The sequence below is a fragment of the Ixodes scapularis genome, unplaced genomic scaffold (genome assembly GCF_016920785.2).
Source record: "Ixodes scapularis isolate PalLabHiFi unplaced genomic scaffold, ASM1692078v2 PGA_scaffold12__126_contigs__length_90152505, whole genome shotgun sequence".
In the NCBI taxonomy this organism is placed as follows: domain Eukaryota; kingdom Metazoa; phylum Arthropoda; class Arachnida; order Ixodida; family Ixodidae; genus Ixodes; species Ixodes scapularis.
Window position 1 is genome coordinate 63,482,771 of NW_024609838.1, and position 144,179 is coordinate 63,626,949.

The 144,179-nt window shown below is 45.6% G+C and overlaps 4 protein-coding genes, 1 long non-coding RNA gene and 1 pseudogene across 5 annotated transcripts; 1 reads left to right on the forward strand and 5 right to left on the reverse strand.

The window, feature by feature from the left end:
- Positions 1-1,885: 1,885 nt before the first annotated feature.
- On the reverse strand, positions 1,886-9,760 carry LOC120840382. The gene is made up of 4 exons (XR_005715527.2): positions 9,704-9,760; positions 9,572-9,637; positions 7,396-7,574; positions 1,886-2,006 (listed from the first exon to the last, which is right to left on the reverse strand). It is a non-coding gene; the product is annotated as an uncharacterized LOC120840382 (long non-coding RNA).
- Positions 9,761-21,422: 11,662 nt separating this feature from the next.
- On the reverse strand, positions 21,423-47,959 carry LOC121835227 (the record flags this gene model as incomplete). The annotated part of the gene is made up of 3 exons (XM_042289219.1): positions 21,423-21,563; positions 46,001-46,113; positions 47,329-47,959. Coding segments are annotated over 3 exons (885 nt in total), but the record flags the coding sequence as incomplete, so codon positions are not given.
- A 7,150-nt stretch (positions 47,960-55,109) lies between these two features.
- On the forward strand, positions 55,110-59,837 carry LOC115321436. Its single transcript, XM_029981661.2, has one exon. It carries the CDS (start codon positions 55,970-55,972, stop codon positions 56,879-56,881), a length of 912 nt encoding a protein of 303 aa, XP_029837521.2. The 5' UTR covers positions 55,110-55,969; the 3' UTR covers positions 56,882-59,837.
- Positions 59,838-67,159: 7,322 nt separating this feature from the next.
- LOC115317162 lies at positions 67,160-68,643 on the reverse strand. Its single transcript, XM_040210856.3, has 2 exons — positions 68,628-68,643; positions 67,160-68,319 (listed from the first exon to the last, which is right to left on the reverse strand). The coding sequence occupies exons 1-2, from the start codon at positions 68,641-68,643 to the stop codon at positions 67,160-67,162; spliced, it is 1,176 nt and encodes a 391-aa protein (XP_040066790.1).
- A 33,123-nt stretch (positions 68,644-101,766) lies between these two features.
- LOC115317161 lies at positions 101,767-102,924 on the reverse strand (annotated as a pseudogene).
- Positions 102,925-104,084: 1,160 nt separating this feature from the next.
- Positions 104,085-104,490, reverse strand: LOC120840363. Its single transcript, XM_040210857.1, has 2 exons — positions 104,365-104,490; positions 104,085-104,279 (listed from the first exon to the last, which is right to left on the reverse strand). Exons 1-2 carry the CDS (start codon positions 104,488-104,490, stop codon positions 104,085-104,087), a joined length of 321 nt encoding a protein of 106 aa, XP_040066791.1.
- Positions 104,491-144,179: the final 39,689 nt, after the last annotated feature.

Consider the following 144,179-nt stretch of genomic DNA (forward strand, 5'->3'; position numbering starts at 1 on the left):
TACAGTTCAGACCGTTTTTTCGGACACCGCTATTTCGAACATGTCCACTTAATCGGACGTCTTCGCTGAACCGTCCCATGAAGTTTGCTGAACCATCAGTTATACATTAGCCATAGAGTTAATGTATTACATTGACCGAAATTTAGGACACAATAAAGCTCGTTGCTTGATATTTCGGACATAATTTGCGTGATTTCCTCCGTCTACAGTCATTTAACAGCCACCACAATAATGCCGTGAGCGTAATCACCGTCACTTTAGTTGTTCTGGTTTTCACTTGTAGCCTCGATACCACATACTACGCAGTAAAGAAGCTGAATTGAGGTTACAGTCGGGCTTCCCAGTTCAGCTATAGCCAACATGGCTGCTGTTTGTTCTAATGTTGCGTTTTTCAATGCAACCACAAGAAAATCAGCCGTCTGCCGTTCTTGTGCTGTATGAGTGAGTGCTTGAGTTGAGTTTTCTGTCCAATGGTAGTGAAGTAAGCTCGGTGGGCTAAACATTGTCTCCAAACAGTGCCAAATGACACCAACTTCATATTTGCTGTGTGCACCATCGAAGGTGCAACCAAAGCACACCACCGTGATCAACCATATCAACAAACATGTGAGAAGTGACCAACATACAAAGTTGCACGAGAATTTAATATTGACATGAAGCAAGTGGCCAGTGCGAAGCGAAGTGGCAGGCATTTGATATCGTGGCTGAAATCTTTTTTTTCGGACTGCTTGATTATTTTGACAACTTGGGGTCCCTACGAGTCCGAAAAATCGGTCGGCGACTGTATAGAAATTATGGTTTCAAGACCTAATCTGCTTCTCTGTTCGAGTCTTGTCATCCTAATGTCTTCATTAAACAGAGAAAGTAGGTGAGACATGCCACTGGATAGGGCTTAGCAGTTTTTCATTTGCATGTGTGCATAGAGCAGTGGTCTCACTATCTTATAAGGCAGGTGCATGGCATTGTATGAACAAGGTTCAGCTAGCTTAGACACCAATTTTGGGTAAAATTTTTTGCACAAAACTAATGCTGCCTCAACCTAGCCCGCGAGGAGGCGCCAAAAAGGTAGCATATTTTAACACGGAGCTTACCCTTCTACCTGATTTGCCCCTTGTGACCATTATATGTTACTATAAAATGCCCCAAAAACTATGACTTTAAACCAAGCAATTTTATATGTCACGTTTTACATTTTTTGCCTGTTTCTGATTATAATGCTGTTATGAAAAAACTTGATGTTTGGCCCCAACTATTTGAGCTTGAGGGTCCTTGGATCACAAGAGCCACAATTCGGGGCATGCGGCTTGCGAGCCACGGTCCGCTCACCCCATGGCCTAATCCAACTTGCATTTTCAGAAATGTCTAGGTTGGCCCAGTCTCTATTAACCCTTTAACTGCTAGGTTTTATTTTGCAGGCGTTGGACAGTCTGGGCTTGCAAATTAACAAAGTTGTCTAAATAAAGTTTACACAAGCTGTTAGCCGGTGACATCACAAGGCAAAAATCTGTTTTTGTTGATTTTTCATTAACATTGCCACACAAAAATCTTGGCAGCCTGAGTTTAACCGTTGAGTGGTGGGAAGTTGCATAGGAGTGTGCCTGGGTGTACTCGTACACACTACTCGGGCACACTTCCAAACATACCGTACATCTGGTATGTTTGGCCAACAGCAGAAGGCATGAGCGAGGAATCAACAGAAGCCGACTACTTCCTGCTATGAAGTAATCCTGAATGGCACAATAAAGAAATAATAGACCTGGCAAAATTAACAGCGACTTACTACGTATGGCTTTCACTTTCTGGGGCGTCATCGGGGCTTGCGGCGACAGGTTGGGGTTCGCAGCGATGCTCCTGTTTGAAAGGGTCCCAGTTACGCTGCGGCGAATGAGGACCTCCGACGACCATATAGCCACTGCCGCCTTCTTAACAAATAAAGCGTCCCTTTCTGCACCCAGCAAGGTCTCGAAGGTGTCCTTGTGCAGCCAAACATTTTCGCCACAGTGCATCTGTACAAAACATGACAAAAATTACATTTTATAAAGAAGCAGGAATAGTGGCTCTTCTCAAGTAACAGAAACATTTCAAGAGCGATAAAATAAAACCTCTTCAGTGGGCCTCTTCCAAGGCAATTGATAATCCAGAAGGAGCACAAAAGCAATGCTCTGCAGCACACAATGGAGACTAGAAATTATGGTTGGCTCCTGTGGCATCTGAGAAAGGAGGAAAAGGAAAAAATTGGAAGTGAGAACTCATTGTCATCCTTTTAGGAATAATCATTGTTTTATACTTCCCATCTCTCCCTGCTCCCCCTTTCTATAGTGCCACGGGCAGTTCCGCAAACCTCAGAAATCTCCATTGTGCCACCAAAGGAATCCACTTGCTGGTATTTATCTTATCTTCCAAGAAGAAAAAAAAACGTTTCCAAAACCAACTTTTTTAGTGGTAACCAACTTACAGGCTCTAAACATCTTACAAATCATAAAATTACAACCATATGCATCTCTTTCCGCATTAAAATTGTGGCCAAACACTCTGGCATGCCACCTTTTTTGCTGCAGATCGCAGAACTCGAACCCCGCCGAACGATGAACGAACGAGCGGTAGTTTCCCGCGTAAACTGATCCGCACGTGGGTTTTTTTGCAAAAATTTTAGTTACCTTTACAGTGGATGCTTAGGCTGGGCTAGAGTCACTGTATGGGTTCCCAGAGTAACGCATTCCTTTTGTTTTCGCGTTTTGCCGACAAAATACTCACTCTAGCTGATCATGTTTTGGCATGGTGAGCATCAATGGACGGTAGTAATCACGTGACACAAGCACTGCTAGACTCCCCTCCACAAGCACTTCAAGTGGCTCTAATCGCCACCCTTGGGTCCTGCAAACACCTGCACACACGCACGCTCTGCTGCTCATCGAACGCATGTTCACGCACAGTTTTTGTTGTGTACTTAGTGGCACAATGCCTGCTTGTTGCGCTTTTGGGTGCAGCAGCAGGTCGAAGGATGGAAAGACGACTCTTCCGGATCCCGTTTGGAAAGAACAAAACTGCAAGCCGGAGGAAGAAGGCTTGGCTGGCCATAGTAAAACGGAAAGATTTCGAGCCCACTGCAACAAGCAAGCTTTGTGAGGTAAGTCCCGATTACAGGTGATTCATTCTGCATGTCGCGGAATGAACCAGCTCTTTCAACACGCTCCAATGCATATCACTATTGCCTTCATACACCCGTCGACACGTGGACCCAAGATGGTGGCGCCATGGTTTCGGTTTCAGCTGCGGTTCTAGAACGAACCTTCGGAGTTTCGTTACTCTGGGAACCCATACAGTGACTCTAAGCTGGGCTGTCGTAGCTACCTAATCTCTCATTGTTGAGTCAAAGATACCTACGAAACGTAATAGCGTTCCACAGGTGATAAGGAATCGCAAACTGGATCCACAGAAAAATAAAAAATTTGAAATAGCAAACTGGATACATGAGATAATGGAAAAAAAAAAGTCCCCGCAGGTATCGCAAGCGCACACACCAAGATGCAGACGGGCAGACACATCACTCCCGCGGAGGAAGGCGAGAAGAAAACATAGTTTAGATGTACTTTCATAGTCCCAAGCTTAAAGGGGCACTCTAAAGCTTTCTGATATGGCCAATTTATGACAATATCACAATCTATGTGCTCCAACCATCCCAAAAACACAACAGTTATAATCATGTGCACTTTTTCACTATTAGAAATCTGATGAAAGATTGCGAATCTTAGATGTACAGCTGGTGCCATTGAACCCAGCAGGACCTGGTCGAACGATGGATAAGCTCGTAAGCCAATCGTGAGCAATGGCCTCCCGTGCGGACAAACAACCGACCAGTTCTGCTCGTCCGCACAAAAAGCCATCGCTTACGATTGATTGCCTGACAAGCACCATTCGTCGTTCGACCAGATTCAGCAGGGTTCAGTGTGCATACCTGCCAACCTAGCAACATAAAAATTCGGGAGACCGCCGCGCGGGGGGGGGGGGGGGGGGTGTTGAAACATTTTTGTTTTTTTTTAGTTTGACAAGAAATTTCATGAAGAGGCACTCTGTGCGAATCACTGTCTTCGCAGTTGTTTTGGAGTAAACTGCCGGTAATGCCCTGCCCTTCTACAGCACGAGCATGGTTCTGATGCTTTCGTGAAGTGATGTGTATCTTGATGTGTCAAGCTTGCCGCCGTGCGAAACGCTCCCACATCACAGGCGCACAAGGCACAGAATTCATACTTGTCAGCTTTTTGCGAAGCGACAAAGCACGGAAACTCAGTCGCGTATGATCTTAGAAATACTTGCAAGTACTTCTTCTAGCCTTTTGAAAGTGCCATCAATCGTTCCAACAGATCAGTGGTTCCAACTGAACTCGGGGAAACATAAAGAGTAGTTCGGCGTTCCGCACCTCACTCGACGACCTGACAAAGCCAACTGAAGCCTAGCGCACTCATGATCATATAAGCCGTGTTCCAAAATGCGCTCTAACTTCAGGAGTAGAGGTTTCGTACCTTGGCGTTTGAAAATCTACCCTCGTTTTATGCTACTGCTCTGAGTTGTCACGTGGTAACCCGCCGGAGTAACCTAAAAACCTACTCTCGAGTAACTCGCAATGACACACGCGTGATGATTATAGCAATAAGGCATCATAAAAAAAAAATTACGGTGGACATTTTTTGGGAGATCTGAGGTCGCGTCCGTACAATCGGGAGATGTGATCAAAATTCGGGAGGCTCCCTGAAAATTCGGGAGAGTTGGCAGGTATGAATGTGCCATCCGTAAGCCTTCAATCCGCTATATTTCATCAAATGTTTCGTAGTGAAATAGGCTGCCCATGATTGTAATATTTGGATTTTAGAGTACTTAGCGCACACGGATCAAGTTACAGGCTATGTCGGGGGTCAACAACCTTTTCCTGCAACAGGCCGAGTTGCCACAAGTTGGACAAAGAGCGGGATGGACATGGAGAGGCCCTTTCTCCAACTTGGCCTGGTGATGCAGTAAGCAACTACTAGAGAAAAAGACACCGTCAAACTAGTATGATGCTCTACCGTCCTAGGCTTTTGGCTGTTGGTAGGCATCACAAGTAAATAAATAAATAAATAAATAAATAACAAACAGATGGTTTCTTCTTTTAAATACCCTATAGTGTGAGGTTTGGTGCTAGATACTGGAAAATACATGCACATAAATTAAAGTTGCTAATGTAATCTGACAAGTTGTTATTGGGAGGAGCTAATTATACGAACCTGCTGTTGTATCTATGGGTTGCACTGACGTCACATTGCATACTTTTGACCACCATGTAAGAGGAGGAGAGGGAAGCTGCTTTTGTAATAATTTTGAGTGAAGGGTTAATCTTCTGGGAGGAGAATAGCGACGCCTGTGCAAATCCGGGAGGCACAAAAGAGGGTCCTGATAAGAGGAGAGCTCTTTCTTGCCCTATTCTCTGGTGGTCAGCTGAGCACTCTTTGATGGACGTCACATGCAACCGATGTATAAGCTTTACAAGGTGTCGGAGGTCAAAATTGTTGCATGGTCCCAGAACATTGCATGCATGAGGAAGGATGGGAGAAGAAAGAGGAAGGGGGCATACCTAAAATTGTGCCGTGTGCCAGATGAAACTGCCTAGCGGACCAGACCCGGACTGCTGACCCCTGCTCTACTCTTTATGACAACAAAAGGTGGCACCTCATTGCAGCATACTGCAAATTACATGACCGGCGGTAGCCGTCATCTCATAGACAAAGGAGGGGGGGGGGAAGGTGCATGGTCGAGAGGGAAAAGGAGCAAAGAGGTAGATATAGGAAGGGAGGATCAGGTCAAGTATAAAGATCGAAGGCCAAAAACACATGATTGTGCAAGGGAGGGAGCAGGAAGGGCAAAAGGGTAGTAAAAGAGAGGGGACTGAGGATGAGGTGACCCGGGGAGCGTGAAGGAAGAGGAAGATAGAGGGGAGATGAGCGGGGAGGGGCAAGTAGGTAGAGAAGATGGAAAAATGAGGGGACAGAGGGAAGAGCAGACAGACAGAAGAGGTGAGCGAGGTGAGTGGGAAACAATGAAGGAGTGGAAAGGGGAATGGGGTGAGGAGGGGTGTCCAAGGATCCCAGGTTGAGATCAAAGGTCAAAGGCTCTGAACACAGAACCGCATGAGAGATAGAGGAGGGAAAGATGGGAAGGGGAGCCAGGGGGCTAAAGGCCACAAACATGCAATCATACGAGGAAACGAGGAGAGGAAGAGAAGAAAGGGGCACGGAGGGGGGATGGGACAGGGATAGGGTGAAATGAAAGGCGACTGAGATGGTGAGGACGTCAAGCACAAAAAATAAAAGGCCAACGTTAATATGGAGTGACGGTCACACGGTCACACTGCGTTGACCACTAAAAATGAAGAGCCATGTACGGCTATTGCCGTAAAATAAGTGCCTTCGGAAACCTCTTTTGTGATCTATTCAACAGTAGTGTGAGTTACTTGGGAAGTGACTGGTGCAATTGCATGGCTTTTTGAAGACACTGTGGTTTGCTTGGGCATTCACACAGCATAAGCACTGCTTAGACCTGTACACATAGTATGCATACATACCCTGAGATGACCAGCTGATGCCCTCCTTACTCAGCCTATGTGTCATAACAAATTCTGTCCCAGTGTTAGTGTCCTCACAAAAGAAGACGATTGACCCCAAGCTCGTGCCACCACACCCGTGGCGCACCGTTTTTTTTTTTGCTGGGCAGGCGAATTTGCCAGACATATGTTAAACGTCCCTTTTTAACCTTCACTGGTCCTGGTTTCCCATGTTGAGGCTCTAACACCTGGAACATTCCTGCACTTTATGAATTAAATTTTATCTGCAGTCTAGGCTGCTTTCTTTTGGCTAAGCTTTTACAGTATATTGGAGTACCGAGGAGTGCATATATTAGTCTACCTGCACTAAATGAGAGGTCTTATCCTTTGGCTCTCTTGCCCTGTCCGGTAGTACAAATTCTTGCCATTGTGCCTGAAGACTGATGTGATACAAAGAATACGCTAGAAGGATCATCTAATTTATTTTGCTGGCTCACCATTCCATCTGACCTTTCATGGCCCACAGGAAGTGAGTTGGCCATGGCACAAGGCTCAGCTGCCCGTGAAGCTGCATTGGCAACAGGCAGGACAGGAGCGGGGGGGTTAGCAGTGGCCAGGACGAGAGCAGGAGGGTTTGGAGCAGGCAGCTCATGGGGACGGGGGCCAGCAGCACGGGGACCAGCAGCACGGGGGCCAGCAGCAGAGGGGCCAGCAGCAGAGGGGCCAGCAGCAGGGGGGCCAGCAGCAGGGGGGCCAGCAGCATTGGGGCCAGCAGCAGGGGGGCCAGCAGCAGGCAGGGCAGCAAGCATGCCTATGGTTGGTACCTCAACAACCCGTCGCACTGAAGGTGGCAAAGCATGGGGTTGTGAGGCAGGCAGTCCCCTGGCAGGCTGCAGGGCAGGGGCAGGGAGCTGTGCAGCTGGCCGGACAACCTCAGGTGCCATCACAATTCTGTGATCATGGCCACCTACCAACACCTGGTCCTCTTCACTTCCATAAAAACCTGTACAACCAAAGATATTCCATGTGGTGCACCACAGCTGCTGTAGCTGCAATGTAACTGAGTTGCCAAGAACAGCTTTTTCTTGCCTAGATAAAATTAAAATACTGTATTCTTTTTGCATACCATAGCATCTATATCGTCAGAGCTCGAAACACTGCTTTCCAGAAAATGGTCATTTTTAACCGATTGGGGATGCTATCTGTATTTTGCAAGCGTTCCAAGATTAGTAAAAGGTAGACGCAAACTAGTTAAAGCGTGCTGACACTTTTGAGTGCAACCATGCAAGATATTCAAGCATTCTTCCATCAGCGTCCCTTGCATGCCTTGCACAATAGGCTTCATTCCAAAAATATTCATCTGTTCCTCTTACATTTCCAGTAACTGCGCTGTTAGGAGGAGGGGAAATTCAGTTTCTTATTAATTTAGTGCTATGTCACGACAATGTGCAGCAGCTTTTCCACATGGTATAATCAGCTGACCAGCAGATGATTGACAGTAGTTTCCCATCATCTCACATGCTACAGCAATAGCAATGCGCGAGCTCAAAACTGTGTTGCCACAGGGCGAGGGACCACACAACCTAAAACAACAGTGGCTAAAGATGCAAAAGCTATCGCAAGCTGATAGTGCTTTAGCAAGCACTATCGGTAAGTGAAAATGCTGGTTCATTGATTTATATAAAGACTTATTATTGTAAGTCAAACAAAAAATGGATACAATTCATAAGACGACCACGAAACTGCCTGCAGAGCCCGCGCAGCAGTGGCAGACTGCGGTTAGCGATAACTGCAGTTGACTTCTGTAACCGTGATTAAGCTTAATTATGGTTATGGCTGCCCACGACAGGGGTATAACACAGCAGACCTAGCTCCTGTTAGCCCGCTAACCATTGTTAAAACAGTCTTGTTGGCAGGCTCAGTTTGTGCTTGCTAACCACGTCAGCATAGTGGCATCTGGCACTTCGCCACCATCTGCGAGCATCGAAGATGCACTTAATTTTTCCGAATGCAGGGGGTGCCATGTAGAAAGAAGTGTAGTTCAAAATATTGTTCAAGGAGCCATACTTAAGGGTGGGAGCTGCTTTTATGATGATTGAGACACACCCTGCAATGGGGGAATTCTATTAAAGCTGCCGATGGAAGCACGAATAGAATTCTCTCAGAGCCAGCACAGAAGCCGCACTGTAGCCGAAATGCCAATAACAATGCGACCCCTGCACTTTTTTTTGTCATTTGTTTAAAGCATTTTAATGCTTTCATAATTAAAAAGAAATAAATGCCTATTATCACTAGTATATTAAATGCTTATAACAGTAAAATGTACTTTGATAATTAATATGCTGCAATATCTAGATAGATCATATAACACCACACTAGGTTTAAATAAATATGCACCCACCAAATCATTAAATAAGGAAACTCTACATTTCGAGACCTACTCGTTCTCTTCTTCAGGAGTTGACTGCAGCCAAGGCCGCCGAGGAGCAGTATTTGTTTTCTTCTTCTTCTACGGTGGTGCCTCACTTTTTGCAATGGTAAGACACCACCGACAGACATAGTTGCAGTCAACCCCTCATGAAGGGACAGTGTAGCTCTTGAAACGTATGGTTCCTTAATTGAGGATTCGGTTGGTGCATATCTCTTTATTTATAATAGCTCCTTGACCAGAAAGACTCCCCTCAAATGTTTCCTTTCAAGTTTTCACACTGGGTTTCACTTTGGCTTTAACTGAGATCAAGGGTAAGAGCATCTCAGTTCGCAAACTGCAGTTAGCCAACGTTAAGGCAGCCAGGGTAATTATGGTAGTAGTCATCATTTTCATTCTGGGACAAGAGATAACTACAATTAGAGATATATGCTTTGCTAAACTGTCATGCAAACAAATCAATGAAAAGTTAATTTAAGCCAGAGGTGACTACTATAACCATAAAATAACAATTATTTTACAGAGCGGAACCTTGTTTAAGCTAGATTACATAAAAATTAACTACAACTAACCCTCTGGCACATGATGACTTGTGGATGCGGAATGGAAGCTCTTCGTACTCCTATTGGCTCTGCTGTCTGCAACCCAAATATAAAGGATGATTTAAAAACACAAAGATGGTATGAAATAAAGTAGGCTTGTACCTTTTGCAAGCACCTTGGCACAGAGTGCTTCTTGCAGCTTATAATTTAGGTGCCGTAGGTCTTCATTTTCCAGTTTCAGCTTTTTCATTGAAGGGCTGTCCTCGTCACCAGAGCTGCTGAGTGTCCCCAGCAGCTCCAGCTCTGCCATCTGCTTAGCGTCTTGCCGCTTCCGCTTCTTGCTTTTGGGGGCCTGTTAAAAGGTGCATACTTGTTAAAACAAATATGTCAATAGCCCATTGAGCACATCCTTAAACTAGAGGGGACCGGTGGTAGCAAAATAGCATTAAACATCACACAGTCATGAAGTGAATTTCAGGTGCAACGACTTCAAAACAGCACATCATACAGAGCACGACTTCTAACATGATTGAAATTTTGGGGGTTTACATTCCTAAAAAAATTACGGTGTGGGTCAGCATTCTCTCCCGAAATCTTTCAGAGGTAAACATTGAACAACCACCAGGGTGGAGGCCACAGAAAACAGAGTTGTAGGCAAAGGACGATATTTCAGCACCTTTCCGAGCGTCATAGCTTTCATAGCTTGAAAAATAATTTTGACCATCTGGTGCTGTTTACTCGAAGTATGGCTAACTCTAACCACAGTTAAAAGTAAACCATAGTACCTAGGAGGGGGTTTTAAAACCATGTGACTAACCAGTGAGGACAAGGGTAGGAAAAATACCTGCAGAAGTTCTATTTGACAAACGGGCTGCAGTTCTGGGGCCCGAAGCGATAGATAATTCAATGTGCACTCTTTATTTACAATGGCAAGTCATGATGTCACAGTCAAAGCAGAGAAAATGACCCGAAGAAATGACTACTGAAGCTGAAGCCAGCTCGCCAGCTGGCCTCCGTAATCGCTGCCTAGGTTAACGGCTCCCCATCACTATGTTCAGCTCTTGGGCCGTCGGTGTAAGAATGAAAACATATTATGAAGCTTTTGTCATGCTTTAATGGGCGTTTAAGTGCGCTCCTCCACTCCTGCTCTGACGCTACAAGTTTCATACTTTGAGCACGGCAACTAAACAGAACATTGCATACATACCGAAACTATTGACAAGCTACAGTCACTTCCGGATGTAGAGTTAAGATACAGCCGTAGAATGTTATGGAAATGGGTGGAGAGGATTGCAATTGCTTGAGAAAAAATGCAAAAGCAGCTCATAAATGAGTGCAACCACAGAGTTTAAAGTGAATTAAGTCAGCAGTGCTATAAACTTCGTTATTGAATGTTTTGCGAGAAGAAGGCTGGTATATCATAGCTGATTAGTACACTACCGTTCAATGAATCGCACACGGTGCTTCTGACCATTTAGTGAACGGAGCGCCAAACTCTCGTGCTCCGGAGCATGTACTTAACGCTCCCAATAATTCACAGCAAGGGCACAGAGATAATGTGCTGAGCTTTAGAAATGCGAGTCGCATCTCATAAACATTACCCTCGTCAAAGACTCCATGCTCTTTTTGCATTCGTGATGTAGCGAACAGTTAAAGGGGCACTAAAGAGGTTTCTGAAGACACTTGTTTTTGCTTTTATACAATGTTGTGGGTACCAATTGCTATGCATTCCAACTTTCAAATGACAAAACCACTTATTAAGCCTCTGACAATAGAAATACACGGATTATGTTTTCCCTCGCCTTCCTCGGAGGGAGTGATGTGTCCGCTCGTCTGCTTCATGAAGCAATTCGCTTAAAAAATAATTGTGTTAGTTTTTGTTTCAACACAGTAGCAATAGACCCTTTCCGGAATTCAGTCTGGCCACTTTGATCACTATCATCATCTGAAAAATAGCATATGTGCTATACTAATGGCAGTGTTCTGTTTACTGACGAAGGAAGAAGTTGAAAATGCTCCCAATCAGATAATTCGAGGCCTATACATTCTAGACGTTAGCGCGACGCAAAGTAGGAATTGGATGCAAGAGCTGTGTAAGTGTTCATTTCTAACTCAGGCACAGTGAATCTGTTAGTAGCACACACTCGGCTCCAAAGCTCCTTGATGTATAGAACTTCATCAAGGCGTCTATGTGGGTTGGCGCTTCGTTCTGACTGGTAGCATCGTTTTCGCCATCAACATTGAAAGAGATTGAAAAATAATTGTACGGCGAAGCGCAGATTCTCGTTTACCGTTGACTTGCGAAAGCGACGGTGCCCCATAAAATGCTGCAGACCACAGGTTCCATTGCCGCCATTAGTACGGTAAAAGTTAAACTGTCATTTGAGTAACCAGATGGCACTGAATTCCGGAAAGGGTCTATTGCTAAAAAAAATATTGAGAGAATAAGCAGTTTTTACTTCCTCAACTCGCACCCCAATCAAACGGCCAGGTGATCCACAGCCATGCTTTCACCCACCAGTGTTCATCATAGCCACGTGCTATGTTCGCCAATGCAGACTACACATGCTCTGCTCTAAGAATCGTTAGAGCTCGGTAATTTTCGCAAAAGCAGTGATCAGACACAAACCTTCGATGCACTGTCATCTGAGGGGCGAACTAACATGACCAGTTCCCCGTTGCTTGTACTGGACCAGACTGAACCAACAAAATGGCTGCATTACTTCGTCACGACGAAAAAGACCATTTTGTGTGCTCTTAAAAGCGCGTCCCAACTTCAAGCATCAAAAACAGGGAAAAAAGGACGCGAGTAGAACAAATCAATGTGATTTTGTTTTGTCTCAATCACAGCACTTCGCAAGTCAGTTTGGGCTGCTTGTAGCTTTGCTATTTCAGATTTCATGAAACAGTGCCAAATTTTCTCAATTTCAGAGGTGCCTTTGTTTCAAGAAGTTTCTACGGCATGGCAGACATACTGCTAAGGACTTATATGTATAAGTAGGTAGGCATATTTATGCAAGACGCATTACCAGCCTTCTGCATTCTGCAGTAGAACCTGTTGTCGAAGTAAGCACCCTCCTAAATGCAGGGGTACACCACACAACTCCTTCTATAACTTAGCAGAGGATGGCCTTACCGCTTCTTGTTTAGATGTCTTTCGCTGTTTCGTCGGAGCTGCACCTCGCCTCTTTTCAAGGTACTCATCCATTTCCTCTTTTGAATCTTAAAAGTTGGAAAGCACATGGAAATAAGAGAAAAACCATTTGTGTAGAAAAGTGGTGACTAAGTATAGAGGTTTTTTGCGCGACACAGGGGACAATTACAAGCGAGTAGACACGGACAAGCTTTTGATAACAACTAGTAGCTTTTGATAACAACTTTTGCTAAAATAGTACCTCGAAATTGAAGCTTTTACGACTTGGTCAGTCAGATTTTCTCTAGCATACTGGAAAAGCGAGTTCTGGGAAAGCTCAGAACGGCAGCCGAAATTTAGCTAACAACTTGGCTCGCCAGAAAAGCTAGAGGCATGCTCAAACAATGCATATTTTGAAATGCAATACTGTTTTGCAGTGTACCAGCTGTATGATACGAGCTTCATGTGTCCCAACAAATGGTCAGGTCCCATTGGGGATCTTTTTGGAAATAATTTTTTTAATGATCCCACCACCTTATGTTGCCGTTTCAATTTGCAGAGTAGTATACTGCAGTTATGTGAACACTACAAAGCAGCAATAACAATTCCTGTTGGCATGTTTTTTTTGACAAGAAGTACTATTTTTATTGGTTAAACAGAACCTGCCTACTTGTCAAAAACTCATTTGCAGATTGCCCCAATGCATCAACAGTATTCCCGATCATCCTGCCTAAAATTTTTGTTGCCATATTCTGACAGCAAGCTTCCATGGTGGTGTAATAATAATAATTATAATAATAGTAATAACAATAATTATTATTATTATTATTCATTCGGACTCAGGAGAGCTGCGGTGCCTCATAGAGGCTAGTAGCAACTAGAGCCACTTTATGCTCTATACAGTCGCTCAAGTAGCAACCACAAAATCACCACTGGCTAAACAGCCAGTGGTGATTCTGAATGGTAGCGGAGCATCAATGATCCCCCACAATTCCTTGACTAAAAATCGCTGTTTAAATACTGTCTTGAGATTACAGTTTAGTAGATAAAAAGCTAGCTAAAACAAAAAAAAGGGCATGGAAGGATTCACGGAGTCCATCAACGAAGTATACTATCGGGTAGACCAGACATCAGGCCGAGACTTAAACAAATTGCAATAAATTGCAAAAAAAAAAAAAAAGGAATTTGTAAGCTACGACACTCTAATTTACCACACAAGTTCAGCTAGATGGTGGATTTAATTTGCGAAAATGTAAAAAAAAAACAAAAAAACAATAAAATATATATAGGCCAACATAAGCTTAAAGGGGCCCTGCAATCATATTTAAGTGTCTACCTTTTTTGCGGTTTCCACGTCTCTTGGGGTTCAGGCAAGCAAGCAGGCACGGAGAGAGTAACTAAGTATCAGTGCATCATATTTTAACCGGATGACGCGGAAACCTCCTCCACCGACGGGGGCAACCCGCAATACCAAAAGCGCGCGATATGCGACGTCTTAGGTCCTGGGCTTACTACTGGTCAGAGCCGCTAACAGCTTCTTTTTGGTCGAAATACAAAATATGTTCAATTATTCATGAAAGTAGTTTTTGTTCAGTATTTTAGATCAGAAAAGAAACAAATACACTTTAGAAAGTACGGAAACAAGAAATGACCCGTCGAAATACCCGCCACCAACCGGTGGAAAAGGCATACTAGAAAGTAGTAGTGGGATGAGGCGCCAACACGGAAAGGTCCCGGATGTACGCGGCGGCGCTGCGGTCGTATGCAGAGGAGGATCCGACCGGCTCCAAACCTTCCGAAGGCCTTCGGCGAGAAGCTTTGTCTTGCGGTTTGGCCGTTTCGCGGTATGGCAGCACAAAGGGGCTCCCATTCTGAACTGATCTTTACCCCGTGTTTGCTTTCGTTTATGGCCAATGAAGTGTCATGTCGAATTAGAGTTTAATCGCGCAGCAAATGCAATGAGAGCCGCTCTGGCGGTTCGCTGCATACAGCCTATCCAGAACATGCTTTAGTGGCGCCTTCTCGCGCCGTCGACACGAAGTGCGGAAGCTGTGAGCGCTCGTTGAGCCCACTACCCCTCCTCTAGTTCTCGGCCACGCAAGCAACCAAGGATACCATGAAGGAGGTTATTTTTACTTGTTTTTGTAATTCTAATTTGTCTATAACTTTTAAAATAAAGCGAAATTCGAGAGAAGAAAAGTTTCATTAAGTTACTACGTTCAGTGCACTCAGGTTCGGTGCAAATTAAAAACCAGTAAAAAAGTCCTTGCAGGGCCCCTTTAAGCGTTTTCCTCACCAAGGCTGGAAAACGTTCCTGTGGGCCACTAGAACATTTGATAGACAAACAGGAAACGATGGCAAGGAGATAACTTTTTCTTTCCATTGCACTTGTTTTGTTTAATCAAACGTCCCAATAGTCCCCATGACGACGCTTTTTGGTTCCATTAGGATACATAAGTGTCTTGTTTTCTTTTGTAACTTTTGACTGAGGAAAAAATTATTTTTTCTAAAATATAATTTCGCAAATTAAATTCACCACCTAGCCGAACTTACGCGGCAAATTACAACGTCGCAGCTTACAAATCCAATTTTTTTTTATTTAGGTCTCGGCCCGACATCGGGACCACCCGGTATCTACAGATCGTACAACCGAAAGCTTACACGGCTCATTATCCCCGGCACCTCACCCGGAGTTTAAACCCGCCACCTGTGGGTACGAACACCGGCGCTTTGCCCCCGAGCCACCGAAGCCTTTACTGGCTAAATAACTGCCTTGCGCGGGTTACCCACCAGAAAGAAATTGATTTGTGTGTGTGGATGCTAAGACCGCGCGATCCTTGTCTTTACGCTTGCTCGTCTCCGTACCTCATCGCTCGCCCGTATTTGTGGACCGAGGCACAGAAATGAACAAAAATTTCGAGCAATCCAAGAGTCCACATATTCGTGAAATAGCTTATTAGTGAAGTTGAACTTACTGGTCATGGTAATAATTTTGGCGTCATATAATCCTGCGCGCGTTCGGTCATCCCCACGCCACCAATATTCGTAAATGCAGTCGGCATCAAAATCGTCCACATTTTCGGGGTTGAAGTCCTTGATGGAGGAACTAAGCACCGTTTTCTTCACGCCATCCAGGACGTACTTTATGCACACGAAGTACATGATGAGATCGGGCACGGAAATAAAAAGCGGAGCAAAGGTAACGAGCAAAATGACGAATTCACACAAAAGGAGGAAACGGAAATCCTTTCGATTCGGAAGTCGGGGGAGTTGCGTGCAATGTTAGTTTAGTAATCAAGTAACTCGGTGACTCACCCTCACTGGTTACTACAATAAACATAAATATGTGGTTCAAGTGTTATTTTTATTGAATTGTACTTGTCTGGATTGATAAATAAATAAACATTAAGTATTTTCCAACGTCTTCAACACTTTAGCAATAAAGCACATATCCAGGCGTGACGCAAATGCGCACCGCGGGTGGCGCTGGCGCTGGCGCGCTGGGGCTACTACGTGAGTCGTCTGCTCTTTCGCAAACCAACGAGTAGAAACTTAATTTAAGAGTTATACTTATACATCCTCCCTCCCCTAATTGAAAGCTGTATTTCAAACACACTCATCGGTAGACGATTGAGCGTATAGACAACAATAAACGGCATGCATAAAAAATCAGACGGACGCGGCAGGCGAAACATAACCTCTTTAACATCCTCTCTCAACTTGTCCTGCTCCTCCTCCTCACCGGTGTTGTTAATTAAGCGTTTGCTTTCAGTTGCTTTCTTCCATTCGCGTTTTCGCTTTCGTTTAGTGTATTCAGCAGTTACTTCGCGACTGCGGAAGATATTTATTTCTTTTGATATTAACGTGTTCTGCAAGAACGAAATGACCTCTCAGAAGCGCAAGAGCTACCGAGCTTACCTGGAGCCTGATGCTGCTTGCGGCAAGGTACCACGGCAGACCCGTTTCAACGAACGAGTGCGGAAGTCGCAAACTTCGACGACGACCACCCCGACGGTAAGTAATTGTTTAATACGAGCAAATTTATTTAAAAAAAAAATTATACATATTGGGCACAACAATATTAATAGCATCACGTCCCGGGATTCGAACCCGAGACCTCAAGTTCTGCAACAGAACGCCCTATCCCTTGAACTAATGCTTTCTTCTTTTTTTTTTCTTTTTGCAACAAAACAAGTGTACTTACTTATTGCAGTTACACGTAACATGAGTGGACATTTTTATATGTTTAGTAATTCTATTATAAGGACAGAGAGACAAAAAAAAAAGTCAGTCCCGGTGTACAGATCACAAGATAACACAAACAGAACAGAAAGTGCGACGCATTCAGCACCTAATGTTGACAGCGGCGCTCACGGAGATTATGGTTTTCATTAATAAATGTAGAGGTACTTAGGCTAGGGCCCGTATGCCGTATGCATCAGCGTCTGCCATCCAGCGACCATACACGGGGGACCCCCTATACTCCGTTCCACCTTCAGTCCGAGCGCAGTGGACGCCACGAGCTGTTCCAGCCGATCCAGCGCCGGGAGGAAATCGCGTGACCTGCCGGTTGGGCAGAGCGACACAGGGAGCTCAAGGTCACATGACACTCTCTCCACGCTGGATTGGCTGGGATGGCTCCTAGCGTCCGCTGCGCTCGGACTGAAGGTGAAACGGAGTATAGCAATGACGCTCACGCCGGATTGGCTGCTCGGCAACGCGCGGGAACTTCAAACTTCTCCATTTGGAGAGGGAAAGCAGAAAATAGAGCAACATAACAGTTGCCTGAAACTTAAATTGCGGATTCGGACGGCGCGCGTATCACTGGGAAACGTGAGAATGGCATTCTTTTTTTCCTTTCTCTGCTTTAGCTGATGGCCCACAAAAACAACACTGAACTACAATAGGCTCAATTTCATGTCTTGCCATTTATAACTCTTGACTGAGTTAAGATTTTTTCCATATTTCTATAAAATATGAAGGTTGCATCATCACAGTTTGGCATACGCTGAGCTCGACAAATACCAACTCACTGCATAAAATTATTTTTATTTTAGAAAGCACTGAAGTTGATATTTCAGGCGACAAAAATCTCTCATTTAGAGGAGACTCAAACCTAGCTGCTACTAATGGAGAAAACAACCTGCTTAAAACATGCAATGGTACATTTATCTTTTTCATGTCGGATGCAGACACTTTTTATGTGCTCATTTGGTTAAACCTAGCTTGTAATTAAGGATACGGATACAAAAATATAATCAAAATGTGCCAATAAAGCAAAATACACAAAACCAAAATGTGTCCAGCAGACAGCTTGGATGCAGTGGCGCTGTCTTTAGTGCTCATGTACACACACTTCGCTCATCTAGAAAGAGCTCCTGTGCATGCGCAGTTGATACAGATCCTGTGGTCAAACCCACACGTTTATGAACAATGAGTTGGTGAAGGCATCCGCCTACAAAACATAGCAGTTTTTATGTTTCTCTTCTGTTTGGCACGTTATGTTTCGGCTTTAGGTGGTATAGCAAATGCACACCCCAAAGATGCTTTTTGTTGAAGTTACACTTCCCTATATCGATCATCTATATTTGTTACACAATTTATAAAAAAAAATGCATAATGAAGCTACAACAAATAATGAAGAGCAGGATTTTCATTAATACTTTCTCACTTTATTAATTTACCCATTGCTAACAAGAGTGTTAAAGTGCTCAATCATAAAGCATTTTTTTTTCAACATATTTTGAATGCTTTTTGCTTCCTTTCCATTGCAGATTCAGTCTGATGGGCCAGGAAGTGGCCCTTCTACTGCAGTAGACGACCATGATGCCTCTTCAGATGATGAAATGGAAACAATCATGGGCGAAGCATCCTCATCAGCTGATGAGTCCTCATCGAGTGATAACTGCTTATCGGGTGACGAATCCTCATCGGGTGATGAAGTGCCATCGTCACCTAATCAAGAAGAAGCCTGTGCAGATCCGGATGGAGATGTGCACGAGTTTCTAAAGAAGTATGCGGAAGAAAAACTTCCCCATCAAGAAACCCTGAAGGTTCAAGCGATACTGCTCATCCTGACTTACGTCGTCTCCGCAGGATTGTCCTGGGTTCAGGTGGATGGGCTTTTGAAGCTTGTTAACACCCTTTTTGGAGAAGTGATTCTGCCAGGCTCAAAATATGCGTTCAGGAAGCTCTGGGAAATCAGAAGGAAGAATATGGTAACGCTGAACTTTTTTTGTGAAGTATGCCACTTTTACCTGGGTTCGTCAAGCTCTGCAAATATGTCTCTCACATGTGGCGAGTGTGGGAAGACGTACTCTTCACAGGTCCTAATCAAGAATGGTTGTTTTTTTCTCACATTTGATATCAAGAAGAAGCTGGAGCATATGCTGAAGGACGTGGGACAGGCGCTTGGAGACAACTTGTCGAGATTAGCAGCGTCAGCACAGTCAGTCTTATTCGGACATCACTGATGGCAGCCTGTACAAGGCCATGCGTGACAAGCTCAACATGGCACTTTATGACATCACAATATCATTCAACAGCGATGGTTCACCCGTCTTCAAGTCCAGTAAAGCGTCCGTGTGGCCCATCCAAATGACCATCAACGAACTGCCGGTCTTCTTGCGATGGAGGCACATTATAGTGAGTGCAATCTGGTTCGCGAAAGAACACCCCCCAATGCACCTCTTTCTGAGGCGTTTCACGAGTGAACTTAACAAGGTTGGAACTTTGGTGTGGGAATATGGAGGTCAAACAGTGAGGTCACGTGTGTTTGCACTCTGCTGCTCTGTCGACTCTCCTGCAAGAGCAGCTGTCCTCAACAGGAAACAGTTCAATGGATACTATGGCTGCTCTTGGTGTTTCCAGAAGGGGACCCTTGTCGAAGGTATGTTGCATGAGAGTAGATCAATGCATGTAGCAGTTATGTTGTAATTTGAGAGGCTACAATAGCAGCGAAGAGTGTGACTATCTGTTGCCCTCAAGAAATGTTTGGACGTTTCAAATAGTACTAATAATCAAGGAAAAGGATGTTAAAGGCCCTTATAATTCAAACTCATCGAAGGTACAGGATATGAAATTAGTAACTATTCTTTCAAGCAAAACTGAATGTAAGTTGTTACACTGCAAGTGATTTTTTATGACATATTAAGAAGACACACTTATTTAATTGTCTTCAAAGTAAACAGAGTCATAAACCAAACTTGGTCATACTGACTGTTCACCATCTAGTAGGGTGCACAAAAGATGCCATGACATGATGTGATGCGTGGCATTACAAACAGAACTTTGAAGGGAGATTCTTGTGCTTGCTGTACCTGCACATTTCTACATTCTTTGTCCTTAATTGCCACACAATTCTGGCATTGTAGTACAACAATAATAATAATAAGTGATTATATTGTGCATGTCCCCGTTCCAGATGATTCCACATGACAGCACGTAACGTTCCGAACGTTTCGGCTCATGAAACACAGCCAGATGGAATATCAGTAAATGCATATTTTAGATTTTTGAATATTTTATTTTATGTAATCATGTCAATGCACATGGAGCAAAATGAGAGAGAAGTCATGAGCCACCTACTGGACAGCAGTGAAAAGGCAGACACAGTAGATTCGGAGGCTCATGAGCCCCAGCGTATGTAGTGGCAACTAATGATGTCACATGCATAGAGTGCAATCTATCCTTTTGGTCAATCACCTGTTGCGTGGACATGCACCTCTTGAAATAATTTACTTGCAAATCTTGGGTTGTTTATTAGAATTTCATGTAATAAAGGTATAGTACTTAGTTAACTATGCATATATACTGCCTGATAGGAATACAATGCAAAATTGTATCCCTGTATTCAGATACTGCATGGAAACCACTTCAGGTATTTGGTGTATTTGACCACCGGACTGCAGCAACATGTCCGAATTACACAAGAGGCATCTCCTGGCCTAATGCTAGCCTTCTTCTGACAACCTGCATCCTCATTAGGGATGAAGCTAGGTTGCCATAAGGGACATAATTTCATGCATGTCTATGTGCAGTTTTTATGTGACGTCAATCTGGTCACCATGCCCAAAGCATACCATTAGTACAGTGGAAGGTACATTGGCGTGTGCCTCTGTGACCAATTCACCTCACCCTTTTAATGCTGTAGTAGGTTGGCCGCACGTGCAACAAATGCCATTTATTGGTTGTTAAAACTGTATCTCGCATTATTTTAATGAGAAATTAATGTTGCTTTTTGCAGAATGTGCACCTTTTGATTTGACACATATTTTTTCTTTTCCAGGCACTGTAAAGTACCCCTTCGAGAAGGATGGTATGCTTGAGCGCACTCATCAGACTGTGCTTCAATCAATGAAAGCTGCGGTCCGCCAAGGCAAGAGTGCAGTTGTTGATGGCATAAAAGGAGTGTCCCCGGTAGCGGAGCTGCGTGCCTTGGACATGGTGTGGGGTGTACCACCTGATTATATGCATTGCGTGTTAGAGGGCGTTGTGCCGCAGTTGATGGAGCTATGGTTGTCAGCAACAGGCACTGCTTGGTACATCGGCAACAGGGTCCGCGACCTGGACAGCTGCATGGCACTCATCAGCCCTCCTCTGTCATTCACAAGGCTCCCTAAGAGTGTCAGTGAGCGGTCCTTTTGGAAAGCAACCCAGTGGAAATATTGGTTGTTGTTTTACGCCCTTCCGTGCCTTAAGGGCATTCTTCCTTGGAGGTATGTGTCGCACCTGGGGTTGCTTTCCGAATCAGTGTTCTTGCTTCTTCAGACAACAGTGCAAGTTGCTCATGTCAGGAGGGCTCAAAGACTGCTCGAGCAGTTTGTGGCAGACTTGATTGCTCTTTATGGTGAAACTGCAGCAACCTTTAATGTCCACCAGTTGTTGCACCTGTCAAGAAGTGTAGAAATGTTAGGCCCGTTATGGGCAACTTCCAACTTTGTTTTTGAAGGTGGAAATGGCGCAGTGCTGAAGTTAATTTCTGCTGCAAAAGGGGTGCCTCTGCAGATAGCAGAGAGGTTGGTAATGGAGACAAGCCTTAATTCTGTTTCACGCCTTGTCAGAATGCCAGGTCACCTAAAGAAAAGATGTGATGAGCTTTCAGCAAGAAAGCTTGAGGTGGATTCTACATGTGTACTTGGTAGTCCAGTACCCATAGTGGCTCAGCTTCCATTTCACATTCAGGACATGTTTGTCCATTCACTGGGATCTTGTCCAACCTTGACAGAGTACTTAAGAGCTCGCGTAAACAATGTTGTCATACACAGCTCGCAGTATAAGCGACCCGAGAAGACCTGCTCAAAGTATGTAAAAATGCGTGATGGGACATACTGCGAAGTGAAGCACATTTTTTCTTTTGATGGGCCTTCTATTGCATTTGTTTGCCAAGAGCTCATAACATCAGTCAGCAGGTTTGGAACAGCTCATTTGCAGATTTGCCGCCATCCTCCCCCAAATGAACAACTCTGTTTGTTTTTTGAACACGATTTTTCTTCTCAGTGTGTATTTATTGAACAGTGCCTTGAGTCATACATTTCACACGTCCCCAATTGTTATGAGAAAGATTAAGTGCTAAAAATCCCAGGTCGCATATGTCACGATGTGTTTTACCGAATGCTTGTCTCTGGCCAGGTCGACCCCAGAAAGGATGCAGCGATGTCTGCCTACGGCCACCTAAATGGTCATCTGTCACTTGAGGTTGCAAATTCCTTAAGGCTTCAAAGATAGGCTAACCACCTATATTAAAGGGCATTGTGAGCATAAAAGTGATGCCTAGTGCCCCATTGGAAAGCTTGTACGAAACAAGGATTTCATGACAAAATTAACCTGTATGCAACTCTTTCATATCAATTGAAGTTTTTTCTGGTAAATTTGAGGGATCTCACAAGATCTGAATTTTGATCTGGAACTCATTGTCACAGGAGTTTTGTAGAAGGCTTAATGTAAAATAAAGAACAATAAAAGCAATGGTGTTATATAAATTTAATGTACTACAGGTGTGGGTAAGATATGCAGATATCGTCACATGATTCCCAGCTCCGTTATGATACATGTTTACAACTCTGTTTTTTATGCTCATTATAGCTATTGCTTCTTAGTATGGGGAAATATGACTGACAAAACTTCAACAAATAGAGTTTCTCCAAAAAAGTGATTCATATAATATGCCACACTCATGCCTATGAGAGCCATACGAAACCATTGTTTGAAAAGTACAATATTGTGCAAGTTACCAATTAACATACAAAACGTCCTTATGTCATCACCATTTATTCCTATCCATCACTCACTTTGAGTTCAGGAAACAATACTCATTGGGCAGATATATCGTCAGTACCACTCTCCAGGACCAGTTATAGCAATCAAATGTTGAGATGTACATTACCGCATCTTTTAAATTGTTGCAGTGAATTGAACACAAAAATTTTGAGTGGGACTCGAAAAGAGGTGTGTTTTGTTTTTGTTACGGGAGCTTTCATAAGTATTTTTCTGCGTAGTTAGAGCATGAAGTGAGTGTATATTATTTAGCTTATTTTTTTCTTTGCTATCTTTGATACCTATATTGTTTGTTGGTAATTATGTTAATAATGTTTAGATTTTCTCTCTCATGCTGTGTGGGGGCAGAGGCTTGTCAAGCAACACTGATTTGCTTTTTTTCTCTGCCTCCACTCTCCGAGTGAAGAAATAAAGAATTTGAATTTGAACCGAATGGCATTGGATTAATTGATGTAAATCCTGCATGTTGTAACATCTTTCCGGTGTGCCAGCTGGCCTGGCAAATTCACCCAGCGGACTATATAGGCAGTGGCGTGCCAACTTGTTTTTGAGTTGGGGGGGGGGGGCAACCAGAACCCCCCAGGGCCGGGGGGCGGTGCCCTTGGTATCCCTTGGGCACCGCTGGACGGTGTTTGCCCTGCCGATCGAGTGGCAGCTGTTTCAGAGGGGGCAAAACACATGCCTTGCCCCCCCCCCCGGTTTGTACGCCCATGTATATAGGTCATGGTGGGCTTTTCAGACGATCTGGTGGGCCAAACACACCAGGCTGGTGTGCACGCTGGGTTGCCCAGCGGGCACACCAAGGGACTCTGGTGTCACATCAAACTGCGTGGTGTGTACACCAGGCTGCCTGGTGGGCCCATGAGCCCGTGTGGTGTGACACCAGACTCTCCTGGTGTGCCCGCTAGGCTGGTGTGCGGGTACACCAGCATTTCTGGTGGGCACACTAGGCTAGTGTGCCCGACACACCAGCATTGCTGGTGGCCACAACAGGCTGGTGTGCTCATTGCTGGTGGGCACACCAGATATTCTGGTGTCCCACCAGGATTCTCTGATGTCACACCAGGATGGCCTGGTGTATTTTTCATTAGGGAGTTACGCTGATCTGTTCCGCGTACCCCCACTGCTCCAGAAATCTCCTCTTCTAAGACATCATATTCGACAGATGGCTCGATTTCCTTGTCCAGCTCTTTCAGAGAAGCCTCCTTAAGTAGAAGAATATCAAATGTTTCTTCGAGCTCACCGATGTCGGTTGGATCCGTGGCTGGCAGACGCCAATCTCGTTGATGATCTTTGATCTGGCGGCTCGCAGGGTAATCCTCGTTCGTTTCAGGCGGTCGATGCCCTCCTCGCTCGTAGCAGGCATTTCGACCCCAAAAACTGTAATAATTACTAGCTTCCTTTGTTGCTTTCCTACCAAAGCAAGCTCGTCGGAAGTAAGGAAAGTGCACCAACACATCTTCTCGGCTTCGACTCACAAAGAAGACTTCGTTACTTTCTCGCGCCCCAAGCTGCTCAAGGCCGCCCGGGAAAGTGCTCGGGACGAGGGGGACACTTCTTGAGCACAAAAGAGCCCGCCGCGGGGTCTCCGGCGACCACCAAGACGGGAGGAAACAAGGCATCCCGTCGGGGGACAGAGCGGCACACAAACTAATAGAAAACACGCGCGCGGACTGGGGGAAAAGTTAACAAAAACACAACTCTGGTGTCACATCAAACTGCGTGGTGTGCACACCAGGCTGCCTGGTCGGCGCATGAGTCCTTGTCGTGTGACACCAGACTCTCTTGGTGTACCCATCAGGCTGATGTGTGGGTACACCAGCATTTCTGGTGGGCACACCAGGCTGGTGTGCTCGATACATCAGCATCGCTGGTGGGCACCCCAGATATTCTGGTATCACACCAGGATTTTCTGATATCACACCAGGATTGTCTGGTGTATTTTTCATTAGGGGGAACGGGTAATAGTCAATTTTAATTGTTGCGCAAGTATTTCAATGGATTTTTCAAACAAACATGATTTCTCGTTGACACGATTCGTTACAACAGCAGACAACATAACTTGGGTCATGCCTTGTCACCGGTATTACAGAAATGTAGTATTGCTTTAATTTTCTAAGCTGGAGCATTTTTCCTAAAAAAGCAAGTGCCGGTAGTGATTTTCTCTAGATGTGTAAAGAGAATGTTTCGGTCCCAGTCTTTAGATCGGGGCCATAGAATTTGCTATAGGCGGGTAAAGAAAATTTATTTTTTCCCAGTCTTTAGACACAGGGCCCTATAATCTTCTATAGGCGGGTAAAGAAAGTTTATTGGTTCCCAGGAAGTCAGCGGCCGGAGCTACACCAGATAGTAACATCCAACCTTTTACAGAAACCACCGGCACTGGTATCGGAGGGAACGCTGCCCATGACCAGGCAGCAACAAGGGACCGACAAAATACATCATCGGCAGCAGAACCAAGACCGCCATCGAAAGACGACGCCGATACTGATCATCGCTGACGGAATCGCTGCCGAAGACGACGCAGCAGCAAGGATCAACGAAAGGCAACAGCGGTCACGAGACCGTGACGTCATCTAGAAGGGATAAAAGAAGCTTCCCACCAGGCAGCCATCGCAGTCAGCGGCAGGAGCTACACCAGATAGTAACATCCAAACTTTTTCAGGTGAGAACTCAAGTCACACATTATGCTGTTTAAAAAAAAGGAAAACCTGCTGCTGACTGCGAGGGGTGTGTGGGTATTGTGAATGGCTTCAGGGAGTGAAAATGATATTTGTTTGAACTGTAACCTAAAGTTGGAGGGAGATGGCAAGGACATACAATGTATTGAATGTCGATTCACCTATCACTTAAGAAATGGCTCTGGCGTGCCTAAGAGTAAAGTGAAAGAAAAAAAAATCAACTAGCCTTAAAAAGAACTGGGTATGTCAGACATGTCGCATTTCGAAAAAGCGATCGAAACCAAGCGATTTAGAAACAAATGCATCGCATTGCGAAGTTGATATTCACAAGAAATTAGCAGAGATTGCGCAAATGTTAGTGGTTCTCGGTCCACTAGAAAAGAAGGTCGACGAGTTGGCCAGTGTAAAAGAAACTGTACAAGAAATTGAAAGAAAGGTACAAAGAATGTCAGAGAGATACGACGAGGTTATGAAAAAACTAACCATGCAAGAAGCAGAAGTGACCGAGATCAAAACAAGAGTGAAAAAAATAAAGAAACTAGTCCTACTAACGAAGAAATCAACAAATTAAAGCAAGACCTTAACAACCTTGAGCAATACGGCAGGTTAAACAACATCGAAGTCCACGGAATTCTTGTCAGTGAACACGAGGACCTAATGGAAAAACTGAGTTGTGTCGCGGACAAACTACAAGTAACGAGACTAAAGAAAGAGGACGTTGAAGCAGTGCACCGCGTTCCATCAAGAGAGGGAAAAACACCCCCGATAATGATTAGATTCTTAAACCGGACCAGACGAGACGAATGGATAAAAAACAAGAACAAACTGCGATCCGAAGATTCTAACGACCACATCTACTTACAAGAAAACCTAACCGAAATAAACAAAACGCTTTTTTTCGAAGATAGAGGAAAAGCTAAATCGCTGGGATATCGCTCCACGTGGCACAGAGCGGGTTGCACCTATGTAAGGAAACAGGACGGTGTTCGGGCGATACGTATCAAGACGCACAGTGATATCGATAAAATAAGATAAAGCCATAAGATATGGAAAACAAACATATTCATCTTTTACAAAGTTGTGGACAGGTGTATCCGCTACTATTGATGACTGTTGTTTTGTTCTATTACACGCCAATGTCCGCAGTCTGAAGAAGCACTGGAGTGAAATTAACAGTTTGGTGGAACCTTACCTAGACAAGTTAGATGTTCTTGTATTTTCGGAAACCAATATAAAGCCTGAGGTAGAGACGCTGTTTGTTCTTAATAACTTTGAAGTGTTGTCACATAGTAGAGACGACCGAAAAGGAGGTGGAACTATGGTCATAATAAATCAGAAATTAAAAATAAAGAATAGCAAAAAGATTAAATTCTCCTCAACAGAGGCTCTTCACGTCGAACTTGAAAAAACGGAAAACTATTTTCAGTATTAAGTCTGTATCGAGCACCACAAGGAAATATAGGTGAATTCATAGATGACATAAATAAATGGTTAAACGAGAATAAAGACCATGATATGATTGTAGTAGGTGACATAAACATTGACACACATAGATCGAAACCGATGACAAATAATTACCTCGATAGCATAGTACTATCCGGTCTAGAACCGATTATACAGGATTTCACAAGAGAGGAGATATAAAGAGGGGGACTAACTCAGTCATGCATAGACCATATACATACACGGACAAAAGAAGGGAAATCTGAGGGACAAGTTATCTCAGAGAAAGTAGCCGACCACTATTTTGTGGCAGTAACTATTTTAATCTTCTTTAAAACTACACGACAAGCGTATGTTGAGAGTTCCTTTATTAATAATAAAAAAGTAGATATATACATACAGGAAATCAACTGGAACGAATTTTCTAAGGAACAAAATTCAGTAAAGCTTTACGACCAACTTATAGACATATTTAAAGATTTATGAAAAGTCAACGCAAAAAAGTAACGTAAAAAGGCGTAATGAACAAAATGAATGGCTAACTAAATAGATAGACGACCTAATAAATGAAAAAACGAAGGCCTGGCAGCTCTTGAAGCGTTTTCCGAATAATAAAACTTATGAAACAAATTATCGAGCAATTAGGAACAAACTGACTTCCATCATAAGATGTACGAAAAGAAATTACTACTGGATCAAATTTTCAGAAACAAAAAACATAGCACGATGCTGGTCACTACTAAATCAAATGCTAGGACGAAAATGGAAAAAAATCGATAGAAGACGTAATTAAAGTTAACTTTGGAAATTATCATGATATGAAAACGCTTGCAAATGAATTGAATACAGAATATGTTCAGTCAATTGAAAAACTTTGCTCTATGCGAACAGTAAAGCAACCCAATAAAATCAGAATCTGTGATTCACGTTTTCTTCCGGAGATGTCTGTGAACGACCTAATAGAAATCGTGGGCCAAATCAAAACTAATAAAGCAGTGAGATATGATCAAATAAGGGCAAGGGACATTAGTGCCACATCCACATAATAAAACCAGTTCTGATCCAGCTATATACCTGCATATTCTCAAGTGGTATCATTCCTGAAAAACTTAAGACTGCTATTGTGCGGCCAATATATAAGAAGGATGAGAACAATAAATTACTTAATTATAGACCCGTTTGTATACTCTCAGTAGTTAATTATATAATAGAAAAATACAGCAATAAAATACTTCGGAGTTTTATTGCGAAACGTAACATATTAATTGACACGCAATATGGCTTCAGAGAAAAAATGGGAACTTCACATCTTTTGGAAGACTTTTTTGATTACGTATACGAAAACATCGACAGTGCAAAATATGTATTACCTGTTTTTAGAGACTATACACGGGCATTTGAAACGATAAATCACTCTATTTTATTAGACCGATTGTACAACATAGGGATTTGGGGAAGAGTACATGACTTGTTACAAAATTATCTCCTAGAAAGATATCAAATAGTGCGACTAGGATCGAAATATAGTAGAACAATTAGAGTAAAACAAGGAGTGCTGCAAGGTACAGTTCTGCGCCCCCTACTCTTTAATTTATATATCAATGAAATTGCGGAAGTAAAACTAACAAGCAAATTATTTCAGTTTGCAGATGACACAGTAATTGTATACGCCCACAAAATTATGAAGTTGCCGTTCGCGAAGTACAAGAAGACAATCACAATATTTTTCAGTGGTACTGTAGAAATCATATTATCGTAAATACTTCAAAAACTCAAATAATGCGCTTTAGAGATCCCAGAAAAATACTATTAACTGAATTACCCATTAAAATGCACAATAGAAATTGTAATAACTGTTCATGCCTACCAATTTAGTATGTAAAATATGTAAAATACCTTGGAATTTATATAGACCAACATCTTAAATGGGACTCACACATAGAGCAAGTTTGCAAAAAATTAAGGACAATGATGGCATATATGTTTCACATTCAAGAAATGGTCCCCCATTCTGTACTTAAAATGATTTATAACTCGTTAGGAAAATTTGTAATTCAATATGGAAAAACTGTTTATGGGCACTGTGCCAAATACCTAAAAAGAAAAGTTGAAACTCTCTAAAAACAGATATTCAGAAGAATCGGTTGCCAAATCAAAAAAGAGAAGCGATTTAATAGATGACACACATAAAGAAATAGGCGTATATTATTTTAGTGATCAATTGAAATATAACAAAATCACAAAATTAATTTTATAAAAACAACCACAAAATAGAAATTGATAAAGAAAGAACATTACGACCAAATAGGAAATATTTTGAGCCATTATTGAACACAACGTATGGAGCGTGTACAAGAAAATATTATGTGCCTAAACTTTTTAACGAACTACCTGAGGAGCTGATTGAGTGCAAAAATGCACATGCAATGAAAAAAATGGCAAGAATATGGATCAATGAAACGAAAAATTAAACAAAGTGCGAATTAATAAAAAGTGCCAACATACGACTGTAACCACTGTATGAATTATATTGATTATTGAAACAATGCTTTAAATTATATGACTAAATAGCAGTATGTGAATAATAGAGGCCTGTTCAACCGGTTATAATGCACGTGTATATATGAGCTGCTTCTTTTCTTATAATTTGTTTGGTTTGTTTACACTCATAGAAAGAGTTAAAACTGTAAAAATTATGGTTGTTAGTCACCTGCTGCGTCCCACACAAAAGCCTTCTTGGCTTCCGTGGGTACAGAGCGAAATGTATTCAAAAAAGAAAAATAAATTGTATTGTATTGTATTGTATTGTAGATTCAGGTCCATAAAATTTTCTATAGGCGGGTAAAGACAATTTATTGGTTTCCAATCTTCAGACTTGTGGCCATAAAATGTTCTCTTTTGGTAAAGAAAAATTAATGGTTCCCAGTCTTTAGACACAGGGCCATACATTTTTCTATATCTGGCTGTAGCTGCATTTATAGATTTCTAAGGCCCACAGTAGAGGGCCATAGGGGGTGATAGCCTGCCATATAATTTTAAATATACGAAAATAGACAATTTTTGTATGGGAAGTAGGCACACGCTGGGGATGCTTGCGCGCAAATCAGGCTACCCAGTCAATGAGCCACAAAAGACTCAGCCAAAAACATTCCGATTCATTGATGATTTCACGTTTTATAGCCTAATGATGGTATTATTGTGGCATTTTAATGCACTTTGGCATTCTAAACTTTCTCATCACTAAGGATGCATTTTTACGGTGCAATCCGCGTTGGTTTTCAGGAGTACTGTAATCTGGGCTTTGTTCCGCTAACTGCCGTGTGAACTGTCCCGCTACTGCGATTTTCTTGGCAGGGATGCTTCTTCCTCGTAAAACACCTTTTCTTGGCATTGGAACTATCTTTGACTTCACACCTAGCTTAACCTGATCGTTGAGTCACTGGCTTACACTTTTTACGCTGGCACTGCTGCCACTTTAGTTCCATCCGTACACTGGCAATACTGCCCGTTACAAAAGGTACAGCTGTTTGCACCAATCTATGCATCCCTCAGATGGTCTTTTCTCCTAAGCTTTATTTGCACATTAAGGCCGACGTACACTTCGCGCTTTCCACTTTCGTCCGCCTTCTCCTTCCTTTATCCTCTCCACTGTTTAGCTTGCCCCAACTTGGCTCCCCACGTAGTTTAGGAGAGGGAAAAGCTAGGATGATTATCTTCCCTGCAGAAAACCAAGGTTGTACTTCGGCCATTAAGGCAATCTAGCTATCTACTTGCTGTGAATTTCCTTACATCAAGAGCAAAAGGAAAATTTCACTTTTAGAAGATTGGCCCCAATACAAGTTTGTGGCATGCCCGAAACCTCTAACAAACCTTTTCAGTGCTTTCTCGATGTTTTAGTATGTCGTGCATCGGAATGTGGAGCCCCTCTTTGATGTCGCTCCTTTTCCTAAGTAATTGATCGAAGGTGCTTTGAAAGAATTTTTGGCTCCAGTAACACAAGTCTTCTTGTGTCCTTCTCTGCATGACGTACTATTTCAAGTTTTAGTGCAATTGTCAAATTTGCCCTTTTGGCATTTAGAGCCATGATAATATGTAGCCCTATTTGATGGCTCTTTTTAATGACAAATATCCACGATTGTCCAAACTGGATATCATTTGGCTGTGGTGTGCTCTGCAGCCACAAACTCCTACCATGCCACCACTACGCTTTGGTATACTGCGGAGAAACCTGCTACGTGGCTTCAGAGCATGCAGTCATTGTTTTCAACACTATGGAATTCGAAAATGATGTCTCATAAATATGGACAACTTTCTTCCTCCCCAAAAGCATAAAAAATATAAGCTGTCCAAAACAACGGATCAAAATGCCGGCATTCATCCAGTTTGTCCCCGAAAAAGGTTTTGATATTGTAGAGTATCCATATTGCCGAGACATGACTGTTTACCCATTTCGCCCCAGTTCCGCTAGAGCGACAAGCAGAAACACCCCGCACCGACATGCCCTAAAAGATTAGATTATACCAAAACAAAAACAAAGACAAAACGAACGAAGATATGGACAGGACACGGCGTAACTTTCCACTGAATGGTTTATTTAGATAAAAAATATATATACTGATAAGAAATGATACGTACTGGCAGAACGCTGTAAAGCTGATTCACATGATGCCACTTAACTTGCGATTTTATTGTTGTGTTCACGTTATTGATCATATAGAAATCTGCCCGTCTATCCAATGTCTAATTAACAAATTGCCCGAACACAACCGAAAAGTGGGCGGACAACGTGACAGTCATTTGTGAATGCACTGTCATGGCTCTGGGTGCAAACCTGAATTTAATTTGTGCACTGTTATTAGAAAACATAAAGATAAGACGGGAAGTGAAATCATAAAGGTAGGCCTGATCTAAAAATTACAGAGATCGATGTGTCACCGTGGCGTCAACGGATTTGGGCGACAACGAGGCAGAGTTCTTGCGAGCATTGGCCTGGCATGAAATTGGTTGAATGACGCGATGACGCAGAGTATTTATACTCCTGATTTTCTGACAATTAAGCAGTTAAAGTTAGCGCATTGTGTTGTCGCGTTCCTACTGTCGTCCCTGTCTCGCGCTACTATGTTCTCAAAGTTTCAGTACCAACTCGCCCGAGAATCCGCTTTAGTACACTTTTTTTTGTTTGTGGGACTGTCGTTTGTCATTTCAAATCCAGGATGAATTCGTATATGTATAATGCTTTTTTTGTTTGTTTTTTGCTGGGTTAAGTTCTCAGGTGAGGGGTCGTCCCGCTTTTGTTGTTTGTGGCGTATGTCGTTCCAAAGCTAGGATAAGACGTTCTTATCTGTTTAATTAAATTTGCTTTCCAGCGAAGCTGTTAAGGGCTAGTTCCCCCGTATTGTGTTCGCGTGCAAGCGGAGTGTCAGCACAAAACTCGAGCCAGTTCACTGTCACCCTCACTCGTCTACGGCGAGGAGAGTCGAAAACGTCATCGTCTCAGCTACCAGCAACGTTATTAGATTACCTCAGTTGTGGAACTCCCGCGGAGGGGGGTACCCCCCCCCACTCACTTCAATCCGCCAAGCGTCGTTCGAAGCGCCATCTATATTTTCGTTTCATAACTATGCGTTGCAAAGGGCCCAGCTGAAGCGCCAAATGGGGATCACAACGCTGCCATTAACCCTGCAGCGGTCACTCGGGGAACTGCACCTAACGTCTGTTTTGGCTTCAATCGGCCATTTCGGAGCCGAAACAGATACAGTGGAAAGGGTTACAGGGATGCCACCCCCGTCTCCAGAGCGGACGCCCCGCGAATGGTGAGCCTAGGTCCGGACACGCTACCTGAAATCACCGCTGAGGCATGGTTGTAAGATAAATATATTATTGTGCCGCAAAACCTAACAAACTAAAGATTTTAGAAAACATCACGCGCCCCCCATTTTGTACTAAAGTCCAACAATAAAAGTTACTACAAAAAGAGTTTCTTTCCGTTGGTTTTTACGTTTCTAGTAACGCTGAAACTTACGTATTCGACGACTCCTGAGTTAATTACCCAAGCAGCCGTCTGGCGGCGCGTCGAGCGACGCTTGGCGAGTCGTGGTGAGTGAGGGGGGTACTGTTCGTGCATGAGGCGTCTATGAGCAGTTCCGTAACTGAGCTAATCTAATAACGTTGGCTACCAGTCGTGTTGCGTACTGTGTCTCGTGACGTCGAAATAGCGTTGACGCTCTTATCAGCTGCCCTTTAGACTCACGACGGGTCGGCCGCGATCCGTTCGTTCCGTGGAAGAACGGGAGCGCAAGGAGCGGCGGCATGCGCAGCAGCGCGAACGGCCGCGCAAACGCCGCGAAGCCGCTATCGCCTCGACTTCCACTGTGACGAATGGTTCCGAATCTCTTGCGAAAGAAGAGCACATCGCTCGCCTCGTCCACCGCCTTGAACTGAAGGACAAAGTAGCCGTTTCCGGCGGGCCAACGCCACGGACGAAGATCGTGCCACGGAAGTTAAGCACAAGCGTGAGGCTCGGCGACGACAAGACGCCACGTTGGCTGAACAGTCTTTATAAATACTTCAATCCCAACACAGTACAGCTTCGCTGGTGTTCCATCTTCACCAGATGGACAGGCTGAAAGTTTTTTTTTCTTCTGTGGTGTTCACCATTGGAGGTGATGGGTTTTCCCACTTTTCTGGTTTGTGGGGCTGACGGTTATTGTTTTCAAGGTGGGGCTGGAGTTACGTCGATGTAAGAGGTTGTTAATATGAATAAATTTTGCAGCTGCGTTTTGAGACTTCGTTGTGTTTGTCCCTTCCTTTTCCCTTCTCTCGTATTTTTTTTTCAAGTTAGAAATTTTACCAGCTAGCCTGCGCAACAACTCTTATTTTTGTACAACCAACTGCTATTCACAACTTTCATTCGCAACATTTATTTTGAAAATTAAAATATTTGTGACGTATAAAACCTTGCAAACATTTTCCCACCAAAAAACCTGTCGAATAAAATGCAGATCTCGCGGAAATAGTTTTGTATTACCGTAATCACATATGACTATACAGAAGTAGTCTTCAGATGATCAGTTTGTTTTATTTCATTTGGACCTGACAAACACTTGTGAGAATATCCTTTCCTCTAGCCACAATAGAGTTTTATAGCGATCAGTTTTTATGTTTCTAAGTATAATAGATATTTTACTTCACTCAGACGGGTGTCTGTCAGGCTACTGCAAAAAAGCCTAGACAAAAACCTCTGACGTAACCATCAGCCCCCTTACAGCTGTTAGCAGGAGAATCAAAACACAAAATATAAAGGTAATATAAAAACAATTAAAATATCAACACTCCGGCTAAAAAACATAAATATTGTCTTGTCCATTTGTTCCTGGAAGTATATTATGCAGAGACAAAATACAAAACATAAAAAAGAGCAAAGCAGAAGAAAAACATTACTATTAGAATGATCGAACAATATAACCAGATCTCGGTAACACAAGATGGTTTCGAAGCATAAAAACTTGGGCTTAGAATTAGATGGCAGACACTCATAAGAAAAGCTATACAAGTGTGTTTTGTTTAGGCAGCCTTACTGCCTGCGATTTGTTCACAAAATTTAGTTTCGATGGCCAATGGATGTTAATAATTCTTCATGCGCGCTTGCGCAGCCCAATATAACCAAAATGAAAAGAAATATATGCCGCAAGATACTTTTATATCGTATTTCAGGCAGGTTATAAGGCTTCATGCTTCGAGTGCAATATGTCGAGCGTGACTCAAAAAAGAAACAGCAAATGAAAGTTGTTGTTTCAAACAGAACAGATATTAGATGTATTATTTTTAGGCAATAGAATATATTGGCTTCCGTAAAAGTAAGAGGTGCGCTGTTTTCTCAGCATTGGTGCTTCACCCCACAAAGAGACCCCCAGCGATGACTTTTCTCAAGTTTGTGGTCGGTCTGGCCGCCATTGGATCCTGTGAGCATATTTTTTTTTTAACTCCAGAACACACTATATTCTTTCAATTCTTGCGTAGTGGGCTCAAAACGTAAATCTCTCGATTTTAAATGATTCAACTCTGCATTCAGTCATCCTTCATAAATTCTCATATAGCATGCTACGACGGGCTGAATTAATTGTGAAAATGATTAATGGATTATAAGAGAGCGCTTTATTTCAAGGTTACGGCTGATGTTTAGAACTTACAGCGAATTATTTTAATGCATCAGCATAAAGCGAAAAATATATATCGAAGAGTAGAGTACCTAAACAGCGCGGGGGTAGCTCACATAATTACTGAGTACACTCCGGGTATTGTCTAGTTGCACGCGTTACTTGCATTGTCCAAACGGAAAATTACTTTATAATATAGAAAAGGTTATATGAAAGTAATTATAATCTTTAAGGAATTTGATGCCACGTAGCATATATTAGAGTAGTCTGGTGGCCAACACATAAATATTTTCATAATTAAAAAAATATAATTTTGGAAATTTCCGTTGCAGAAAATATTCCGCGCATCCTGTTCAGAGCTAGCCGTATACACTGACAGCCTTGTCCTGGCAGATTATTTAGAAGCTGTCTTTGAAGCTGCATGTGCGAATGGAATGCGGTCATGTATACAGCGCACCCCAAACGTAACGCCGCCACTAGGTTTTCAAATATTGAGCTCGTATCGGCTACTTACAGCTAAATTTGTCATCAAAACGTTCGGGATGCCTTCTGAGGATGGAGCAGAAATCGGGAGCCCAAACATTCTTCAGATAGTTCAATCGTCCGCCGCAGGGACGGTCAGAAACGGCGAATGCCGTGGCATTGTCAAGTTCGAGGCGCACATGGCCATGATTGAGTTCGACGAGCGGGTGTACCTCGCGACGCCTGCCCCGTACTAATGCGTGTCCAATCAAATTTGATGGAGTCGACCTTGACACCGCATATACTAGCACTGATTGAAACTGCTCATAGTCTATCCTACAATAAACCATACAAAGCAAGATAATAGTGAATTTGATGCTTTCCATACCCAAACGTTTCTATTTCTAAATAAAGTACAGTGTTATGATGACCTAGGCCATGGTTGGGTCAGTTTATAAAGCAAGTTAGTCCAATTGGCGACTGGTGTCTTGTACGCAGTCTCTGGTGCCTTGTAGGCAGTGGAGTACAACCGCTAGCCTGGGACCATTAACCTTCACCACGCAGAAGGGATAGAGAACCGCACACCGTTACGATGATCATCGAGATCGAACCGGGTAGGGCTCTGGTTCTTTGTTCCTGTGTGCGGGCTGAGCCCTGGATCCCTGTGCTCTGCAGTCCGAGCTTTCGCTCCACCGCCTCCGAGCTGGTGCGCCTATGCTCCGCTCACCTTTAAATTGAGTCTAGAATCTCCACCTTCAGCGCGAGCTCGCTAGCTTCCGCAGTGCTGTTGTTAAGCGTGCCTGCGCGTTCACACCTGCGTTCACACTTAGAAGGACAGAAAGCTCGCGCTAAAGGCGGAGCATCAAGTCGCAGCTTAAAAACAAATGAAGTATAACTCAATCGGCCACAAATGCCACTAACTTGAAAGGTTTGATACGAGTAAATTAAACGAAAATATACCTTTAAAAATAAACCAATATAAACACAAAGAGTACACCAAATTACTGTAAAAAGTAAATGTAACATGTTGCTCGGCGTTCACTGCAGCAGGTTGCGAAAGGTATGAAAATATATGTATATTCTCTGGTTCTAGTTACCTCCCTGCTTAAAAATAATTGTTTTTGTTTACTTTTAAAATGCGCCATACGTCTGCTTCATGTAGCATATATAGAAAGTATGTCTAATGTTTCAAAAGGAAGTGATAAATACGAACGTATTCACAAAGTATATATGATGACGTCATCGGCTAAATTAAAGTGACTATGAACGGAGTTTCCTGCGAAAACCAATCCAGCGTTCCTCCTCACCTCAACAGCACCACCAGCAATCACGTGGTCATGACGTCCTATTTTCCTGGAAACGGAAATGCTCCCAGCCGCGCCGATTCTGCGCGTTCGTGGCAGCGACGCGCCGTCAGTGGTCAACGCTAGTCACAGTAGTCAGCGCCATCGTCACAATTTATACCGCCGCGATCGCTATGCATATATCACAGTTGAGCGGTGCGCAACCAGATATGCTACGCTATAGCGAAAACCTGGGTCTTGTCCCATACGCCGGGACGTCAGCGCGGCAACGGGGCGAGCCTCCTGACGAAACCACCAGGGCCGGTTTTCTCGAAGCGATGGTAAACCCATTTTGGTAAACGACGGTGCCTAGGAAGGAAAAAGTACCTAGGTACTGTAATAAACGGCTGGATATAGAACAACAATAATTATTTTTGATTGGGCAATGAGATGCGCCATCTATCGCCGAAACAAGCCAATCATTTTGTTTATCCTCTTTTTCCGCTGGTTGTTATCGATCTAGTATGGTATTTTAAGTCAAAATATAGTAATGTTGTACTTGAAGACCAATTTATTTGCTTCCGATGGTACGAAGAAATTTTAGCTACTATGTCATAGTTTGTCGACGAATATTCGAAAATGTAAGAAACATTCCCTTCAATATGTTTCGCCATAAACAACGCATAACTTCCCCGTGTTCCTTCCAGTCTGGCAACGCCTGTGCTGTAGTCCCGTTTTTGTTCCTTGCAACGCTTGCAACGCTTGCAACGCACGTTTCTGCGATTCCTGCTGATCTCAACTGTTTGCCCTCTCTTCCATTTGCCCAACCAATCCACCGGTAACGAGAAGCTAAGCTTCTCGTCACCGTTGAATCGCTGGCCACCGGGGATATGTAGAAACCTCGATGCTGTCGGCATGCTGTCGGCGCACTGTGAACAAAAAAAAAAAAAAAAAAACAGTACAATGTCCCAGCTGTTCACCAGGAACGAAGACTTTATTGTGGATAAACCTCTTTCTCCGCGAAGTAATCGCTGCTCACGAGTTGGTATGCATAGTATAACAAATTAAACGTGTTAGAATAAATATATACCAACACTCGTCCGCAAAACATTTTTTTACTCACCATAAAAACACTTGCAAGGCTTATGTACCGTCATATGTCTTGGATCCCGGACTGCTGAAGAGTGATGCTGAGACGGAATGCTGCCGTCGGTTAGTTTAGTAGCCCCTCTGAACTACCGCTTTGCTTGACGTGCTAATCGGTTGATGGTGCGTCATTAATATAACAGCCGGATCGAAATGAATGTTCAGCAGAACCAAGCAGAATTATCAGCCCTCGTTGAGCGACGCCACGGCCATTTTGCTTCTAGGTACTGCTCCTCCCTCGGCGCCCCTGCTCTCCAAGTCACGTGACCTAGAATTCCCCCTTCTAGGGACAATAGTTAACTTTAAACCACGGTTCGCGTTCGAGAAAACGGGCCCAGGGCCCGTTTGCTCGAACAGCTAACTGCGGCTATAGTTAACCGCAGTACCTAGGAGAGGGATTTTTTAGTCACGTGACTGGCTCGGTGGGGATACGGGGAGCTACGCATTGCCCTGTTGCGTCGTTCGACAAAATGGCTGCGGCGTACGCAGTTTCCGCGGTCGCGATCGCATTGGTGTTTGTCTTCAGAGCGATGAGTTGGGTTCCGTGTTCTAAGTTAAGAGTGTACAAGTATTCTACTTGCGCCTTAAAGAAACTGACATTTCGAGGGGACTGCGACTGAAGTCGACGGCAGCAGCCCGTCGACAAACAGTGGCTCGGAGTCACCGATTTGTAGAAGTACAGTGGCTTGGAGTCACCGACTGTCGAAGCTTCGCATCGGCTTCATTGAAGCACGGCAAGAATCATGCATCGCAGCGCCAATATGTGGAATGCGTTCCAAGTAACACGATAGCCGAGTACGACAAGTGTTTTAGGGTGAGTACCAAAATATTTCGCGATAGGGTTGCGATGAGGCCAGCCTCATACTCACGTTATGTTGAGCGCTGTGAAACTAACTTCAAGCAGGACCAGGATCAGAATACGTTTATTGAAAGCGAGAATTACGGAGAGTTGCCTTTTGAGTAGCGATTGCGGTTTATCGAAAGTAGTCACGCCGGGAAAATTTCTGTTCAGGGTGTCCATTTTGTACAAAATCCTCGTATTCTGCTTAGAGTGCGACTGCAGCTGCAGCATCAACCGCTCTGCAGATAAGCGGCAGACAGTGGCTCAACGGTCCAAAGGATTTTAGCGGTGATGAGTAGCAAAACTTTCTCCGGGTTTTTTTAAATGCTACGTTGTCCATAAAAGACCAGTGACCTGCTGATCGTTGAATTCACTCGCCCTCCAAGAAAGCCGGTACATGCAGTTTTTCCGAATGAACTCCGTTATGCCGTCCGGGAAAGTTGTAGAACCGAGAAATAAACAATACTGAAGTTGTTGGAAATGCACTTGTTTGTTATTTCGCGTTGTTTCTAAAAAAATATTTTACAGTTAGTAGGAATAATGTTGGGATTGTGTAGATAAATAAACCAAGTTAGCAGATGACCATGCTCCTTCTGCAAACGAAAATGAACCGAGCGACTACCTCAAAGCGGACCACGCCGCTGCGTCAAATGAATTGAACCCTAGATGAAAAATTGGAATTTGTCCGGGAAGTTGATGCTCGAAAATATCAAATCCTGGGGAAATTCGGCCCTACCGTGACTGCTAAAACCAAAAGACGCGCCTGGGACCAAGTCGCCAATTCCATGACCTGCCGCCACCAAATTCCTCGTGCAGAGAAGCAACTTCAAGAAGCATGGAGAAAATTACTGAAAAAGTACCAAACTTTGTACAGATTGTACAAAGAACATGACCAACGGACAGGTAAGTTCCAATATTTGCGCTACCAAAACAGAAAAAAGGCGATATTTGTAAGATTCTCATTGGAAACTTTGGGTGTACTGTACAAATTTATTAGAGAGTGATATATTAGCCCCTCATATTTTGGGGGCAAATATCTCAACCGAAGACCCCATTCAATGCGCGATAACTAACGTTTCGCTCAATATCATCAGGGGGTAAGCCCGAAGATTAAGGCCACGGTCCCACTGATAGTGGCAGTTTAGGTACTTTTTGGCAGGTCATTACTCATCTCCTTTTAAATACTGTCTTGTGGGATTAATGTCATTCGAAAGGCAATGCAATCCTCTTTCGTTTGATATTATGCATTTGTTGGTTTTTACTGTTCATGCGCGTTTGTAGCGTCGCGAATATGGTGGCGCGGACCCTCACTTGCTCCGCTAGTTCATGTTTTATGAACGATCCATTAAAGATAGCACGGTTCCAATATAGCAGTTTTGTTAAGATGATGTCGGAGCAGAATGTAACGATACACTTTTTTGGTATTTGCACTACTTTGTTTTTTTCATCCCTCCAAATATTGCCCTAAAATTGACATTTTTCAGCACAAATATGTTTTTAATGACAAGCGCTAGGGCAATGAAATTAGCTACAGATGTAGTGCTTATAATTCGTAATATGCAGAAAAAAAAGCAATGTTGTGTAAATTTGTTTTCTTTAGATATTTTATATCAAACGTAGCACTTTTTTGTGCTTCGAGTCACGGTACTTCAAATGCCGCTGAGGAAATAATTAAGCTATGATAAAATCTTTTATAACATTTAGAGCTACAATGGTTCCCCAAGAGGTGGACGATGGCTTTTTTTTCATTTTCGAAGTCATAACGCTCCAGGAGCCCTTCAAACTTACCTGTTTTTGATGCATATCTTTTTTGGACATCAAACAGATTTATTGGCATCTAATAGCAGTATTGTTAGGAATAGATATACATTGCGATGTATTAAATTTTCACAATGATCTTGCTTTGGTTTCTTAATAGGTGTAGAGCTTAGCTAATTTTAAAAACAATTAAAAACTGTTTGGGTGTTTTGTTGCGCTACCTGGCGGATGGCAAACTGCTGATTTCTAGTGTTCAAAAAATTTCCGAGGGCGGGGTTGGCGTCTGTATCATCATCAATCTCCGTGTCTTTTTACCTTCACATTTAAAAAATATATTGGAAGATTTACTATCGATAAATGATTGGTTTAAGGACTGGGTCCGATTAATAAATCTAAGACAAATAATTACACACGTGTAGCGTGATATAATGTGTTCATTATTCGATATGATTGAAATCAATAAACAATAAAGAAAAATAGGAAAATAATACACCCGAGTTCACTTCATGTCCAGAGTCACTAAATGAGCTTTAAGGTATCGGCATTCCGTCCCCCAAAATTGTTTTGGACGCCGCCATTTTGGGTCTTGTTCAGAGCAAACGCAACTGCCGATCGTCATGATTCAAAAGTACGACTTCCTCAGCATTAGATGCGGTGCTATGAAGCTTATGCAATATTGCAATGCTCTGTAACGGGTTGTTTAAACATTTGTGGGGTACGGTAAAGCGTTTCCTATAATTTTAGATAAAGCTTCAGGTAACTGGCAACCATGATTTTAAGCCACAATATGGCCAAGTGTCGTTACTCTGAACCGTAGCTAATTTATACCCCTGTTACACGAGCACCCTTAACCGTGGTTAACTCAGCTTTAACTGCTGTTACGTGGCACCACAGTTACCGCACTATACTCTCGGACAGCTATTTCAGAAGTGGAGAGCACTCGTGCACTGCTTCGATGTGTGCTCAAGATGCTCAAGCGCACGTTCGCCCATAGCTTTGACTGCATAGCCGGAGAATGTTGTCGGCCAGTATTGTGCGCTAATTGTGGCTTAGCGTAACTGCAGTTAAGTGCGCCCGTGTAATGTTACACGGGCACACTTAACTGCGGTTACGCTAAGCCACAGTTAGCGCACAAGACTTCCCGACAACATTATGCGGCTATGCTGTCAAAGCGATGGTCGAACGTGCGCTGCAGCATCTTGAGCACCCATCAAAGCAGTGCACCCGCGTGTAGTAATCTCCTCTACACGGCGGTACGAAAGGAGAGGACGCTAACAGCACTCACATGATGTGGCCGGGTAGGAAGCCGCGGCCCCGCGCGTTCGGGGCTTACGAAGAAGGAGACAAAGACATGTTGCCTGCTGGGTGTCCCGTAGTTCTCTGACGTCGCTGACGGACGGCGGCTCTTTTATTAACATATGTCACGTGACATCATAGATGCATAAACACACATAACAACAAGATAAGACAACCCGATAAACTCACCATCAAAGCATACTAAACAGAACACACGTTGCGCCATCTGGTGGCAAAATCACTTATCACAGATCACTACACACTTCCCTCCTTAAAATTTTTTAAAAAGAAACAGGGGAAACAAAGCACAAAACACAATTCGAATTTCATCACAATAAAGACAACGCTCTCCCCTTGTCTGTTAAAAAAATTGTAACATATGGAACCGGGTATCGGCTCACAGCGGCGTTCCTGGCAATGAGACGGCAGATCGTCTGGTCGACGCTGAGCAGTACCGTAGCTCTTTTCATCCATGTCACCACAGTATGACAAAACCCATCGACAGTTTCTACATCAGATACAAACACAGTCTCCGATTCCCTATAGCCTACCTCGAGTTGCTACAGATTTGGACTGAAGTTTGTTTGCCTTTGTTTTCCTGTTTTGATGTCCATGACACAGGTGTAGTGTATGTTAGTAATTGTTAGTGGTTAGGTGTTGTCAAGAGTTGGTGTTTGTCATGGACATCTTTTTACCTTGGCCAAGGATACCTAAAGCATTTTCATTATTACATGCTATGACATAGTGCTATGTAAGGATGCAAAAAAAAGACTCATTGAAGACATTTGGAGGAATATAAGAAACACATGGAAAGACATCTCCAAAAACAAGCTCTTGTACCTGAAGACTACACTCCACACGGACCTCCAAACAGTCTCCAAAACAACAACTATGCGTTAAACAATGTCGATAAATGAATTTTGTTCACTTTCCATATTTGAGTCATCTGAAGAAATGAAAGACATGACATAGTCTTTCAACTTTGCTGGGAGACGTTTCTTTCGTTGTGGTCGTAGGGGAGTACTAGTAGCCAATGGGGTTGCCAAAGTCACTGACGGCTGGGATACGAAAAAAAAATCACGGCTTGAAGGGTCGCACTGCACAAACACTGGGTCACAGGGTACCTCCACCTGCTGGGGAGCCCCACTTGGTTCGCCAGGACTTGGTTCCTCTGGGGAAGCAGGCTGCACGGAATCTCCGAGCGCAGCCGGAGGCTCGGTGTCGGGCCACCAGGAACGTCCAGGTTGCCCAGGCGTCGGCCCAGACTCGCCAGCCAGTGGAGATTGAGGAGGCCCAGGGTCAAAAGCACCGGGGACGAGCAGTGGCCCCGGATCAGGAACTGTATGACTTTCAGGTATACTGTGAGGAATACTATCATTTTGATCTATATATGGTGTGAGGACATTTGGAAGTGGAAGTGAAGGAATACTATTGGAGAGTTCACGAAAATCTTCCTCGTCCGAGTAGATATCGGAATCTCCCTCACGAGGCCGTGCAGACGCCTTCGTCAATTTACTGCATTCCAGGTCCTTCCATCATCGAGCCTGTACGTGGCTGATCCCAGCTGGGCTTCAACCCTTTTCGACTGTGTATACCTTGATTGAAGTTTGCCACGATGTGTGGGCTTGAACACGCGCACGGCTTGACCGGCGGAGAACTGTGGCCGTTTGGCAGCCTTCCGGTGATCCCAATATGACTTCATGTTTTGTTGATAACTTTGAACCCTCTCGGGAAGAAGAGCACGTTGCTGTAAAACGAAATCAGGAACCTGCCTTGTAGGCATTCCTTGGAGGTTTAGTTTAGACCGGTGGATCCGGCCATGCAATAAAAGTGAAGGGGCAAACCCCGTCGCAGGATGTACCGTACGGCGGAACGCTTCGAGATGGTCTCGAACAGCGTCTATAAGAGGACGGCCTTGAACTATAGCTGCCTGAAGGCACGTCTTGAGAACACGGTTAAATCTCTCCACCTGACCGTTACATTGTGGATGATACAAGGACGTTTTCAAATGTTTTATGCCATTTTCACGAAGGAAGTCTTGAACTTCTTTGGACATAAACTGTACCCCGTTGTCTGTAACAAGCTCACAGGGAAGTCCTTCATGAGCAAACACATTTCTCAAAAAGGAAATGACAGTTGAAGACGTTACTGCTGCGGCAGACTGCACCTCAGGCCACTTCGAATGATAATCTATCAAGACAATGAAAAACCGTTGGCTCTGTGGCGCCCTGTCGATAGGGCCTACGGTATCGACAGCAAGTTTTTCCCAAGGCTGGTCGGGGAACTTTATGGGCTGCAACGGAGCGGGTGTGGCCTTTACAGGTTTATCAGTTGAATGACACACCGTACAATTTTCCACTTTTGTTTTGATCTCCTGGTTCATGCGGGGCCACCAATAGTGTTCACGTATGAGGCTTGTTGTTCGTAATATTCCTTGGTGTGTCTCGTGTGCAAGATGGATGATGTTGTCACGGAGTGTTGATGGCGGCACGAGCCTTTCTCCACGATACAAGATACCTTCATACAGTGAAAGTTGCTCACGCACTTGAAAGAACGGTCGCAAGTCGGTGTGTATGTCATTACCCTCCGGCCAGGACGTGGTAGTGTACCGGATTACAGATGGAAGGATAGTGTCATTAGCCGTAGCCTGTTGAATTGCGAGTTTGGACATGGGGACTGTGATAAGAGAAACGACCTCCTCGGTAAATTCCACACCATTCTCCGTGTCGTTAACGGGTAGCCGTGAAAAAGCATCGGCAACCAGGTTCGCTGATCCCTTCTGATATTCAATAGTGAAATTATAATTAAGCAATCTGGCTGTCCACCAGGTGATGCTCAAAGGGCGGATCCCAGACCCCTTGCTAGAAAGCAGGGTGACTAGAGCTTGGTGGTCTGTTCGTATCACAAATGACCGACCCCACAGATACACATGCCACCTCTCACAGGCCCACAAACAGGCCAGCGCCTCCTTTTCACCTGTTGAATACCTCCGCTCGGCATCAGTCAACGAGCGCGAAGCGAAAGCGACAGGACGCAGTTGACTTCCGTACCGTTGTTGTAACACAGCCCCACGACCATAGTTAGATGCATCCGTAGCCAAAACGATAGGAAGTGTTGGATCAAACATCGACAAAATCGGAGCACTTTTTATGGAAGCCTTTACATTTTGGAAACTGGCCTCGGCTTCCGGGGACCAGTGAAAGCGAACTCCTTTACGGAGAAGACGACGCATGGGCTCTACGACAGATGAGCAATGAGGGATAAATTTACTGTAATATTCAACAAGTCCCAGAAAGGCTTTCAGCTTTGCTGGTTCGGTAGGGGTTTCAAAATTCAGGACTGCATCTACCTTAGCGGAAAGGGGTGCTAGTCCTTCCGCGGAAAGATGGTGTCCCAGAAACGAAAGTTCTGTAACTCGAGAAACACCTTTACGATTTAGCTTCATCCCGGCTCGGGAGATACAAGAGAGGACCTGACGCAGATTCTCGTCGTGTTCTGCCTGCGTAGCACCGTAGACTATTATATCATCAAGGTAAAACTGGACGCCTTTGCAATCCTTCAGGATTTTTGACATGATGTTTTGAAACGCTGCAGGTGCCGAAGCCAACCCGAAACAAACGCGCTTGAATCTGAACAGTCCCTCATGCGTGATAAAAGCAGTGAGATCACGACTCACCGGGTCGAGACGAACTTGGTGGTAAGCGGACGCCAGGTCCAGCTTGGAGAAGCAACTGGCACCACGCAAGGAACCCAGTAGTTTATCGATGTGGGGTAGCGGGAAAGAATCGATGACTACCGCTTGATTTGGCGCACGGAGGTCAACACACATCCGGATACGTCCGTCAGTCCGCCGAACGACGACGATAGGTGAAACCCACTCGGAGGCATCCACTCTCTCGATCACACCTTCTGTCTCCAGTCTGAAAATCTCTTCCGAGACAGCATCCCTCAGGGTCATCGGAAGACGGCGCAGCTTGGACTGTACCGGTGGCACGTTGCAACGCTGCTTGATAGTATGGGTGGAATTCTTGACCAAACCCAAACCTGGACTAAAGAGATGTTCAAATTCTTCGAAGCCTTTGGGCAACTTGGACTGATCTGGAAGAAAAGGACTTGAAAGTTGAGATGCATTTATATTTTCATGGTGTAGCAGTTGTGCTGTGATTTCATGGCTTGTATTCTCAGGACTTGTGTTTTAAGGAAGAAGTGGTTGATGGAGCCCATGGCTATCAGGATGGCGTCGGGGAATCGCGGCTGTCGACGAATCGTGGTCAAAGTCCGCGGGAACTTTCGGAGTGGTCTCTTCCGAGACCGATGACGATGTAGACACGTTGGCACCCGAAGGTACAAAAGAAGATGACCGGGACCTTGCATCTCTGGATCCGGCCGCTTGGCGGTTTTGGCAGGACGTGATGGTGAACGGCCGTCGCTGCAGGGGGACCGCCGACTTCACATACTGCCGTGAAACTCCTCCTCCCTGAGCTGCATCAACATGCGAACAAACATAATCATTTTCATCTCCTGATAATCTCATGCGCAACGCTCGGACGGCGTCGACGCCAAGTAGCGATCGTCCAGTCCGGGTGACAAAAAACTCCAACGGTGCATAACGATCCTTAAAAACAACTTGAGCGGTGAAGCATCCAAGCACAGGGATAGTGTCTTGCATGTAGTGAACAAGAGTTTTCGAGGGCGGACATAGTCGAATGTCGGAACTCCGTTGTACTTCATTAAACTCTCGTTCATTCAGAATGGACACAAAAGAGCCAGTGTCGACAAGGGGAAGCAGAGGGGTTGTATTTACCTTGATGTCGGCCATGAAGGCATCCCGACGATAAACACCTCTTGCTGCTTGCTCGGCCGACTCAACGGGGACGCTCGGCAGCATCTCCGGCACCAGGGATGGCCCAACAATGTTCACAGGATCGTTACCTCCTGACGGCACATTCCGTGAAAACGGTCGGGCAGCGAAGTAACGGCCGGAGCCCTGGCCACGGCTCGGGAACGACGTTCGCCGCGGGTCACTGACGAAGGCCGCCGACGGTGGGCGGCGACTCCGACAAACCACCGCAAAGTGGCCCGTCTTTCCACACAAAAAACATGCCACACCAGACGCTGGACACTCGTTGCGGTTGTGGGCGCGTCGACCACAGAAGTTGCAGGGAACACCGACTCCTTCATCTCCGTGCCTTGAAGGAGGAGGGTAGCGCAGACGCTGGGGTGGCTGGTGTTGTAAAGTCCGGGGCACGTGACTGGAAGTGACGCCGGACCGGCCATCTTGCCACCGACTTCGGGAAGGAGCCGGCCATGGACCTCCATCTTGGGCGTCCGGCGTTCCAATGGGCACGTGCGCAAAGACGCGCTCAACGGCTGCCGGCGCCGCACCGCTAGCACTGGGAGCTCGCAGGTGGAAGCTTTCTGTGGTGCGCACAAGTTGCTCGTACTGCAGCGCGAGCTGAGCGACACGGGTTAAAGTGGGTACCCCCGTCCCCACACACTCTCGAAGGATGCGGTCTTGGACCCGCTTACAGTCCAACCCCTCCAAAAAGACCTCAAAAAGCCTCTCTCCCAAAGCGTCTCCATAAGAACAAAAAGACCCCTGGCGTCGCAGAGCGGTCAAGTACTCCCAGACGGTTTCTCCGGGGCGTTGGACGCGAGTGCGAAGCTTTTGGCGTTCCAGCGCGATACACCCAGAAAACTCAAAGTGCTTCTCGATAGCACTCAAAAAGACTTCAAAAACATCGCCTTCCTCGGAAGCGGGAGTCTCATCGAGCTGAAAAGCGTCAACAATTCTCTGGCCCTCAGCCCCAAGCATGGAAAACAAGATCGCCTTTTTTCGACTACGCGCAACACTGTCCAAGCCGGACGCCTCAAGGAACATCAAGAAAGCACGTTTCCACGCGGGCCATGCACGCTCGGGCTTGCCCGGATCTTGCAAGAAGTCGGGCGGTGATGGAACCGGCGCGAGCGCTGAGGTGCCGGCAGCTACAGGAGGCTGTGTTCCATTATCCATTATATATATGTTGTAGAAGGTTGTAGGAAACGATGCAAAAACAGTGCAAACTCACATCTTACGTTGTCACGAGACGCATGCTGAAGGGAAGCAGCTGTCAGGGCCCATTCTGACTAGCCATGGAACGTGTTCCAAGTGAAACGAAATGGATCGAAGAAGAAAAAAAAAATCGCGTCGGCTCTCACGGCCAGTGCACCGAGACGCGGAGAGAACTACGGTTAACCACCTCGTCGCCAAAATTTGTAGTAATCTCCTCTACACGGCGGTACGAAAGGAGAGGACGCTAACAGCACTCACATGATGTGGCCGGGTAGGAAGCCGCGGCCCCGCGCGTTCGGGGCTTGCGAAGAAAGACAAAGACATGTTGCCTGCTGGGTGTCCCGTAGTTCTCTGACGTCGCTGACGGACGGCGGCTCTTTTATTAACATATGTCACGTGACATCATAGATGCATAAACACACATAACAACAAGATAAGACAACCCGATAAACTCACCATCAAAGCATACTAAACAGAACACACGTTGCGCCATCTGGTGGCAAAATCACTTATCACAGATCACTACAGCGCGCTCTTCACTTCTTATGGAATAGCTGTCCGAGAGTATAGTGCGGTATCTGTGGTGCCACGCAACAGCAGTTAAGCTGAGTTAACCGTGGTTAAGTGTGCCCGTGTAACAGGGGTATAACAAGGGTATTACTGGCACAAGTGGGAACAATGAGGAAGAGGCAGGTGTCAAAAGGTAGTGGCTTGTGGAATCCACGGGGCTTACGTCATGGCCCCTCCAGGTATTACAACCCTCTTGAACAAGAGCATGAATAGTGTCATTAAATAAGCTACGCGTCAGAGCAGCGACACTTGGCCATATTGTGGCTTAAAATCATGTTTGCCAGTTATTTGAAGCTTTATCTGAAATCACAAGAAACGCTTTTCCGTCCTCAACTTTAAACAGTGTGCGACAAAGCAAAGCAACATTACATGAGCTAATGCTGAGGATGCCGCACTTTTAAATCATGACGATCGGCAGTTGCGCCTGCTCTGCACAAGCACCAGAATGGCGGCGTTCACAACACTGACGGGGAAAAGAGTGCCGATACTCCAAGCGCAGCTCATTTATTTGCTCTAGTTCCCGCAAAACTTCTTCTCCCTGACTGAAACTGAAAATAAATATGAATAATACACTATTATAATAGCTTATTTAGTTATAACCAACTACACATAATGAGAGGAGGAAGCGGCCGGGTAGGAGAAACGCGGGTTTTATGTACGACCGTTCTAACCGTCTCAAAAGAGAGAACGCGCGAGCTTGCGCTGGTTTAAAAAGAGGCATCCAAAGAGGCAGCACGCTGCGCTTTTTGTTATTATGCGTCTAATTGCAAATTGTTGTGTGTATGTTTATACAGCCGGAAGTTAGTCCGCCTTAGTGGGCGTCTGACACTCAGCTGTAGATGAGCAATTTAGCCAGTGCGGTACAACCGCAAACCTGGGGTCTTTAACGTGCACCACGCAGTAGTGATACACACGACCGCACGCCGGTACGCTGCTCTTCCAGATCGAAACGGGCAGGGGCGGGATGGCTTTTGCAGGGCGAGCTTTCGCTCCAAGTGCTTGGAGCTGGTGTGCGCTAGACCATGCACTCGGCCACCGACCCCCCCCCCCCCCCTTGTGCGTCTAATTTATATACCGGTATAAGTATTTGAAGATCGACAATGGACGTCGATCGTCTCGAGGTAATGTAACGTAATAACATTATATAAATAATAAACTTGTTAAAGGACTGAACAACTCAATTTGTCAATTCTTGGATTGTAACATGGCGATAGCCTATTGTACGTACTTACTGTTGATGAAGAGCAATATGAGGTGACGATGTAATGATTAAATGATGATGCTCTATAAAGACAACGACATTAGTGGGTGTCGAACCACAACGTACAGTGCCAGACTTGTTTCAAGTATCGTGTACCCAAAGACTTTCTTCACCCGCAACAGAATATGATAAAATCAATGAGGATGCTGCTTTACAACTGTACGTGGAGCAGGAAAACTGCACTGTGCAGAAGTGCGGCTTATTCTTTGAAAGGGGGGACGGATTTCTAGCAGATTTCCCTGATCGACTACTTGGAACAAATGGCCTCGTTGACGTAAAGTGTCCCCGTTCCAAAAGATTCTTGAAGCATACTTAAACCGCAAAGGAGCACGAGGCGAAAAATAAGAAAAAAGAGCCTGGTGCGAAAAGTACAAATCACCACCATAGCTTCTACTATCAAATACAAGGGCAGTTACACAATACACAAAAGAAGTTTTGTGATTTAGTTATATTTACTCTCAAGGGCATTGATATCCAACGTATTCAGAGAGATGACACCTTCTGGTCAACCAACATAGAGCCTTTTCTACTCAAGTTTTACATGGAAGGCCCGACTTCTGCTGAAATTCCTTACGTAGACGAGTTGTCCGACCGAATAAACTGCAATTACTCCCGATCTGGGAATCTCTCGATCTTCGTTCGTAAGCCATGGTATCATGAGATCGAGGGGTGTGGCTCTTCGTCCGCTGAATATTGCTTCGGCGGGTGTTTTTACCGTGTAAGATGAGACCGTCGTGTGCTGCTGGAACAACAACCTGGCGATTCTTCACTGAACTGCTTCTTCCGTAAGCTTCAAAAGGGCTTTTTTTTTGTTTCGCACACCATCTGTTCTGCATGCCCGTTAGTTGCAGGATGGTATGGTGCACTAATGTGATGCCTGATGCCGTTTTTTTTTTTCTTCAAAAACTTGTTTATTTTGTTTATAGCAAGATTTGGCGCGTTATCAGAGAAAAGTATTTTCGGTAGGGCAAAAGTAGGTAAAAGAGACCGCAGAACGCCAATGACGTGTTTGGACGTCGTGGCAGGCATCGTGTAAACTTCCAGCCACTTAGAGTACGCATCGTCCATGACTCCGCAGATGCGGATACGTTTCGCCGCCCACCGATTGAATAGTGGATCGTTTTCAGTTGCTGTTCATGATGGCGCTGGACTCAAGGAAGACTTCGAGTCTTTCCAGAAAGTTAGCCCAGGTGCCAGGACTTTTGTCGAAAGCGGTAAGTGTTCGAAACGTCGACAACGTCGGTAGCCACGTGTTGTGCTTGACACTGGACACTTACCCTTCGTTGAGAAAAAACTTGCTTGTTCGTCTGCCACGAGTCGTCCGATATCAGGTCATCACCGCAACACCATCTCCCGACAAAAACGCATGTCCATAGTTAGCAATCACGTGAACTTATAAGTTCCCGAACGCTCATAACTTGCCGTCGCTAAATGCCGTTCATTCATAGCGTCATCATTGCAAATAAACGTCTTCCTATTTCTTCTGATGGTTTTCATCATATTCCTCCTAAGCTGTACTTACAACTTTATGTGTGTCGGTACTTCCGAAAATATTGCAACGGCGTTTGTTTTCTGGGAACTATAATGTAACAACCTTTAGAACAACTTCCGGACCCCGTGACACACAATATTTCATGACGTTATTTTAGTCGTCGTTAAAATGGTGAGGTAAGCACCGTAAATCGCGACTTCACGTCCGCTTCCACTGGTGTCTTGGAAGATTGAGTCTACTGAGCGTGCATTCCTGCAGAAGAAATTTTCATTGATAAAATATTAACACGTCAATCACCATTTGATTCCTTCTTGGTAAGATTTGTTGCGAAAGCCCGTTACAACCGCCGAACCGCATCTCCGCATACATGCGTTTGCTGGGCCACGCTACTTGAGCTAGCTGAGCACAGCTGGCAGCGGCGCGAGCAAGGCCACGAGGGGAACGTGATGGTGCCCGAGCCATCCCACTGTGTTTCGGTCACCCCACTAAAGCCCCTTGATAAAGGCGTTTTTACAAGTACCGCCAACCATTGTTGTGGGACCGCGTGAGAAACGTGCCACGAGCGGGTGCTCCGCCGCCATTCGCTTCCAAGGGCTGCTCATTTCAGTGCTGCAACGCCATTCGCTTCCAAGGGCCGCTCGAGACACGGGCCTCGTGCACTTGCGCATTTGACGCTACTTGCACGACAAACGCGAACATATCGAGGGGCTTTACACCCCACGGGTGCGTGTTGCCATCTATTGGTTGAACTAACGCCTTGTTCAAGATGGCTGCCGTGGGACCGCAGCCTTAATTAGCTCGTCCTCGCACAAGTTTCAAGACAGTGGCACTAACACAGAAATAGTCCCAAAGCACCTTGGATCCTGTTCCACGCAGTGGGCCTGCGTAATTTCTCAAAATTAATGTCCAAATTTTGCTTGCCAAAAACGTCGTCTTTACCACTGTAAACAATGTAGACACTATTTTTCAACTAAACACAGAAGAAACGTGTATGTAGGCAAGTAGCGTGGGAACAAGGGCGGGGGGGCTTCAGACACCCTTTCCCTTCCTCCCCCCCCCCCCCCCTTTGAAATTTCAGACAGCTGCGGTAAACAATGCTGCAAAAGGGGGCGGGGTTAAGCTTAGTGGCCTTGTCGCCCCCCACGTTTCAAACACTTCCGACGCAACCGATTCAGGCACATAATGGGCCAGGGCTAGCCGATAGCTGGCAACAGTGAGTTTGCTGTCAAATAAAAAAAAAAGAGAAATAGATTGCCCAACATCACATATTACCCGAGACCGGATAATAGGAACCTGAGGGTAAAAAAAGAACGAAGGTAAGAAAAAAATCTGATCATTATTGGCAATTACATGTTTACGCGTTTTCTGTTCATGCGCACATTGATACTATGTTGAATAATGAACACGCTGCCTCCCCTCCCCCACCTTTGATTGCGCTTACATCCTAGTAAATAAAATAAGTGTACTTCAATTCATAGGTGCTGGTCCCAACCCCCATCAGCTGACACCACTTGTCGAGACTGTTTTGAATGTGATCGGGGACGATTCCCCGACTATCTGTGGGATTGACGTCATCATCGGTGACACCGAAAAGTAGGTAACACTTTTATAGGCCATGCTGTGTATTCTATGCTACAGTTTATAGTTTGTACACTGCAATACTAAAGTTGCAGGTATGAGCACGTGGCTTCGTCGATCACCTCCCTTGTGCTAATTGAATGGCCCACCCTTACGCCTACAATTTTGATATCGCTGCACACTGTATGTAGACTGTGACAATGGAGGCGATAGTACAGTGGAAGCTCTGCACCCAGTTAGAGCTTACTAGTCCTGACAGCACAAGGATGCACAAGCAGCAGAAGAGAATGAGCACGCGCTGAAGGTGCATTCTTTTTCTGTTCTGCTCATCACATTATGAGTACTTCCACAAGATGATAGTTATGAAACTGATGATAGGGATGTTCTGCTGTCACTGATGATAAGTATGAAACTGAGCACAGACACAAGGCATATCAAAAGTCACCAAGTGTTGGCATGCTCCTAGAAAACATTGATGAGCAGAGGGAACAGTTTGGATTGTCATAAAAGAATATATTGGTTTTCCATCTCAAAGTGGACATGTCAGTTGTATAACACTTCTGCTGCGTACCCTTACATAGAGACCAACTTCATGAAGCAAAACGACATTGTTAGGAGCCCGAGTCAAAACCTGTTTAGTAGAGAACAGAACACATCACAAGGACACCACCTTCACATATTTAGCCATTTCTGCTCTGCTGAAAAAGTGCCAATGAAACCATTTATTAGGGTAAATTCAGTAAAACTCACAGTTTTAAACTATTTGTACCACAAAATTGCAAAGAAATATTTACATCATAATCAACAAAGCTATGGTAGTCTTTCTCTCTCTCAAGTTGAGATCACCTATTTTCTTCAAAGTCAGGTCACTCAATACCCAAATTTTCCCACTGTCAGTGGCAATGTTTTTGCATGACCTTCGTACATGTCTGCTAACGTAGCGAAAATCCATTCTTTTTTGGTAACTTTTATGAGATTAAGTTGAGAATGCAACAATGACTTATTCGATGCTGATCTGTGCCAAGAAAATCTGAAAAAGTATCAATGTCCCAGTTAGCCGGACAGTGCTTGAGTACGCAATAATCACAGATGACGGTTGGTGTGAGTGTGCCACATCTACTTGTTCTAAATCTTGTACAAATGTCTATATGGCGACTCTACCAACCGCCAATGAAACGAAGTTGTGGGGTTAGGCACTGCAGTCTGTTGTACCACCAACGTATGTGGTAAAATTATGACAAGTGTTACTGTCACATCTGCATTAAGGTTGCCTCAGTTGCACTCAGTTTTCTCACACATTGATGTATCCTGATCCAGGGTGACGTCAAAAATGTCATGCACTGCAGCCCTCACGCATCACTTAGAGAGATAGAGGACGCAGAGAATCATGTCACGGAGGAGGTACCTACACGAGTATGGTGTCTAGCCACAATCCTTTGCTTCAAGGCTCTGAGCAGCTCTCTGGAGCTGTAGCCCTTGCAATTTGCCAAGTTATGCTGAAATTTACAAGTTCACTCCTGCCCAACAATAGCCCTCTGTGAGCTGCCATTTTTCTCACTGCGCATGCTTGGAACACGTCCCGAGCACCTCCTGCCTCGGGCTGCCATCCACAGCCAGTCAGTGACTTGGCATTTTAAGTTTGCTGATAATTGTTGTAAAGACTTATGCGTTAAAGGGATACTTCAACGAAATTCAAAAATATACCCGTCGTGTTCAAAAATAGGTTGAATGTAATCCACAATATCCCTAAATGACAATCGCACGTTTGTATTTTGAACCTGGTGGCTATAGTTTTCGTTACAAACGGCCCACTCAGACAAGCGCTCGGAGAACAGCCAGCGGAGAGCATGTGACACCCAACGCAATCGTGACGTAGTTGTGTCGGGACGAGCAAAGCTGCGACGAGGCTGACGTCGAGAGGGTGGCTTAGTCGTTCCAGCCACCAAAGCGGCTCCTTTTGTACGAATTTTGAGTGACGGGTTAATCTTTTATAATCTTGTAGGGGGACAATAGCAGCCTCTGGGATATACAAAAATAATTCTTTTGGAAGAGGAGAGTTCCTCCTTCCCCTCTTCTATCATGGTAGCCGGAGGCGAGACAGTTACCGTCAATAGCTGTCAAGGTTCCTAGATGGGCATTGGCAGCAGCGGCAGCATTGAAGAGGCACGACCAAACTAGTCCCCTGTATCTTTCAGATAACAGGAGCGCTGCCGGGACAACACTGCCGTGATTTGAACTTCGAATCTGCTGACTTCGGAGCTACGAGCCTGCCTACTCCAGACAAGGCTCGGTCGACCGTGACGTCGCCACTGCTAACATCAAGCGCTTCCGTCGACCAAGCTGAAGCTACAAAAGGCGCCTCAGCAGAGCCTTTCCTTCACATTGGCAGCAGCGGCAGCATTGAAGAGGCACGACCAAACTAGTCCCCTGTATCTTTCAGATAACAGGAGCGCTGCCGGGACAACACTGCCGCGATTTGAACTTCGAATCTGCTGACTTCGGAGCTACGAGCCTGCCTACTCCAGACAAGGCTCGGTCGACCGTGACGTCGCCACTGCTAACATCAAGCGCTTCCGTCGACCAAGCTGAAGCTACAAAAGGCGCCTCAGCAGAGCCTTTCCTTCACATTGGCAGCAGCGGCAGCATTGAAGAGGCACGACCAAACTAGTCCCCTGTATCTTTCAGATAACAGGAGCGCTGCCGGGACAACACTGCCGTGATTTGAACTTCGAATCTGCTGACTTCGGAGCTACGAGCCTGCCTACTCCAGACAAGGCTCGGTCGACCGTGACGTCGCCACTGCTAACATCAAGCGCTTCCGTCGACCAAGCTGAAGCTACAAAAGGCGCCTCAGCAGAGCCTTTCCTTCACATTGGCAGCAGCGGCAGCATTGAAGAGGCACGACCAAACTAGTCCCCTGTATCTTTCAGGTTGGTGTTCTTTTATTCCCTAGTACCACGTTTTATGCCGCTGCTGCTGCTGCTGCTGCCAAGGTGTAGCCATGAGTTCCAATGGTCAGTGTAAAACTTGTGAAAAACAATTCGTATCGTCCGATGCGAAAATTGCATGCAGCGACTGTGATGGTAACTACCACACGGGAAAATGTTCTGGAATTTCTGACAAAACAATCAAAACGAAGGGCGAAGCGTATCGTTTAGCTTGGCGCTGCCCAGCCTGTCGTCGTTTAAAATCCTGTGCACAAGCTCGGGATCCTACACTGAGTGACGACTTGGAAACGCATGATGTGCGACAAATGCTAAGGGTGATCAATGAGAAACTTGACCAGCTCTTACCGCTCAGAGAAGTAGTTGAGGGCATTGAAGATTCAATGCAATTTTGGAGCGAGCAGTACGATGAACTGCGGGAACGAACAGAACAAAATGAAAAGGACATCAAAGACCTAAAACGCAGAATGGAAAAGCTTGAGGCGCAGGACGTTGAAGTAAATCAGATGCAATGCGAAATCGATAACCTTGAATGGAGAAGCCGGCGCCTTAACCTCGAGTTTCACGGAATACAGGTAACCGAAAAGGAAAATTTGCTGAGCAAACTAAACGTACTTGCCACACAGCTCGAACTGCCGCAGCTTTCTGATATGGACGTGGTGTCCATTCACCGTCTGCCTTCAAGGAAAGATAAAACGCCGGGCGTAATCTGCCGCTTTGCAAGACAGGCTGATAGAGATAGATGGTGGGAAAGCAGAAAGAAGTTACGTGATTTGAATGACACTCTGTTTCTACTTGAAAACTTGACAAGACGATCCCGTTCTCTACTTTTCGAAACGAAAGCCTGGGCCAAAAGGAACAATTATAAATACGCGTGGCACAGCAATGGCCGAGTGCTTGTGCGCAAGTCTGACGGAAGCCGCGCGGTGGTAATCTCTAATATTGCCGACCTAGATAAGCTTCGATAAAAAATGAGCAATCGACTATCTATGGCAAGTACAGCCTGTGAATCATACTTACTTCCGAATTCTTTTGAAAGGCATCTAGGAAAACCGTTCTTGCGGTCGTTTAAATGTTTTCACTCGAATATACGCTCAATTAAAAATAAAGAGTCCGATCTTTGTCTATTATTTGATAATTTTGGGTTGCAATTTGATGCAATATTGCTAACCGAGACATGGTCAACTGACGAAACAAATGTATTTCGTCTCCCATCGTATAATACCTTTTATTTAAATCGCCCTAGTAGCCGCGGCGGTGGAGTGTGCATTTTAGTCAAAAAAGAATATAACTGTGAAATATTGTCAGACTTTACTGTAAATACGAGTGATTGTGAACTTTTGTCAATTCAAATACAAAACACGGTAATTGCCGTTTGTTACCGCCCTCCCAGTGGTACCATAGATACATTCTTAGATTGCTTAGAATCAATTTTTGACTTTATTACACAAAATCGTTTCAATTTCATCTGCGGCGGGGATATGAATATTAATATGCTAAAAAGTGATTCAACGAGGTCTAAACTAGATATTTTACTAATGACGCATAATTTGCGGAATTTCATTATGCTACCCACAAGAGTGACTGAGCACTCTTCGTCTCTAATTGATCTGTTTTTAACAAATATAAGCTCGAGCCAAGTAAAAGCAGGGGTGTTTGCCTGTGACCTAAGTGATCATCTACCAATATTTATCTGTACGAAGGGGCATGTAAAAAATAAAATATTGCAGTCGGCATACCCAGTACAAAAAATAACAGAAAAAAACCTGACCATCTTTTGTGATAAAATTGCACAAACAGCTTGGGAAATAGTACTGAACAGTAATGACGCAAATGATGCCTATGATGAATTTCTCAGAATTTTAAAACCGATATATGCAGAAAGTTTTCCTTATGTACGTATTAGGAAAAGCAGAAAGATTCGTAAGCCATGGGTTAACTCCGAGCTTCTCGCAAGTATTGATGAAAAAAACAAGCTCTACAGTCAATTTATTAAAACTAAAGACCAAGAAATATTACGTAAGTTTAAAACTTGTCGCAATCGCCTAGATAAAGAACTGAAAAAGGCAAGACGCGATTACTTCGCAAATCAATTCATTTCCGCGGCAGGGTGCTCAGAACTAATGTGGAAAAGATTAAATGCCGTCTTAAAGCACAATGTTTCCCCCGACAAAGTCAACAAGATAATCACAGATGATGGTGAGTTATTTGGAAAAGCACTTGCAGATGCTTTTAACAAATATTTCGTGAATATTGTCAATAAAACCGTAACGAACTGTAACCTCGTGAACATTCCGCCCAACCCGAATTCTATTTTTCTTAACCCTGTAAATGAACAAGAAGTTATTACTACAATTATAAATTTAAGCAACAGCAAGGCTAAAGACGCTGATGGATTTCAGATAAAACCAATTAAGCACGCTGTTGAACTTCTTGCCCCTTACATAACTCATATATTTAACCTTTGCCTTAGTCAAGCTGTTTTTCCTCGGAGAATGCAAGTTGCCCATATAAATGTGTTGTATAAGAAAGGCGATAAAAATGACATGGGAAACTACCGTCCTGTGTCGATACTTCCAATTTTTTCAAAAGCGTTAGAAAGAATAATTTTAAACCGTTTTATCGACTTTGAGCAGAAGCATAACCTTTTAAATGAATCTCAATTTGGTTTCCGTAAAGGACTCGGTACAGAGTCCGCACTGCTCGCGCAGAAAGAACTAATCTTGACCGCACTCGAGGAAGGAAAATTGGTTCTTGGGATCTTTGTAGATTTAACTAAAGCATTTGATCATGTAAATCATACATTGCTTGTTCAAAAACTTCAACGTTATGGTTTCAGAGGGAAGGCTGCATCCTTAATCACCTCTTATCTACTTCATCGTTTACAAACAGTCCGTATAGACGATCATTTCTCCGATCCACTTCCTGTTTCTTGCGGTGTACCACAGGGGAGTATTCTGGGTCCTTTTCTTTTTAATATGTATGTAAATGACATCGTCTCTGTTGGATCAGATGTTAATATGATTATTTACGCTGATGATACCAGCATATTTATAACCGGAAATGTATATAATGAGATAGTCGATAAAGCGAATTCGACGTTACAAAAACTAGACGAATGGACGTGCCAAAATAGCTTAAAGATAAATATAAACAAAACTAAAGCCGTATTATTTCGTAGTAAAAATAAAAGTGTCATGTTAAATCGACCAATAATGCTACATTCGACACCCATTGCAGTTGTTTCTAGTTTTAAAGCACTAGGGGTTGTTTTTCAAGAAACTTTGTCGTGGGATACACATATTGATTCCGTAGTTGCTAAGCTGTCCCAAATAGTCGGACTTGTTTATCGTAATCGGCACATTCTGCCACGAAATATTATGATTTTAATTTATAATAGTTTGTTTTCATCTAGGCTTAACTACTGCCACTTAGTCTGGGCATCCACAACTCAAGCAAATCTACATAAAACACATGTCTTACAAAAACGGTTCCTAAGAGTTGTTGAAAATATTCCGTCTTACTTTCACACGCATGAGTTGTTCGTAAAATATAATGTATTGCCGATTCATAAAATGTACGATTATCGGCTCTCTAAAACTTTTAAACAAGAGGTAAAAACTAAAACATCGTTTTTAAAAGGACTAGCTAACTTACAAAGCAATACTACCGCCTATACAACGCGCCATGGTGAGCCTTGGAATGTTAGCACTTACAGAACAATCTACGGGCAAGATACGTTGAAAAACAAACTGCCAAGGTTACTAAATAGATTAGCTGCCGAAAATGTCGAGCTTTTAGATATTACGTTTAAAGCATTGCGTCGTTATTTCAGCCCTGAGTCGACTTTCCTTATGTAAAAAATGCTGTGTAATATTATTAAACGTGAAACTAGTTGTGCATGTAAATAATATTTTTTTTTCTCTTGATAATGCTTTTCAAGATATCCTAAAATTGTGTGGTTGTTACGTAATTTGAGTGTGAACATTGTTGCTTCTCTTTATTCTGTTTATCTCGCTTTTTCTGTTATTGCTGTAGTCTGTATGGTATGTTGATAATTTTCTTTTTAGTGCTGCAAATGCCAATGTGGGGGCCTGTGGCTTTGTCAAGCTGGTCTTGTGACCGCTTTTTCCACAAGCCTCCAGTATCATGTACTCTGTATTTGATGCAAATAAAAACCAACAACAACCAACAACAAACGAGGCGTTAGCGACATCCACCTGGTGCTCTTTGCCAATTGCTTAATTCGTTTTAAAATTCCTTTTCGTGACTTTTTTTAACAAGATATTGTTGCGTTCGATGTGATACTGCTCCTTCGAACACATATAGACCAAAAAATGAAACCCGAAATTTCGTTGTAATATCCCTTTAACCTCAAACAATTTCCTGGTCATGCGTGTGTCACAACAGCAGCTGCACGGAAAGGGTCACGACGCCGCCGCCCTTGTCATCTGGCAGCAGTACAGATGAAGACGACGCAACACAGAGAACACTGGCCTCTCCTGTTGTGCAGCACAACCTGCGCTGGACCCGTGAGGCTGCACAGCAGTACCAGAGAAGGGCCGAGCGACAGCAAGATCTGGAGCATGAGAATGTACTCCTTGAGAGAAAGTACACAAATGGGGCCACACAGGCTGCAAATGCAACCCTCGCTGCAGCAGATGCTGCACGGAGTTTCTATGCTTTAGGGGAGGAAGTGCTGAGGGAGCAAAGAGAACTCATTAGACTTGAAACCACCCGAGCACAGCTGCAAATTGAACTGATAAAAAGACAATTAGGACAAGATTAACTCATGTAATGAGCTGCTTGCATTGTTTGTCGCTGTGTTGCATACATATTTTGCGTTTTTTTCTGACCTACATACTTGTTTGCATGATTATAACGCCCACATTTTTTTTGCCAAAATCGGTGCTAAAAATTCGATGCACTTACAATTGAAACCATAACTCAAAAGAAAAACGCAAGGCAGCTAGCCCAATCGCCTTTGTGACCGTTAGTCTACATTAGCCATTTTGGTATCCGTATCGCGCGTTCTTTCGCCTTTATGTCATCACAATGACGAGAAACGATAACCACGGAGCGACACCGCGTGGCCTCGCAATCCCAGCGACCCAATGACGTCGCGAAATGTTGTATGAAAGCAAAGTGAAAGATGTTTACAACTCTCTGTAACGCCGAATTAGAGCGCAGCTTTGAGGAGGAGTAGGGAAGGGTACTGAGGGAGAGGGGAGTCACGTGACCTTGGGGGGAGTGTCACGTGACCCCCAGGTCACATGACCCCGCAGAAAATTTTTTCCGCTAGGTTTAGCGAACAAAATTTTCCGCTAGATTCAGCGGGGAAATTTTTCTACTATATTCAGCGGGGAAAGTTTTTCGCTAGATTTAGCGGGGAAATTTTTCCGCCATATTTAGCGGGTAATTTTTTCCGCGGGATTTAGCGGACAAATGTTTCCGCCAGATTCAGCGGGCAAATTTTTCCGCTAGATTTAGCGGGGAAATTTTTTCGCTAGATTTAGCGGGGAAAGTTTTTCGCTAGATTTAGCGGGGAAAATTTTCCGCTAGATTTAGCGGGTAAATTTTTCCGCTAGATTTAGCGGAGAAATTTTTCCGCTATATTTAGCGGGGAAATTAACCCATCATGCACCGGCGGTTACGCCGTCGGCAACGCCGACGGCAACGGCGACGCCGCTCAAGCCGGAAACGGGCGCCTAAGAGCCGCGTGCTAAAACATCCCTCTCATAGGCAATGGTCGCGCACTCGTTCAAGCGCAAGAAGCACGGCACCTCAAACGCTTTAGAGGAAAGCAAGGATGACCTTCTGCAGTCTGTGGACAGCGAAGACCAATTGCCAGATTCCGACAGCAGCGACTTGTGCGCGGTATTTGTTTTTGTGTATTGCCGTGCGTTTCCAAAAATTGGTTTTATGAGGTATGGGTGTTCAAAGTGCATTACTTTACCTGCGTGGTAGAATCGGCGGCAATTAAATTTTTCGATATCTGAGAGCTAAATTTGCCTGCATGTAAGTATCGGGGGCACGTTAGAATCGTGCAAACACGGTATGTTTGACAGTTCATTTATTTTACGCAGGCTATCTACAAGGGAAGCTTACGCACAATCTTTTCTATGACGTTGACTATCCGCACACTAGACCAGCGTGGTTGTTCTGATTGCAATATTTTACGCTGTTGTTAAGTAAGCAACAGAATATCATACTGGCAGTATGGCACCCAGGCTTTCGACGCCCCGTAGGTGGCACATAATTTACATGGATACCTAAAATAAAAATATGGGTTAAGCTCAAAAGTAGATGTATAATTCCTTCTTTCCTATATCCCTTCACATGTTTCCCTTTCATAACGCGGTTCCCCGTCACAGTTCAAGAGAGGAGGTCGCCAAGACGATTAGCCTCCCGGCAGAAGACACAGGTCGAGTTTCTGTGTTTTAAGAAAAGGTCCGAATAATCGATGAGTGGACCACAGACACTTGCTGACTTGCATCTGCAAATATTCTTTCTGGTTTTAAGATAAAGGCTCTTTCTGCCTCGATATGCTCCTGCGACCTATGGACTGTGTGTTGCTTATGTACGAAAAAGTTCATACTAAGAATATCCCGAAACTCAGGAACAGAAAAAGGGATCAAACACAACACTACATAATTTTGTTGCGTGTGTCACTTTTTGGGGCCCCGGGTCTTCAACTCTTATTACTTTGAATCGTCACCACTTACCTTGTTCTTTAAGTATTGATGGAAATACATTTTCTTGCAGCTGAAATCTACTTGCTGCTTGTACGTAGGCTCGCGATAATTCGAACTCGGAAATTTCGTACTTCCAGTTAATTCAAACAGATTTAAAAATTTTGGTTGTCCCGCTATGTTTTTTTATGTATTTATAAGCCACTTAATTCGAACGGCGTTTTCGCTTAATTCATACATTTTTGTTCTCGCGGCCCTGTTGAGTGCGCTTCTTTCCGAGTACCGGTGCACCGCAGAAAAGCAATACCCGCGGAGCTTGCTTTTGCGAGTGTTGCTTCTTCGCAGTGCACCAGTGCTCGGAAAGAAGCGCAGTCAAGGGAGCTGAAGCGGGCACACATTAACGGAAAACGGCGTTGACATTATGTGCTTCAAGACAGCAATGATGACCAAGACGACAACGACGATGAGGCAGAGCTCACTGGCGTCATGCTTTCTGGCCTTGAAGCACGTAATGTGAACGCCGTGCAGGCGAAATATATTTGTCTTGACGACGATGTGTGTGTTTGTCATGATGACTCATTAGAGGTCATAGTACGGAAAGTAATGCCAGCACAGTGCAGCAGTGACAGGGAAGATGACGACGAAGAAAGGGATGACCCACTACCAACTGTCACAGCCGCAGAGGTGTTTGAGCACATCACTCAGCTCCGGAAGTTTCTGTCTGCAAAGGAAAAGTCCCGTAAAGAGCTACTTGCGTTGGCTGGCATTTAAAATTTTGTCTTGAGAACTCATGTGCTGATTATAAACAGTCCATAATTGACGACTTTTTTGCCGGATGAATAAACTTAACGTCAAAGTTCTTTCACAAATGTGTTATGCCTGTACTTGCTTATAGTTAAGTTTTAACTATAAGCAAGCTACTGTGCTATGTAGAGGAAACTGTCCAAAATCTGCTTTGTATGTGTCGCTATCCATGTAACAAATCATAATGTTGTCTAGTATCATATTTAGATGTATTTCTGATAATTCCAACTAAAATATGTGACTATCTTGAGTTTGAATTAACGAGAGTGTAGTATGTTGAATAAAGCTCCTCTCTGGGCAATGCCCTAATAAAAATAAATGTTTTGCAAATGATGTTATCATGCCAGCCAGGATGAAGAAAATATGAACCCTAGGAGGTTTGTGAAAAATAAGAGAAAAGCTTTGCAGGTTAGAAGACCCTGTGAAAGGTGTTATGACTCAACACTCAGAAGCGTACACTATGTAAATCCTATGAGCTAGTAACCATGAGTATGCAGTGCAAAATGAACATTCTATGGGGTAGTATATATATTTGTACTGATAGCTTTGAAACTGGTATCAAATGGACATTGTTTCACTATACTCTCCTATTCATGCTCCTGTACCCATTAAAAAGTATCAGTTTGTAGATATTGAATAGGAAAATAACTGTCTTCTTCAGTTGAACCCCTCATTATAAACTTTGCACACAAAGTCTGTTATAGGGCTGACTTCAGCACTTCTCATAAAGCATCCGTCGATGTTGGAAATGTATTACAAAAAATAATGACAGTATAAAAAGAGAGCTCCAGAGAGCGCGAAGAAGTGCACAAATTTGAAGAAGCATCCCTCGGGTCATTATTTATTTATTTATTTACAGAATACCTACATCGCCTCGTGGGCATTATCGTAGGGGGGGGGGGGGGGGATCACGAAATAACAAATAACAGTGATTTTCACAAACAAGAAAAAAATACATCGTTGCCTGAGATACTGACCAGCTCCTGTTGCAGCAGGTTCCAGTCTTTGATTGTTTGAACAAAAAAAGAACTACCAAACTTGTTTGTTTTATAACAGTACTCAAAAACCTTTTCAGAGTTATCGAACCGCGCTGACATGTAACTTGGTTTATACAAATACTCATTTCTATCAATGCCAGTTTCATTATAATAAAGCCGATGAAAAAACTTCAACCTTAACTTATACCTTCTAGTGTTTAATGATTCCCATCCCAGCATGGCTTTTAATTCAGAGATACTTGCATAAGTGTTATAGTTATTGCTGACAAATTGTGCCGCTTGATTCTGTACCTTTTCTAATTTTTCGATAAGATAATCTTGGTATGGGTCCCAAATGATGCATGCATAGTCGAGTATTGACCTAACATGCAAAATATAAAGAGTTTCTTTCACCTCTGTTGAAGCGCCCTTAAAATTCCTCCGGATAAAATATAACATTTTGCTTGCCTTTGCTATTGTATAGTCAATATGATTGTGCCATTTAAGTGATTGGGTGAAATTAACTCCTAAGTATTTACAGTCGCTTACTCTGCGGGTTATTGCATTTTTAATGATATAGCTGGCGGGAGACCTTGATACATTTTTTGTGAAGCTGAGATAATTACATTTTCCAATATTTAAACTCATTTTCCACTTATCACACCAGTGTTCTATTTTATCTAGGTCGCTTTGCAATATTTCTATGTCCATTGTTGAATATATTTGTCTATAAACAACGCAATCGTCCGCAAACAACTTAATCGGCGATTGAATGTCAGTTACAATATCATTAATATAAATTAAGAACAATAATGGTCCCAAGACACTGCCTTGGGGTACTCCTGAACTCACAGTTATAGGTAATGACTTGCTACCATTTAAAACCACGCACTGCTCTCGGCCACTTAAGTAATTTTTTATCCTCTTTTGAATATTGTTAGTTATATTTAAAGATGCTAATTTCTTCAGTAGTAGGTGGTGTGGTACAGTATCAAAGGCTTTACGAAAATCAAGGAAAATTGCATCTACATTAGTATTGCTGTCAAGTGATTTTGAAATGTAATGTTGAAATTCTGCCAGTTGTGTGTTACATGAACACCCTCTGCGAAAGCCATGCTGGGAAGGGGCAAGAAATTTACAGGATTCCAGCTAATCAAAAACTTCACTATATATAATATGTTCCAACAATTTGCAACTAATTGACGTCAAAGATATAGGCCTATAATTTTCTACAAGTTTTTTATTCCCTGACTTGAAAACAGGAATAACATTTGCTACCTTCCAATCGTGTGGAACTGCCCCAGTTTCAAGGGAAATTTTAAACATGAGGCATAAATACTGGGCTATAATATCTCGACACTTACAAAGAACAACCGATGGTAATCCATCAGGTCCGGTTGCCTTCGAGGTATTCATTTCACGCAAGAGGCAAGTAATACCGTTAACATCAATTTCAATATCTGCCATTGTGTTACCAGAAATAACAGATACTGGTGATTCATCGCTGGTTGTTTCTTGAGAAAATACTGATTTGAAGTAAGAATTAAAACATTCTGCCTTCTCAGCATCACTCTTGATTATTGTATTGTTAACATTTAAGTATGGGATAGAAATATCGTCTTTTCTACTTGTTTTAACGTAATTCCAGAACACTTTGGGATTTCGCTTAAGATCATCGTTTAGCCGGGAGAAAGATAACTTCTTTGCTTTTCTTATAGATAACTTTAATATGTAATTAATTTCCTTTAGCCTTTGCAGGTTTATTGGACAGCCATCTCTGGAAACCCTTCTATATGCACACCGCGCTCTTCTTACGAGTTTACGAATTTCAATATTAAACCATGGTTTTTGTTTTCGTTTTTGTCGAATAATCCTCGATGGTACAAAAGTGTCGATTAAGTTTGTTATCTTATTATGAAAGATGCTCCACAGATCTTCTAGACAGTGCGATTCTGCAAAGCATAAAAAGGTTGAAAAATAGCTGTCCAATTCAGTGCCGATGGCGTCAAAGTTTCCTCTCTCATACATGAATACCTTGCGTGGAAGTTGTGCCCTCTCGGGTGCTCCAGATACATTTAGCGTTGCAACAACCACACTATGGTCACTTATTCCAGGATACACCCCGACCTGAGCTACAATATTAGGGTCATTACATAAGACCAAGTCTAGAATGGCGTTCAACCTCGTCGGCTGCTGCACATATTGATTGAAGCCGAAAGTGCCCAATACCTCTGTAAACACAGTGTTAAAGCGTGATTTAACAATACATTCTGTTGTTTCAGTAGACCAGTTAAAATCTGGCAGATTAAAATCACCACCTAGAAAAACACTGTCAGGAATCATTGATAACATGTCACAGAGCAAACAAATTGAAGTTTCACTGTTATCAGGGGGGGCGGTAGAAGGTCCCGAACACGAGAGCAGTTCCCCTTGGGAAAAAGACCCGACACCAGACAGACTCGGGAGCATTTTCGAAAACCAGTTCACGACTAGTCCATCTATTAGAAATTAGTAGAAAAACTCCCCCACCGTGCCGATGTCTGTCTCTGCGATAAACTGTAAAACCCGCCGGAAATACCTCAGCGTCACTAACAGTATCATCTAACCAAGACTCCGTCCCCATAAACACTTCAGGTTTAAGGGTCTCCAACAAAAGTGCAAACTCGTCTACTTTATTTTTGATGCTACGGCAATTTACCAATAGTACTGAAGGCGCCTGTTTTGTAGCTGTAGCCTCATGATTGCTTGGGCCATCTTTAGGCTTTCCGACCCGTCATTCGTGTTCTCTTGGTTGGCCAGGCGCCCGATATAAAACAGGTTGTCTCGTTTTGCTGTCCCAGATAAACGTCTGTCCATTGATAACCAGTTTATCGTGGTTGAAATGAACCTTGTTCTCTTTGTTCTGCCTTTTCTCCTTCGCATAATTCCAAAGTTGACGCCTCTTTTCTTGGACTGCAAGACTAAAATCCTCGGAGACACTGAATGAAGTATTCTTGAATTTAAAAGCACTTCGCCACACAGACTCTTTGACCTTCCAACCCGGGAAGTTGACTACAATTGGTCTGTTTTTCCCATCTTTGTGTTTCCCCAATCGGTGGGCTCTTTCAATTAAAACATCGAGCGATAACACGTTTTTGAAGATTTTTGTGATCAGCCTTTCCGATTCTTCCCACGTTTCACTGCGAGAGTTGTCGGGAACTCCGAAAAATACCAAATTTGTCCTCCTGCTTCTGTTTTCAAGATCATCTAATTTTGCTTCTAATTTCCTGCCACTTCCTTCAATCTGCAAAACACGTTTTTCAATATCATTAGTTTTCAAGCTTATGGTATCAAACTTCCTCTCAAGATCAGCTTGTTTTGCCTCAATACCAGCTAACTTTCCCAAAACAGTCATTTGACCAGATTGCAATTCCAACAAAATGGTCTCAATTTTCCCAAGCTGTTCAATCTGTGCCTTAGTCATTGGACCGGGGCTTAGCTCCACGTCTCCCGACAAAAGCAACAAGGTCTCAAAAAACGATAGTTCACAGCACAAAGACATCAATGTAGCAATCACCCAAGAGCCAGCAAAATGCATGTATCTACAAAGCACACGTTTGTCGATTGGGCACGACACTCTGAGAAGCATTACATTGCTCGTTCGGCAACATTTTGAATGATTTAAATAACTAACCTGGTACATGGAGCAGCGTGAGTATGGGCCGAAAAGAGTGTCGTGCCCCAGCGGCTGAAGGCGAAGTAGCTCCCTTTTATGGCAACGGTGCAGCGGATCCGGAAACGTCCCTCGATGCCTGGCCATCTGTCCGTCTTCAAGATGACACAGAAACGTTTCTGGAAAATCCGGTGGCTCGAGGGGACGATGAGTTGACGAAAAGAAGGTCGTCGCTGGCCATGACTCGTTAGTTAGAAGTTTGAGAAGTGCATTGTTATGAACTCCGGAAATCAAATTCAAAATCTATTAGTTTAAGAGAGCCCGTGTGTGCCTATGCTTGTAGCTCTGCGAGAGTTCAGGAGTTGATGGAGAGGAGACCAAAGCAGTAACAAGCAGTTGCGCTGCAGCGTGCGACTGCAGGAGTGTTGGACATTGCACTGCACTCTCGTTTAACCAATAGCTTCGGCAGAAATTTTTTTCGAGCACACTTTTTCCAACAAGCTAATTACAAGTGCCTCAAATGACAGATTTCGAGCTATCAAAACCTTTGCAACAATAATGCGGGAAGTAAGAAAATTTGTTTCATTACTTATTTCGTCGCTCATGCTGCAATTTACACGTGCTGCTATGGAAGCAACAGGTATAAGGGGACGTCCATCAATCATTCTTTACATTTCTATCATCCAAATTTCGAAACTCTATGTGGAATATGTGCAAGCACTATGCAAATTCATCTGTGCAACAGTGATAAATGCATTGCTGAAATGTCATTGTCATGTAGGTAGCACACTTTCAGCATTGTCACATGTCCTTTATGGGTTATTTTGGGTAGAACTTATGGTAATCTTACATCCAGTTAGATCATACAACAAAAAGCTTAAAATAAAATTAATCAATATCTCAAAGCTGTTGGCTTCTTGCTAACTGCGCAGCACGGTTGAGCCCCTAACTGTTGCAGTTTCCTAAATTCCAATTGATGTTTAAGTAGCAAAACAATAAATATTAGTTCAAGCAATTATTTGATCTAGTTAGAGAACTCTCTGACATAATTTTTTCATAATTATCTGCAAAGCCTGATCAGCAAAAGGTAAAAGCAATAGCCACGGTCATAACAAAGCATCTTGCATTAGAAATGGACAGCCAGAAGATACCTATCCAGACACTTACACTTAGCCGAAGAAATGGTTGGCAATAAGGTCTCGGGCCTCGTTGCTCTCAGCACGGTTGGCTGCTACGGGCTCAACGGGAACGTCAGCGGGGATGGCGGCCACGGGTGTCCTGCAGGGGTACCTCTAGGCCAGGTTGTGGAGGGCACAGCACGCGACAATGATGTCGCAGCACCGTTCTGGAGCCATTCGGAGCTCAGCGTGAAGGCAATGGAACCTCTGCTTGAGTTGGCCGATTTGTCCTGTACAGAGCGCATGGATCAAAACCACATGCTATTCCTTCCCTGAAACCCAATAGCGAAATCGGACAACAGCGCGGAACGCAAATACTCAAGAGGATGACACGCAACATGGACCAATTTACAGCTGAATTCAAATTGCAAATTGGCTGCGGTGCCCGATATCACACCTCCTAATTTTTCCAGCCCAAGCTCCAGCCCATTGCTCCAGGATATCAAAAGCTGGGCATTATACATACCATCTTATTTTCCTTTCGAATTATTTTTACACTGTGTTCACATCCGGGGTCACCTGAGGTTAGCCTGTGCAATGTGTTTTATAGAAAGCAACAAGCAAAGCGCAGCTTTATTCAAGCGCTATCCTCAAAGGGTTTTGTGAATATGCCTCCAAGCAAACACCTACATATGCACAGGCCAATATGTTAGAATGTTTTGCTACCTGATTGCTGCCAACGCTGTAAGAATTACCTTGTAACCAAGCTTTATACTGCAACAAATACAGTACCATCAAAATTTCATTCTACATGTTACTTGTGAGACAGTGTGAAAAGAGAAAGAGAACCAGACTCTTGTCTTGTTGAGCCATTCCCCTTCCACTCTCCAGGAATAGATGTCCGTGGTAGCGCTACCCATCTACACTTGTCATTGATCAATAAGAATCCGTCTTGTAAGTCTGGGAGATGTAAGACGTAAAGGACTTGATATAACGCCTTATTCAAGTACTCCTACCCTTTGATCGTGCCGCTAGTGTTCCTATTAGTTAGTGGTCCACGCACCGCCATTTTTGGCTCAAGTGGAAGCTCCTGGACGCATGCGGCAAAAGTTTTGGTAGAGGGTCTTATGGCGCTTTCACAACGGAATCTCAACCAAGGTTTGCCTGAACATTTGAGATTGCAGCGACTCATCATCAGTCGTGAATGACGTGTAAGATGGTGTCTAGAGACTATTTGTGGAAACTTGTTATTGCATGCTCAACTTCAACATTGTCCAAAATGATTCCTTGGCACTACTCTTAAATCCGCCGATGAGAGCAGAATGGGTCATGCTAGGAATGTACTCTTGGCCAATCGGTCAAGGCGGACAGCAACACACAATCGTTTGCGACTTACAGCGATGTGCCGCTATTTTTCGATCACCCGCATCTTAGCACGCACGAGCTTAGCTGTACTTGTGCACTCAATATGAGTACATACATATCTAGCACGTTTAGTTAGTTTCCATTAAACAGACCGAAAGTGACATTTCAAAAAGTAGACATATGAAAGTGCCAAGGCACAGCGTTACTTCCAATGCTGTGTCTAGGAAATAAATTCCATTACCATTAATGCTCCTTTTTGTCCAATAAACAAAATATCAACTTCCGTCCCGGTCTTGCAGAGCACTGGCACCTTAGGTGAGTTAAGTGCTTTTCCCCATTATTGCCAGTCCTGGGGACCTAAGACATAACTGAGGTTCGGCATTTTCAGTCTCAAGCGATAAAACCCAATAAATTGTGGTAAGGTAAGTTTCGAAAGTTTGATTTTAAGCCTAAATGGTCAGTACTTTAGACCATTACAGGTGCATGTGACCGAGTAGACAGAGTATAGAAGCATGTGACCGAGTAGTCAACTATCTTATCTTCGTGTTTTCAAACTATTCTGTTGGAAGCACACTTTAGGAAGTATTTGGATTTGTCGTCGATGCAATTTGCGTTCCTTTGTTCATCAAGTTTGCTGTGGTCGTCTAGAGGGCGCATTTGGAGCGTCTTCATTGTTTGTCAAGCCATTTGGTCTTACTTTTCTTCTGGGAGGAATGGAATGTCAATCTGTTCCTATTGTAGAGAGCATAAAAAAAACCCAAAGCTGTTTAAACAGCCTCTCTCAAGGTGCTATCTGGTTAGAGGAAAGCAGCTTTAATAGTCCTCCACATGTGAAGAACAAAAAGGCGTGCCAAGAATTACGTTTGCGAATTTTGCGATTTAGAATTTGTCGTCACAGCACATGTATAACCAAGGTTACGTTTGCCATGTCCGCAAGTGTTGCTGCTTGACGAATAACTCAGATATGAACCTAATCTACTGCATTCTCGACAAACCTGCTTGAAAGAAGTGTAACTGGTCTATAGATATTCACCAAAAAAGGCAGTAAGCTTTCGACTAAAAATATTCATCGATAAAAACTAAAAAGTTTATACTCACAATAACAACCGAAAAAGTATGCCGATTCCAGAAAAATAAAAACTGGAGTCGCAGAACCCTAGGCAGCTATTATAAGTAGTATTGATTCGTAATCTCAGGATACTACTTTCATCTTGCTTACTTGAAACCACAGTATCTTATTCCTCGTTAGATTAATATAAAAATTGGTATTAATATTTTTTATGCCATAAAGAATAGCAATAGACGTAAGGAGCATGCACGTGTTGCATATGTTACGTCAAGACAGCTAGTCGTCTCGAAATGTCTTGCATTAATATCTCTGTGCCCTTCACAATATATGGCCTAGATTTGCCGTTCAACAATGCTTCTTGTCGTCGTGTGTGCCGCATTGTATGCGACCTCGGCTGCCGATGACGGCGACAGGAATGGCATCGTCATGTTACGTCCTCGATTTTCTCCTGGAGGCTCTTCTTTGTGAGGCAAGTGGCGAAAACGCGCCTGAAAAGCGCAGAGGCCACCAATGCTATATGACACAGGAGGTGGTGAGAACGAAACCCCAAATATCTGCCAGTAGGGGTTGGCTACCTGTAACCAGAGAAGCTTAGCCCACTGCCACTCCTGGTTACCAGTACATTCAGAAAGGGAAGGGAACCTTTGTCTTTGCGCTCGACCGTGAATTGTAGCGACTCATCCACCGAGTTCAGGTGCTTTAGAAGACGATCCACTTCTCTGGTTTTAACGACGCAGAAGCAATCGTCCACGCAACGCAGGAACGTTCTGTCCCATTAGGAGGTTTTAGAATAGCGCACGCTAAAGCTTTGCGTACGCAAAGAATAGCGTCGTCGCCACTGTGCATGCTCCGAACGCAAACCAGGTTTTGCGCTTTGCGTGCGCAATTTTAACGTGCGATATTTCTCGGAAATAGCGTGCGTACGCAAAGAGTCGTTGCGCTTCTCCAAAGAGGATTCGTGATAAGAAGTTGGCTTAAGCCAAGACGAGCAGAGTTAAAAAAATAGCGGCTTCCAGGATCATGTTGGCGGCTGCGTTGGCGGCGTCGTGAGTGCGACGTCGGCAGCATCCTCGCGACTGCGACTTTCAATACGGGACGACATTGTTCTCGGTTTGGCAACGATCAACGGCAACTAGATCCTTGCGACGCGCGAACATTTCTCGGCGAAGGTACGATGTACGAAGGTCAGTACACGAGACTTCTCTTCCGAGGCGGCGCAAGCGGACAGGACCGGTCAACCGCTCGCGTCGCATTCTCATGTTTAAACAAATCTACAATAACACTTGGAAAAAAAAACTTTTTTTTCTAAAGTTACAGCATTTCGTGTGTGAAATAAAAATTGTGACTGTATCTTGGGGGCGTCGCATGCGCGAGCTGTTTGGGCTTCTGCGTCGCGACAGAGAAACGCTATTCTAAAACTCTCTTGCGTCGCGCACGCTAATACAAACGCTAAATTTAGCGCTAGCGTGCGCTAAAATTGCGTACGTTATTCTAAAACTCTCTGTTGTCGTGCGTATAAACGTTCGGCACGGTTCTACGACGTAAACATCGTGGCTAGGAACGTGACACAACTGGGACGTGAAATTACAGTGTACTAGAATACGGGGTAGTGTTTGGACCGTCGCGCTCGGCAATAGGAGCTTATAAGACTGCGGCGCTGCAGTCGACAGGGCAGCAAAAAGTCGCTGCGTTCCGCGCGTGCGGCCACACGTGCGCTTGCACAGGGTGCACCCGCTCCACCACCACCATACTGGCCCTAATGCCTATCCGTCAGTGTTGAAACCTATCACGATCTACACCACACGCCTCACGCGAGCCGCTCCGACCCCAACATTCCAGTATTCTAGTACACCGTAGTGAAATACCACACGCCTTTGCCATTGAGGAAATTGGCGATGTCTGCATTAGTGCACCTTCTCTCGCGCTGCGCGAGAAAGAAAATGTGTTTCTTTGGGGGTTAAATAGTCTGTTAATTAGGAAGAAAAAAGAAGAAGAAAGATAATATTTCCCTCAAGTTATAAGCTTTCTCATGAGATGCCCCTCAGAGCTGCTGAACTAGTAGCTTTTCGGGAAGCATTAACACATTCAGGCAATTCCTCGTCGTTTTTGGATAATAGTCACTGACTCTCGATCCTCCCTTTAATCACTCCAGCTCCCAGGCCTGAAGAGCCCAGCAGTACTATATCCTTGGAGGATAAAATTGTAGTAAATGCTGCACAGAATATTAAGGTGCAACCCCACCCTTGGTTAGATGTGATTCTGAACTAACAAATGGCGGTGGGGTCGCCTTCTAGGCCTGTACATCAATGTGAGAAGTCGCGTGTGGTGGCGCTTCGATAGAGTGATGGGGTATTTTTCTATATCCTGAATATGACATCTCTTCTCCCGTGCTTGCTTTTCTTTGCACGAGCTTTCTTTAAGACGCGCACGGCTGCGCCACTTCTCGTGCAAGGGGGCCAGTTGCCTACGCTCCGAGTTCACGTCTCCAACAAATGTGGGCAGAACAAAACACGAAAATCGTCCTGAGACAAATGGTGACACACATGCACAGCAAAACAACAAACCATTTGAAAAATATAAAATTTCCTCTGCGCCGTTTTCTGTGATTTCAGAAACCAATTACACGTATTTTAAAGTTGATCAGATTTATATGACGGGCCGGCCCTTTTGTCGTACATGTGTTCGGCTCTCTGTGGATTTTCAGGAAAAAGTGATGACGTGCTTGCCTCGGCATTCCAACATTATAGCCTGAAGAGTTAAAAACTTCAAGAATCAAGACAAGTGAACTATTTTCTGGCGGTCATGGTGTCTTATTTAGATAGCTGAGCGTTTATTTTGACCAAAATTACGAGACTGGAAAACACAAAAATTGAGAATCAGGTTTAGATGTTCAGTTTGGTAAACCCAAAGTAGGAGCGGTACGGGAGTCATAATTAACAGTGTCGAGGTTAAAAATTAACTCCCAGCTATAAATTATAAGAATTAATTTTAATAAGAGTTCAGTGATAAATGCAATGACTGTCTAGGCAAAGATTCTGGGTCTGTGCATAGCTTTTGCACAAAGTTTAAGCAATGTAGTACCAGTCTTGCTGTGGTGATTATGCGCGCAAGTAGCGGTGTGCAAAAATGAAAAAGGTACAAACGGCTAGAGTTTGACGTTTTCTAAAATATAGTGTAAGCACGCACATGGTACGCTGATTAAGACTGAAACAGCCCTACTTCTTACATTAGGGTTGAGCGTATCAAAAATTTAAGGGTGCATCAAAAGCTAAAGCTTGTACGCATATACCCTCAGATTTGGGGTAGGTTGTCTCCTGATTGTTTACAACAGAAAGAGAGAAACATTGTAACTCTCGGTTGATAGAAAGACTCCACCTGCTGACAGCTATCAATCATCTCGGCGCCCATTATGAGTATTCACTGCATGCCAACGGTCGGGTGCTTAGAACGAATTTTCCCACTTGATTTCATACAATCGCAGTTGTTCTTGACAGACAATATTGTTTTCTCAGGCAAGCGGTCACATGTGAAGTTTAAAATATTTTGTATTGATTGTGGAAAACGTGGCAAGTTGCATAGGTTTTTTTTGTTTTTGTTTTTCTTACAATTCATGAAATAGAATGTTTTTGGGTTATCTTAGTCTCTAGTGCATGTAGCACACAGAAGAGCACGAACTAAATCGCCGTGAGAAACGAAAACAATAATGATAAACAAGCGTGTAATCAAGCGAAAACTGAGGGCATTGCGCATGTGCAGAAGGTAAACTTTTTCCCACTAAATACATTCTCAGTAGAGTATTTGGTTTTATCGTGCGAGCTAAGCGGAAGGTAAAAGTGCGAGCATGCTGCCCGTAAAAACTCTTAAAATGAACAAGCGCACCATTCAATTCATGGAGCTCGCATTTATAGCTTTTAGTGTGCTCAAACCCTTTAAAACACAAATATAATCAATTATAATATTTTAATTCCTTTTATTAGGTGCGCTTATGTGTTCCAATTCTTTTTTGACGTTTGTGTTCACGTGCTATTTTTGTTAGTCATATAATATTTTTCCAGATGTCCGACAACTATAGTCTGTATCATCATACACTCTTAAAAAGAAGAGTCGCTATTGACTCTCTTTGGGGGGTATCTGCACGCCGCAGATTCGACACCTCCACGACTCTTGTTTAAAAAAGAGTCCTGCGACTCTCATCACACTGGAGTCATGGTAGTGTATGGGCGACTCCAGGTGACGTAGTCAACTGCGACTCTTTAACGACTCTTATCCAACGGAGAAAATGAGTCACAGGACTCCTTCCTGATAATCCCCGTGACTCTTTAACAAGATTTGTGTGGACCCTCCTTTTATGAAGTGTCCCCCGACTCCTATCGCAAAAGAGTCATGGGAGTGTATGAGCGACTCTCTGAAAGATAGTGCTGTTCCTCACTTTGTCAGGAGTATAGCAGCCCTAGTCGAGTGTCAGTTTGTTGAACAAACGGAGGCATTGTGATCATTAGGAGACATCCTGCCGCCTGCGAGGTTCAACTTGAATTTCGCTAAGAAAAGGGTACTAACATCAACTGTGTGAAAGTGTAAAAGTTGAAATGGAAACTTCGATTCCACCTAAAAGAAGCGGTGACATCAATTGTCTGCAAGTGTAAACGTCGAAATATAGAAATAATATCTTACAATTACCTTTATTGAAACATGGAAAGATGAATGATGATGGTCTTAACGATGGTGAACTGAATGCTGCTCTAAAATGTATCATGAAACACTACAGAAGCTTTCAGGACAGCATTCTTTTGTTGCATTGGAATTTGCACACTTCAAAAAAATTAAACGTTTTTTTTTTGAATGGACAGCTTAACTTTCTATTAGTTTGATCACACTTATCATATTGCCGCGCCCAGGGCAGAGAAAGCAACGCTCGGTCACGGACCTCCAGAAAGTTCTCGTTTATTCATGTACCGCACGTAACTTCTATCATTTATTCCTGCTTTTGTTTTCTAGAAAGTGCGTGTTCATTCTCGCCCGATCACGCGACCCTCGAGCCGCTTTTGCCGAATCTTCGAGATAGCGACGCACTCTAGATAAGAGGCCGTCCGCGACCTTGTCGAGTCAGTTTTGCCCCAGCGTTCGACTCTGCTGACACGCCGACTTCGACGCCCGCGACGATCTGCTTTCTTTTGTTTTCTTCTTTATTTTTGGCGCAAGTTCGCCACATGAAACGTTTATTTATTTCTGTTTATTTCTTGTTTATTGGTCACCACCCGTGACATTCTGGTGGAGGTGCGGGATAATCACATGTCCGTACAGCGCAGCCCTCCAAGTTCCCGCAGTACAAGTCCAAACCCAAGCTCCGGAGGACCCGACGAAGACCAGATCGAGACCCGGTTAAGTCGCCGCATCCGAGGTCTACCCCCGGAACACGGACTTCTGCCACCCACGACCAAGCCGAAGACGACGATGGCCAACCAGGCGCAGACCCCGGCCGCTTCTGCCGTTGTGTACCTGCCGATCGCACCCAGGACTCCAACGGCTTTCCACGGAGACGTCCACGAGGACGTTGAAGACTGGCTGCAACACTACGAACGTGTAGCCCGCCACAACGGATGGACGACTGAACAATGCCTCCACAATCTCTACTTCACGCTTGAAGGAACTGCGAGGCATTAGTTTGAAAACCACGAAGCGTTCTTCACTACGTGGGAGTTCTGCGCCGCGGAGTTGATGCGAACGTTCCTCAACCACCACCGTCGGCAGCGAGCGGAGGACCTTCTCCAAACAAGGGTGCAGGGCCCCAACGAAAGCGTGACCAGCTTCGTAGAGGATGTCATGCGCCTATGTGCCTGAGCCGATCCGGAGGCAGCCGATGAGAAGAAGCTTCGCGTCTTCATGCGTAGCGTGAAGGCTGAAATTTTTGGGGGCCTTGTCCGCCATCCCCCGACAACCGTCGACGGTTTTGTGGCTGAAGCCACTAACATCGAGCGAGCGCTGTCGGCCCGAGCAAGCCATTACCATCGACTCGCCGGCGTGCCTGCTCCTCGAACCGCCGCATCTTGCCGACTAGACCTGAACGCCACCGGTGTCGACGGCCTTCGGGAAATCGTCCGCGACATCGTCCGGGAGGAGCTCCGCAAGCTGCTGCCTGCTGCCAACCAGCCGGCTGAGCTGTCGATCGCCGAAGTGGTGCGCGAAGAAGTCCAGCGGGCAATTCAGCCGGAGGCTCCTGCCTGCGTAGCACCACCCGAAGAGCCCGCCTGACCTACGCCGCAGTGGCCCGACGGCCACCGCCTCCTCCTCCAGCCTATGTTGCGCCGCTCCGACGTCGTTGTCCTGCGCCGCAGCACGACCACCACCGCGACGACCAGGTGCAGTACGCCGCCCAAGAGCCCCGCGCACGTCGGAAGACCGACGTGTGGGGAACGCCCGACCGACGCCCACTGTGTTTCCACTGCGGAGAAGCAAACCACACCTACCGCCAATGCCCATACCAACGACTCGGGCTGCGCGGGTTTCACCCAAACGACCCACGCCCCCGTAATGGTGAACGCCCTACGGAGATCGTCGAGTACCTGCGACGACCTCAGTCCCCGAGCCTGCGTCCCGCCGAGAGTTCCGGTCGCCTTTCCCCCGACGTCCAGCTTCGCCCATGCACCGACCCCGACGTGAAAGCCTGTCGCCCCTCGCTCTTCGCCGGGGAAACTAGGCGCGGCAACCCCTGGAGGTGGAGTTGCCGAAGACGACCGACGTAAAGAGCCTCCAAGAACGACGGAGCGCACCCACTCTCGCGACGCTACGCATCACAACGACGCTCCTGCTTCGGTGTCCAACAACCTAAACGTTGTTATCGACGGCCTCGACTCATCGGCACTCGTGGACACCGGAGCAGACTACTCAGTCTTGAGTGGGAGGCTCTCACGCCGCCTTCGAAAAGTCATGACGCCGTGGGATGGACCACAAATAAGAACCGCCGGAGGACACCTGATTACACCAGTCGGGAGATGCACTGCTCGCGTCGAGATTCATGGCGAAACATGCCCTGTGAAGTTCGTCGTTCTGCAAGACTGTTCGAGGGACGTCATTTCGGAATGGACTTCATGTGTGAATACGGCGCCATCATCGACCTTGCGGAGAACAAGCTAACGCTTCGGAAGCCTGTCCCATCGGTGGAAAATACCAAGCGACGTTAGCTGCAGTGCGAGCCCTCGCCAGCCACGTAAACCTGCCGCCGATGTCGAGTGTGTTTGTGCCCGTCGGGACCGAAGGAGCCACCTGCGGTGTAGCACTACTGGAAGGAAGCGTCCAACTTCTCCTCGGACGAGGGATTTGCATTGCAAGAGGCGTAACCGAACTCCAGGACGGGCGTACAGTAGTAGCCCTTGTCACCACCGTCCGGCAAGAGTCGCAGCACCTTACAAAGGGTACAGCTGTGGGCTACGTCGAGGAAATTGAAGACTCAGCCGCGATCGCCGTGATCTCAGAAGACGCCTCTCCGACGCAGAACAAGACAATCACGTCGTCAGAGCTCGACATCGACCTATCCCTCCCAGCCCCACAACGACGACAACTTCGTGACCTTCTCGCCGAGTTCAGTGAGTGCTTCTCCGCGTCGTCGAAAGTGCGCCAAACGACGGTTGCGAAACATCGGATAATTACTGATGACGACGCACTCCCTGTGCATCGCCCGCCGTACAGGGTCTCCCTGAAAGAAAGGGAAGCCATCCAGCAGCAGGTACAAGAAATGCTTGACGACGACATTGTCCAGCCCTCAAGCACTCCGTGGGCTTCACCGGTAGTCCTGGTGAAAAAGAAAGACGGGACTCTTCGGTTCTGCGTGGACTATCGCCGACTGAACGCCGTAACAAAAAAAGTGAAAGCCGTTTACCACTCCCTGTAACGCCGAATTGGAGCGCAGCTCTTGAGGAGGAGGAGGGGAGGGTACTGAGGGCCACGTGTTCTCGGGGGGGGGGGGGGGGGGTCACGTGACCTCGGGGGTCACGTGCCCCCTCAGAGGTCACGTGACCTCGGGAGGGGGTCACGTGACTCCCCAGGTCACGTGACCCCCGGGTCACGTGACCAAAATTTTTCCGCTAGATTTAGCGGGGAAATTTTTTCCGCTAGATTTAGCGGGGAAAGTTTTCCGCTAGATTTAGCGGGGAAATTTTTTCCGCTAGATTTATCGGGGAAATTTTTTCCGCTATATTTAGCGGGGAAATTTTCCCGCCAGATTTAGCGGGGAAATTTTTTCCGCTAGATTTAGCGGGGAAATTTTTTCCGCTACATTTAGCGGGGAAATTTTTTCCGCTAGGATTTAGCGGGGAAAGTTTTCCGCTAGATTTAGCGGGAAAATTTTTTCCGCTAGATTTGACGGGGAAATTTTCCCGCTAGATTTAGCGGGGAAATTTTTCCGCTAGATTTAGCGGGGAAATTTTTTCCGCTAGATTTAGCGGGGAAAGTTTTCCGCTAGATTTAGCGGGAAAATTTTTTCCGCTAGATTTGACGGGGAAATTTTTCCGCTAGATTTAGCGGGGAAATTTTTTCCGCTAGATTTAGCGGGGAAATTTTTTCCGCTAGGTTTAGCGGGGAAATTTTTCCGCTAGATTTAGCGGGGAAATTTTTTCCGCTAGATTTAGCGGGGAAATTTACCCATAATGCACCGCGCGGTTACGCCGACGGCGACGCCGACGGCGACGGCGACGGCGACGGCGACGGCGACGGCGACGCCGCTCAAGCCGGGAACGGGCCCCTAAGAGCTGCGCTCTAAAAAGGACGTCTACCCGCTGCCACGCATCGACGACACCCTGGACCGGCTACGCCACGCCCGATACTTTTCGTCGATGGACTTGAAGAGCGGGTACTGGCAGATTGCGGTCGACGAACGAGATCGTGAGAAGACGACCTTTGTCACGCCGGACGGACTGTATGAGTTTAAAGTAATGCCGTTCGGGCTGTGCACAGCGCCGGCAACCTTCCAGCGCGTTATGGACACCGTCCTTGCCGGCTTAAAATGGCAAAGCTGTCTCGTCTACCTCGACGATGTTGTGGTCTTCGCAAGCGAATTCGACGAGCACCTGAGACAACTGCGAGCCGTGCTACAGGCCTTCAAAGCTGCTGGGCTGACCCTCAAGCCTTCCAAGTGTCGGTTCGCCTATAATGAGCTCAAATTCTTGGGCCACGTCGTGAGTGCTCAGGGTGTAAGCCCTGATCCCGCTAAGACGTCCGCTGTCGCCGAGTTCCCCATGCCATCAGACAAGAAGACCGTTCGAAGATTCCTTGGGCTGTGCGCCTATTACAGACGTGTCGTTCGTGACTTTGCGCAAATTTCTGCACCGCTGACGCATCTGACGAAAGACGACGTGCAGTTCCAGTGGGGAAAGGAGCAAGAGCAAGCGTTCGACGAACTCAAGCGAAGGCTCCAGTCGCCCCCTATCCTCGGACATTTTGACCAGTCGGCGGAGACTGAAATCCACACGGACGCCAGCAATACCGGTCTCGGTGCGGTACTCGTTCAGCGACAAGAAGGGGCAGAGAGAGTAATCGCGTACGCAAGCCGGGCGCTAAGGCAGAACAAAATTATTCAACGACCGCCAAAGAATGTCTTGCTGTCGTCTGGGCGATAACCAAGTTCCGCCAGTACTTGTACGGGATCCCGTTTCGCGTGGTCACAAACCACTACGCCCTCTGCTGGCTCGGAAACCTCAAGGATCCGTCCGGACGCCTCGCCCGCTGGAGCCTTCGACTGCAGGAATTCGACGTAACCATTGTGCATAAGTCCGGCCGCAAGCATAATGACGCTGACTGTTTGTCTAGGGCTCCAGTCGAACCTCCAAACTCCGGCGCGGACGACGATGACGACGCCCGTTTCCTAGGCGCAGTTAACGCTACCGACATGAGGGCACTGCAACGCGACGACGCGGAACTTAGCTCCGTGATCGACAACCTCGAAGGTCGAGGAGGCTCTGTCCCACGGGTCTTTTTTCGGGACCTACCGAGCTTTGTCCTGCGGCGAGGCGTGCTCTTCAGAAAGAATTTCGGAACCAGCGAAACCCCCTCGCTACTGGTTGTTCCCGCCAGCCCCCGAGAAGAAATTTTTCAAGCGTGCCACGACGACCCAACGGCCGGACATCTCGGCTACAGCATTACCCTTGCCCGGATTCGTGACAAGTACTACTGGTCAAAGCTTCCGAAGACCGTCCATCTCTACACACGATCGTGCCATGAGTGCCAGCGACGCAAGAAACCACCGTCAAAGCCAACAGGTCTCCTTCAGCCGATTACCCCGCCAACCAAGCCCTTCCAGCAAATTGGAATGGATTTGCTGGGTCCTTTTCCACCGTCGACGATGGGGAACCGCAGGATAATCGTCGCCACCGATTATCTTACTCGTTACGCCGAGACGAAAGCCCTTCCTTCGGGGACTGCTGTCGAAGTCGCCAAGTTCTTCATTGAGTCCATCGTCCTCCGCCATGGCGCCCCCGAAGTACTGATCACAGACCGAGGGTCATCGTTTATGGCACAGTTGACCCAAGAGATCCTGCGTCTAAGCCACACGGAACACCGTCGAACAACGGCATACCATCCGCAGACCAACGGGTTGACGGAGCGGCTCAAAAAAAAAATCGCCGACATGGTCTCTATGTACGTCGACGTGGAGCACAAGACCTGGGACGAAGTGCTGCCCTACGTCACGTTCGCCCACAACACAGCAGTGCAAGAGACCACAGGAGTGACGCCCTTCCAGCTGGTGTATGGCCGGGTGGTGACGACTATGCTAGACTCTATGTTGCCGCACGAGTCAGTCGACGACGGGAGCGATGACGCCCAGGTGGTTGCTCAACGGGCAGAAGATTGGTTGATTGGTTGATTGGGGTTTTTTTGGCGCATCAGCAACTAAGGCTATATTGCGTCAAGCTTAGACTATGGCAATTCGGGTTTAAGAAGAGGAAAGAGCTATAGTAGCGAAAAATATGATAAAGCCATGAACATGAATGTGTATAAGTGTAAACAATATGACAATGAATTTAGGATAGAAAGTAAAATCACAGTCGGTGTAGAAGGCCGATATCTGTGAGGAAATTAAAAACACAACTATATGGAATGAGCGGTTCGTCACCTAGTAGTAGGGCAAGGTGTAGTGGAATGTGTTCTTTATAAAGCAGTGAGTAGTGTTTATACCGGCATTGGTCATACATAGGGCATTCAATGAGTATGTGCATAATACTTACAGGTAGGTTGCAGTGCACACATTCAGGGGCATCCTCCCCGCTCAAGAGGTGTCCATGTGTAAGACGAGTATGACCGATTCGTAGCCTACACAGTACGACTTCATGAAAGCGCTCCCGATGTCGGGCGCTCTCCCACTCGCCTAGAAGAGGTTTGATTGCGTGTAGTTTGTTGCGGGTTTCGCTGTTCCACTGCAGCTGCCACTTTGCTTTGATGCAACGTTTCAGAGAATTGTGGTAATCTTTGTAGGGTATTTGGTGTGTGTCAATTTCTCTAACATTAGCAGAACTGGCTGCACTATCAGCTGCTTCATTTCCAGGAATGACAACATGGCTAGGAACCCAGCATAAGACTATGTCAAAATTTTTCGTTGCAGCCAGGATTATCTTGTCTTTTAACTCGGAAACCAGTGGGTTTTTTTCACGGTTCATTGATGCGACAGCCTTGAGAGAGCTTAAAGAGTCGGTGTAGATTACAGCGTGAGAAAGGCGTTTTTTGATTATGTAATCAACAGCTAACAACAAACCATAAAGCTCTGCTGTTAGTATAGAGGCTTTTGAATTTATTCTCTTCACCTGATTTACCGATGGTCCCACCATAGCACAGCCTACTACGGAGTCTTTTTTTGTCCCGTCTGTATAAAAACTGGCATACTTGTGATATTTGGTCAGAAGCTCAAAGAAGTTCTGCCTTATGACTTCCTGTGGAACATTCTTTTTGTTATACTTGGTCAGTGTAAGGTCAAAATGTATCTGGCAGTTGTTCCATGGAGCTATATCCGGAGGGTATTGGACCAACCGAGGCTTTGCATCCATCCCAACGGATTGTGCTGCAGTATTATTCCTCATAGAAAAAGGGGGGACTGTGGAAGGTTTGTTTTCAAATGTGCGTTGGAACTTCATCGTCTCAATATTATCTCGAACGGGGTGCTCCGCGACCGAGCGAACCCTGACAGAGTACATAAAACCCAGGGAAAACCTCCTATACTCCAGGGACAATTCGTTTGCTTCCGCGTAAAGGCTAAGCACTGGGGAGGTACGAAATGCACCAGTAGCCAGTCGCAGTCCTTGATGATGAATAGGGTCTAACATCTTTAGAACTGACGCCCGAGCAGAGTTATAGACAATACAACCATAATCAAGCTGGGAGCGAATGACTGAGTGATAGATACGCAGCAGACACAGTCGGTCCGAGCCCCATGATGCATGTGACAAGACCTTAAGGATGTTTAGAGATTTAAGGTACTTGAGTTTTAATCTCTTAATGTGTGGAACGAAAGTCAACTTGGAATCGAGCACAAGGCCCAAAAACTTGTGCTCATTTTTTACAACAATAGGAGAACCATACATGTTCAAAAACTGTTCCTGAAGAGCACCCCGTCGACGAGAAAAGTTGACACAAGCTGTTTTTTCGGGAGAAAATTTAAACCCATTCGTATCGGCCCATCTGACCAAATTATTGACCGCAAGTTGAACGCGACGTTCACAAATTGAGAGATTACAGGATGAAACGGAGATCTGGAGATCATCAACGTATAAGGAATATTGCACCGAAGGAGGAATTACACGGCCAATGGAATTAAGTTTGACGATAAAAAGAGTGACACTCAGTACACCCCCCTGAGGGACTCCATTCTCCTGTAAAAACTCCCTAGAGAGAGTTTTTCCCAGCCTCACGCAGAACGTACGGTGCTGCAGGTAACTCTGTATGGCACTCAACATTCGGCCACGGAAACCAAGATCGAATAAATCTTGCAGAATGCCGTAACGCCAGGCTGTGTCGTATGCTTTTTCCAAATCAAAGAAGATGGATAGACACTGTTGTCTGTTGACAAACGCCTCACGTACGAAGGTCTCAAAGCGGACGAGATGATCGACAGTGGACCGTGCTGACCGAAAGCCACACTGGAACTTATCAGGGCAGCTGTTTCGTTCTAGAAAAAACATGAGTCTCTTGTTAATCATCCTTTCTAATGTCTTGGAAAGACAGCTAGTTAGAGCTATTCGTCTGTAGCTAGATGCACAAGAGGGATCTTTGCCGGGCTTAAACACTGGTACAACCACAGTGGTCTTCCAGGAGGATGGAAAGTGGCCCTCGAGCCAAACTCTATTAAAAAGGTACAAAATTAGCTCCATAGTGGATGGATGAAGATGTTCGAGCATTTTATAATGAATACCATCTGGTCCAGGGGCAGTTTGTTTGGAACAAATAAGTGCCATTTGAAGTTCGTATAATGTAAATAGAGTGTTGTAGGGTTCGTGCGTGCCACCTGATGTGATATCAGCTTTTTTTTCTGCATTGATCTTGTATCGCTGGAACGTTAGGGTGTAATGTTCCGAACTGGAGACATACTCGAAGTGTTCACCGAGGATGTTGGCCTGTTCCTCAAGGCTTGCAGAACAAACTCCATTCTGACTCAAGAGTGGGACAGTGAATGCCCGGTAAGAGCCGTCAATTTTATGTACGCGATCCCAGACTTCCTTTGCAGATACAGTGCTGTTAATTGAAGAAGCGTACCCCCTAAAACTTTTTTTCTTAGCTTGCCTTCTAATCCACCTCGCCTGGGACCTTTTTCTCTTAAATTCAATAAGATTGTGTGTTGTAGGGTAGCGCCTAAATATACCCCACGCTCGATTTTGTTCTTTTTTGGCCAAACGGCAATCTTTGTTCCACCAAGGCTTTGGTCTCCTGGGCAGATGCGAGGACGTCATGGGGATGGAGAGAATGGCAACTTGTAAAATGTGCTGAGTGATATGTTGAGTGGCTTTATTGATATCGAGATCGTCAAGTGATGTGCATACAAAAAGAGATGATTCTTTAAAGGTAGGCCAGTTGGCATTTTCGAATTTCCAACGAGGACAGCGTGTTGGGACTGTCATGGGAAGATGGTTAAATTCTAAGATGATGGGAAAGTGGTCACTTCCGTGAGGATTCGGTATGACCTTGCATGAAAGTAATGGGAATAATGATGGGTGACAAATAGATAGGTTAATGGAAGTGAAAGTGTGAGTTGCTGAGCTAAAATATGTAGATTCATTTGTGTTCAGCAGGCACAATCCCGCAGAAAGCAAAAAACGTTCAACAAGGGCCCCTCTAGAATCCCGTCTGTCACTACCCCACACGGGATTGTGTGCATTAAAATCTCCTAAAAGTAAAAAAGGTGAAGGAAGTTGATTAACAAGGTCTTCTAGCTCCTCCATATGTAACTGATAATTGGGAGGTGCATACAATGAGCAGACTGTAATTATTCGATCTAACAAAATACGTGTAGCCACCGCCTCAAGTGAAGTCTGCAGGGCTACCTCGTTAGAAGGAATTGAACGTTGGACAACCACCGCAACACCTCCAGCTGCGTGAGCTGCGTGAGCTGCACGTGTGCGGTCCCTACGAAACACCTGGAAGTGTTTTAAAACATTGGTGTGGGTGGTTTTTAGGTGCGTTTCCTGTAAGCAACATGCAATGGGCCGGTGATCCTCTAAAAGATCGCTCACATCATCGTAGTTAGACAGGAGGCCTCTACAATTCCACTGAAGGAAGAAAGACATTTATCTTCAATAAAGGAAACGCCTCAAAAGTGTTTTACGCAAAAATTGTGAAATGTAGTTTATGTGTCTTTTGGTGCCACAATCCGTGGGATGGTTTTCTTTTTTGCAGTGTCTTTAGGCCGTCCTCCAGCCTCGCAGCAGGCCGAGGAAACAGAGCCTGTTTGAGAGAGAGGAAGGTCCTCATCGGAGAGTGGGACGCTCACATCCATCTTCTCATCCAATGAGACCTTGGGTTTTTTGGGCGGTAGAGGTGAATCTGACCGCCCAGGCTTTGAAGAGCTGCCAGAGGCACGGGGAGGCAGCCCCCGACCCCGGCCAGAAGGGCCAGCTAGTGCCGGTGACGACACGTCTGGCTCCTTGGAGGGTGCAGCACCCTCCTTAGAGGGCACAATACAGTCATTGGAGCATGAAGGCAGTGGGTTGCCCACTGTCTTCGGACGTACGTAAAAGGACCCTTGTGGAGATGACAGGTCTTCCGGGGAAGTCTGCGTCTCCACGGATGCCATAGACAGGGGGGGTCCCCTTCGCACTGCCTCGGCATATGAACCCCTTGTCTTGAAGGCAAGCTGTTCTCTAGCGTCTTGGTAGCTGAGATTGTGTTTGACTTTAAATGTAATTATCTCCTTTTCTTGCTTCCATTTCGGACATGTGCGTGAAAATGCGGGGTGTGGTCCGCCACAGTTTATGCATTTATGGTCGTTTTCACATATGTCAGCGACGTGGTCAGTGGCACTACATTTCGCACAAGTTTCTCGGCCGCGGCAGTTTCGGGAGCCATGCCCAAAACGCTGGCAACGAAAGCACCGCTGTGGGTTTGGAATGAAAGGACGAACTCTGCAGTTTAGATACCCTGCCTTCATGGTGGAAGGCAGAGAGTGGAGTTCAAAAGTCAGGACTAGGTGTCTGGTTGGTATCTCCTGTCCGTCTCGTCGTAGCGTGATTCGCCGCACGGCCACAACAGCACTCCGACGCAGCCCTTCAAGGATTTCTTCTTCAGTACACTGAAGGAGGTCATCCTCAGAGATGACGCCGCGGACAGTATTTAAAGTCCGGTGCGGGGTTACACAAACTTGGTGTTCACCTAAGCCAGTCAACTTCAGTAATGCTGTGCTTTGAGTTTTGTTTTCTACCTCAACGAGGAGGTCTCCAGCAAGTGTTTTTGCCTTGTAATTCTTTCCAATCGTCTGCTCTAGGACCTTAGAGACAAGGAAAGGTGACATCTTTGATAACGGTAGAGAGTCGTTCGCAGCATGAAGTACAAGAAATCGTGAAAAGGTGTCGGGTCTTTGGCTTTTTCAAAAGTAGGGGGAGCGGGGCGAACCCTTTTGGGGGGTCGCTCTGCTCGGGGTTTAGAAGAGAGGGGAGCCATAAAAAGGCAAAGGGTGTTCAGAATCTGTGGCGCACCGCCCACCACAGAGCCCAACGCGGGAATAGCTAACACCCCATAACAAATATGGCTTTGCTGGAAGCATTACTCTATTAGCGCTACCCAGAAACTATAACCAAGTGTGGATCTGGACGAGAGTATCTGTCACCACCCAAGGTTAGCCCTTGCCGCCAAAGAAGTTGAAAAGGAAAGAAGAGAAATGAGAAGAGTGAAAAGGAGGAGGAGACAAGGGTGAAAGAAGGGAGGGGATAGTAGAAGTAGTGGCGACTAGACTGAATCATCCTGGCCGGGCCTTACCAGGACTCCCGTCTATGAGAAGCAGGGGCCGAAGTGGTGTATTGCCTCGCCCGGGGGGCCCCGAAGGGTCCAAACCTACCCCGGGCTTGGCTCAACCACCAGGATGCCCTTTTCCCCAGACACGGGAAAGCCACGCACATTCAGACGTGGGCGGGCGAACCCGCATGGCTCGGGGTCCGTGGAGACGCCACTCTCCAAACACCTGCTTTCACAGGTGCCCCCTGCGGGAACGGGCAGAAGAGGTCCGCCAGCTAGTCAGACTACGAATTCAAGACCAGCAACATGTCGACGCTCGCCGGTATAATCTTCGTCGCCGCGAGGACCACTTCCAGCCCGGAGACAGAGTTTGGGTGTGGACGCCGATTCGTCGTCGCGGTCTCAGCGAAAAACTCCTTAAAGGCCGCCCGCAAGCAGAGAGAAGGAACCCGACCCTCACTTTCCTTCTCGCCACTGTGAAAGGAGGAAATTGCCTCTCGTTTCCTCCTCGCCATTTTCCGATTTTTTTTCTTTTTTTTTTTTTGACAAGTTTGGGGTGGAGGAAATGAAAGCTTCGAGGATTTGAAAAGATTATCCAGAAGCCAGCCGGCACATCTGCGACAAGGAGCTGACCGAGTAGCTGTTTTGAGCGAGCTTGGAACTTGCTCTTCCCAACGAGTTGCATTGGCTCTTTTTTAGCATTGGTTTGGAAGACGATTCTTTGCTGTTTTGAGAGCACAAATGCCTTGTTCTGCTCAAAGAAGTAGTCACTGAAGTATCAATTTTAATATAAATATCTGATTTGGCATCTTTCGTTGTTTAGGCGGATTCATGGCGACAACGGGAAGTACGAGCGGCGTTTTCTGTATATCAGAAATGGCGCTCCATAGACCAGTGGTTCTGAATCATCATGGTTCGTAACCGGCAGAGGTTACGGTGGATCCCATCCGTAGTGGGTCTAGTACTTTTCGGTGAAGAACGTTTTGCTGTAGGGCATTTCAATGCGGACTTTTTGGTGCACAGACATTTCAGTGTACGGACTTTTTGCTGCAAAGACTTTTCGGTGTGGGACTTTTCGGTGCGCGGATATTTCGGTGCACGGACATTTTGATACATGGACATTCGACGCTATGGTTTGCTCGCCGGTATCTTTTTTCCAACGTACGCAGACACGCTTCACATCGTGTTCGTGCGTTGAGTTGATAGAGATAGTCTCCTCTATAAGGTTTTGCCTTTATTATTGGTCCTGCGTGTAGGAAACGACCCAAACAGCAAGACGTTTGAAGTTGTTTGTGTATTCAGAACAATTTTGAATATCTTCAAATGCGCCTCCTCTGCGTAACCGCATAGCTCCGATTGTTAATAATAAATTGTGATGACCTCACACGACAAAAAAAAGTAATTATCACTTGTAATTCATTAGGGAATAAAGTAGGCGTGTGCGGGTACAAAATAAGTGTAATCAAATCAAATATCGATTTGAATCAAGTAAACAAGCCGAATTTGGTGAATGCTAAGTCAATTTTATTTGGTATCAAATGTTTGCTCATTCTCGTACAAAAAAAAAAAGAACAGTGACCACAGATCATACACAGAGTATGATCTGTGGTCAACGTCTCCTTCCATGCCGTAATGATGTCGCCGGACGTAAAGAACTGCCTTACAATCGTGCTTATACAGGGCGATATTTTTTTTAACGACTAGACATTTTTCTAAAAAGACGCCAGAGTTACGCAATTTCGGTTTGTGCCTTATCTGTAGTCATCAAAAACACCAAATCATTCATTTTTAAAGAGATGTAGTGGACGTGAAGTGGCTCACGGCGTCCTAAAAAGCCTAATTTGGACGCGAATCGTGTTACCGCAATCTTTTCGGCCACCGCACTCCTCGCCCCTTCTACAGTGGCGTTGTCACAGCGATGCGCATGATTTGTCGCTTTGGCTTCATGGCGTTAGGCTGTGCCACGCGGAGATGGAGCCCACATAAAATCAGAACTATATTTTCGCGCCCAAATTAGGAGGACGCCGTATAATGAATAGTGTACGCGCGTTATATCTTTTTAAGAATGGACGGTTTGGTGGCTTGCGGTTATGGCCAACAACTTTCTAAATACAAGATGCCGTTTTCTTCTCTAATTAAAAGGTTAATTTGCGAATTTTAGGTGATTAGTCGGTTTTTGTTGCGTTCTTTCTTGAACCCAATCTTCGCCTGGCCCGTATAGCTTACATCCACAAAACGTTAATTTCGACATTCTTTTCTAATATCTAGTAGGTGAAAAAAACAATAAACGTTGTATATAAGACAGAGGGCAGTTCTTTTCTGATATAAATAAATAATCCGGCCTATGAAAACAAATCCCGGGACATTCGAAATTGAGTCTATGATGGGGCGGGCGCTTTATCACGGGGTATTTTGATATGTTTCATTAGCTCTAATATACTAGTCAGAAGGAAGCCACGCGAGCCGTATCACGTTGCAAACAGCTAATCGGGTGTTTCTCAAGCAGCTCTAGAACTTTCCAATTGACATTTTGGTTCTTAATACATATAAAAAAGTTTGGTACTTAGTCATTAACATTTAATTTATTAGGCATAATTAAAATACTGCAACTCTCGCAAGACGTCTGCCCAAAACATAAAGTTGGTTTCATTGGCGTAAAGTGGCTGCGTCTTTCATTTTTATGCTTGGTCTTTAAAGATTCGTAAAAAGCATTCGCGACCTTTTCTGTCAAGCCGCGTACGCGGACAGCGCGGCCTCCTCGGCAAGTTGTTCCCTCATCGAAGACGACAATGAATAAAAGGTACGATCAAAATCTTAATGCCTGAAGAAAGGGCAAGTTTAAAATAATTCTAAGGGTCTCAGTTGATTTTATTTCTACTATATTCAAATTTCAACACTCGTCGCGGGCAGCATGAAGGGAAGCACTGCACTCTTGGCCCAAACCAGTGCCCAGTCAACGGTCCTGCACTCAAACACGCATCACCACCCGACCTGTTTGAAAAATAAATAATTTCCAGTACTTTTGGTAGAAAAGGCGAATTTTCTACTGAGCGTGATATTTTGTGTACCAAAAGTCCTGTAGCCGAGATCGGTAGTTCATAGCTTCAGGAAGACGAAGAACGACGGATGCATTATTTCCCGCGGAAGTACTGTTTTGACTTTGAATTCCACATAAAATTGTATATGCACAAATTGTGGCACGATACCGAACTTGCTTGATTACTTTTCTTTTAAAGACAACATAACCAGGCATAATCTACAGATATTGCAGAATTCATTTTAATTGGCGTACAACGCGAAAGACAAGTATGGACATTATGGCTTTCCCGACCGCTCTCGTGAGCGCGTCGGGTATGGACCAACAGAGTCGGGAAACCTAACTAAAAATACTTTACTCTGCAAGGAACCAGAGCTTGGGCATGGGCAGTCATGCGGAACTCGCAGTGCGGTCTCTTCACCGTCAGGCCGGTCGTTCTTCTATGTCTCGCGCAGGGCTGCCTCGAGCTCGGGTCCCTCGTCGTCCTTCTCTTCCTTTTTGAAGAATGTAGACACTTCAGAGCATGGTGTCTTGGAAGGCTCTGGTGGTCCTACAGGGACGTACCGCCACAACATAAAGAACACAATAGAGCTCTGCATTTCTACTGCATTTCTTTCCGCACTTGTGGACAGTTAGTCCGCATGACTATATTCAAAAACTGCCAAATCGTTTAAGCCTACCCCTTTTTAAAGTTTTTTTCGTAAATGAATTGTGGCGAATCCCGGCTGGGTTCGGGTAAAGATCTCACACGTGTTCAAGGACACAATTCGGCATGATTTCCCACTTTGTGACGACGTTGAGCTGACCGCTGTTCCGCTTCTTTTCTAAGTAGGCGGGGAACGCCAGACGCCTAAATTTGCCAAGCAACCCCAAAACTTGCGGTAGCACACCTTCCGAACTCATGGGGTTTTTTTTGGAGATGGCCTTCGCCCACCCTGACAAAGCCCCAAACAATTATGTAAAAGCTGCAGAGGCTATCTGGGCATTCCATTTCTTCATCAGCGAACAAATGCGAACAGAAGAGAATGAAAACTTCGTAATACCTGCTGTCTTTTAATAAATGGCATAATATGCTACTATTGCTAGTTGCACTATTTTGCGCGAAGAAAATTGTGATTTTGCGGTTCAATCTCCGTGTTTCCCGTTCTCTTTGCTGATACGCAAAGTATTTGTCGGATGTCAAGTTTTCAGTTACATTTGTTGACAGAAACTAAATGCACGTTTGGCCACGAAGAAATTTTTTTCAAAGGCTGAAGATAGATGAAATATACAATAAATTGTTTCAGTTTTTATGGAAGTTTGTTTTTACTCTTCTTAGTAGCTTCAACGAGGCGGCCGTCACTCTAGAAAACACCTGTAGTACGAACCGATATATTATGCCCCAGAAATGGTCAGACTGTGTCCCTCTGACTGCAATATCTTTGACTTGTAATTACTCATGATTATTAGTTTGTACAAAAAACAAAAAAAAAAGAAAACACAATAATGATACAATCACTCTTCAGTGTGCCGTTGTTAGAACGACAAATTTTCAATTCTCTGGGTAGAGCTCAAAGTTCGGATAAAAATGCCCATCTTTTTTCCTTCTGCTGTGATGTTCAAGTTCCGTTCACTCGAAATAAATGTGCGGTGTTGTAGCGTGTGTGGCCGCATGCGGAAGTATCTGAATGTAAAAGAACTTGTTGTTGGGCAAGTTGGTGTTGACTATCTGAGTGTTTTTTAGAACTTCAGAAAAAAGAGCAAAACAAAACAAAAACAAAAAAAGAAGAAAAGCGAGCCAGCCCGAACCCTTCCGAGCTCATATCCAGCCTGCCAAACTAATCCCTGGTGTTTGGGATTGAAGCAGAGAACCTTGAAGGGTGACAGAGATTATGACGGGGGGCCGCTAAGCCCATTAGCAGTCGTGCGAGAAGGCCGTAAAAAGCGAGGAGGAAAATGGAGGAGGAAAGGGGAGGAGGAAAAAAAGAAAAGAGGGGGAATCTTCTGCCACGCTAAAGAAAATTTTGAGTGCCCGCCTTTAAGCGCTACTTTGGGCCCTACAAGATCATCCGACGCCTCGGCGATCTGAACTACGAAGTTCTACCCGACGGAACGCGCCCATCTGCAAGACGTCAGCCGCGACCCGAGGTGGTGCATGTCGTCCGGTTGAAGCCGTATTACGAACGATAGGACTCTCCACTCTCGTCGACGAGTGAACTGTGGACTGTGAACTCCGGCTAGCAATTCTGCTGTCCTTTTGTTTTTTGTTTTCCGTTTTTGTGCTGCATCGGGACGATGCACTTTTAAAGGGGGGATAATGCCGCGCCCAGGTCTGAGAAAGCAACGCTCGATCACGGACCTCCAGAAAGTTCTCGTTTATTCATGTACCGCACGTAACTTCTATCATTTATTCCTGCTTTTGTTTTCTAGAAAGTGCGTCTTCATTCTCGCCCGATCACGCGACGCTCGAGCCGCTTTCGCCAAATCTTCGAGATAGCGACGCACTCTAGATAAGAGGCCGCCCGCGACCTTGTCGAGTCAGTTTTGCCCCAGCGTTCGACTCTGCTGACACGCCGACTTCGACGCCCGCGACGCTCTGCTTTCTTCTGTTTCCTTCTTTATTTTTGGCACAAGTTTGCCACATTAAACGTTTATTTATTTCTGTTTATTTCTTGTTTATTGGTCACCACCCGTGACAATATACAATAGGTTGTATGTATTTTTTACCACACGTCTAAACTATTGGCAAGAGCTGGTGTGAACCAGCATGTTCTGTTGCTTCATGCCTGCTTTGCGTGGACAGGTGGGTGGCAAGTTGCAGGAATCTTCATATTTAACAATAAAGATGGCTGTTTTGTCTCAGCTCATATCACTGCCATTTGTGCACAAGCAACTTCATGAGTCCTACCATGCAGGTATTGCAAAACAAACCACAAGTAGTTAAACCAATTACTTTATTAGAAACTAGCGTGATACATATGGGCTCAAAAGCCTGTTTCGACTTATCACAGGTGTTTTAACACAATAACTAAACAAATAACATCATAAGAAATAATACTAATACACGAAACTGGTTCAATTATTAGACAAGAATGAATATAAATTACAATGACAAGTTTTGTGAAGGCTTGCTTTGCCTGCGTGGTGTTGCAGGATTACATTTGAATAAAAAATAAAATACAATAAGCTTCTTAAAGGCTTGGTTTGCCTACTTGCTGTTTTTCAAAGCTTTGTTTTTCTTTCTGCAATTTCTTCTTTTATGGATTGGATCCTCAGATCAACAGATGCACAAAAAAAGAAATGTAACAGAAGTTTGGATACACAATGGAACACACAAACCTTTGTATTATAGCTGGAATATTTACCAAATACATATTTAAAACATTAAAACTATAACCGTTATTGGTCATTCTTTTTCCCTGTTCTAGGAATGTTCTCCGAGTGCTGTCACAACTTTCACAGCTCCTACCGAATTTTTTGTATTTTTTTCACCCATGAGGTGCTCAAGCACAAAAAGTCTGCTTTGTCGATTCCCCCCCCCCCCTACTGACCTGTCTGTGCTCAGTACATGGCTAGAACCCGAGAGATACCCGCTGAAAAGTCCAGGACGTCGATTTATAGGTCCTCGCAGACAACGCACATGCTGCCAGATGTTCATAGGTGTTTTCCAGTGAAAAGTAACGTCGGGTTCCCGAAAGTCTTTACTGGGTCCTGGAAAAAAAAAAAAGCGAATGATAAGAACTAAGCTCTAGCAGTCAGACGAAGTTGTAGGGAGCAAAGTAAAATTGTCGAGGACATGTTAAGTGCCCACAGTGCCTAGATGAAAGTCAATGCAGCAGAGTGAAGGCAAGTGAGGCAGACGCCTGTTGCTGCCTTTCTATATTACGCTTTCTCCAATCCTCACTTGATTGTGAAGTGTTTCGTAGGGTGGAACCAGCGCATCAGGGTGTCTACCAAATTACAGATTTTAAATTCCCTGACTTTTCCAGAATTTCCCTTGACTATTTTGATAAAAACTTCCCGACCAATTCTGGGTCGAAGGATTATAATTCGGAAACATTATTCAGCCCAGTCGTGTCAATGCGCAACCGTCAAGCCTTGTTCCGCATCGCCGTTCCACTTTCACTGGTCAATTTCCCCGATGAAGAGAACCTTTTTACGATTTGCCTGAGAATTTCAGGTTGGTAGACACCTTGGTGATGTAACAGGTTAAAGATGGACGCCAAAAAATGCAGACCATCGCATTCAAAATTATTTTAGCCATCTGGAGGAACCTAAAATATTCCCATGGAGAGAGGTAGAGAGTGGAGGGGCGGGGGAGGCTGCTGCTGCTATTGTCTACTTTGTCTTTTAAACGAATATCAATTTAAGGCCAAAGGGAACGTAAGTAATAAATCAGTAAGTCCACTGAGAGCACTTGAAGCGCAAGGGGCACGGTCCTTACTGAGGAAAGAGGGGAGGGTACTAAGTCTCGCTGCAGAACCCTGCATAAGCTAGGTGATACGCAAGACTGGGGCTTATCTACTGAGAGTGTCTAGTACAGTCAAAGAAATCATTATAAAATTATTTGCTGGGCAAGCTGCTTTGTGGCTGCAGTGAAAAAGAGTGCATTGAGACAGGGACAAGGAAGGGAAGGAAGACGTTTTTATCCGAATAAACTAGTTGGTAGTGAGCACTTGTTTCTTCCTTTCTCGTCCCCGCCTTATTGTGCTCCCTTTTTAGTTGTAACGAAAGCAAGCCGCGATGGAATTTAGAGAGGGCTAAAAGCTTGCTTTAACATCTGTGTGCATGTAAGGGAACGCTTCATGTACAAGGCCTACTACAAGGTAGTAATCATCACAGTTTTCCATCTGAGTAACAAAATAATGCGTATCTGCATTACAAAGTATCCTATAACTTTTCGTGTGCTGTACCGATATAGGCATCTTTTGCATACAGAAATGGCGGTACACTAAAACTAATAGTAATTTGTTTATCATCTTTGCTTAGATAAATGTTTCGAAAGTTTGGCAGGAAGGAACCACCTTCGAATATGAGCCCGAATCGGGTGTTTGGTTTGTTTTAAGTCATGGCCAAGTACTCCTAATAAAATATTGAAATAACCAGTTGAGAAGACAGCGGTTGATGCTTATCTCACTTGGTGTCCAGCTTTAAAAAAATATGTTTAGAGATTGGCATAGCGAGGACACCCTTTCAAACAGATTTATCTTAAAAAACAATAGTTGCACGTGATTTATCTATAACATCAGTAGTTACATCGACTACACAAACGGCACGGCTTTCCTCCGCTCTTGTCCCTTCCCCTATCTTGTTTTCTTTTGCGAAGATCGGCATTGAAAAAAACAGCGTAGGCCTGGACGACAGCAAACAAAGCTTGTTAGCGGTTGTCCGCACCAATTTAATCAAACAGTCTAACCCTCTTTTTTAAGAATGCAAACAAAAACATATTCATTCTTGGCTAGTGTCTGCTGTCTGGGACACACGAGCTTGTCTCCAATATCGGTGGCAAAATCATTTGAAAGCTAAGTGAACGCATCCGCTTTCGCCGGGCTGAAGCCTTCAGGCACTTCGCCTGTCTTTAAGTCAGCCTCTAAAGATTGATTCGAGACCGCAGTCTCCTCTTCTGAAGTCGGTATCGGTGGTTCGTTAGCAGCAGAAATACCCTTTGAGGACACTCCCTCTTTGACTTTCGAGACCTGTCGCTCGATGGCAAAGGCTTTAGAGCAATCGAAAGCACTTTCCTGCTTTTTATTGGGACTGACTTCCTCCCGTGTTACGATGGAGTTGGAGCCCACAATCTCGGCTTTGCAGCGCACTCTTCTTTCCGGCCTGCGTTGCTCTTTGGGAGGCGAGTCGCGCTCAGGTGTCGCCATGAACAGCTGGCCTCTCTCCGGACGTATTGTCTGCTAGGCCCTGCTTTCCGGCCACGTTGAAATTCTTGAGCGCGGTAGAACTGTAGACTCGCGGGTCATTCCTAAAGGGCGGTGCCCTCGTGGATGTCTTATTGCTGCTGCTAGCGTTACTGTACGTGGAGCTCGCGGAACGTTCTGGCTTCACGGTCGTTGTCATCCGAGGCGGTTTTTTCGGCTTGGCTCCCAACAAGTCTGAGTCGGGAACCTCCTGAAACGTGTAGATCGTCATGCCAGTCGGCTTGGTCTTGGTCTGCGCGGTTTTTTGCTTGGGCTGCAGAAGCGGCAGGCAGTCGTCCGGGGTCCTGTATGACCTCACGGAGAACGGAAAAGTGGTATCCTTGGGTCTGCACTGGAAGATGCCCGATCTCGGCGGCGGGCCCAGTAGGTTCGTCGTCGTCGAAGCCGGCGACAGGCTCTTGGTCCAAGACCCGGACGTCGTTGGCTTGTCAGCCGCCGCTGCCGCGTACCGATAGGGTTGACGACTGTAAGGAACGGCGTCTGGAATAAGGTCAATGTCATGCTTGGTTCCTTCGTACAGGCCCAGGTCATTATCATTGGTGGCGAAAAGGGGAATGTGTTGTTGCAGGACATGTTGAACTGTGGCGGACTCTTCTGTCTGTATCTGGGCATCACACATAATGGAACTCGTCTTGTTGGTCTGAAGATTACTTGTGTCAAACGTGTTTTGATGGTTACTTCCTCGCTGAAGCAATCTTTCATGGCATGCCAAAGCTAACCACGGTGGCTGGTTGGCATCCGGAAGAGGTTCAAGCTGGAGGCCTGTTGTCACTGGGACTTTCGGTGTAGCTGATGGTAGTATCGTGGTGCAGAGAAGAACGGCATTGGACATGCTCGGCAACACCTTCTCTTGGTAGAACAAGGCAACACCTGTGCTGGGATCACGAATGTCAGTCGTGTTAGGTGGTCTCACAAGAACTTCTGCGTGTGCAGCTTTAAACCAGTCCTCGCCGAGTATCAATGGCAGGGGATTGCGTGCAAGAATCATCACCTCAATGAATGCAGAGATGGGTCCTACAGAAATGCGGATGCACAGTGTACCCGATGGGACGACCGTGCCACCACCGACGACGGCAATGGGTGGCTTTGTCCACGGTTGCAAGCGTGAGGATTTAACGACATCGTGCGACAGTATGGTCAGCTTGGACCCACTGTCCGGGAAAGCGTCAATCTTCCCGATGGCAGGAGTGTCGGCTTGGACCACTGCACACTGGATCAGTGAGCCCTCATGCGAATTAGGGTCTTGAAGGCACGACATGTAAGGGATATTGACCGTGGAGTTAGCTGACTGACGGTTACGTGAAGTCCTTGCTTCAGTACACTTGGCAGAGAGATGACCCTTCTCTCGGCAGTTGTAGCATACGGCGTCCCTCAAGTCTTGGCCAGGATGGTAGTCGGGGGCTCCATGTCTAGAAGTGATCGTAAGGTAGCGAGCATCCTGTTCATCTGGTGGGAGAGATGAAATGCGTGACGGCGATGCGGGCATGTGGTCAGCTCTGTTTAAAATCCTTGCTGCGAGTGAACTCTGCGTAAATGCCAGATACGGCTTGGCAGCTGGAAACTTGGCGATTGAGTTCTTTTCGTGGCTCGGTCGAAGAATGGAGTGGCTTAATGTCCGGTCAAGTTCTGTGACAATGTTCATCTACGTAGCGACTGTTGGAGGGCGTTGCGCTGCAATGGATGTCGCCAAGTGTCCGTCCTGAACCCCTTCAATAGCAACTCAATACGTTGGACGTCGGTCGAAACGACCGGGCACTTTTATATATTTTATTTATTTATTTGACAATGCTATTAGTCCTTACAATGGGGAGCGTAATAGGAGTGAGCAACAAAAGTGAACATAAAATAGTTACGCAGAACATGGTGCACAACATAACATTACCAGTGTACTTTATGGTTATATTATCGGACACAACGGAAACACACTCAAAAAAGAAATACACAAAGCACTGTGAGCAACAGATTTAGATACATAATTTTTACAATAACTTCTGCAGACCTCTAATAAATTCAGAAACGCTGTTGGCTGCAACGGTGCTTTCTGGTAGCGCATTCCACTCCTTTATTGTTCGAGGGAAATATGAATTTTTAAAGCAGTTTTTGGAGTAACGATATTCTTCAAGTGTTGTATTATGTTTGTTTCGAGTAATTCTAGAGGTATGGTGTCTTATCAGTCTATCTTTGTCTAGCAGAAGTGTCCCGTTCAAATATAAGTAAAGCAATTTCAAGCGTTTATTCCTCCGCCTTTCTTCCAGTAGACTGATTCCTGCCCTGGAATACAGTTCCGTTGGTGAATCTAGCCTCCTATACTTTGAAAAAATAAAGCGCAACACCAATTTCTGAATCCTCTCTAATTTTAATACTAACTTCTTTTTGTAAGGGTCCCACACTTCACTAGCATATTCTAAATTTGGTCTTATCATCATTTTAAAAGCTAACAGTTTAGTTTCCGGAGTGGCCACCTTTAACGACCTTCTTTATGACCAAAGTTTACCTGTAGCGTTCTTAATTATATTAATAATGTTATTGTCGCATCGAAGATCGCTAGGTATTGTTATCCCTAAGTATCTAAATTCATTTACTCTAGACAAAGTCTTTCCGTTTAAGGGGTTGTTATACACCGCAGGAGTTTTCTTATGTGTCATTGACATGCAAACGGTCTTTTCCAGGTTTAAAGAGATCTGCCAGCTTTCACACCACTTGCTATTTTTTTGTAAACAACCGTTCAACCCGATGGAATCACTGTCATCGTTTATAGAATTATATAAAATTCAATCATCAGTGAAGAGCCTTGCTTTTACAGTAATATCACGAAGGACGTCACTTAAAAAAATTAAAAATAACAAGGGTCCGAGTACAGGTCCTTGCGGGCTCCCGAGTGCTCTTCTCGTAGCATCGAATCATGCCCATCAATACTAACAAACTGCTTTCTAAGAGTCAAGAACGCTTCAATCCACCGCAGGAGCTTGGGATTCTTAAGCAAAGGCTCTAGTTTAACAAGCAGCTTATTATGATTCACCTTGTCGAAGGCCTTCTGGAAATTTCAAAATATTATGTCGACCTGGCCTCTATTGTTCGAAGAAAAATCATGAATCAGTTCCCTTAACTGAGCAGTGGTAGATAAACCTTTTCTAAACTTGTGTTGCTTGCTATCAAGTACTTGATAAGCATCTAAAAACGTTCTCATATGCTTTGAAATGACGTGTTCTAGCAATTTACAACTAGATGTTAACGAAATGGGTCTATAGTTTGTAACTGAGCTTGGGGGCGTTACCTTTCTTATGTACAGGCATTATTTTGGCGATTTTCCAGTCATCTGGAACAGTTCCATCTGACAACGATCTCTTGAAGACGAGGCTAAGATACTTCGAACACTATTCACTGTAACGTTATAATAATTCGTTAGGAGTATTATCAGGACCAGCAGCTTTTTATATATCGATACCAAGTAGCAAAGAAAAAATACCTTCTGATATTTCTACGTCAATCATTGGGGGAACATTTTCAAAAAAAGAAAACTCCGGCAGGACATGATTATCAGTAGAAAAAACGCTGACGAAATATTCATTAAAACAATTTGCGATTTGTTTCTTGTCTTCAATAGCCCTATCTCCTACTATCATCTTAGTAACTCCTTTTTTGCTTGATGTTAGTTGTCGCCAAAGCCTCCTTGGTGAATATTTTATGAACTTTTACATTTTAAACATTCAAGAAGGAGAATTTCGATGCCGTTATTTTTGCTTTAAGTTCCGTACTTAGCGTACGTAATTTAGCCTCTAGCAACCCATCCTTTTCCCACGCACTTTTGTTATACACCTGGTTACGAGTCTTTTGTGATGGATTATATCCCTTGTAATCCAAGGACTATTTGGATTCCGCTTCTTAACGCGCATTGGAACGAACTTATGAATGCATTCTAGTACAGTCCTTTTAAAATTAAGCCATAGCTCGTTCACTCCGATCAGGGGTTCGTAGCAAGGTTCTCAAATGTATCGTAGAGCCTAGTTGTTCAATATTTGATTCGTCCTCAGCTTGCTTAAAGCTTCGGTTTAAAGATATTTCCGTTTTCTTAAGTGTAGCTTCCAACGATATTTTGAAGTGTACCATTTTGCGATCAGAAATTTCCAGGTGAGTCTTACAATCGTATGTGTGACGGGAGAGTGTCTCACTGACAAATATTAAATCTATTAGGGATCGTGATTCCCCCTGTACCCTAGTATGCTCTTTGACCACCTGTGTCAAGTTGTGCGAGAAGGCCAAATCCAGAAATTCTTCGCAGCACGACACTTCACTGTCCCCAGTTCCTAATGTAGCCCAGTCTATCCCACCAAGGTTGAAATCTCCCATCAAAATAACTTTCTTAAACTTATTTTTTACATAAAAAAACTCATTTAACTCTCTAAAATATCCAAGAGGCATTTGTGGAGGGCGATACACTACACCTACTATTAATTCACTGTTCTTTAAGTTGATCCTACACCACACATTTTCAATACCTGGAGCACATTCTATTTCAGAAGCGATCAGGGACGATTGAACTGTTAGGGCCACCCCTCCTCCTCTACTTCCTCTGTCCTTTCGAAAAATATTATAACCAGGGGTAACTATCTCATTGTCTAACACTGATGAATCAAGCCAGGTTTCGGTGATAGCCACTATACTGGGGCCATGATATATTAAGATATGTTCGAGCTGAAGCGATTTATTTACAATACTTCGGGCATTAAGGTTGATCATTTCCTGTGAATTAGGTTCAGGTCATTGTTCAGGATGCGGTACATTGAGCGGTACATTGGCTGCAAAAAGTTGACTCTCTGGTCAGTATCCGAGTCCCATTCGTACGTTACTCCATTGATATTTAGCTTGTCGTACGATAAGATCCCCTTGTCTCCATTTCGTTTATTTGCTGCTTCACTCTCCCATAGCTTTCCTCTGACAACACTTACATTTTTTGAAAAGTCCTCATTAATAAAAATACGAGTACGAAAATACGAAGCTTATTGGCATTCCTAAGTACGTTTTGTTTTTCGTTATTACTTCCAAAGCTTAAGATGACTGGCCTCGGCTTTCTGCTAGGTAGCCTTCCAAGACGGTGAATCATTTCGACGGACGTCAAATCAACACTCAGTTTTGTTTTGAAAACATCTTCAACTACTTTTTGTCTCAAGTCCAACCCCGTTTCCTTTTCGGATTCTGCCACTCCATAGATTACCAAGTTGTTTCTTCTACTTCTGTTTTCTAAGTCATCGATTTTTTTTTGTAGCTTTAATAAGGTCGCTTCCAAATTCGCCACCTTTCTTTGTGTAACACCAAGCGTCATGACAAGATCAGTTATCTTTGAAGTGGACGCTTCAATCGCTTCTAATCTTTTATCAAAACTTTTTTGGCTCGCGACTATAGATGATAAATTAACCGTCATCTGTTTCTGGCATTCCAGTATCTGCTGCATTGTGTCTGTCTTTGGGCCAGGATTTTCTTAGACATCCCCGCACCTTATCAGCGCAAGTGCCCCCAACAATAATCGGCAATGGCAGCGAAAAAAAGTTTCACACGCCTTGGGCAAGGCAACAGCAGTAGATAACGATCGTCTGAGCGATACGAGCAGTCACAAAACTCTCACCTACCTGCACGCAAGAAAAGAGCCATCTGTAAGACATGTCGCTTCTGCTGTCACCTTGCCCACTGCCCATCAGTCCGTTGGGCTGTTAATTTATAGTCTCGAAGGCTGACGTGGATGTTCCTCCGTGGTAGATGAGTGGACGATCAAGCACGTGGTCGAAGACCACGTCTTTGTGCAGATTTTGATGAGGTGTCGTCGGTATATGGATGACTGGCACCTTTTCGAGCACGTAGTTTTGAAGAATCGTGGTTCTGTGTCGATGCCCGTACGCGTCTTCGCATGCCGGTATTCTGTGATGCGAAAGCAGCAGCAGCCACTACTGCACGCAAGAAAAGAGCCATCTGTAAGACATGTCGCTTCTGCTGTCGCCTTGCCCACTCACTTGGAGATGAGCTTTAATTTTGCTAGAGAGTAGTCCACCAGGCTGTCTCCATGTAACTGTACTCGAGAGGTACCCTTGTGCTGCCGCTGCAAGAGGGGTAACCTGTCGTCAAACTGTGCTTTGAACACGATATTGAAACTATCCCATATTGGGCACTGTCGGCCAGTGACGACTTTCCAGTCGGCTCCCGGGCCACGAAGCTTCCCGAGGGCGACTCCAGGAAGCGTCACAGGTTCCCAGGACACCAGTTCTTGTGTTCGTTCCAATTCCTCAATCCAGTGTCGGGCTGAGATGCCTCCGTCACCGCTAAAAGTCGGCAGTGACGCGGACAAATCTGGAGAGTCGTTACTTGAACGGGGGCCATTGGGGGTTGAGACATGTTGAGCAATTGTTGCAGCAAGCTTTTCAGCAGCTGCGTACTTTGCGCTGGGTTAAGAGTCTGAAGAGGCAATGACTCTTGCGAGCAATGCGCGGAAGTCGCAGGGTCGGGAAGGAGCAATGCCGGTGGCGTTGGCGGTCTGTTTTGGGCGATGTCAGCGAGGAGGCGGTGGATGATGTCCTCCTTGGTTTTGGTAACTTCGAGGTTCCGACGAAGTAACTCATTTTGGAAAAATCCACCGTAAATCCGGCGACGTCGTCGGCCGTAGCTTCGGCCCAATTTATAAGTGGCATGGTGGCTGGCAGGCACTAGGCGGGCTTGCGTTTGCGGTCGGGTGAAGTACAAACGGCAGGCAGGGCAGGTTACGTACTTCAGTCTGTAAATTCAGGCAAGGCGAGCAGGCCGTGAGGTCGGGCGAGCGGCGGTCGGGGTCCCTGGCATTGTTGGCTGTCGACTGCGCCAAATGTGAGGACTGGTAGGCGGATAAAGAATGTAAAAAGGTTTAATTAAGAGAGAATTGGGTTAGATGGCGACATAACGCGCCGAGGCGACCAAGAACAACTCCACGCGCCAGTTCTTGAGCGCGTGGGCACGATGATTGCCAGACCGAATTGCGGGTTTTGCCGCCTGGCTCACAATGTATATATATATATACACATATATATATATATATGTATATATATATATATACAAATATATAAATTGTTTAATGTATCAAACTAATTCCTTTCAGATGAGCTCATCTAGGCATTTATTGAGCTCCTTGTTCCAGCCCTGCGGGCTGCGTCTCGAGCTGAGCCATCATTTCGTCCACCTCATCCTCCAGGCAGTCCCCTCTTTGTATTCTTCGGCAGTCTTCAAGGATGCCCTCGCAGGTTCGCTTTAAGACTACCGACTGCATGGATGCCAGCAGTCTGTCGGTGACTTCGAGCTGTTTCATATATCCCTTGAAAGTTGAAATGTCTTGTCACAAGTCCATCCCAGGTCATCACCACTGGTACTGTAATTACTGTGCACCCGGGGTACATTACCTTGAGCTCCTTTTTCAGTACGTCGTATTTCTGAGATTTTCGCAACTCTGTCTTGGCCAGGATATTCTTGTTGGTGATGCCAACCTCAATCAGAGTGATTTCCTTCGTTTTCCGGTCATGTATCATCAGGTCGGGCTTGTTGTAATCAAGGGAGAGTTCCGTCTCAATATTTACGTGCGATTTTATCTTTACCCTATCACTCGATATTACATTTTCAACTTTGTAATTCTTCAGCTTACTGCTCCGGTTCAAACCATACTTCTTGGTTAAAGGTAGTGGAGGCATATATATATATATATATATATATATATATATATATATATATATATATATATATTATATGTATATTGTAACTACTTAATGCGAGTTTTTTCCAAAACATTCACAATAAACTACAGCCAGAGGGCTAGAAAATAAATGCAACATGTACAGCATTTTGTACAAATCGTCCGTGCCCTAGTAAAAAAAAAACTCTTTATACTCTTCGCAAACAATATCATCAACACAGTGAATCTAACTTGAATTCGAACAACCCGCAGTGAATGCAAACGGGGTGCAAATAAGAGCACATAATGGGCACAGCCGAGGACAAAAGTCCCCAGGACGCGCGAGCTGCGACTGAAATGCATTGCTCTGCAATCTGCCGGCGTGTCGCCTGGTTTCGAGATAACACTAAAACGCATGCAGGTCCTACTATGCCTTCAGACATGTGCGTTTTCCCGCTCTTCTGCGAAGCGGCGTTTTACTCGGAATCGGGCGCGTGGTGCCGCCTGAAAGATACCGCTTACTGACATGGCACCTACAAAGCAACAAGTCACAGCAGCTCAACTGAGCGATAAGCTGAACTGCTTATAAAGCAAGGTGCGCTGACACCGCGAAATGTGGAGCAATCCCGCAGGCGGTATTTCTATACTTCGTTTCAGCTTCGCTCCGAGCGCGGCCGATGTTATGAGCCGAAGGGCCAATCAAATAGCGCAAAAAGCGAAACGTCACGGCGTGCTCTCTGCAGTTGATAGGACCAGCCGGTATTCGCCGTGTCTCTGTGCGCGCTCCTCCACCGGCTAGTCCTGTCAAGAGCAGAGAGCACGCCATGACGCTGCGTTTTTTGCGCTCCTTGATTGGCCCTTTGGCTCATAACATCGGCCGCGCTCGGATCGAAGCTGAAACGAAGCATAGTATCGGAACGTGTCGCAGACGCTCGTCAGCCGCCAGCGCTATCTCCGAGGTGGTACCACGCGCCCGATTTCGAGTTAGGCAACGCGCCGCAGAAGAGCGGGAACACACACATGTTTGCAGGCACAGTAGGAAATGCATGCGCTTTTGTGTGATCTCGAAACCAGGCGACCCGCCGGCAGATGGCAGCGCAATGCATTTCAGTCGCAGCTCGCGCGTCCTGGAGACTTTTGTCCCCGACTGTACATTCAGCAGTCATGTGTTCCGCGAAACAAACCGCATAGTTAGGTGGTACCAAGCCGCCACCCGATTAGCAGAAGAGTAGCGCTATAAGCACTCCGGAGTGCGCTTCGGACGGAAATGGCTATATGCACTCCGCGAGAGCTCATGCCGTTCGGGCCACCCTTTTTGAACGGCGCGTGTATCACTGGGACACAGCCCCCCGCCTGCATTCAAGCCGCTTCACGGCGACAATACGCGGCTGCTAATTACAAAACAACCAGTACACGCCGCTTCGCGGCTTCCAGCCAGCACCTTAAACCCGCTGTCCTCGATCGCACCTCCGAAAAGTTTAGTTTTGCGAAGTTTCGTCGACAACATACGGTTTTTTTAGTGTTCATCACAAAAAAGAAATTTCGTAAATATCGCCAAATGCCTCGACAAAACAAAATGTCCGAGAAAAAAAGAAAAAAAAAAGAAAAAAGTAGGCCCACCGCGGATTGAACCTGCGTCCACTTGCGTTAAAGCGTACACCTTAAACCCTATGCCATGCCATCGCTCAGAAAACTTGTTGTGACCTTTTGTTGTATACCAGATTAGCGGAGTGCGTATAGCCATTTCCGTTCGAAGTGCACTCCAGAGTGCGTATAGCTTTTTCTTTGGAGCACTCGTCTTTTCCACCGATCCACAAGATAAAGGTCCCCGATTAACTTACGAAGTCGTCCCCCCCCCCCCCCCCCCCCTCCCCGGCTTCGGTGGGACCTTCGCCTCTTTGTCCGTTCCCGTAATCTGACTGCTCGCTCAGTGACAGGTCGGTTCCGGGACTTCCTTGGGAAAAGCTCGAAGGTCATCCAATGCGCAAAGCACGTGTACGACAATGAGCCGCACACGTTCGCCCTAACGCTTCCTGCACACACACACAAGGACACTTTTGTATTTTGCGAGGTGAATCTTCTATGGGGCATACGTCACTGGGCCGAGTGTTCATCTTAATGCAGCCTACGGCAGGTTGCTCCAAGCCAGCTCACCTCATTCGAAGTTCTGTCGGCGGTAGCCAGTTGAGTCCAGCGAACTCCTCGAAAAGAAGCACTGAAAAAGTAAAACGAATGGGCGAGTATTCACCAAGTAAACGCTCCGAAAAGAAAGCACCGAAAAAGTAAAAGGAATGGGCGAGTACTCGCCAAGTAGACTCAAACCCAAAGCTGGTTCCATGGGCACGCCGGCACCTGGGACACTTTTTGTTTTTCGAAAAACGTTCTTTGATATTTTTTTCGGAAACATAAAGGCCTGAAACCACCCAAAAGTTTGCAGCTGGCTTTGTTTTTGAGTTTGGTTACGGTGGCGATGGCGATGCGACGACGTTCGCTGGTTACGACGACAGTGGTTAAGACGAAACTCATTTGACGCAACGTGAATATTCGTGTTTTAGTTGACATACATTAGAACATTTAAACGTAAAAAAAAAAATTGTTTTAACATTTATCAAATTCTTTGTAATGAAGTGTGTTGGTTGTGTACTAAACTTAAACTTGGCCTGTCTCAGCTTCGTTGTGTACTAAACTGCATCTTGGCCTGGCTTAGCTTCGTTTTATTTCAACATGGCGGCAAGAATCGTACTCTGAGCGTGCTCTGTGTTGTGCTTAACATATTTTTTTGTGCATTGATTGTCCTGTTATCCACCTTCTGCAATCCACATCAGCGGCAAGCATGCTGTCTAAGTACTGTGTGCCCGCCGGAAAGAATATCCATTCTTCTCGGAAGCAAGGCTGCAACTAGGGCTGCTCGGATCGTGGCTTGGACGTCGTCGGCTCCGACGAACCGCGTCCGCGAGCCTCACGTCGTTTGCTGGGTTCCTTTACGTTTCCGGCGATGAATCCCCCAGTCTTGGCCTCATTCGTACAAGACCAAGCTGGTGAAAAACAATCTACCACAACGCCGCGTCTTTGTAGTACGATTACTACGATCAGTGGCGCTTAAAACCTTAGTGGCCCCCTTCAACTGTAAGCTGTGTGTGTGTGTAGACGTTGTAAGGAGGGCTCTTCGGTGTGAACGCCCTTACCTTCACAGTGTGCAAACTTTTCGAATGGTTATTAAACAGGCGGCGCTGTGAGAAGCGAACCTTCGGAGTTGCTTCAACTCGCAGTGTGGTTCTCAAAATGGGCACCTATACTCCTTTTCATACGTATCGTGTAAAGCTGTCAAACGTACCGAAGTGGTGCGCAGGAAAATACAGAAAAACAAAAACAAAAATCTGTTCCTCCGCGCGTTTCGTGGACGAGTGGCAGCGCTGCTCTGGCGATACCGACAGTGGTTCGAACCCACTAGACGCGCGAAGTGTTTTTTTTTTCTTCGTTTATAGACATGCCTTTTGTGCAAGATTGTGCGCATTGCCGAACTGCATATTTCAATTCCTCCCTTCTTCTTCCTTTTTATTTATAAGTCGCCGATAGCCCATATTTCTGCAATCTGCTCTGCCGCTTTGCAAGTGTTATTTGCCTCCAGCACCGAGTTATATTTTTCTTTCGTGCAGCGTGGAATGAGGAATCGCACTGATAGCAGCCTTGTCCCAAAATTTATAATACACTCTAAGAAAAAAGGGTCAGCACAGTCCTCCTTAAATGGAGGAACGAGTCTGATACATATATTCCTACAGAAATGGAGCAACTTTACCGCCTTCAACAAGGGAGGAAAGTTCCTCCTCCGTCGAATCGGAGGCGCATTTCAAAATGGCGGCTCCAAATCGAGCGCCTATTGTAGGTCCTTCCGGCACGCTATCGACGATCCACCAGTTCCACCGCAACGCAAAGTGTTCCGATAGTCACCGGACAGGCAAATGCCTCCCTCCCACTGGCGGTCTGCCACTGCTTGGTCGGCAACACTTGACAGAAAAGCACCGCGTTCACCGCCTAACAGCGACCATGCCCAACCAAATCGAGCCGACAGTTCCAGGGCATGATGAGCACCGAATCACCACAGAACACGAGCTTTGCACGTCATATATTTATTGTCAAATCCGGCTCCCGTGCAGGTGAGGAAATCCGCGCCCCGAATCATATTTCGCGTCGTAAACAAAAAGAACAAACAAAAAAACACAACAACAAAAGACACACACACAAATTTGCCGAAACGCATCGCCACAATGGTCAGTCAATTTCGCGTCACTTACCCGTTCTCGTTCTCATATTGCAATTACTCCGTCGCAAATCCCAAACAACGGATAGGAGCTCTAGGACCGATCGTAATCCCACGCGACCGATACGGTGCGTCGAACGATTCTTTACAACTCGCCAAAAGTATGCTACCGGTTGATGCGAACCTCGGGTACCTCAGGCGAAAGGAAATACGAAGACAGTTGCACCGTCCACGGCCAGATGGCGCGCTCAAGCAAACTCCAAAAGCACTGGATACATAAATATTATCCAGAATTTAAAGCAAACTACTCCAGGTGGCGCTGTTACCGCCCAATTCAATATTTTTAAGAAAAACAATGTCTTACTCTAGTGATACCCAAATTCACTTCCACGCTCCCCATTGCTTCGCACAGGAAGTCTCTTCGTACATACACATTACGCACACAATGCACTGAACAACATGGACACATACATGGCAACATTATAACAGAGCCAACGAGGTAGAGGGACTTAGAGTGATAAACAGGAAGTTCGGAAGTGGCACCCCCCCCGGTTGTCGCCATGTTGTACTCAAATGTGATCACTCGTCACGTGACCTCCCTTGAGCCGTGACGTCACCGGTAAGATGGCAGCGCCCAGAGCTGGCGGATGCGAGTTAGTTCGGTGTGCGGTAGCGGCGATGTGCAGCTGCTCTCCGACGACTTCGGGCTTCTTCGTGTTCGCTGACACAGGTATAATGTGAAAATATGAAGGAATGAGACTTTATACCTTTTTTTTGTGTAAGATCGCTCTCCATCATCTGGATAGTAACACCTATGAGACAGCATCAGCCGTATCGCCGTACCGGTGCTCGGATTTCCGGGTGTGTTCGAGGATTGATAGAAATTTGAGTGCTTTTAGCATGAAATTTTGGCATTCTCTTAGCTTTGTTTGAGTGTTGGAATGTCTGAAAATCGACGCGAAATGTATGCGTCGGATGTAGGGCCCAGGGAAATGTATTTGAGCCCTAGGCAACTGCATAATCGCAGCAACGTTTAGCGAGGAATCTCCTGAGAAAGTTAAGAAATGTTGACTACCATCCCTTTCAATCTATTCGATAGACTTCTTTCAGAAGTGTGGGCCGCCTATACTTTGTTTCATCATAACTCAACCTCACATCAACAAGTTGCAGTAGTAATAATTTCTTACGAGTGTAATATTTATTTTCGGTAGCTGGGCACAGTTTGTGCCCATTAATATCCGTGTGGTTTGATGTTATCATGTGTTTAGCATTAAGTATCCTCTCTCCAATGCCTACAGAGGCCCTTAGAGGGAATAAATTAATAAGCAACATTTTCGCATCACTGGAGATGGTTTTCGGGTGCACCACATGTTCAGGAGAAGTGGAACGATTGCAGCCCAAAGCAACCAGTCTGCCAGTCTGCTATGTTCCATCAATTAATAATGAGGAGTCAGAGATGCGGGTGTCCTCAAAAAGGTCCAGCACGTGTGGTGAACATAATTCTTTGCGTAGAGGCTCTGAAGGCGTAAAGGCTAGCGGAAATATGTTTATCTGGTTAGTGTGTCAAATATGTTTATTTCCACTTAATTACATAATTATTGATTCTTAGGAAATGGTTCCATAACAAGTTGCTTCTGCGACAGTCTCGTGTCAGGCGTTAAGTTGTAGTAACTGTGCTCCTTGTTGTCGGATGACGCTCCTGGAACGTCGGTGTTCAGTTTGGTCGAGTGGCAACTTTGACCGACAGGTGCCGTCTTGTAATCATACGTCTTGTGCGGCCACTGACATTTGGTCCACTGAAGCTGCAGAGCTGGCTTCTAATCCGCAAATTTTCCTGGTAGTTCTCTGCGTCGATGCAGTAAGCTCGGGCATGTAGTGCTTACGCGTCTGTGCCTTTTGCTGTAGCGTCGACTTGATGGCTGGCAACAGGCAACACTGTTTGTTTGCTATCTAAGCCATTTCACTTCCATTTCGTAATAGCTATTTTTTCCGCATCCCGCGACCTCTGCAATTTGTGTAAGACTCTTGTGGCGAAGTGAAGTCGGGTGATGCTCGGTGTCCACTTTTGAGAACAACCAACCATTCTATTTCTTCAAGTCACTCAGCAGCATTCTCGGTCAAAGTTGGAAATAGTGTGCTTCATTGCGTGGGCACAGATAATTGGTGTCAGCACATTATTAGGTATTGTCCTTGTACGGCAACCAACACCAAATCAAATGTCCTTGCATTGCTGCTCACCTGCTCCGTTGTGCTTACCTCCCGTCGGGGTGATGGGGATCAGGAGCTTCGGGGTAATGTCAGCACCAGGGGCAAAGGCCGCCGAAAGTAATCCTCAATGTCCCGCGGGCGCTCCTCGAGACGTGGTCGAAGGTGGTTGGGCCAAAACTCTTGCGGGACAATTCATTGGTACGGGCACCTGCAGTAGACATGGTCGGCCTATTGCATTGGTGGCAGAGTGGTTGTCGATCAACCATTCGCAGCACCTCCGTTTTCCACGGTATACTTTGTTCAGCGAGAACCTATACTGGTTCTTTCCGATGTCAAGAATGCTTCGGCGTTGGGGTGTCTCGTTGAATTGGCATTGAATACTAACGGGTAGCCGGGTGGTGGACGTCGTGACTTTGTGGCAAAAGTCGCCCTCGGTTCGTCAGACGCCGCTTTGCTAGAAGAAGTCTTCAGTTGAAATGCCTGTCCAACTTGTTCCAAAGCGATCTCGCCAATCAAAATAAAAGCTGGGCAACTGATGGCAGAAAGTAGCTTCCGGATCTCCTCCCTGACAACAATGTGGATGATGTTGCGAATGTCTGGGAGTCTGGCGTCGAAGTTCCAGTTGGATGACTCGAGTGTCGAGACGCTGGGGGAGTTGTTGATAGTGACAGGCTCGGGCCTGCAGTTATACATTCAATGTTCGAAGCCTTGGTGATATGAACCCTTCGACTGTTGTCGTGAGGTTGCGGACAAGGCTGCCGAAGGTGCTGTTCCTCACATGAGGGGCATGGGATCCCTAGCTTCTCGTCTTCTGTAGCACCAGGGTTGGCATAGGTGCTCGATCAGGCGCATAACATCCTCCACGAAGGCAGTGACGCTCTTGTTGGGGCCGTGTCCTGGACAGAAGCAGGAATTCGGCTCCCTCCCGTCAATGTTAGCTGATGAACGTACAGTTAAGCTCGATCTTGCAAACATCCCATGACGTTGAGGAGGATTCGTGGTTCTCAAACCGGTGCCTGGCAGTTTCTTCCACGAGAAGTATAGGTTCTGCAGGAGCTGGTTGTCTGTCCACCCACTGTGGCGGGCAACACGGTCATATTGTTCAATCCAGCCCTCGACGTCTTCATATACCATGCGTGAAAGAACGTCAGAGTGTGATGTGCGACGGGAATACAATCAATCGTGGAAGTGGACGCGGTTCGCTACTACAGGTTTGTCATTGTTGGCTTAGTCAGCTTCGGTTTTTCTGGCAAAAGACCGAATTCCGGTGGTTCCTGCTGGTAGCAGCGACAGACTCGGATTCCAGGTTCTTCGTGGTGTACTTTCGAGGTTCGTCCTTGTGGTACTCGCTTGTCTTGCCATTTTTCTGCCGGGCTCGGGATAGGACTTGGCTCATGGCTCGCCTGGGGTTCAAGGCGCGGATAGTCCGCCACCCTTGTCCCGTTATTGGGCAACTCGGCTGAGGAGCCGCCAAGGTGCACACTGAGTGAAGGGATATGGGTAAAGTACCCAGCACCTCCACCAGAACATACGATGACAGCTGAGCATGGCCTGGAGCTTTTGAGAATAGTAAATCTTAATAAAAGATAGGACTGGAGCAAGCCTCCGTGACATTATAACAAAATTGACAGAAGAGAGACTACCCTGAGCACTAAAGAAGCAACATTGCTTTAGTGGCATTCTGTCCGGATAAATTTTCTCCCTCGGGGCTTGGCGACTGCCGTGGGCGAACTGAACTGAAATGAATGTGGGACCACTTTTCTGGTCATGAGCCGCTGCAGACTGTCGTGCCAAAGCGGCGTGAACGGGTGGACTGGGTAGGTAACACTCGCAATGATATGTCCATACGGCCATTCGCGTAACAACTGATGATGAAACTTTTGTGTCGACGAAGCGTGCGACAGACCAGCGGAATCAATACCAACTGCAATACCTGTGGTCCGTGAAAGCGCACGTCTACGCCGGAACAATTTGTGAAGCAGCACAGCATCATTTTACACATCCCGGAAACTACCAACTTCAAGGCAGCTCTCTGGTGCGCCAAAGCGAACGAAGCTGCACCACGATTGCACACTACCAAACACGACTCACGCAATTTCCGTCGCTAACCGTGTATCCAAATGCACAGTTAGCGATAGACTTGGTTAGCACGTTAAAGCGTGTAGCACACGCTTTACTGCAGACCTTGAAGATTCCGATGGTCAACGAGAGCACGGAAACGTAGGACCAAGCCGAGCTCCGAGCAACGTAGGGCAGATTGTCTGTTCCGTGACAATATCCCCGTCGGTCACCGGCGAAATGCACATCGCTCCTCCGTATTTTCACGTTATACCTACGTGAGACACCACGCTGAACTCTGAAGTCGCTTTCGACCGGCCTTATATGACGGTTTCCGCGTCTGAAATCAATTCGCCGAGACGAACGGCAATCAACAAAGCATCCGACAAGCTCCAACCCAGCTGGGGCCAGCCGCTGCATGGGGGCTGCCATCTTTTCTGTGACGTCACGTATTTTGTCTGGTCATGTGACGAGTGGTCAAATTTGCGTACAATGGCAGCCGCCTTATGGGGGTCACTTTCTAGTGCAGACCGATACCCCGGTTTATCGCTCTCAGCCCATCTACCTCGTTGAACACCGCACACATATATAACACAGAACACAACCCCTCATCACTGACACCAACGGTTGCACCACTGGTATATATACCGGGCAAATTTAAGGCACCTATTTCCGCACTGACTGCCCAAGAAAGAATAATATTGAAAAAACATTACTGCTCTCGCACAAAAATCTGCCGATAAGAATGTTTTTAAACGTTCGAAGGCATGTATTTCCAAGTAGAATATAATCTTAAACATGGTAATTATTTGGTGTAGTCGATAAAACTACCCCAGCCGCCGGCACACAAAAAAAAAAAAAAAGAATACGCGCATATGGGTGAGCGCTGGTGCGCGCTGATGTGTCCACTTCTCCGCGTAGCAGCTTCGACCGCACAGATATGCGTCCAGAAAGTTCAAAACGACGCGAGACAGTCTTATTTTCTGGTGCTAGTCGAGAGAAAAAACAAGAATAAAGGCTGAACCACATGTAAGCGATTAAGCAAATGACGGTGACAGTGACGAGAATCGGGGACGAGCGACGGAGATTTCCGATGGCCGCTCGTCGCGTACGGCTCGGTTTTGGATTTCTAAAAGTCGTCACTCATCGCCTTGGTCACTCGCTCCCGTCGCTTTCATGTGATTCGCCCCACCGCGCGACTCACCGAGCGCCAGCGAAGCGGGTCGCCGTACGTCGTCTGTCCTGTCGTTCGCCGAATCGCTTGCATGCGGTTTATACTTGAGAAATCACCGTCGCTCGTCGCCGACTCTCGTCACTTGTGCCGTCGCCCGCTAAATCGCTTACATGTGGTTGAGAAATGAAGTGCGAGCGCGCGGATAGCTTTGATCGGTTCTCATCGTGCGTGAGAGCTCGAGTTTCTTTACCTTTAAAAAGTCGTGGGGCATTACAGTGACGCGTCGACGATCGCTGCAATACTTCCGCGCGAAGCTCAGGTGTAGCACCTGGCAAAATGGGTACCGCAGGTTCTCACGTCATAATCTTTTTCGGTGTTTCTGATTATGGCACTTCTGAAGCAACATTGAGGTAAGGAAACTAGAGGCAGAGGTATTCGAAATGTGCCATTAGGTTTTCATAATGCTTTTGAGAGCTAGCAAAAACCCAAAGAAGGCAGCGAACCCCCAGCTCATGGTCTACTGCACTGCGTGACAGTCCTGGCAGCCTGGCATCCTCCACCTTCGGCTCTTGCACTAGATTTATAATTGCCCGGTATATATTCCTGTGTCGATTTAGGAGCGGGGGTCAGGCGCTTTTGACCTTCCCTTTTGAACTCTGCATGTGACACCTTTCAAAGGTACCAAAGCCTGGTCGCAATGCAAGAAGGAAGTCAGGGTGTAGTCATGCAGTGCTACAGTTTAGTGTCTTAGTTTTGTCTTGTTTACGAAGCAGGGTGTTCATGTTTACACTCAGTACACAACTGGATACTTCCCCAAACATCTTATGCTAAGTCAATCTTAACTTATCACCCCCTCTCAATCACATCAATCCTCTGTAGAACATCGGAACTTCTCCTTAACCGTGCTGTATTAAAAACCCCTGCAACAACTTTTTGACTTGTTTTTAATCTGCACCGAAGCTGAGCGCACTGAACGTAGTAACTTAATGAAACTTTTCTTTTCTCAAATTTCGCTTTTATTTTAAAAGTTATAGGCAAATTAAAATTACGCAAACAACCAAAACAGAACCTCCTTCATGAGGTCCTTGGTCGCTTGAGTGGCCGTGAAATAGAAGAGGTTTAGTGAGCTCAGCGAGCTCTCACGGCTGCCGCACTCCGAGCCGACGGCTCGAGAGGGCGCCGCTAAAGCATGTTCTGGATAGGCTGTGTGAAGCGGGCAGCCAGGGCGGCTCGCATTGCATTTTCTGCGCGATTAAACGCTAATTCGGCATGACACTTCATTGGCCACAAACGACAGCAAACACAGGGTAAAGATCAGTTCAGAAAGGGAGCCACTTCGCGCTGCCATACTGCCAAAAGGCTAAATCGCAAGCCAAACCTGCGCTGAAGGCATTCGGAACGCTCGGAACCGGTCGGATACTCGCACCGGTATACCACCGCAGTGCCGCCGCATATATCCGGGACCTTTCTACGCTCGCCGCTCGTCGGTGCCTGATACCATGCACCAGAGATGGCAGTAATGACATTACTGTAATGGAATTACAGTAATTAATTTACTTTTTGGAGTAATGAGTCATGTAATGAATTGCTTCTCTAGGCTGGCATTTTAGTATTGTAATGAATTACTTTCAGGCAGGAATGTCGAGAAAATTACTCATTACTTTTGAAATTACTTTTGTCCTAAATTAGAAACTTCGTTTGCAAGTTTTAAGAAAGAAGAGAAAAACTATTTTGCATGCTGAAATGTTGTGAAAGAACATCAGAGGAAATAATCGATGGCTACCTGAGCGAATAGCCTTGTACGAAGAGCTGGACAGACGCACATAGGAGGTCGCAAAAGGCGAATGAGAAAAGCTTGCGTGTAAGCATCGCTGGAAGGTACGACTTATGAACTCCAGGCACGACAGATTCACAGCGTGGCGTCGCCACGACGATAGTATACTTTGTTCATCCCTAAGCTGACAGTGCTGTGGGAGCTGCAAGCTCACCAAAACCGATCCAACACCTTCTTTTAATCACGTGTCCCGTCCCTTTCTATGCGCGTGGGTATCAACAAGAGCACGATTACGTGGCGAACGGTAGACGTGTGACTGCTCCAACAAACAGATAGCTTCAACTGTTCATCCCTAACCTGAGAGTGTGTCAGCTTAGGGATGAACGGCTCATAGGCTACAAGGCGACGGGCACATCACCAGTGAGTTAAACATAATTTAACACTTGAGAGGACAGGACAAACAGATCCGCAGCCTTGCACTTTCGTCAAGCAAGGTCGAACCGTAAGCTTCTACCATTGTGATTAACAAACGACCGGAATGAATAGTTAATTCCAAATGCCTTGTCAAAGCCACAGAACGTTTCGTGCGTCCTACCCTTACAAAAATATGTATGGACACTTCTAGGACGTTCTATAGACCAGCGTCCATAGGGAGGACAAAAGGCATCTATAGGCGGACCACGACCTCTGTTGCCTCCGTGAAGTCGTCCTATGGCTGCCCTATAGAATATTGGCCAACGGACGTTCTATGGACGTCCTATTCTATGGATGATGTGTGGTCATCCTATATCCTCTCTATGGCAAGGCGCCTTATAGAGTCCATAGGGACTCTATAAGGTGTCTACACATGGTCTTTACGGTGTCTCTAGGGTGCCTGTAGAAAACCCATACGAAGTCTACAAGGAGTCCCTAGGGAAGCCATACAAGATCTACACAGGATCCTCATGGAGTCTGCGGAAAAGCCATACAAGCTCTACAGGGAGTCGCTACAAGGTCCGCAGAGAAGCCACTCAGTTTGCAGGGGGTCTGCTATGGGGTCCGCACCGACCAACGTTTCTGAAGCAAGTCAGTTGGGAAACTGCTAAAGAGCTTGCTCTGAAAAAGTGGCACCGATCTGTACTCCAAAACCAAACTAATTGCGATCGCAACGCCACCATTCCACCCGCAGCGGCCACTCGGATAACTGCACGACTGCGTGTGTTGGTTTGGGACTATCGATATTCGACAGCATGTGACTGTTCTGCTTTGGCTTTAATCGGCCACTTTGGCGCCGAAACATATACGGTAGAAGAGGGATTTCAGGGGTGCCAACCCCCGTCTCCAAGGCGGACACGCCGCGAATTGCCACCGAACTTAGCGCACCCAATCGGGACGCGCTACCTGAAGTCGTCGGTGAGGCATGGCTGTAAAAAAAAAATATTAATTGTGCCGCAAAACCCTGTGAGCTAAAAGTGTATGCAAACATCACGCTCTTGTCAGTTTGTACTGATCTCCAATAAAGGGTTCTACAAAAAGAGCTTTTTCCCATTTGTTTTTACGCAAAAACGTGCTCTGTAAAAGTCAGTAAAAGAGTGTTGGGTCCTTAGGGGTCTGCAAAGAAACCTTACAAGGTCTATAGGGAGTACGTAAGGGGTTCACAGGGAAGCCATACAGGGTCCACAGGGAAACCATACAGGGTCTACACGGGCTCCTTATGGAGTCTGTAGAGAAGCCATACAGGGTCTGCACGGAGTCCCTACGGGGTCCATAGAGAAGCCACTTTAAGCGATGCTGGTACCGCGGTGTGAGAGTCGCACTCCCTGGCTCCTGGATGATTGGCATCATAATAAAATGGCTTGCCTAAACTTTCCTGACGTGAAAAAAAAACATAAAGTAAATCTCTGATACTGCGCGTATATAGCAAAACTACAATTACTTATGCGTCGCGCGCAGACCCAGCCTAGTATACCGCTTTGTAACGACGATCATCCAGATGACCGCAATTTTGATAGGCACCAGTGCGCCCACTATGGGTTGTGAAAGTTGCGAATATCTACGGGGGCCGCAGCGACCCGCATATACATACCTCCCACTGAGAAAGTAAAAACATTATTCCGGCACATACTAAGCACTTCCATCTCCACAATGAGTATACCCTGAGGTTGGATATGCCTCTAGACATCAATGTAACATATTGATACCCGGAACTTAATTAACAACTCTTTACCTCGGACACCTCACTACACCTAAAGAAAACGTCTACCCGGCATCACTTTGTTAATGCCCCAATATATAGCTCACACCATAGAGAGGCAATAGGATGACCATAGACTCACCGGGACCATAGAACGGAAATAGGAAGGAATGAAAAACTTTTTTCTTTCGCGAAGATTTCTATAGCGTTTTTGTGTCCATTCTGTGGCAAACCAATGGTACATAGACGGTCTAAGAATTGTCTAAAGGAATCCATAGGATGGACAAAGAGGTAATAGAACGGCAAAAGTATGGACATAGGACGTCCATACATATTTTTGTAGGGGTAGATCACAGCAGGTGCCACTCGCGGTATGCCTCGCTGCCTTCCCTTGCGAAGTTTATTCGGGAATAAGATTACAAGCAGATATTACCCCCACTTGCTGGGAAAGTACACAATTTAGGAAGCTAGCGCCATTTCTCAACTGGCGACGCTTCTGCTTAAGCAATTATTCGGGTGCTTTTTGTGACAATGCGCAAAACTTGGACTCTTCGGGTGTTTCAGAAGATTGCTTTTTGAAAGTAAAGAACAATAATAGGGCAGAAAAAGGACGTTGGGCACCATGTAGAAGGGTTGCCTTGCTGCATGCCCGTCCAGGAGGAACAACGCGAAGCCGAGGTTTCCAAAACAAAAATCACATCTCCACGTGGTGAATGATGTTAATTGGGGCGAAGCTGGTGGTGCTGATGATACTGATTTTATCGTTCATAGGTAGTGCTGATGGTGCTGATTTTTCTTTTATTGCTCATTGGTAGTGCTGAGTTCCGGTTTGCGTTTTGACTTCATTATTACTGCTTTAGGGTCGGTGAAACGCAAAGCCAGTGGTTCTTCTAGCGGATCCGCTTGGATCTCCTAGAAGCCGTGGGAACGCATCTCCACCGCTTAAGTCAACGGTCCATGTCAGAAAGAGAGTGTGTTGTATGGAACGTAGTTATATACGCATTTGAGCATTTGACCGTAGCGCCCTCTCGTCTACAGACGTTGAGCCAATGCAGGCAAAGTTTAACGCGATTATATACGCATTTGACCGCAGCGCCCTCTCCTGCATAGACGTTGAGCGGCTACATGCAACGTTTCATCCATGACAGACAGATGGATGTCAATCGATGTGAGCACGGACACCGGATGGATGGACAAGGATAGACACTAAAGAGCTTCGCCCTAAATAAACTACATTTATTAGTACAATTGGAATGATATGTTAGTATTCATTTACAACAATGGCCATGGGTCCCACCTATATGTCTACGTGCGCTCAATCCGTTTCCCCTGTTTCGTTGGCGTGTCCCCCTTTAATTGACTCTGTAATCACACAATCAGTACGTGCAGTCTTGCCTCAGCCACCTGGCTGATGGCAAGTAGAGGAAGCGGTCCATGGGTGGTCATATGCAGTATATCGTCGGTCGGTAGCAGCCGAAGCGGCCCCTCGCCCCCCCCCCCCCCCCCCCCTACGCATGAAAGACCAGAGGAAAAAAAAGGTTTTGCAGTAAAGCCAAGAAAACCCCGTATTTTAAAGGGGCCCACCAACAATTTTCTGACCGTTGTGAAGTTCGTGCTGAAACGGAGCTCCATGAATGCAGGAACACAGAGGAAAAAAAATATTACAGAAATTCGCAATATTTTGTGAGTTATTAGCAAATTAAGTCTTGCAGAAAACAAGTTTAAATAAGCAAAACATTGCGCTTCATGACGTAAAATGAAACAGTTCAGCGATTGGAGCAAAGCGGTCGGCCAATTGGACGCGAGTTCGGTTGACAGCCCGTCTGCCCGGTCGGCTCGTCGATCATTAGGCGTAGCTGCAACCATCGCAGCTTTGAGATCGGGTTGCCATCATCGATGAATTTACCGGGCTTATCGGATTTTGAATGCGGATTTGGGCGTCGCGCCGTACGAGGACAATCCACGCAAGCGCCGCGACGCGTCTCTGCCTCAGTCCGCTTCGACAGCCGCGGAAGACTCGTCTCCCGCAACTCCGCCACCGGAGCCACCTCGGCGAGTAGGAGGTCAAAACTGGAGAGCGTTCCCGTTGGACACGATATAAGCTGCGTCCCGTCACCGCACTTCACTCGAACAGGGAAAAGTCTGTCACAGCACTAAAAGAAAATAAGGGTTCCCCTGGCTCCTCTTACTGCTTTTAGTTGACCGGGACCGGGGGCGCACAAGTGAAAATACGATGCGCGTTGCCTGCACTCATCACTTGTCGTCTGCTCGCGATGGTACGTCGCGGACGCCACTGGGAGGCGCGCATGAGCGACAAGGCGCAGAGCCGTATATTGACAAGGCGTTGTTTTCGCCCTTTTTGAACTTTACTTTGCAACTTTATTAGCTCTATAAGAATCACTTGTTTGAGAAATAATGACGGTTAACGTGTGATACACTTTATTTCGCTTCAAAATTCCTGGGACGGCTCTCGCCAATCACGAAACCCAGAGAATGTGACGTATAGTGAAAGGGAGCGCCATTATGCGTGCGCATTCGGCACCTCACGGCGCCACCGTCGGAGGAGGTGTTTCCGAGTTGTCAAATTAAAATATGATGCGCTCATATTTTCAAACTCTTTCGTTGTCCACTGGGTTTCCGGGACCACTAGCTTGTAGAAACCGCAAAAAAAAAAGTCAGCGCTCCAATACTGTTGGAGGGCTTCTTTAAGTCATTAATTCGTACATTAGTTTTCCTGATTAGTTGTACCACTTGGCGATCAAGCCGCGCGTGAGAGTTGCTACCGTCGGTTCAATGACAGTGCCCTTCACTTCGAACAGAAGTTCTGAGGTGCATTACATGAGACAAGAAGAGTAAGACTGTATATTCTTTTCTAAAAGTTTTGTATTGTTATTTAAAACTACTAATAACTTCCCGTGATCCGCTCTGTTGTGCTTTCACCGAGAATGCCGGCGTCTGTGCCTGCCTCCGCAAGGAGCTACCTGGCAAAAGTCTCGGGAGACTACAACAAGAGCAACAATTTAATTCACTAGAACTCCTTAATCTCTGCTGTTGATCTTTGGCCAGAGGCTTACTGGATACGCGTGTTGTCCCCTCAATTTCGTTTCGCTCGAGCTTGAGGTACGGTGGTTTTGTGGAACTTTCTCAGTATCTAAAGGGCTAGAGTTCGACGGTTGACATAAAGTTTCACAAAACTACTTCGATAAACGACGGTGACTGAGCACGAAATGTTCTAGACGTAAGGAAGCTTTCCGGCCTTGATAGCACTCTATATCCGTGAAGTATAATGGATGAGCGGTGGCCGCATTTGCGGAGTGGCGATCAGCGATCCAGCAAATCATCAATAAAAGCAGTAGGCGTTCCGGGGCATTCCGAGGTTAAAATTTCCCTCAGAACTCGCTCCGCAGTGGTCGATTCCCCGGTCTATCTGAATCTGGAGCTTAGCACTGCTTTCCGACGGACATTTTTATTCCAGTATTTCATTGATTATTTTGGTGGTTAGAACTGTTATTGTGACAACATGTTTTAAGTACAACTGCCCTTCCAAATATCAAGATAGTCAATAAAAAGCAGCGACTCCCGATATGTAGGGTGTCCCGCCAAAATAGTTGCACGGTTTTATTCACCGCAAAAGTAAACGACGCACCGAAGAACCCTCATTTTTAGCCCAAATGTAGCGCTAGAGGTCGGAACCAGATGCCTTAGTTTCAGCACTACCTGTGATGTTATTAAATGTTATAAGTACTTTGCTGAATTTCTATGGGAAAAAAGCTGCCGATGAAGGGAGTTCTGTGGCGCCAGGAACAAAAACCGGGCAAAAATGGGTCCCTTTCTCCATTGAACTTTTTAGAAAATCACTTACCTTTTAAATAAGATGTCGATTGGTGCCGAAACATTGGCAAATGGTTCGAACCTCTGGGGCTACATTTAAGCCGAGAACGAGCCTTCGGCGATGCATTTTTGTTTTTTTTGTTTTTACGGTTAATCAAACTGGAAATATCTTTTTGGGGCACCCTGTATATCATTTAACATGAGACAACTTTTTGAAAAGCAGTCTTCATTTTCTGCACGAAGCGTGAAAATATCGCAAATTGCAATTAAAAATTGGAACACTTGAAACCCAGAAGGTACCGAACTAACGTCACCCACCTTTTGGTGTTCGATTGTGAAACCACTCTATTTTGCCTCTCGGTACTGATCCTTTCTGCATTAACACCAACCGAAAGTGCAGAAAAGAAGATTCCGCCGTCACAGTGAGCGTTCGGAGTATACGCGTACAAATAACACTGAATAAAATCTGTAAACAAAAACTCATCCCCACCCAAAGTTTTCAGGTATCTAGCATGGTTGCTTCTTTTTGAAAGATATCAGTTTCTGCTGTGCGTTAGGCGCGCATCTTTCTGTAGATCGTTTCTTCTTCGTATGCAGGTTTCTTCCCGCAGTTCATCTTTACTTTGTCGCACAGGCTGTCAGCCAGAATGAAACGACCCTTAGAAAACTATTGCTCTCCGAGAAAGTATATTTGGCTCTTCTTACTTTATGGTCGATTCAACGTTATGCAAAAGCGTGAGCACTAGTGCGAGTGCGCGTGCGTGCGTGCGTGCGCTCGTGCGTGTGTGTTTACGTGTGCGTGTGCGTGCGTGTGTGCGTGCGTGTGTGTGTGTGCGTGCGTGTGCTTGTGTGCGTTTGCACGTGTGTGCGTGTGTGCGTGTGTGCGTGCGTGTGTGTGTGTGCGTGTGTGTGCGTGTGTGTGTGTGTGTGTCTACATTCAACAAGGCGCTCTGAGCAGCCGGAGTGGCGTCGTTTTTCCCTCGCCCGCAGTGGGACACGCAAGAACGCATGGTGTCACGTGTTCACAAAGAAGAAGCAGACGATGAAGAAGGAGACGACAAAGTGATTCTAAAGCGATAAAGTGACTGGAACTGCTTTTCTGCTCTTGCTGAGAAACTAAGGTATCACAAGCAGCACAATCCTATAAAGTACAGAGATGCAGGAGAATCCAAGCTGATTCCGAGAAGTCACAAACGATAATGTACGATGATGTACGCGCACCACAGCCCCATGCAGCAGGGAAGCCGGAACGAAATGACTACTAGTAGCATGGCGGTGGCACCACTTCCGAAATGGCCGCGCATTCGCAGTTTGCTTAGTGAAATCGGTCTATTAGCTTGCCTTCTATTGAACCGCGGTGTGCCCCGGCACCCCTACAGGGCCCGTTTGCTCGAAGCGCGGCTAAGCGCTAACTGCGGCTAAAGTTAGCCGCAGCACCTAGTTGAGGGATTTTGAATTCACGTGACGGGGGGGGGGGGGGGGGGGGGGGGGGGGCTCGGTTGAAATGCTGGGAGCCACGCATGGCCTGATCGCTTCGTTTGACAAAATGACTGCGGCGTGCGCAGTTTCTCTTCAAGGCCCGTTTACTCGAAGACGGTTAAATTTAACCAAGGTCAAAAGTTAACGGCCCTTCCCTTCTAGGTACCTACAAGTAGTTAGCCAAGTCTGACGAGGGCTGGATGAGCAATTGCTCCGTGTTTTATTATAGGGTGATAGGTGGTGCCACCTACTGGTTGTAACGAATATAAGTGGCTTCTGTGGAAAAGGTTTCCAAAAAGGGGGGACCCAACAACGCGCGCTACCGGGTTCTCCCGACTTTGCACGGCATACGTTTGAGCAGACAATTTTTTCGTTGCTATTGATACAGATATTGGGCAAGGTAAAACTAAATTCACCCTTTTTGGAAAATTTCTAAATGCTTGGCTGTCTGAATTGAAGAAAAGCCTCGTTGAAATTTCCTTCCAAGTTCGAAAGAGGACCACGAAGTTCAGTCCTAGGCACGATAAGGAAGAAGTGAAAAGTGAAAGGCGGGCGGTACGTCGGCAGCATGCTTGGCCAGCATGTAAGAACCGTATACAAAACGAAGTAGAGGGGCTTAGTACAGTGGCCTAAAGGGGGTAGTGTAACAAACGAAACCGAAGAAGCGGCACAGCGTTGGAAGACGGCCACGGGTGGCGCTGGTTCTTGCAGCACCGTCGTTCCGGCTATAACTCCGGCTTGGCCGCTTGGGCAGCTTGTCTCCGGCCAATTGGCAGCTGCCGACTACACTGTCGTCTGCTAGTTTCACATTTTTATTAACCTTCAAAGCCAGATCATGCCGTTGGAAGTTCACTAGAAACAAATAATTCGTTTTGAGGTATTTATATTAGTTATGGAGCGTGTTAGGTTGCCTTTATCTGCCGGCCGACTGAGCCACCCTAACGGAGCTGCGGATCGAAGCGCCACCTACACCGTCTTCCTGGGAGCGGCCGTTTCGGATGCATGGTGGAGGCTACGCGGTAACCACACTACTCCCTTTAAGCCCCTGTAGGTGTAGAGCGATAAACCGGAAGTTACGGAAGTGGCACCCCCCCCCCCCCCCCCGGTTGCCGGCATGTTGTACCGAAAAGTAACAACTCGTCACGTGACCTCACAAGAGCCGAAACGTCGCCGGTAAGATGGCAGCGCCCAGAGCTCGCGGATGCGAGTTTATTGGTGCGCGCTAGCCGCGATAAGCAGCTACTTTCCGACGAATTCGAGAGTTTTCGTGCCCGCTGACGCAGGTATGATGTGAAAATATGAAGGAATGAGACTTTATGCGCGTTTTGCGAAAGGTCGCTCCGGATCGCCTGGACATTAACACTTGTGAGACAGCATCAGCCGAATCACCGTACTGGTGCTCGGATTCCCGGATGTGTTTAAAGGTTGATAGAACTTTGAGGGCTTTTAGCATGAAAGTTTCGCTCTCTCTTAGCTTTGTTTGCCTGTTGGAATGTCTGAGAATCGATGTGAAATGTATGCGTTGGATGTAGGGTCTAGGGGAATTTGTTTTAGCCCAAGGTAACTGCATAATCACAGCAACTTCTAGCGATGAAGCTCCTGCAATCTTTTCATTTTGTTCTAATCAACAATTTTACGATATAACTTCTAGCATAAAATATTTGCATTTTTCTAGCTTCGTTCGAACGTTTGAATATCTGAGAATTGAAGTGAAAGGTGTGCGTCGCGTTACGGCCTACGAAAAGGTGTTTCAGTCATGCGTCACCAGATAACCATAGCAACTTCTAGCGAGGAAGCTCCTGCGATGGACGTTTTGTGCTAGTCGACGATTTTACATTCGATTGCAATATTTTTTAAAGTGAAAAGCTGGCGTTTGCTTGATTGAGGTGTACGCGAAGTCTTCCAAAGCATATTCAAGCCAACCATTCGAAAAAAAAAAGTCATTACCTATGTTCAGAAGACAATTTATTTGTCCCCTTGGAACTCATAACACAACAAGTCTTCACATTTTTGATTGATCAGTGCACAAAATGTTGCCTCCGATGTCCCTTAGAAATTAGCATTAGTAGGCTGTTTGCCTTGACGACCGGTATCAATTGTCCACAGTAGCCTACGTGCGTATGATCACACTCCTCTTAGGTGGTTGTCTAATCCATCATTCTAATATCTAGAATCTTTAAAAAAACATTTTTAAAGGTCGAGAGATAGAACCACTCATATAAGCACTTAGCTAATTAAATGTTATGCAACTCGGAAATAGAAGATTAACTACACATTTTTCTCTTTCGTAGGATTTATTTCAGCAATATATTTTTTTTTCATCAGGAGTGCATTATATCAGCTAGTCAATTATTTACTTGCTCTAATTACGTGGGCCAAGTAGACTCATATGTGCTTTCATTTCTTGCCCAAAGAGTCGTCTTGTTGAAAACTGTTGTCTACCATTCCTTTCAGTCTCTTCAATAGATTTTTTTTCAAAAGTGTGGTCCGCCTATACTTCGTTTTACCGTAACTTGGTAACGGGAAACCGCCACAGCACTCTCGAGCCAATCACAGAGACGGAGTGAAGGTGTGTGACAAATCTGTGCAGATGAGCACTTTGATGATATGTTGTCATGTGCCCCTCTCCAACCTGCATATTGACTCACCGAGACCCCCCTCACCGACAATTTGGCAAAAGGCCTTCGTCGTTTGCTAAATTGTGATAAGACAAATTACAGTAGCTACTACTCTAATTACCCAAGGCCTTCATACTTTAAGCACTTTTTCGACAAGAATGTTATGTCAGCCATCACCGTGAAGTTGGCTCAGCGCCTTTTTGACTGGAATGCTGCATTAGCGTTCGACGTGAACTGGAACCCATTTGTGTGCTTTACGCCGAAAAAAATGGTGACAGTTGTGCTGCTTGATGGGGTTTCACAGAGTCTATTGAATCATACGAATAGGGGGAAGTCTGTACCTATATTACAAAACATCAACATATACTATTAAACTAGATGATCAGAGGTGTGTTTGTTTTTGCAATTAACAACAACAGCAATAATTATTTCTTACGAGTGTAATATTTATTTTCGGTACCTGGGCCCATTTTGGGCTCACTAATGTTAGTGTGTTTTTCTGTTGTTATCATGCGTGAAGTTTTAAGTATTCTCTTTGCAACGCGTACAGTGGCCCTTAAATGGAATAAATTAATAAACTACATTTTCACATGCCTGGAGGTGGTTTTTGGATGTGCCAGATGTTCAGGAGAAGTGGAACAAGTGCAGCCCAATGGCAACCAGTTCGCCAGTCTGGTATGTCCCATTAATTAATATTGAGGGGTCAGAGATGCCAGTGTTCTCAAAAGGTCCAGCACGTGCGGTGAACAGAATTCTTTGTGTATAGGCTCTGAAGAAGTAAAGGCGAGCGAAAATATGTTGATTTGGTTAGTGTATCAAACATGTTTATTTCCACTTGATTACATAATTATTGATTCTTTTCAAACGGTTCCATAACAAGTTCTTTCTGTGAGAGTCTCGTGACAGGCGTTCAGTCGTAGTACCTGTGCTCCGTTTTGTCGGTGTTCAATTTGGTCGAGTAGCAACTTTGACAGACTGATGCAGTGTTGTAATCATACATCATGTGTGGTCACTGACATCTGATGCACAGAAGCTGCAGGGCTGGCTTCTAATCCGCAAAGTTTCCTCGTAGTTTTTTGCGTGAATGCAGCAAGCTCAGGTATTTATTGCTTGCGTGGCTGTGCCTTTTGCTGTGCCGTTGACTTGATGGCTGGCAACAAGGTTAGTCTGCTATCTAAGCCATTTCACTTTCATTTTGTAATTGCGATTTTCTTCTGCATCCCGCAACCAATGCAACTTGTGTAATTCTCGTGGGGCAAAGTGAAGTAGGATGACGCTGGGTGTCCACTTTTGAGAACAACCAACCATTCTATTTCTTCAAGTCACTCAGCGTCATTCCTTTGTCAAAGTTGGAAATTGTCTGCTTCATTGCATAGCCACAGATAAATGGTGTCGGCAAATTATTAGGTATTGTCCTTAAACAACAACCAACACAAAATCAACTGTCCTTGCATTGCCGCTCACCCGCTTTGTCGTGCTTACCTCTTATTGTGGTCATGGCCATCAGGAGCTTCGGGGTAATGTCGGCACCAGGGACAAAGGCTGCCAAAGATAATCCTCCATGTCTCACGGTCGCTCCTCCAGACGTCGTTGAGAGTCGTTCGGCACAAACCCTCGCAGGCCCATTCACTGGCACGAGCAGCTCAGGTAAACATGGTCGGCCTCATGCAGTGGTAGCAGACGGGTTTTCGGCCGGCCATTTGCAACACCTCCGTTTTCCTCGATATATTTTGTTTAGCGCGGACCTCCACTGGCTCTTCCCGATGTCGGCGATGCTTCGGCGATACGGGTTTCTCATTGAATGGGCATTGAATATTAACGGGTAGCCGGTGGCGGTCGTCGTGACTTTGTGGCATAAATTGCCCTCGGTTCGTCAGATGCCGCTTCGCTCGAAGAAGACTCCAGTTGAAATGCCTGTAGAACTTGTTCCGAAACAATCTCGGCAATCAAAACCAAAGCCCGGCAACTGGTGGCAGGAAGTAGCTTCCTAATCTCCTCCCGGAAAATGTCGTGGATGATGTCGCGGATGCCTTGGAGGCTGGCGTCGAAGTTGCAGCTGGACGACTCGAATGTCGGGATGCTGGGGAGTTGTTGATAGTGACAGGCTCGGGCCTGCAGTGTACGTTAAATGTTGGAAACCTCCGTGATATGAATCCTTCGACTGTTGTTGTGGGGTTGCGGACAAGGCTGCCGAAATTGTTGTCCCTTACATGAGGGACATCGGATTTTTTGCGTCTTGTCTTCTGTAGCATAAGGGTTGGCGTGGGTGGTCGATCAGTCGCAAAACAACCTCCACGAACGCGGTAACGCTCTCGTTGGGGCCATGTCCTGTACAGAATCGGGAATGCGACTCTCTCTCGTCAATGTTGGCTGATGAACGTGCACTTCGGCTCAATCTTGGAAACTTCCCTCAACATTAGGGAGGATTTGTGGTTGTAAAACTAGCGCCTGGCGGTTTCTTACATGAGAAGTATAGGTTTTGCAGGAGCTGGCTGTCTGTCCACCCACTGCGGCGGGCGACATGGTCATATTTCTCAATCCAGCCTTCGACGTCTTCATATGCCTTGCGTGAAATGGCGTCGGAGTGTGAGGTGCGACGGGCATGGAAACAATGGTGGAAAGGGATACGGTTTGCTGCTACAGGTTTGTCATTGTTGGCTTAGTCAGCTTCAGTTTTCTGGCAAAAGACAGAATTCCGGTGGTTCTTGCAGGTTATGAGCGACTGGCTCGGATTTTAAGTTCTTCGTGGTGTATTTCCGAGGTTTGTTTTTGTGGTACTCGCTCGTCTTGCGGTTTTTCTGCGGGGCTCGTTTTAGGACTTGGTTCACGGCTCGCCGGGGGTTTAAGACGTGGGATAGTCCGCCACTCGTGTCCCCTTATCGGGCAACTCGGCTGAGGAGCCGCCAGGGTGAACACAGGCTGTGAGTAAAGTATCCAGCACCTCCACCAGAACATACGATGACTGCTGAGCATGGCCTGGAACTTTCCGAAATAGTCAAGATTGATAGAATATAGGACTGGAGCAAGCATCCGTGACAAAAAAAAACTGACAGAAGAGAGTCTATCCTGACCACTAAAAAAACCGCGCTGCTTTGGTGGCATTCTGTCCGAATAAATCCTCTCTTTCGGGGTTTGAGGACTGCCGTAGACGAACTGAACTGAAATGGATGTGGAGCCACTTTTCAGGCAATAGGCCGCTGCAGACTGTCGTCGCAAACCGGCGTGAACGGGTGGACAGGGTAGGTAAAACGCAGGATAAAATGTCCATACAGAGTGCAATTCGCGTACCGAGTGTTGATGAAACTTGTGTCGACGAAACATGTGTTAGACAACTGAAATCTATACCAATTGCAACACGTGTGGTCCGTGAAAGTGCACGTCTAGGCCAGAACAACTTAGGAAGCAGCACAGCAGCACCTAATGCACTGCAGAGGAACTGCCAGCTTGAAAGCAGCTCTCCGGTGCGCCGCACAACCAAAGTGAGCCTTCGGTCATTCGAACGAAGCGGCACCACGATTGCACACTGCCAAGCACAACTCACGCAGTTTCCGTCGCTAAACTGTGTACATTAATATATTGCACACGTTCCACTGCAGACTTCAAAGATTCCAATGGTCAACAAAAGCACAGAAACATAGCCTTAAAATTTACTTGCAGTATCCGAATCAAATCGAGGTCCGAGCTGCGTAGGGTCCATTGTCTCTTTCGTGGCAATATCCCCGTCGGTCGCCAGCGGAATGCACACCGTTCCTCCTTATTTTCACGTTATACCTACGTTAGACACCACGGTGAACCATGCAGTCACTTTCGACCGGCCTCATATGACGCCGCGTCTGCAACCAACTCGCCGACACGAACCACAACGAACAAAGCGTCCGACAAGCTCCGGCCAAGCTGGGATCAGCCGCTGCCTGGGCGCTGCCATCTTTCCTGTGACGTCAAGTATTTGTTTTGGTCACGTGACGAGTGGTCAAATTTGCCTACAATGGCAGCGGCCTTATAGGGGTCACTTTCGAGTGCAGACCGGAATCCCGGTTTATCGCTCTAAGCCCCTCTACATCGTTGTGTATATGACATCATCATGAATTGAAAAACCCGTGATTCGGCTCCAGTGAAAATAGACCTATTACCAAACTAACCAAGCATCGAGGAGCACGCTGGGAGTGTAATTCCACGGTCCGCGCGTGCTGGCCTTCCTCTTATAAACATTCGATGTAAACAATCATAATAAGGCTTTGACTAGCACGCGTGGAAGGCAAAATTTGTTTGAGGCTTTTGCTTTAGAACAATTACTACTGCAGACGCCAGGACGTGCAACGCGTGTGACTACGCTTGTAGCATAAACCTTGGTGCTTGGGAAATTTAGAAAAAGGTCTAGTGGGACGCTGTCTGCTTTTGTGTGCTATCAATACTCGGCCGACTGAAACAAGGCAATCCACTTTCCAAAGACGTTGCCATGAAAACAATTATCGCGTTCATTCAGGCTTGGGTACGGCCAGAATCAAAAGACTATCTAAAGAAGGCGGCGAGTTCGATGCTCTTGCTTTGCGATATAAGTGAGGTATGGCAAAGCGAAAGCCTCCTGCACCATTCATTGTTGACTAACGCGCTTGATATTGCAGCAACAACGACATATTAGTTCCAAAGCGAGCGACGCTCACTCTACGGGGCACCGCCATGTTTTCCCGCACCCCACCGAGCCAGTCACGTGATTTCAAATTTTTTCTCCTAGGTACTGCGGCTAACTTTAGCCGCGGTTAGCGCTTAACCGCGCTTCGAGCAAACGGGCCCAGGTCTCGTTCTAATCCTGCAAGATGGAACCGCCATGCGACCCGAAGAGGTTTCACACTTTCCTGAGTCATTGTCGACTAAGGAGATAAAACAATTTCGCCTAATACACAAATGTTAACGGAAGCAAATGTAACATTTCCGTAGCCGCCGCCGTCGCGTTGCGTCGCCGTAGGCCCACTGCACCGTCATCATCCAAATGGAGATTGCTACTTCCGAAATGTAGAGGGACGTCACTATGGTTCATGTGGTAACGAAGGTCTTTCCACTATGGCTCACGTAAGTCGTATCCCTATGGTGGCGTGCGTCAGGTAACACCACGTCAAGTAACGTCACGGTGTGCTGTCATAGTATTGTGACGCCAAGTGACGTCATGGAGCCGCGTAACTCGCTGTGCAAACGTGTGGCTTTTGTGACATCACGTCGCCTTACCATGTCGCGTGATATCACATGGTCACGTGAAAGGTGTGCGCGTGACAAGTGACCTGACATCACTCTCCGTAATCATCTGACGAGTCGTCTTGTTCAAAGTTACTGATTTAGCTCACTTGCGGAACTGGCCATAGCCGCCGATGCCACAAGAAGTACCCTCCTGTCCCCCGCCCCAGAGCCGTATATACAGAGTGTTTGGTCATTAATTGGTAAGAATAGGGCGAAAATGGGGGCACGACATTGGGCGAAATCGATTTAATGTCCTTGAAAGCGATGATTTACAGTCTTGTGACAACCCACTAGCCACAAATATTACCATAGTAGAGGCTATCAGATGAGCAAATATCCTCCCATTACAATGTCTAGGTAAGAATGTATTCAAGTATTTCGATTCAGCATGCTAGAGTTAAAATTTGTGACTCTTCGAAACTAAAAGTGAAACGCACGTGACGCTGACTTCACAAAGACAGTCAGAATACAATTTAACTTTTGTTTGATTGCAGTCGCAGCCGCAGCAGTAACCGAGACTTCACGCAGAGCGCGCACCCCAAGTTCGCAGATTCGCCTCACAATTAAAAAAAAAAAAAAAAAAAAAAAAAAAATATATATATATATATATATATATATATATATTTGCAGTCGATGTAACTTTTTTTTAGGTCTCCAGACAGACTCAGTACTTTGAAACTCCCTATTTTCACCAATCTTTTACAAATACCTTTTTTTATATAGTTTAAGCTTTTTCCAGAAACAAATAATACCAACGCTGCGGTGCGCCGCTCCTTCGAGGTCATCTCTGCTTCATTTTAATTCGCAGGATCATAACGGGGGGGAATATGCGGCGTTGCGACGGCGACGCTTTTGCCTTTCCATCCCGGCTGACCCATATATGGGGGAAAGTTTGGCCAGGTGGCGTGGCGTCGTTGACAGCTCGCCAACTACGTTACTGACACGCCGTGCGAACGCCATGGGCACGCCCATTGAGCCATCTTTGAGCTCAACCGATTTTCAATAACCCCCTTATGCTTGGCCCTAGGTTGCCTCCAGGGTATGACTGTTTTATTGTGTCTTAAGTCATCCGCTAGGAGCATTGGGGCTGTGGCGTGTTTATTCAGGAGCCATGTTAGGTCACCAGTTACCAGCCCGTTCAAGCGTTTCGGGACGTTCGGTGCGTCGAGCAAATAACGCTCGTGTTTGTTTCGATATTTTCAACTCTATTTGACGCCTCTTGTTATTTTGCCAGTGCGCAACGATAACAACTTATAATATTTCGCAGCTGAAGGGCTTTTCGTAGAGTGTTCTGATAAGCGAGCGTATACGAGGATGCCATTTGCCCGTGTTTTCAAAGAGAATTATCTGTGGGATGTAAAGTGAGCTAAACCCTTCGTCCGAGAGTTTCCCAGAGTATCGTTTGTTTCTAAGTGCATTTATTCTACTGACTAAGCATCAGCGTGCTAGGCGAGGTGGCTGGATCAAGTGGATAGCTTTGTCTAATATGGGATGGCCACGCCCTGCATGCTGACCGCGTGCCTCCACCGAACTCTCTCAGCAATGAACAGCGATCTTGTTCTCCTAATATGTAGGAAACCGGAAGGTTACAAGAGCGAAATAAAATAAATTAATGCTGGGGCGTTATGCATTAAACACGGCCCGGCACCAACGCTTGTCGCAACCCGAGAGCCGTCTACGATATAACGGAAGGTTACAAAGTAAAAATCGAGCTACTCAGGGTCAGGCGGCTCTTTGCAAATGGTAAGCTTGCTCGTTTTAATCAACGTAGCTCAATACATTGGCCGTTCCTAACGGCGCTCAGATCCCAGCATTCATCATCATGTCCCATAAAAACTAATGAAAATAATGAAATAAGTTTACACTGGCTTAACAGAACAACAAAAAATATATGACAACAACACAGACGTTTCGCCACCTATTCGGGGGGCATCATCAGTATGAACTGGGCCGGTGGTGGGGAGAGTCAGAACCAGTCGACTCTAATCTAACAAGTCCCCGTAATCGTCCGGCAGGGGACCCCGATTTGTGTTGCACGCTTTGGGGTCCCGGCAGATAAACCACGATTCCACGAACTTCCTCGTGCCCCAACGCTGCTCACGACCCAAGGTCGCCGCATTGTCTAAGTCAAACGTATGTCCCGTCGTCCAGTTGTGGTCGACGTGCTCAGACTTGCCTCTAGTGGCATGCGTGGCCATCACCAGATCCATATTGTGCTCTATAAGCCGAGTGCTCCTCCGTCTGCAAGTTTCTCCGTTACATGTGGCGTCGCAGTCGACACAGTTCACCTTGTGCATCACACCTGTTTGGGCGTTGGCGGGGGTAATGTCTTTCGGCTTAGCAAACGTGTTCGCCAAAGTGTATGCAGGCTTAAACACAGTCCGGATGCCCAAAGGGGTCCATGCTCTTCTAATTAAGTCCGAGGTTCCCCGGACATAGGGAATGCACACCATCGGCTTCATTTTGCCTCCAGTGTCTACTCTGCACCGTTGCATGCGCTTATGCGTGTCACTTATGAAGTATCCTGGATAATTACGCCTGCCCAAGGAAGTGGAGTTCCTTGTCAGTTCTTGGGACCGAAGGTCATCGTTTGAAGACAACACATCGCAACGCGACAACAGTGTCCGTACCACGACGCGCTTGTGTTCCGCCGGGTGATGGGAATCAAAACACAAAACATTTCCGCTGTCACACGGTTTACGGTACACTTCAGTCTCCACGGCACCACCACCCACCCGGCGCACTAAAAAGTCCAAAAACGGCAGCACACCGTCCTTCTCAGTTTCACACGTGAACTGGATAGCCGAATGAATACTAATTAGCGCCAAGTAAAAAAATATGCAAGTTCACCTTTTTCAGAATTACGAAAGTGTCATCAACATAACGGCAGTACATTTTCAAGGGGAAGGACAAGGAGTTCATGACCAACTTCGCCACATACTTCATTACCAAATTGGCCACCGTAACGGACACCGGGCATCCCATCGAACAACCTTCAATCTGATGATACTCCACGTTGTCGAAAGTAAAATAAGTCTGGTTTAAACAAATCCGCAACAAAATTACAATATCCTCTACAAGTAAAGGTATCCGGGATCCTAACGTGCAATCATCAAGCAAACGTTTTCCACGACATGAACAGCCAACCCAATTGGGACATTTGTGAACAAAGATATGACGTCAAAGGAAGCCATTACGTCGTCATCCTCAAGTTCTTGCTTACGGACAGCTGTTTCAAAATCCCGAGAGTCCACAACAGACAATGCGTTTTCCTCAGTCAGTGGCCTCGGCAACTCCACCAGAAATTTTGAGAGGTCGTAGGCCGGCGATTCAAAAAACGAAACAATCGAACGTAGAGGACAGCCTTCCTTGTGCACCTTTGGTAGCCCATGGATCTTGGGGGTGGACCCATCGGACGAAAAAAAGGCGGCGATAAAGAACCTCATCGAGCCTTCCCTTCGCCTTAAGCCTGCGCAAATGATCCACAAGATGTCTTTCTCATCGCCCAGTAGGATCAATGTTCAATTTTTCAAAGTGCAAAAGGTAACTTAGAATATTGTACATTTTCTCTTTATAATCGCTTCGGTCTAACAGAACAGTGCCCTTTCCTTTGTCTGCCTCAAAGATTACGACGGAAGTATTTGACTTTAAATCAGCTAAAGCCGCGCGTTCCCCTCCAATCAGGTTAGCGTGAACGTTCTTAGCGTTCGCCAAAGTGCTTACGATCCGGCTCCGGGCCAAGTTGGCGCCGTATACGTCACGAATAGGCCGCAATCGTTCTTGGACCTCTACAATGATATCCTGTTTAGGAACCCTTCGCGGCGCCACAGCAAAATTCAGACCTTTCGACAAAAGACTTACGTGGTCCACAGACAGTTATTTGGAGGACAAATCCGATTAGAAGACCTTCGACCCCTTCGGACATCCGGACTGTGTTTAAGCCTGCGTACACTTTGGCGAACGCGTTTGCTAAGCCGAAAGACATTACCCCCGCCAACGCCCAGACAGGTGTGGTGTACAAGGTGAACTGTGTCGACTGCGACGTCACGTAGATCGGAGAAACCGGCAGACGGAGGAGCACTCGGCTTAAAGGGGCAGTGCAACGATTTTCAGACTTTGGCCAATTAACTGCGGAAATTAATCTGCGTCACCTATAGGCTCCTTGCACATGACGTCATTTCCGATACCCTCCAGAGAAGAGGGGAAGAAGGAGCTCCCCTCTTATCAGGACCCGTTTTTGTGCAACCCGGATTAGCACAGGCGTCGCTATTCTCCTCCCTATTGGAAAAACGTACAAGAAACAAACCTGCTGCTTGTAAAGCCCTGGTATGACACCAACATAATTTATTGTTATTATACATGCAGCTAGTTTGGTTTTGCGTTCTCCATAACTGGAGATACCGGCACCGCTATGGCTCCGGGTCTGTCTATACTGGCAGCCGGTTTGCTCGCCGATATGACTCGGTATGGCTGGTATGATTTTGCGTCCGATGACGTAGGCGACCGCCATCTTTCCAACGAAACGCCTATACCACAAGACCACCGGTATAACTAAACCATACATGCAGAAAGACGACCGCCATCTTCCAACAAAAACGTCCATCGTTTACCACCGGTATCGTTACATACATCATACATGTCGAAAAATAACATAAGCCGCGTTTACATGAATGCGACTTAGTCGCATTGAATCTAGTTGCCGCATTCAATATGCGGTCATGTAAACGGCATAATGCGCAAAGCGCATCGCATTAAAGTCGCTAGACAGAGGTGGATCGAGATGGCGAGTGCGCATTCATTCAGTCCATGTAAACGAAGATCGCATCGCATTTTGGAACGGGGAGGATTATCGGAAGGCGCTCGCTGCGGGAGCGAGTGAACACCTGAGAACATGGTGGCGGCCAACCTCGTCGGCGGCGCGGAGAGCGGTCCCGCAATTTTTTTCCCGAGAACAAACGCAAGCTTTTATTGCGATCATAAGTAAGCGGAATTTAGCGGAGCTGCTCGGTGAGGGCGGCCCTGTCCAAACCTTTGCGAAGTACAACTTGCGCGTCCGAAGGGGTCACAAAGGCTTCGGTGCAAGCACGCATGACACCGAGAGCTCCGATCACTGTAGAGCACTGCATGGTTGCGCAGAACGAGCAGCTCCTACCTCGCTGCCGTTCCTGGCTGCGCAAGAGCCTCTCGGACTCGGGGTCTGGTCGCGATCGGCGAGGTCTGGCGCGGCGAAACGTGGAGGCTTCCTCAAAGCGTGCACACACACGTCGCCTCTCGTTCAGAGTGGACCGGCGGCCCGGACTGGAGTCCTAAACGCCTTGGTTTTGATGCTTCTTCCGTCTCCCAACTTCTTCCACAGCACCGAAGACAGCGGGCGCGATCTTTACGTTCACTGAATGCGTCGAAAGGCCTCCACGTGCGATGCACCGGAAAACGTGGTGCGGCTGGTGCCGGAACGGAACTGACGGAACTGCATAACTTCGAGCTTTGAGTCAACGTGCACGGCAACAAACCGATCGTGACACTAAGCCGCGGATACCGCATCGCCGGTCGACAGGGGCAAATGGCCCGTTGCTCGTATCGTGGGCCGTGACTCGTACTCGGCCAACTCGGCGTCTTTTCGTGGCCCCTCGCGTCGTCGCAACCAGCCGCAAACATACCAGCCCGCGACCGTGGCCGATGTCGGAGAAAAGCGAAACCGAAACGTAAAGCTTCCGCCCAGTGGCTTCCGCTGCCGCGCCTTTTCTAACTTCCCGGCCAGTCCCGGTTTACACACTTCCGGTCGTCGCGGAGATGGCGACGCAGCCAGACGTAGCGGTTTTGGCGCTGGCTCCTTCTGCGTTTTACGGGACATGTTTTACGGTCCGTTTCTACTGCGTCTCTGGCTCTCAACTCGACGACGCCTCTCATGGTTCAACCAGGCGTGGTCAGCCGGGGTCAGCACAGCGCGGCCGGCTCAACTCGTCCGATCGCCGGACCGCAGGCGACTTCCGATTTCGGCCGTTAGGCCTAGGATCCGAAGGACTCTGTTTCCGTGAAGCGGTAAGCGAATCTCGTCCCGTTTTCGTTCTACTTTTAAATTAAGTTAGGTGCGCTACAGTGTAAGCATGCGTGCCAAGTGTTCATGACAATTTTGAACTAGAATAATTGTGCTTCATTGCGGTATGTCATTTACGAAAAAGTAAATCGAGCAATGAACGAGGAGCCATGCTTGAAAACGATGTATGTACGATGTTAACTTCTACCTGGGCGGCTTAAAAAAAAGTCAAGACTGGTTACGGTTGAATGCGAGGCTGGCCCCAATGCAATGGTAACCACTTAGAGCACCTTTCTGAACAGCATGTAAGCAATATAGCAATCAACGAGACGAGCGACGACGAGAAGCTACGAGTGCCGGCGCCGAGCGACGAAGATTTCTCACTCTCGCTGCTTGCGCCGCTCGGTTCCTGGGCTTCTAGAAAACGTCGCTCATCACCTTGATCGCTCGCACCAATCGCTTTCATAATGTGTGTCTCGTCGCGCAGCTGACTACCGTGTTTATTCAAATATATGTCGACCTTTTTTTTTTCTTTTCTTTTATTTATTCTTTTTTTTTTTTTTCGGAAATTGTGACTAAAGAATTTCGACCTACATTCGCGACCAAATTTTGCGACCGTACCGGAGGCATGAAGCTATCGAGTCACCGAGCCGGCGTTGCCGTAGAGCTGCGCCGCTTCTTGTTTCCAAAAGCTTTTGTTAAACAACCGAAAACAACAGCGGTGGCCGATGCCGCAATCGCGCGCACCTCTTGGGGCATTGGATTTCGCCATCGCACCTCTAGCGTTCCCCTTGCTGGGCAATGGGGAAGGAGAGGAACGCGATGCGCCATGCACTTTGTCCTCCATCCTCGCAAACGCGCACAAAAAAAGAAAAAAAAAAAGATGTTACTTTTGTTAGTTGCTTGAGGCGGCTCGGCTCGCGTGTTGCTCATGGCGACACGGCGGCTTTGTTTGCGTCTTTGTAGTTTGTCTTTCGTCGTTTCGCACCTTCTTTCGTTTCTTGTCGTCATTTTACAACGGTGTCAGTGAAGTATTGTGGCGGATTTGCGAGGATGTCTACCAAGCTGTGAAGTGATGTAAATAAAGGTTTCTTTCTTTTGCCCAAAATTTCCCCTGTTCTTAAAAATAAAAAAAAAGTCGACCTATATTTGAATTTTTTTTTTTATTATTCTCGGTGGGTCCAACAAATAGAGTTCGACCTATTTTCGAGTAAATACGGTAACTTTAATTTTTATTTTGGGTTACGTCGGACGTAACTCGAATGCTTGACAGTTACGTTGGGCGTAACTTTAATTTTTATTTCGGGTTCCGTCGGACGTAACGTTAGACACTGCGTTACACTTAAGAAAAATAGGGGCTGATGGTTCATCATATAAACCAACCATTTGTGTTTAATTAAAGTGAATCACTGGCCTAAAAAAAAATACTGCTGTCCTATAGGAATGTAGCGCTTCAGATAAATTTGTTAATTTTTGCTTTTAGTCTCTGCCCCACCAGATACAACATCTGGCCTAAAGCAGTGTTCCGGATCTCCTTCCAAGACCTCAGGCGGGTCGTCATTCAATCCAGGAGGCGGCGGCGTCTCATGGGCGTGTTGCTGGTGCTTCTTACTGGATGGTGCTACCGAGGGAAAAGTGGTCGTGCTTGGGAAAGGCAAGTATGGCCGCCGTAAGTATAGATATTGTTTTTACCTTTGCTCGAACCCACCTTTAAGAAATGCACAGTTCGCATGTGTGCATCTCTCAATGCTTCTACAGTCGGCTGTTAATATTTGGAGTGCTCCAACTCTGTCAGCGCTAATTTCTCTAGATTATGCAAATGGGATGCAACACTAAACCACATATGCTCTCGCAACAAACAGTGCTCTGCTGAAGCACGCACTGTGGAATCTACTCTGGCTTTATAATGCAGCACAAAATAGTTGACGCCAAGTATAGCTACTTTTGTGACTCCGTTTTACCAAAAGCTCTGCCGAAATAAACTTGCCACCTTATATATATAGGTGCAAAAGAACCTCGCGTGCCTAACCTGGAGAAGGGCATTTTTTTCATAGGTCAATTTTTTCTTAAACCAATACCTTCAGCCTCCTTGAAATGTTAACATCATGTGACACTCAAAAGAACAGTAAACCCCTTAATGTTGGCGAACCTTTAATTTTCGCGGCCTTTAATTTTGCGGAATTCAGTGACTGCGATTATGTCCTCTGTGACCGATTCGAGAAGAAATAGGGGCCACCAAGATAAGGGGGTTTTACTGTCCATCGGAGGAGAGAGGAAGTCACCTTTGTTTGTATGCAAGAGTAAAACCAACAACAACAATCATGGTGCCGACACTTTGTGAGCCTATCTGTGTCTATTGAATGATATCAATTTTGTTTTTGTTCGTTAAAAATTGTTGCCTGTCCACTGTGAGATGTCGTCTTCAACACGAGCAGTGGTTTTCCTCTGAAGCAGGCAGCATGGACGCGTGCCGCAGCACAACATAGTTTATTTGCAGGTGGTACCGCAGTTTGAAGGATGGTTCGCACAATATGGGGGAATCGCAATTCAATGTTCTACCTCGGGCGTAGACAAGATTTGCTCATTCTAAATCATTTTGTCTACAAATCGGGAACTTGCAACGAATGTACCCGCATGGTTGGAAGGGCCAGACAAGCCTTGCGAGCGCTTCGTTTTCTAGCCTCTCAGTCCTGAACCTACTCACGCACCACATGTGTAGATGTTCCGGTACGTGGGAGCACTTATTTGGAAAATGGTGAATGGCAACTGTTGTTATCTTTAAGGCGGACTGCATATTTGCAGTACTTTTCCTCACTTAAAAATATGTCTTACTAAAAATATGTAGTATAGCCGATGACAAAAAGAGAATGGCTGGGCGTCCTCCAGCACATGCTTGTGCTTTTCACCCCGCTTTAGACAGATGTGCTCGCTCCAGGCTCATCAGGCGCTGAAACGTCATCGAAGGTAGCAGACGGGCTGGAGGTCGAACAACGGAGACTTCTCCCTGCCTTTCTGATGGTGTCAGTGAGCATGTACTTCTATACTCTAACTTAGCTTAACCTGCACAGAGCTGAGTAGAATAGGCTTGGCAAGTGCCCTTATTGCATATGCATTTGTACAGCTGAGGCACTTTCTAAATCAAGAACATTGTGTACCTTACCTTCAAAAACACATCATTTTGAGGGTGCAAAAGGAATTCTAAGGCATATTTTTGTTTGTATTGTCCTATTACGCATCGACTCCTTCAACTTAATGCGGAGTCGACCCAGCCTCTTGAAAAATTTAATGCTTGCCATGTAATTGTTTTGCATTTAGTTGATATATCAGTATTCAGTTAGGTATCCCAAGTCATTAGTCGTTGAGGTGGAGTCTCTCTGTAAGTCAGTCATGTTTAACAGTCATAGAAATGCTTGTCAAATAATGGCACTGTCGAGGACATGTATTCAGCTCGAACAATCGCTGGGCACAAGCTGGTCGTGTGGTTACAGGCAGCAAACATCCCGGTTGGAACGTCCTATTTCGCAATGTAGCTGCAGACTAAATGAGGGCCCCACTCATAAACGTCTATACTTTTAGTCTCTTTAAGCTGGACCACTTTTGAAACTACAAGCCTTTGCAGCAAAAACAGCATGACGCATGATTATAAGCTCGACGTACCATGGCGTCCAACTAGAAGGTCACATGGCTTGCTTTGTGCACTGAATTTGCAAGGATGGCTTGAGGCTTCTGTCGTGGTTAACTTTAAGCTGAGATAGTTTAAAATAATGCTCTCAGTTTTTAGTGTTGCCCGGCATGGTTAACAAGTTGGTGATATAGCGCTGCATTGAAAAGTCTGTGCACTCATGACTGTATCACGTTATGAATGCAAGCTACCTATTAAACTCTTCGTTTTTCAGAGAAATGAAATGCACTTTGCTTCCAATTGCACCCGCTTCTGTAACTTCATGGTATGAAGCACCTTATGGCTGCAAGCTCTGACCGATCTTGTTCTGTGGTCTGCGCAGGCCCATATGAGGGAGTCACTCCGAGAGCCTCACCAGAGTTTCCTGCCCGTGGTCGTTCTAAATGTTTTTGTTGTAGGTATGCATCCTTTCTGTCTTTCCCTTAATTGTACTCAAACGTCTTCTTTTCATTGTCGCCGATTTGCCTCAAAATTGGTTAAGCACACAAATGCACGCTGTACAACTATATTGTACATATTTTTTCCAAGGTAACTTTTCTTTGCCAAAGTTAGATTTTTTTATGAAGGTTAGTCTTTTTTTTTTATTTTCAAATTTATGTGAGTTTCCATGGGCAACACTAAAACGTTATGCCAGAAGCAAGGACAAGTTCACTGCTCTAATTTGTTCTCAACTGATTGCAAGAAATTTCGTTAATGTCGTGAAACCTCCTTCCAGCGCTTGCTTTGCAGCATAACAAAAAATTATACATAGGACATACTCTTAAATGAATGAGCAAGCAGTTTCTTAAACTGCTTGCTCATTCTGCAGGTCTGCCTGCCATAGATGTCGTGCTACTGGAGAGCAGGCGAATTCGAATGCTGGTTTTGCCATTGCTTTTTTTTTTTTTTAGACGTTGTCTTAGTAGTTCTTGTAAATTTGGAGATTTTCCTAAAAAGCAAGCCGGGAAGAATATTTAGTTTAGTTAGGTAGCTGAAAATAATGATTTAGTACCCCTTTGTCACTAAAATAGATACTGTGTGCCGCTGTTAGTGTCAAGCCTAGATCCTCGCTTTTTTGGCATTTTGCTCAGAGCAGTACCCATTCTTATTCGTTAGCCTCTTGGTGTGCCAACTAAACTCTTTGTATACAGACACCTGCCCTCTGCTGGTACACTCTACCCTCATGTTCAGCGAGTGTATGAACCGGAGTTGTATCCACAGTCGACACTCGCTGAGCACGAAGGTAGGAAAATCTTTCCATTGCAGCAGAGCCATATATGGGGAGAGTCTGGCAGTCTATGATTTCGCTGCCGTAACGTCTCCCTTCTGAGTGAGCTGATCAGCCCGCGGCACAGAGCAAGAGGCGTGAGCGCATGCGCGTGAACTCTAGGCTGCTCCCAGCTGAGCGGGGAGGGCCGCCATTTTCATTCATTCGCCCGGCATGGGATCGATATTCAAATTTCGGTTCTTTCCTTTTATTTGGCAGGCTCTGGCAATAAAATGATATAGTGTTATTCCTCGGTGGCTTAAAAACCTAAAGAAAGAAGTTCCTCCATGTTTGAACGCACTTTTATTTAGGCAAAAAAAAATAAATAAGCCCGTAGCAGACGACACGTAGCCTCAACAGTGCTCCGTGCAGACAGCTTTGCGTCAAAATGGTGGTCGTCTCCTCTTTGTTTCTCTGCTGCCTTCTCTCTCCCTCCTTCGGCGTTCTCCTCCCTTTCCTCCTCTCCGGCGCCTTCGTTGCCACACCCGCTGGCTAAACTCTCCCACTATACGGCTTTGCATTGCAGTAGTAGTTTTATTTGTAGTCTTTACAGTTGAATGTGAATATTTGACAGAAGTCTCAGGTTGGGGCGAAAGGGGGTTAAATGAATGCATTTGATCATTCACCTAAATTCGGTACCCATCATTTTAACGCCTACGTAGCTTTGTCCTGGGGGGTGACTATGACTAAAATAAGAGGATCTATGTGCTGATCACGAAAGAATATGCTAGCCATTCTAATGTAGCTCTGCCAAGTACTTGATTGTGATTTGTTTTTATTTTCAGCTACTTGGGTGCCTCAAGATCTGGAGATCCTAGTGGCCACAAGCTTGGACTCAATCTTTTTCTGTGGTCTGGGCAGGACCATGGGGGAGGTAATCCCAGCAACAAGAGCATCGCAGTATCTCCCTGGCTGTGACTTTCGGTCTGCGTCACGACAGGGGAGTCCTCGTGCCACCAGGTGTTAGGTATGCCACTTGAAATAAGCATTTTTCTTACCTATTAATAGAACTGCAAAAGCACTACTAAGCCTAAAATGAAAAAAAACATATTCAAATCTTGGGTTGGATGAAATTCCAATTACAAAAAGGAGTCTGCAGACATGATTAACATGTGAACTTAAAGCCCGCGGATGTAGGTTCGACGGTGTCACAGAAATAACTTCCCGCAGATCGCCTTGCTCGTGCTATACCCAAACAAATTCTTAAAATAATCATTGTGTTTCGTTGGTGTCATCAATCTTATGTCCCTACCACACTCACCAGTCGGGACATGTGAAATATAAAAAAAACAGGAACTTGCACATTGTCAGCTCTGCAAAGATTTATATAGTAAACAGAGCATAGCACGTTCAGCTTAAGAAAAAAATTCAGTGCAGGCCTATATTCATGGTTCACATATGTGTAATTGCTCTTTATAATGAAGTGAAAACTGCTTAAGTTGTGGCCCACTACAGGCTTTCTATTAGTGTTAAAAAGTGCGGTAGAAAATATGATTGCGCTTGGAAGACGGGGACATAGGAAGGACAGACACAACGGAGCGCTAACTTTCAACTGATTTAATTCAAGAACCTCAGCGTAGAAACGGACTGTGTCACCGCACCACATCTCAACCAATCCGTGGCCCTGCCATGGACCGCAAGTACGCCAAATCCTTATCCGCCAAGTCAATTGACGCCACACTGACACAACTTGTGCCGGAACTATTTATAGTGTCAGCCTCCATAATCTCGCTAACAGTCCTATCTTTGTGCCTCTCAAGAACAATAGACGAAACAAATAATGGT

Excerpts from the sequence above, each read along its gene's own strand:
- LOC120840363 (XM_040210857.1), bottom strand. The coding sequence starts at position 104,490 with ATGATACATGACCGGAAAACGAAGGAAATCACTCTGATTGAGGTTGGC. Across the intron at positions 104,280-104,364 it reads TACTGAAAAAGGAGCTCAAG|GGATATATGAAACAGCTCGA; the intron begins GTAATGTACCCC and ends TCAACTTTCAAG.
- LOC115321436 (XM_029981661.2), top strand. The coding sequence starts at position 55,970 with ATGAGTTCCAATGGTCAGTGTAAAACTTGTGAAAAACAATTCGTATCG.